We start from the raw sequence: 144,179 nt of genomic DNA, 5'->3' as shown, positions 1-144,179 counted from the left end.
CAGTTTAACTCGGACTAATGAGAGGAAACATCAAGTGCTATTACAGTGGGTCCCCGGCCATACTGGTATAGCCAGCAACGAACTAGCGGACTCATTGGCAAAATAGGCCCATGAGAATGCAGAAATTCAATTCATCCCTTTATCACCAATGGACACAAAACGAATATTGAGAGTACTAAAGAAAGACTCGTGTATGTCAACATGCTTTAATGAAAACACTAAGGAATCAATTCTTTTCGAAGTGGACCCTCAACTCAAATACCAGCTGGATGTACAACTTTCTAAATGCACCGAGACACTAATTCATCGACTGCACCTTGGGAAAGCATACACCAAACATTTCCTGTATCGCATCAAACGGGTTCCTTCCCTGGTTTGCTCCTGTGGCCAGGACGATGAGGATTTTCGCCATCTGCTCCTCGAATGCCCCATATACGAGATGCAACGACGGCAGCTGGCACAAGAGCTACACTTTACTGATCCTCACCGGGCTTTCTCACTCGCAAAATTGCTGGGCCCATGGCCATCGAAAATTGCACAGCGAAAAGCATTGAACGCACTCGAACATTTTTATGAAGAAACAGGAATCCTTAACAAATAGTACGTATTGCACTGAATAATCACACGATCTTACTATAACGTTCTTCTATTATTTCTAATTACTAGTGCTTGTATATTACGTATTATACATTTTTTTTTGAGCGTGAATTATTTTAACAATGTGTAATTCTTCTTCTGTTTATATTCTCATCGAAGTCTACATCACGGCCGTTTGTTTGTGTTTGTGAATTTGTTTACGGGCTCATTGTGGTGCAACTTGCATTTGACTTTTATACTGTTATGTTCATGGGCGTATAGGACTGTGCTGTGGATTTTTGACCGTATGAAGTGATTTCATTTTCCTACACATGTTTTATATTATTGCTTGCGCTATGAGAAAAGGAGTAGCCGTCACCATTATAAGTTGACTAGGTCTCTTTCTTTTATTTTAATTTCAATAAAAAAGTAAAAAAAATTATATGGCCCGTTTCTTCTTAAAAGCAGATTTCATCCGTAGGATAAATTTGTAGCATTGCCATGTTTCCTACTCATTATAATGAAACACAATAAAAAAGCAAGGTCTGAAAATTTTAAGAGGCTCCCCGCGTAGCATCTTGCATATTTAGGCACAGCTTCCGTCGATGTTATAAACAAAATCTGCATCAGCTAATATACACTGTTTAATTGAGATTTTGGCTGTGTTGCAGTGAACTTAGTCCATTTTCGCGTGAGATGAGAAAACCCATGCGGAGTGCTTAACTTGCATGCCTTGCGATCAACGCTACCTTTAGGTAATTGTGTCCCACTGTTGGAGACAAAATTATGAAGGTAACAGGGTTTTCTAGGCCATATTACGGTTATTTCATTTTGATTTTTGGAACGCCGGTCTTTGGCGCCCGTTCCTCTGTTGAGCGTCGGCGTGCCTAGCTTGTAGCCGAGTGAAGGAGCCCCGCGAAATATGAAAGGGAGCGCGGAACGCAGCGGGAGAGGAAAAAAGAGCGCTCGAGGAAGAATCTGGGGCAGGAGGAGGAGGAGTAGATTTTAATGGAGAGAAAGGAGGAGAGGTCGGCCTGGAGAGCGTGTCTCTGGCCTGCTACTCCTCACTGGGGAATGGGGAAGTAGGGCAGGAGGCTACACTGAAAGTATGAGGCTGAAAGCGGAGTAGGAGTGGAGAGGAGACCTGCGCATGCGCTGAGTTGCCGGCGACCAGGGCATCTGCAGCCGCTGGTGGATCTCATCAGAGCTTCCGAAGGGGGGGGGGGGGGCGCACAGCGGTGTGAGGTGGGGAGATTAGGCCAACACCCGCTACGCTCCTCCGCGACATCAGCTACTGAGCTCAGTCCACGGTAAGAGCGTCCGTGACGGGAATAACTGCTTCTGCAAGGGCCGAAGCCTGGTGGCGACGAGTAATGCTCGATTTGGTGCTGCGTTGGGTCGTACCACCGCTGACACTGGTGGCGTCATTTCGCCGTGTCGAATTGCCGCTCTCGTTGTTGGTGGAAACAAAGCGTGTGAAGAAAACCGCAGTGCCATGCAAGACTGGCTGTGCGGCGACGATGGCTACGATATGGCACCAGAGTAGCGCGCGTCGTCTGCGTGGGAACAAAGTGGTGCATGAGCTGCATGGTGGCTGCTGTGAATCACGCCCAGGCGTCACCCACGTGCATTCGCTCGCGATCTCCCGATTAGAGAGCAAGTCGCGGCGCACTTTGCTCTATTTGCAATGTGCCGCATGAGACAGATTGTCCGGGCGACGTCCGCTACCCACAGCGTTCTCTTCCTGATATAAACCAGGTACTCATACAATCAGCATGTGAAATATTGACAAACTAAATAAAAGCACGTATACAGCAGCGCTCAAATTTAGCATTAGGGAGTTTTTTTCGCAACAATAATTGAATAACTTTATTTGCAGAACTACCAGATAGTGGTGATGCTTTGATTAAAGTGCTGAATGAATCTGGATTTAATGACTGGCCGATGCTCACCGAACATAACATCTTCAACTCGAGTAACTGTACGGAGTTACTTTACCATATGAACATTTCTGAAATTCTCCATGTGCACCATGTTTATTGGGACATCGGTAACACCCCAAGGGTGAGTTATTCAGCAATCATATGAAAATTACACTTGTCACAGTGCGTTTAGTACGAGTACAGAGCATATGCTTTCAAATGTTTTTTAAGGGTCCAAACGACTGATGTACGAGAAAGGAACTTTAAAAGCATGTTCATTACGGCTGGTTGATACATGGTGGGCTGGTAGACACAACATTCTTGTAGTGTTCAGGCTGTGTGTTAGGTGTCACCAACCACCTAGCCGACAATATGTTACGGGGATGTTGCGAGTATAGAAAGACACATTTACAATATATATACAGGCTGAGTCAGAGTAGTTAAGATGGCTGGCCACCAACAACACACCGCAGCTAGCGTCTCCGATCTTCTTCGTCCTCTCTCTTCTTTCTTCCCTCCGTAACAGAAGCCCCGGGTGGCGAAGCGCCGTCTCGGCGCGTGGTAGGCGGAGAATTGCGAGCGAAGTATGGCTTCAGGTGCGAAACGTGCACGACGCCAACAGGCGTCTGACTTGAGGAGGCATCAAAGTGTAGCGGCGAAATTTCGTAATTTACGTCATTAACTTCGCGTAGGACTTCATAAGGCCCTGTGTAGCGAGAGAGAAGCTTCTGGGAGAGGCCAACCCGACGACATAGTGACCAGAGGAGCACTGAAGCACCTGGCGCGAACTTAACATCGCGATGGCAGTAGTCGTAACGCTCTTTTTGTATACGCTGCCAGGCTAATAAACGAGATCGGGCGATTTGACGTGTCATGTTAGCGCGATCGATGACTTCACGAGCGTACTCAGTTGTAACACGTGGCACAGAAGGGAGGATGGCGTCAAACGGCAGTGTGGGGTCGCGACCACAGAAGAGATAAAAGGGCGAATATCCTGCGGTGTCATGTCGGGACGAGTTATGCGCGAACGTCACGTAAGCTAGCATGGCGTCCAGTCGCGGTGATCTTTGGAGAGTTACATCGACAGCATGTCTGTGATTGTGCGGTTGAGACGTTCCGTAACATCGTTCGTTTAAGGTGGTAGGCGGTGGACAGCTTGTACTCAGTGGCACAAGAGCGGAGGAGGTCGTCGATATTTCGAGATAAGAACGAGCGGCCGCGGCTTGTAAATAACTTTCGAGGTGCCCCGTGGTAGAGAATGACGTCGTGGAGGAGAAAATAGGCGACGTCTGTTGCGCAACTAGTTGGCAACACCTTTGTTTTCGCGTAGCGTGGCGCTTAATCAGTAGCGACGGCGATCCACTTATTCCCTCTAGTCGTCGTCGGAAAAATGCCAAGCAGGTCACGGCCTACGCGAAAGAACGCTTCAGAGGGAACTTCAATTGCGTGGAGTCGTCCGACAGGTGCGAAGCGAAGTTTATTCCGGCGCTGACACAATTCACATGCTGCGACATAACGACGCACAGAGCGGCAGAGACCCGGCCAGAAGAACCGGCGTCGTACGCGGTCGCATGTACGCAAAAGTCCAAGGTGTCCCACCGTCGGTGCATCGTGAAGTTGTTCAAGAACGACGGATAGCAGATCACGAGGAAGGACAAGGAGCAACTCAGGGCGATCAGGGTTGATATTGTGCCGCTAGAGGATGCCGTCATGCAGCACGAACATGCGGCACGTGCCGTCGGAGCGGCCCGATTGCACTCCGGCGATGATGGACTGCAAGGATGCGTCGCGTTGTCAGTCATAGCCAGCACGCAGGCCACCGGATTATGCGCAACAGGATCGGGAGGATCCACGGGGTGGCGCGAGAGGCAGTTAGCGTCCTTGTGGAGGCGTCCACTCTTGTAATGGACACTAAATGAAAATTCCTGGAGACGCAAAGCCAAGCGACCCAGCCCTCCAGTCAGGTCCCGAAGGGAAGACAGCCGGCAGAGTGCGGGGTGGTCTGTGACGACCGAAAACGTGTGGCCGTACAAATATGGCCGGAACTTGGTGACAGCCGAAACTAAAGCGAAGCACTCGCACTGGGTGATGGAGTAATTTCTCTCGCTAGTGACAGCAGGCGGCTGGCGTAAGCTATCACGCACTAGGTACCATTCTGTTGGGCGAGAACATCGCCGATGCAATGGCCACTTGCGTCTGTGTGGACTTTGGTCGGTGCAGTTGGATCAAAGTGGGCAAGTATGGGAGGGGTGGTCAGAAACTCGATGAGAGCGGCGAACGCGTGAGCCTGCTCCGGGCGCCATGAGAATGGCATGTTGTTCTTTAGAAGATCTGTCAAAGGCCGAGCAACATCGGCAAAAGTAATAACACAGGCCGACGAAGCAGCGCACATCAGAAGCAGAAAGTGGCACAGGGAAACTGCGTACGGCGCGAACTTTTTCCGGATCTGGTTGGACACCGGATGCGTCAACGAGGTGACCCAACACAGTATACTGACGGCGCCCGAATTGACACTTCGTGGAGTTCAGTTGAAGGCCGGCTTTTCGGAAGACCGCAAGAATTGCAGCGAGTCTGGTAAGGTTGCTGCCGAACGTGGAAGAAAAAACAAGAACGTCGTCAAGGTAACAAAGAGAGGTGGCCCATTTGTAGCCTCGCAGAAGGGAGTCCATCATACGTTGAGATGTCGCAGGAGCATTGCATAGGCCAAATGGCGTGACTTTGAACTGATATAAGCCATTCGGCTCGATGAAGGCTGTCTTCTCGCGGTCCATTTCATCATCTGAAATCTGCCAGTATTCGGGTCGAAGATCAATGGACGAGAATTATTTAGCTCCGTGCAAACAATCCAAGGCGCCATCGTAGCGTAGTAGTGGGTAGACGTCTTTTCGCGTGATCTTGTTTAAGTGGCGATAATCGACGCAAAAACGTCGGTACCATCTTTCTTTTTCACAAGGACGACAGGCGAAGCCCAAAGGCTGGCTGATGGCTCGATGACCCCTTTGCGGAGTATTTTGTCCACATCTGATTGGATTACTCGATGTCCAGCATGCGGTACCCGATAGGGACGCCGACGAATAGGATTTATGTCTGGAGTGTTTATACGGTGATGAACAACAGATGTTTTACCTAAAGGCCTGTCGCCGAAATCAAAGATGTCACGGTACGATTCAAGCAGGTGACGTGTGTTCATGGCCTGTGCAGAGGTGAGGTCAGGTGCAATCTCTTTCGCGAAGTCATTATTTAAGGAACCAGACAAGTGCTGCTAATAAGCCACTCTCGGCATTCAGACTGTCAATGTGAAATTCATAACGACGAGAAACGCTGGCAAAGAACATGCCGGACGGAATGACTTGAGGGCACAGGCTGAAATTCAGAAGCGGTAGAACGACGTCGTTATTAGTAACCGTGACCAACGTATGCGGAACAGCAACGTTCCGGTTCAAAAGCACGTCGATGATGGAGCGAAGCACATATTCACCGTCAGAAAAATGTGGCTGGGCGGTCACAATGACGTAAGTAACTGCCTCGGGTGACAGACGCACATCGTGAAGCGAGCACAAGTGAGGTGGTGCGGTGCTAAGAGCATCGATGAGTTGAGGCAGTTCCAACTGAAGAACGCCGGTCACGCAGTCGATGAGAGCAGAATGAGTGGATAAACATCTAATCCAAGGATAACGCCGTGAGGGCAGTTGTCGATCACAGCAAAGAGAACAGAAGTAGGGCGGCCGGCTATAATTATACTCGCAGTACACATTAGGCGCAGGAGAATCAGTGGCGGGATTATCGGAGCGTGCGGCATAGGGACGAGAAGGGCCACCTGGGGAGCGAGAGTAGGCAGAATAAGTAGACCGGGTCGGGGAACTCCAGCGACTGCGACAGTGCCGAGAAATGTGCCCGATTCGATGGCAGTGAAGACAAATGGGCTTGTCGTCAGCAGTGCGCCATTCAGATGGGTTGCGGAAACGTGGTGGGTAAGAAGATGCGGGACGGGGCGGAATCGGAGAAGCCGGGCGGGTATCAGGACGATGGGCCGAGCAGATGGTGTGAAGACCCATGTTTTCGAACTCTTGGCGGACAACTGCCTGGATCAGTCAGACCGTGACTGCAGGTGCGTTGGTGGGGCTGGAGTCGAAGGCAGCCGGACAGGCGGCCTCGATCTCACGCCGGAGGATCCTGGTAACATCGGCAGTGTTGTTGGGACGAGGAGCGTCGGCACAGGGAGATGTCGCTGGGGTGTTGGGCAGACGGACAAACTACTGGTCAATACGTCGGCTTTTAGCGAGTTCCAGGCGGCGGCACTCTTCTATAACTGCAGCCACCGTTGCCACGTTGTTGAAAACGAGCAAGTTAAAAGCGTCATCCCCAATGCCTTTGAGGATGTGGGAAACCTTGTCTGACTCAACCATGTGTGCGTGAACTTTGCGGCACAGAACCAAGACGTCCTGAATGTACGTGACATAGGGCTCTGTTGACGTCTGCACACGGCCGGAAAGCGCCTTCTGCGCTGCAAGATGGTGACCGTAGAGGTTGCCGAACAAGTCTCGGAGCTTTTGCTTAAGTTGATCCCAACTGGTGAGCTCATCTTCGTGCGTCCGAAACCAAACTCGAGGTGTGCTACCGAGTAAAAAGACTACGTTGGCGAGCGTGATAGCGTGGTCCCACCGGTTATTGCGGCTGACGTGTCCGTACAGGCTGATCAAGTCATCGACGTCTTCCCAATCTTTGCCCGAAAATACGCCAGGATCACGGGGAGCGGCGAGAGTGCTGTAGGTGGTCGAAGTGGCAGCAGGTGTCGGAGCTGGCGGAGTCGAGTTGTCGGCGCCGGGAGCCATGAAGGAAGGCTCGACGTACCGTCCACTGCGAAGCTCCGTGACGAGGTACAGGGAAGGTCCACCTCCACCAGATATGTTACGTAGGAAGACGCAGACGAAAAGCTATGTACTAGTATATTTACAAGAAATACGCTGCGCTTGGCCAAGAGGCAACAGCCCGCGCTAGCCTCTAATCGTCGTCGTCGTCTTCACACTGCTCGTCTCTTCGTGATCGTAAATACTGTTCCGTAGCAACTACTACTGCTTTCTACTGCTACTGCTATCGTAGTCATCATCGCCTTGCAGATTAGTCCAGATACTGGACGACGGTCATGTAATTATTATTGGAAACGTCAGACAGGGTAGTTGGTCACTACTAAAAAAAGGAAAACGAAGCGTGTGACAAGTAAGTCAAGCCAATGATGAAAGAAGGGTCGCAGTGATTTACTGCTTTCATGGGCTTTGTAAGCTTCAAACATCTTGTAAGGAGACGGAAATGGAAAAACGAATATAAATTGAACAATTGCGTAGGAATTAGGACACAAAGAAGAAAGCTCTGTCGTCGTCCCTTCGACCTGCTCCAACTTATATTCAAGAGCAGTTAAATCGCGAAAATGAAGTCATTTCCCATAGAAAATTTCTTTTTTTCTTAAGTGGATCCCCATTCTGTACGGCAGGCCCAATTGTAAAGACGAAGGGGAAGCGAAGGGACAGAAAGATTCCTGACGATCGGTTAAAGAATGACAGTGGGCGAGGAAATGGATATGCCAGAGAAGCGGAAGATGAGCCGAGTGGAGTGGAAGATAGTTGACCGTTGTACCAGAGGAGGGAGAGAAAGAGAATTGCCATGGCACAGCGACACAGTGTGTGCGACGCAGCCGTTGGGGGAGGAAAGACAAATTTAATTGGTTTCAGTAACGAAGACAAAAAAAAAATGAACACATGAACGCTTGTCGGCTAGCTCTATGCAGGCAAGGCTATAAGTTAGGACACCGGCCAAACGGCCTTTTTATTAGCGTTTACGGGGCGTTTGACGACGGGTCAATTCGCGCGGCTTTCTGGCTGGGGAAGTATGTAGCTTAGCCTGATTACTTGTGTAACAAGGTGAAAAAATGCGTGAAGTCATTATATTCACACTGGGTTCACTGAGGCGCATGTAGACGAAACAGCGAGCGGCAGCCAGTTCATTTAATTTTGAGTAAAATGACTATATGCGCGCCTTCACTTCTGATTGCACATCCTGAGGACATGACCGCTAACAACCATGGCTGTCAGTAATTCTTTAGCAAATGTTAGAAATATAATGTTGAAAAACAGCATGATTCTCTATTTGGTCACCCGGTGGGCTTGTTGGAAGTCAGATTGCAAGAACACGAAGCTTATGTGTTTGAAGAAGTAGCCTGGCAGCAGTGCTTCCCCCTTCTGAAGCCAGTTTGTCCTGAGGTCGAAGGCAAAAATTGCTTAGAATTCCTTACAGTTTTGGAAAATGTGGTGTGCAGTTCTTGAATGCAAAGTTTGTGGTGGTATTTTTTTGCGTTGGGTGAATAGATTGCAAAGATCGCAGTTTAAATTCATTCCTCAAATAATGGAGTAGCTCGACTCAAGCTGATGAGATGTGGCAGTGTAGATTGGTTGTTAACAACGCAGCTTCCCGCTTCACGCCTTATTTACAGACGAAAACGTAGGCGCGGAAGCTGTTGTTTTCGGAACTTTTTTGCTGCCTGGCTGAAAGCCACGATTACAGGAAACCTTATTCAAACTGTAACGAAGACGGACGCCCAACCTCCTTTACAGAATGTAAAATCCGCAAACATATTGGGCTCCAATCCCCGCAGGGTAGGTAGTTGGCCAGTGAAGCTGTGGTGTCACCTGATTCGATCGATCAATGTGACGTAGCCTTGAACGATTATGAATCGCAGTACACGAAATGCTTGACAGTAAGGCAATTAAGTGAACCGTACAAAAACTTCATTTCTGCGAAACACCCGCCGTGTTTGCTCAGCGGCTATGGTGTTGGGCTGCTGAGCACGAGGCCGCGGCGAAATCCGGCCGCGGCTGCTGCATTTCGGTAGGGGCGAAATCCGAAAAGACACGTGTACTTTAGATTTAGATTTAGGCCCATGTTTAGATTTAGGTCCAGGTTAAAGAAGCTCAGGTGGTCGAAATTTCCGGAGTCCTCCACTACGGCGTGTCTCATAATCAGAAAGTGGTTTTGCCACGCTAAACCCCATAATTTTTTTTCATTTCTCTGAAACGATATTATTAACGGCTTTGTGAGCGCTGTTGTAAACACTGAGATGCGTGACTTGCTTTGGGCAGAAACCGCTGTGTCATTCATAGCGTGAGCACGACGCCATTGTGCATATTGTCACGTGGTAGTGACGTTAAAGAACACAGTAGCAATATTGCGAAAGACAAAACTAGCTTTTATTGGGCGAGCCTGTGCCCACAAAGACAGGCTACACTTAAGGCACAACGATAGCGGCGAACACAGTCGGCGATCGTCGAAAATCTGATCAGCGGGTCAAGCGCGCCGGCTTTTATACATCAGCCGTCGAATGTTCCAGAGTAATCGCTGGGACCCGCGTGCCTTCCACAAAGTTCTACACTATTCGCGTCGCCCACACATTCGATCAGATTACACAACGTTCGGTCACAGACAGTGGATGGAAGCATCGATAACATTCCAGAAACTTCGGATACATGCAGGCGCGTCCTGCGCTGTGCGATAACATTTGTTAGGCGGTGAAACGTGTCGCCCGATAAAGACAAGTACACGTGTCAATATTGACGATGCTGTTCTCAAGCCTCTTATCGTGTTCATGCTGCTGTTCAAGAGTTCTTACTATGCGTACTAGCACTAAACTAGAATGCTTACACATTAAAACTAGTTTTACAAAGTTTTTGGTACACAATATTCTTATGTGTATTCTTTTTACTGATTAAATTTTCAGATGCAGACCATGCCCGTTCAATATAAAATGAAAAAAAAATGTGCCTAATATCACAGTAGTAATTAACAAGCCTATCAGTATCTTAACCCAAACAACTGACACTTCGATATTCGGAAACGTAACTCATCAATTGGCACAATTCAGAGAGAATGTTGTGGTACCGAAATGAATATAGGCGAAATAACAAAACATAATGAGCACAGATCAGCAAAAGTGTATTATCAGAAAAAGCTCCAGTGGCTTCATGCCTATTCTTTTAAAAACTACTTTTAGTAACTTTCTATGTTACATATTGTTTTTATGTATATCTTTCTTACTGTTAAATTTTTCAGCTTGAGGCCACGCCCGTTCTAATAAAATTAAGAGACATGCCCAATGTCACAGCAGTCATAAACAACACTATCAGACTCTTAAACCCAGGACTTAACAATTCAATGCTTGAAAACCTAACTGATCAATTGGTGAATCTCTCAAAGAAGGTGAGTATGCAAATTTTTACTCATTCAATAGTCATACTAACCAGTATGCTCGCCAAGGGGTCGCTGCTGAGCATCAGGCCACGGCCGTTCTATATTTACGCGGAAAAATGCAAGAACACTCGTGAGTAAATGTTCGTGTCTGTGTTGGTAAACTGCCGTCTGTGTGAACTCACCCGGGGATTCTATTACATCACATCTCATGAGCTGCAAGTATTTTTCGGACGTCACACACAGACAAAATCACTCAATCAGTCATAATAAATTGGGACGTTTTGGGTGGCAGAACCAGAAGATGATGAGTATGGGTATAGTTTCAGTGGGAGACTCCGGAAAAATTCTGACAACGTGGGATACCTGAGCTTGCACTTAAATCTAAGTACTTGAGTATTTCGCATTTTGACCTCATTGAAATGGGGCCACCTTAGTCAGGATAGAACTCGCGACCTCGAGGTCACGATGGAATTTCCATACCTAGTGCGCAACTCGGGTGGGTAAATAAATAAGCAATATTTGTATGAGTTACTTCATGGCCATCCACCGCTTCTTGCAACCTGCTGAATCAATGTTCACTATCATGCAACTCTCCGAGCTATGACTATCTTAAACTATGAATATTGTACATACTCTGAACACAATTCGCAAATACTGTCTAAAATTTGTAGTGAAATTTGATCTAGCACGATAAAATGATTAAACATAGCTCACGATAATTCTTGTGAAAATAAGGAGATCTCTAGAAAAGTACCAGGAAGACCAGTCCTCCTGGCATGCTGCAAATCTGGGAGTCCATAACGAACACTACAATCTGCCTTTTCTGCTCGAGCAGCGGAGCCGCGAGCGTAGCCAGTGGATAGCGGGGCAGTGGTCAGAAGAACTCTCTCAAAAAGCCAGGATAAATCTTCTCTATGCAGAATATGGAAGACAGAGTAGCTGCCAGTGTCATGGCACCAGGTATACCAAGAGTGCCAAAAGTTAGCACAGCATCCCAGCCGCGATGATCAGGAGAAGCGTACATGAGGCGGTATCACTACTTTTGCTATTGAGGCATTCGGTAAGGGCAATTATTTTAGGGTGGCACACAGTTTTAAGCACAGTCGCTTAAAAACAGAGTAAGTCTTAGATTACCTAACCCAAGAAGTACCGACACCGGTCGAGAAGAAGCTGACTAGGATCACAGTGGTGTGAAAGACGTCTTGCATCAATAATTCAGTGACGTTCAAAGCATAACGGGAAGGACGAGGTCTTGCCCGTGCGTAACGGGTTGAATAGCCCGTATATCAATTCATTGCCAGCGGTAGCGAGATAGAGAGGCCGACAAGCGTGAGGCAAACACGGGAATATATACTTGTATGCATATCAGTAAACTGGAAGCGTGCCCTATGATGAACAGCTGGCCTTTCCCGGCGCAGACAAAACTCGAAGGCAGTAACTACCGACGTTCAGTGTTGCAGAGGTCAGGCAAAAAAAAAAAAAAAAACAATCCCCGACGATTACGAGGCTCCCTAATGCGAAATTTGAGTTCACCTGGATATGTTCTTTCATTACGCAATATAGTGGATGGTGCGGAAAATTTGTCTCCTGCGGCGCGTTGCAAACAGAGCGAAGTGTGGAGTACGGCCTCACTAAACCGGAGATTGCGAGAGGAAGCTCGCGGTTGACGGATGCGATTCACAGCAGCCGCCGCAGACAACCTCCACTCATGCAGCTCTTTGTTTCCATACAGACGACGCGTGCAGTTCTTGCGCCATCTCGTAACCACCGCTGTAAAGGTCCCTCGTGAACGGCGCTACACTTCTGACGCTTTCGCCCTACCCTCCTCCGCTTTCGTCCTCATTGGCCCGCTTTGCCCTTCTCCTCACGCCCTCTTCGCTCTCAGTGCTTTTTTCATCCGCCGCTGCGTTCCACATCCGCAAACTGGATGGTACGCGTGTGTGAAATTTTATGGCAGCAGGCACCCAAGCGTCTAAAAGACGCGGCGCGACTGCTGTGGATGCAGCGTTAATTCCATTCTGTATGCATGCAGAAATATCAGAATGGCGGCACGAAGCGGTAATTCGGTACGAAACGCTGCACATGTACTCCAACATAGGTAGTACATACATAAACACTGCGGATAAACCCACTGCACAATACTAGTAGTCTTTCGATACTGTTCCATCTCGGATCCATAAACAACAGGAGGCACAGAATGGCTCATGCACGAATTTGGTGAGGCAACTTGAGGAAAGACTAGCAAATAACATTCACACTTAGTTGCTGTGTTGTTCAAACCTTTTCTTGCGGTTTAAAGAAAACTAATGTCAGCAAGCGCATACGTTGTTTGAGATGTTGCCCAGCTAACGCAAGCAGGCTACAGGTACGTCGCTACAAGAACAATTCTACTGCGATGGAGGAATGGCGCTATCATGCTTGTGTTGTATTATCAAAGTATCTTGTCGAAGCTTTGTCTTCACTCCAGGTAGACTCACTGACAAGTCGTAGTAGCAACTCGACGAAATTGTGAAACATATGCTGATTGTGAAATTGTGAAACATTGCCTCTCTAGAAGCGTTTGGGTATTGTCTTACAGTGACAATCATGGGCTATAATTTCCGTTCAAATTTCTTATTATACCTTCCAAAAAATAATTTGAATGCATTTGCGTGGTTTAACAAATGCTTTAATTTTTTCACTTCAGCAAAGCACGAAGGTATTCAACCAAATTATAGACTTGATCAGTGTGTACTTGTGCATTGGAGTTAACATGTGAAGCTGTAATTGCCACTGAGCAATTATTTATTAGCAGTTTACTAGTGGGAGAAGTGGCACCGATGCTTCGGACAAATACGATGGCCTCCAAACTGCTTATAATAAATCAACCAATTCGAGATGCGCTAAATAAGTTTGTCTCTTCCCCAGTAACAATTACTTCAGCTTAAGGAGTTAAACTTTGAAATCATGGTGAGTGTGTTAGACGAAGTACCATCATGGCTCTTTGTGTTTTTATTCCATTGAAGGCATCTTTACCATACCCTGTTTTATGCTTGTAATTTTGCAGCTGTCGAAAGAGGCTGGACAGGGTGGGTTTACACCCTACAATATATCGCAGCTGGAAGCAGACTATCCCAATGTGAGTCAGGCTTTATCTCGAATAATCGGCTTAACCTTATAACAAACATTAAAAGTACCATATCACAACCCACAGTGCTGCAATGTTGTATTGATGGTAGATAAGTGTTGCTTTTTCCTTTTCAATTTTCTTAATGATTTACAAAAAATATATTTCTAATACCTCTGCCTCATTTGATAAATGCTTCAAATGCACCGTCTTTTATTATTATATCATTTTAAACACTGAAACAATCAATGCATCATACAACATATTGTAAACTCAAAAGTTCAGTGTTGAATGCTGATTCTGCACACTTAGTAAAGCATAATGCAGATCTGTATGAGCAAACCTTTTGACATTATCTCACACTGGTTAAAAGTAAGGAACAAATTTGGGAGAAACTATTCCGGCCGGTGCGTAATTTATCTTTTGAGGCTGATCAGTTGAAAGTGCTGCCTTGAATAAGAAATCTGACCGCTCAAACACACCATTAAAATATCTGCATTGAGAAATTTCAGTATAAGAAAGTTTCATTAATCTCATATTGAAACTGATTACAGTATTGAGACACCAACTTTGTTTGCTTCTGTTACACTTATTTTTGTTCTTTCATAAACTTTCGTCATCGCTTTTGGTATGTTTGCGTTGGCTGCTTACAACACTCGGTATTTACATGAACGTAGATCAAGGCATTGCTGAAATGAAGCCTCCTTCCCGTACAATACGAAGGTAAAACCAATTAAATTTAATTTTAATAAGTGTGGTATCAACTTCTAGGTATTCTTTAAAATATCTCCTTAGTACTGCATTTAAGTAGCACTTAGTGCGGCCACCGCGAAGCCCTCCCGTCGCCTCGCCAATGTATGGCGCCCTGGTGAGTGCGAACGCTCAGAGAGGCGTCATGCGGCAACCGGGCTCCACTCTCGCGCTTCTTTCTAGTTACACTGCGCCACCAAGGGGCACTGCCGAGAAGGGCGCACCAGGTTTTCCGAGACCAAGAAGCGTGGTGCCTCGGTGCCTTTGAACGCTTAGAATAGTTCCCTCCCTTTCCACACACTCAGTGGCACCTACTCAGTGACACAAGTTGGCGAGAGGACCATTGAAGAGCGGCGGATACCGAGTGAAATCATGGCGCAGCTCATTGAAGCTTTGGCGTGAAATGCGCTCATTAAATGTGGCACATGCCCAGCGCATTTGTGGCGCAGCCTGCTAATGAGTCGGGTTCCCGACCTTAAGCAATGCTTGAGGCGGGTCCGCTTCAGCTCAATATCGGCGAAATTTTAGTGAACCTTGCTCGTCATTGTGCTGGCGGCACATTTCTAATGGCACATACCTATTCACTCAAGTTCTCGTCAGATCCATTCCTTGCAGAGCGGCACACATCTAGTGGCGCATACCCAATGACTCAAGTTGGCATCAAAGAGCTTCATTTAAGATCCGCACATACCGAGTGGCACATACCTAGTGATCCAAGTCGCCGCCAGAGAGTTTCATTGAACGGCGGTGCATATCCAGTCCCGCTGCTACGGTGGCATACGTCAGCGTGAAACAGCTCCGTTGAAGGCAGGCACATATGTCCACCTTGGGACATAGTCAGTGTAGAAGTTGTTCCGATGGTTGGTTTCGAATCCTCTTACTTCAGTACAGCAGCCCGATGCGCGAACTATTCGACAGTGGACAACCAAGTGACCCAGGTATGCGGGAAAAGGGTTAGGGACAGACGGACAGACGGACAGACGGACAGACAGACAGACGGACAGACGGACAGATGGACATGACAGACGGACAGACGGACAGACGGACAGACAGACGGACAGACAGACGGACATACAGACGGACATACAGACGGACATACAGACAGACAGACAGACAGACGGACATACAGACGGACAGACAGACGGACAGACGGACAGACAGACGGACAGACGGACAGACAGACGGACAGACGGACGGACGGACAGACGGACAGACGGACGGACGGACGGACGGACGGACAGACAGACAGACAGACGGACAGACGGACAGACGGACAGACAGACGGACAGACAGACGGACATACAGACGGACATACAGACGGACATACAGACAGACAGACAGACAGACGGACATACAGACGGACAGACAGACGGACAGACGGACAGACAGACGGACAGACGGACAGACAGACGGACAGACGGACGGACGGACAGACGGACAGACGGACGGACGGACGGACGGACGGACAGACAGACAGACAGACGGACAGACGGACGGACGGACGGACGGACAGACGGACAGACAGACAGACAGACAGACAGACAGACAGACAGACAGACAGACAGACAGACAGACAGACAGACGGACGGACGGACGGACGGACGGACGGACGGACGGAAAGACAGACAGACAGATAGACAGACAGACAGACAGACTCCGGAAAGTGTTGGAAGTACACGAAGAATGCTAACGCATTAAAACGTGGTGCATGGACATGATTCTTCGACGTAGTGCTCGATGCGCCCTCGCCACCGAAAGAAGGGTTTACTTAAGCAATTCCGCAACGCAACCGCGCAAGTCACTGCATAACAACTTCCTACGACCTGCAGACGAATGGCCTCACGGATCACCTAAATAAAACAAACAAATGCAAGCACAAAGGAACAAGGACGAGAGACAAGCGATGACGGTCAACAAAATTTTATTGACGGAAGACGGACACCTTACATAAGGCGAAAGCTGGGATGAAGTGGAAGGGAGCAGTAGAATCGGGGAAAAATGACACCGCCTATTGATGGACGTACGTGCAGGCCATCAACAGAAATAGAAACAGAAATACAGAAAAAGACAAGACATACTAAAAACAACCAATTCAGCATTCGGTTGCTTCTAAGAATTCAAGCTCGGCAGCAAATAGCGATACCGAGGGGGTGCTTACGCACTTGCTGCCATATTTCTTTATCTGGAACGCTTCCAAACTGACGCGCGCCGTCTTGTCGGTACTCTTACCGATAATCTATATTTCTCCCAACCGAGCCTCGCATCCTGTGCATTTATTTACGTGCGCGACCAAATATGCGTACTCCTCCTTTAGATCACTTAAATTTCGGGCATGGTCCCCCAAGCGGTAGTTGATGTAGCGGCCGGTTGGGCCGACATAAAGACTTCCACACTTCAAGGGAATATCATAGACCACTCCTGTGGAACACTTGACGAACGGCTTGTCATGTTTTACCTGACAACTTTCTTTCTTTATTTGTGAAATCAGGCATGCTCCAATAAGTATGCTCCAAGGCCACCGAAACCACAGATTTGGTACCACGTTCCGTTTCCCTTACCGCGGGTCAGCATCTGGTTTAGCAGTATTTCACAGCAACACGCCGTGGATTGCTCGTCACATAATGCAGTGTCAACTGCGAAAACCTGTGATGACAAAGCGCGGTTGCACCAAAAGAGGTAATGTCAGGTGGAGGGCCTTCTGAGTGAGCGAGAAAGAACGTAAATATGCTAGTCGCAGATACTGGGATTAACGCCAACCACACTCTAATTTCTCAGATCGTTCCACTTACATTAACCATTCTGGTAACGCTAGCTTCGGTCAGCTTCTGGTAACGCCTTGTTTGGTTAAAAAATCAAACGTACCTACTGTATTTGTCGTGCTTATTAGGTTATTAGATTGGGCCTGTCAGTATATTTCGCCAGCATATGTTAACACGTATGGCAACCACTTTGTGAGGCAATAAATTAAAAAAAAACGGCAATTTGAAAAGATAGGTAACGATTCAAGGACAGCCTTGTTTCAAGCTGTATTACTTTTATTTTATTTTACTCTCAATTTACTCTCAATACAAAATTATCATAATTGTGTGTGTATTGTACAAGAAAACTACAGTGTTTGTGAAAAATCTTTATTATTTCACGTGGCTCTGAATGCAAAGCTCCAGTAGGTCACGTATTTAATTATTTTCAAACATACGCCTACACATCGTGAAAATAAATGACCTTTTATTTCTGACTCGATAACATGACGTATTCGGAATATTTCTTAATTGGGTGGCCTAGTGAATGCCGTGCGCGGCTTGAGAAATAAAAGTTTTTTTTATTATTCCTAGATTCCCATATCTGACTTACTGACGAGAGAACTTGGAAAGGTCAACGTCACATTGAATGATACAGATACGCTCAATGTGTTTCATTCTTACTACGGAGATTTAAATAACATTTTAGGCACTGCCGACCCGTAAGCATCAATTTCCATATTGCATGATATTTTGCTTGTCATTCTAGTGGATAGACTCAGTTTTGCGTTATACGTGATACGTCACTGTGATAGGTGATGCGTTAGCGCCTCAGGGCACCTGTCAACTCTGTGGTATCCTGGTATAGTAGCGGAGATAACATTGTGCTAGCATACTGTAAATGCGTGCCGCGCTAGAACATATAGTTATTACGAATGCCGTAAGTATCAGAATCTTACAGCGTTCCACATCGCCGATGCATCACACAGTGTTTGGTGCCATTCTAGGTGAAACATTTGCCTCGTTCGGTGCCGCATTTCCAGGCTTCAAAACAAACGACTGGTCTTAATATTCCCCATAACATACCTCTAATATTCATTCTCCACGTGAGAAGAGACATGACATGGGTTAGTTTCCCATTTACTTTCTGCGCCCACGACGAAGAACACATAACAGTGGCGAAGTCAGTACAATAAATGTGCTAGTCAGCGGTACAATACATGCATATGAGATCAGCCTAACAGCTAACTTGTCACGGTAACTAATTTACCATCTGTTTTCCGCATGTGGTGATGACTGAAGAAATCGATCCCTTTTGTCCTTTCAGTAATGTACCACTTATCACGAGAAAAAAAAATATCTTCCATTCTGTGAAGTACGTAGCATTTCTAATGACGTCTGGTGGATCGAACCGATAACTTACGTTCTTCCCAAAATTGAAACGGAGCCAAAAGGGAGACGTCAGCCAGGCTCAAACACCTTCAAATTTTTCTGTTCATACAGTGAAATATTTATTAAAAGTTATGTTGGCGCTAGGACTGAATAACCAAAAGCTTTGAGTGTTGGTGACAATCGGTGGTGTCCTTAGACAATAAAAATAGTGAACAAGAGTTCACGAAAGATATTGCAAGTGAGATTTAGAAATAGATGTCATATTCAATCTTTTTTACTACTAGGCCGGCGAAAATGCAACTGTTCTTTTGATCTGAAAGAACTTTCATGTGCAGAAAACTTGTGGAATCCCTGCTTTAGAATAATTGCAGCAGAAGCCTTTAAACACTAAGACAATTCGCAAAAGTGATACACTTAATGGTTAACTGTTCATAGGAGACATTTTATTTATTGTTTTCATTTTCTTTACCTTCACCTATGTTACGTTAGGGCCAGAATAAAACTTGAATCGCGTGCTTCACTTCTGACGCTTGTTACATGGAGTTAAAAAAGCGTACATTGCCGTACGAATACTGCGCCATTTCAAAATGTTCTTCCCCTCCATTAATATTACTATTGTCAGTAATGAGGATTCTTAGTTTAAGGTTGTTTAATCAAGGTGTGCGTAATATAATGACACGCATGTATTATCTTTTCCCATGCTCCTTTCTTACATCTAACCAACGGTACGAAATTATCTCTTGGCGCCGAAAGAGCTTAAGGGCACTCGACATACCAAAAATGCTGTCATCGGTTCAATAACTAAGGCGTCTTATTCAATCAGGTTACTCGCATGACACAATTAATGGCCTACACTTTCCCATAAACGCAAACGCCAGCTATTATACTGGAATGGACAGAGCTAAACGATTGAAACGCGTTACCCAGGGAGCATGAGGACTACCGCTTTTTAATCTAGTTTACAGTGCTGGATGATAACTGAGAGACCGAATTCAATCATAATGCGTTATAAAGAAATTTTGTATGTCACAATGCATAACTTATTATGATGCTGATTTAGTCGCATTGCCTTGGGAACTGGCTGGTGACAAATATTCACCTAGCTAGCTTGAGCTGACCGGGTATGCTGTGCATGCTCTTCCGTCTAACGTTTTGCCAACACCGCCCTTTTCTCTAACCTGAAACCATTATACGTGCCTTGTACATTTACATATGCTTGTAATGGATGGAGTCCTACGAATATCTTGCTTGCTTTCTTTTTACAGAGAAGCTATTAGCCTCTAGTTGGTCGGCATGTTTCGTGTCAGCATCCGTTAGCAAAAATATCGGCCGATCCCGGGGGTGGTGAAATACCGGGCCGACACGCACTGGAGGTGAAACAGGCTTCAAGCACTGATCGAAGTGAAGGGAAACATGCCTACATTCTTTGGAATCACGCATGCAACATACAGAAAATCACTCGTTTCAATAAAAACACAAGCTTAAAACAAGCATCCGAACCACATATTATGTGACAAGCCCGCGAGACCCTCCATAGTTCCTTAATGGCTATGGTGTTGGAGTGTTAAGCACGTGGTGGCCGGTGGCCGCATTTCTATGGGGGTAGGGGGGTAAGGGGCTGTATGCGAGAACAGCCGTGTACTTAGATCTAGGTGCTCGTTAAAGAACCGCTATTGGTCAAAATTCTTGCGGAGTCCCCTAGTACGGCGTGCCTAATGAGATCGTCGTTTTGAAGCGTACAACTCCATAATTTATTTATTTATGCCAGCGAGGAATTCATAAGGGGGCTCTATGCCGCTTCTCAATGCATGCGTCCGTGGCCTAATGGATTCAATAACGGGCTTCTATACGACAGGTCTTGTGTTAAAATTCTTCCATTAAACATTGTTAATAATGTTTAATCGCACCACTTGGTTTACGCAGTACTTGGTTGAAAATTGCGAGTTTACAGAAGCCGATTGAAGCCCGAAGGACGAAGTTTAGGCAAATGCATGCGCTTCCGTAATTCCCGCGCTGGCTGAGCACACCGATTGCAGCTTCAGTAGACACTCCAGTTACAGCACTGCTCTGGGTTGGCCACGCGGAATTAGGGCTCCTGATGAACCACAGGGACCACAATATGATTATCACTATCATTAAACTAAAGTAATAAAACATTTTATAAGCCCACCAGCACCTGTAGTGGTTTTGCAACGGCTTCGCTGGAGATCCACTTTCGCAGGGCTGGCATGGCGGGTCAACTCTTTTCTCCACCAATGATGTAAACGTCTCTTGTTTATCTCGACTGCTGACTAGTTAATGATTCCACTCCCTTCAAATCACAATACTTCTGTAATATGGCCGTTACCAACGGGGCTCACTGGGGGAATACCTTCGATTTCCATTATCACTTGCAGATTTGTCTCCTGGTTCTTGCTGCAGCAGACACAAGCCTCATACTGTAGCGGATATTTGCTTCCGTGTGTTTGGCCTTTAGGCAACCCGTTTGGGCCTCAAACAGCAAGGTGCTGCCTTTGTGTTACTGTACAGATTCTCCTTCTAATTACTTTCCTGCCATTATCGTAATATTCGACGGTCCTTCTTGTTTCTATTATTGACATCCAATCAAGTGTCTCTGCTTCGATCACTTTCTTTTTGATTACTTCTGGTTGTCTATTTGCACTTTCAATTGCCGTGTACTTGGGTACCCAATGTCTAGAGCTCTTCCTCCATTGAGTATCCGTGCTTTTCACGCACAGGTCTTTCTGCACTCTATGCTTCCACTTAGTTTCATGCATGTTCTTGGGTCTCAAAACTCATCTGGCTCTGCCCCGTCACCCTGCATTGCTTCATTTATGGTTTTACCGTAGGCACCCAAAGCCAGCTGGTCTACCGATGTTTGGTTAACTGCCAACCTTGACAAGATAGGCAATCTTAATCACAGATTTGGCATTTGTGAACGCTAGCGCTGGCACCATTACTCCTCTTTTAGATTGCACGCACCACCTCATATTACCTGTAGCCACAAAATGCTCTTTATTTCATTATTATTGCTGCATTTCGCTTCCATGTCATTTTTAGACTATGTTGATCGAAGCTTGAACAGGTGTTTCCCTCGTGTATGTATGCATCCAAGTATTAACACATGCAGGCTTGACTAGGGGTATACCTTACTCCAGAACTGATACCGCACCAGTACTCATCTTATGATTAGAGTTCCATATTAGCACTTATACTGTGCTAATTTAAGGCCTACTTTGTCGCTGTGTTGTCACATATCCTCAAGTCTGTAAACCTCTTGCATTTTTCCTAGTCGCAACATGTCGTCCACATAGCAACCAGCAAGCCCAGCAAACATCTGTTTAAGCATTTGCTCATTTCGGATGTAAGATAAATCAAAGCCCAATTCATTGTTTTTCAGTTGTAATGATATGCCCGTAACAGTGAGCGTGACCAAGAATGAAGACGGAAGGAATTGATTGATTGAGTTCTCGGTAAAGTTCGGCACCTTCATTGCATTAGCGGCTTTTCCGTACAATTTGTGCTTGGTTGTCCGTATGTATATTAGTATATTACTAAAATCGTTAACTGCGCCTTCGTGATTATGAATATCACACAGCAATTTCAGTTCCACGCTGTCGTAAGCCCCCTTATATCGCCCCATCTGTGTACTACTTTTCTTAGCAAGGTAATTGAAAAGTTTGAAGGAACGCGCTTATCTAATTACCTCACAAAATTTAACATTATCTCACCATTGCAATACTGCTTTCGCCGGGGTTACTCGTGCGACCTTGCTCTTGTTGTGCGAACCGGTCAACTAAAGCTCGCTATCGATGAAGGCAATTATGCAGCTTCAGTGTTTGTAGATTTAAGCAAAGCGTTTGAGAAAATAAATCATCGCATCATATTTCATAAGCTTTAATCATTAGGAAGTACCGGCCCAGCACTTTTGTTACTACAAAATTATCTAACAGCCAGAATGCAGGTAGTAACAATTGCAGGCGTTCATTCTAAAACCATGTTCACTAATACTGGCGTGCCCCAGGGTACCACATAGGGTCCGCTTTTATTTTTATTATATTCCAATGCTCTGCCTAACCTCTTCTTTTCTTCGAAATCTATAGTTTATGCAGATGATACTACTATCATTAACTACGATAAATGTCTTACAACTTTAGTATCTAACCTAATGGTTTTTAACACAGCCTGATGGAGTGGTGCCATACTAACCAGCAGTGGCGTAGCCAGAAATTTCGTTCGGGGGGGGCTCATATTAAGCTCGGCCACCTCCTAAGAGGAAACATTAGGTCGGATGCTCCTATCTAAATACATGTAGAAAGAGAATTCATTTTTCTCGGCAACCACTGCACCAAATTTGATCAGGTTTGTAGCATTTAAAAGAAAAACTCATATTCTAGTGACTGCTTGTTTTGAATTATCGATTTAGGTCGTCGATATTTTATTTAAAGTGGCAAAAATCGAAAATTTTCAGAAAATGACACAATGAAGGTTACAACTCTGGAAATCAGCAATGAAAATTGATATCACAATTCTGTGAATTGCACATTATAGTACATCTACAGCGGACAAATTTGATATGTTACACATGAGCCTCAAAAAATGAAGTATTATGGAAATACGGCTCTTACAGAACCCTTGTACATAAAATAACCAATTCACGTAAGATACAAAAGGACATATCGAATTTGTCCACTTTGAATGGTGTAATGGATGCCGTTTACAGAACCGCGATCTCTGTTCTTGATGCAGAGCTATTAGTTTGTGAACTTCGTCCTTATATTTTTTTCGAAGTTTCGAATTTTTCTAAATATTTTAAACAAAGTTCCGACCCTAAATCGAAATTCCGCTTGCAACAGACACTAGAATTTAACTTACTCTCTTAAATGCAACACATTTCATTAAGAGCGATTCAGGAGTTATCTCAGAAAAGCGTTTCCGCGTTTTACTTGTATCTGAATAGGCCGCGTCGGAGTGGGGCCAAGCTAAAGCTTCCTCTTAAACAATTTGCCTAGGGATCAAATACATGAATAACTGCATTGCCATTGCAAAAGATGCTGCAAACGAATTCTTGAACGCTACGCACTGTCAATATAAGTAAAAGATGTATTTTTCATAAAATATTATACTCGTATGTGCCAAAAGTTGTGCCCAACATAACTGATGTCAATGCTTCCATGTTTTTGTCTATTTAATAAGTGAATAAAATATCACACGAGCTTCAGAACTACATCAGTTAGATACCAACAAAGCAGTGCATGCCGCTGATATGAAAAATGTAAAGACCATAAAATGAACAAGTTGAGCACAAATATGTTAATGAAACTTTGTCATTCAAGATCCTTGTTTACATTCTTGTACATATGCAACGGCCAGTGAAAAATCTCAATGAGGCTGTCATTTGTTCCACTGTATTAAGCAGGAGCAGCTGTCACCGGTCTTGTATCGTGAGTAATTGCACCGAAAGTATAGTCGCAGCAGAGAGCACGTATAAAAAGCAGGAGTTCTGCAGAATATACGAGGGCAAGTCAAATGAAAGTGAGGCAATGCGAATATATGACAAACGGGGTACTTTATTTAAAAGGAGCCTCCATGAGCATTTAGACATTTGTCCCATTGACTAACGAGTCGCGTAATTCCCGCCTCATAAAGCTACTTGGGTTGCTGCTTCAAAACGTCTGCAACTGACTTTCACGTCATCGTCCGAGACGAATCTGGTTCCCTTGAGCTGTTTCTCCGGTTGCCCCAAAATGTAGAAGTCGCAAGGCGACAGATCTGAGCTGTATGGCGCATATTGCAGCGTTTCCCACTTGAACTTCGCCAGTTTTGTACTAACCACATCAGCGACGTTGGGACGGGCATTGTCGTGGAACAAGATGACCCCATTCGTCAATTTTTCACGTAGTTTGTTCTTGATTGAGACACGCAGCCGATCCGGCGTTTCACAATATATGTGAAACAATTGATAGTCTTTCAAGATTTAGCAAGTTCTATTAGCAATGGCCCCTGACGATCGAAAAATAAAAGTGAACAACACCTTTCCGGCGGAAATGATAGCCTTTGCTTTCTTGGGGGGTGGTGAATTCGAATGTTTCCATTGTAAGATTTGCCGTCGTGTTTCAGGCTCGTAGTAGTGGCACCATGGTTCGTCCCCGATCACAATTGCAGACAAGAAATCGTCACCCTTATTGTGATACCGGATCAGATGAGTAAAGGCAGCACCGAACTTATCCGTATTCTGGCGGTGGTTCAAAATCTTGGGCATCCATTGGGCACACAAGAGCCGATAACAGAGATGTTCATGAATGATGGCGTGAACGGTGACGGTGAACAAAACCGTGACTGATGTTCACACGCTCTGCCAGTTCATCGATGCTTATCCTCCGTTCTTGTGCCATCAGTTCATCAACTACTGCAATTTCTTAGGGGTGATTGCACGATGGCTTTGGCCCGGTCTGGGATCGTCTTTGCAACTTTCACGTCCTTCTTTGAACCGTTTGTTCAAACGCTTCACAGTAGCCAATGAAATGCAATGTTGAATGTACACGGCAGCCATACGGTGACTAATTTCTTTTTGGGAAACCCCCCACCTTCAGCTGACAAAAACCTCACGGCACCACGCTGCTCAACTTCTGGAGCGTCCATTACGTCACGCAACCATGTTCAACCCAGTGTACGAGCGCATTAAAGAACATTTATCCTCACACCTGCGAGCCACTTTTGTAAATGAGAGTTGCCTGCGTGCTACGCGCAGGCCTTGCAGATAATGAACAGAACCATAATTGCGCGGGGTGGGTAGGCTCACTGTCATTTGACTCGCCCTCGTACATTACAAATGCGAAGATACAATGGAATATACAAATGCGAAGATACAGCTTGATAAGTGGCAAAAAATTGCCACTGGAGACAAAGTTCACTGCACGTATACACAAAACCTCGCAACAAGATATCCAAACATACGTATAAGTCTCCTATAAATCTACGTATCTGAGAAAAAGTCATGGCATATAATGGGTCAAACAAGGCAAATAAACCATGTTGGGCAATCACAGATTCACAGAATCCTAGATCCCGCCCCAATACCATCCACTCCCCCGGTGCATTGCGCGCGACGGAAGGCGGCGCGCTTGCTCCCCGCTTTTCTCCTTTGCGCACAAAAGACTAAGCCACCATCGTTGACTCACCCGTTTCCCCCCCACACCCCCCCCACACTTTCACTCGCACATGCAGCATGCGGCGCGCGGTGACGATGTTATCGCCCTTGGACTTTATGCGGAACATGAGGGCGACGGCGACGGCAGGAATGCGCCTAGAGTCTCCATATAATTGCTATCGCAATAATATAGTAAGTGTGTCCGGCAGCTGAAGCGTCCCATGGCCTATTACTTTCCGCAAAAGATGTAACAAAATAGAACTTACACCATGCGACAATTCGCTGCGCCGCAACGTTTCTTTTTTTTTTTCATTCTTGGGGCGGGGGAACCATAATGAAAAAAGAAAACGCCAAGTATGTTGATCACAATTGAATGCCTACTTTGGGCAACTAATGTGGCTATTAAATAAATATCGAAGAAAACACGAGACGCTTGGTCCACCAAGAACAATGCGCATACTGCTCGGTATCCTACACCGGCGAGACAAGACTTTCTGGAGAGGTTGTGCTCAAGCGAACGCGGTGCAATCCGTCGAGTCCCCACAGTGATGGCGGCGAGCGACCATTGTTTATTTTTCTCGACTGCTAGCTAGAAAGCGTCCAAAACTCTGCCAGGCAAAAATGCACTCGGCCAGAGAACGCGCACCGAAGTGCGCCGCGCGGTGGTCGGGGCAACACTGAAAAAACGCATGCGCTCTGGCTGGCTCTGGCAGCCCCTGGTAGGTGAGCGAGAACAAAAAAATTGAAGAGGCTCAATGTGCCCTCCCGATTAAAAGTCGAAGTAGAATAAATAAATAAGAACATAGTTACCTTGGCTGGCTTTAGTGTCTTCACTGGATGCTTTGGCGCAGGTGAAAAAAAATTTTGATATTTTTTTATGTGACATGACGGCACGAATGAACCACCACAACGCTTCGTCCCATCGGGCCTCACTGTGGGCTTTGACAACCTGTCTGATAGTGTGTTGTAGCTTGTCTCATTGTATGGCCCGTTGTACGACTTCGGAAAAGTTAATGCACCTTTGGCATCAAATATTTATGGGAACATTAAACTTACAAAGTTCCGCAATTGAAAATCTAAAGCACACGTTTGGAAATGTCAATGCACCTTTCACATCAAAAGTTTATGAGAACTTTATACCCATAATGTTTCGGAATTGACATCCACGCGCTTCGTAGATTCCATGATAGAGTGTAGATTCCGCGGCCTCCGCGAGAGGCCACTGCGAGCCCCTTTTTCATCAAAACGCCATTGAAACTTTGTGCTCGGATGGGGCTGCTTGCGTTATGTGACTCCCGGTGCATGGACGTTGCCGCGAAATCCAACCAGAGTTCGCAATTTTCGCGGTGAAATGGCTTTTCGAGCGTGAAAAAGACATTCTAGACCAAATCCAGAATGATTTCCTGCGCCTGGGGTTGCTTTGGTCGGCGGTGCATGGACAGCACGAAAAAATTTCGGGGGGGGCTGAAGCCCCATAAGCCCCCCCCCCCAGGCTACGCCCCTGCTAACCAGCTACAGATAAACATGTCGAAAACGAAATTTGTTATATTCACTTTTCACCACCGAACACTTCATTCCATTCCCCTTATTTTTCTTGGCGCCAGTCTTATCTCTGCAAGTTTTTCCTTTAGTTATGTTGGTATAGAAGTAGACAAAAATCTTAATGAATAAACGAATACCCAAAGTAAAACAGAAGGTTACCTACCTATGGGATCAGGGTATTTCTAAATGCGCGAAACATATTTAACTATCAATTATTACTATCCCTATATTTTTCATTTATTTATTCCCACATTAACTACTGCGTTACTTCTTGGGGAAACCCTGACATAGTCCATTTAAACTCATTACAAATCCTACGAAATCAGGCTATTAGGATAAATATATTTAGCCCATAGAACCAGAACGCCTCATATCTTTTATGGACTACTCAGATTCTTTCAGCCACACAACTCGTTAAATGTAACCTCGGTACCTTTTTGTTCATTCAACTACACAAGATGCGATATCTTGATACCACAATCTTCTCTAATATATACTACTACTACCAAGTTTGCAATAAATAGGAACTTCATTTTACCCAAAATGCATATTAATTATGGCAAGCAGATCGTGCATTTTTCATCTATCGCATTCTGGAACACACTACCATTAGACGTACAAACACTTAAAATTCACAATTTCAACAAACAACGAAAAGAATACGTTGTGTCGAATACTGCTGTCTAGTTCATACTCACAACCATTCTTTCAGGGTGCCTCAATTTCATTTCTATTGTCATACCATTATGTTTCTGTTTGATATCCTTGCCATGCATATATATTACAGTTCGCAAATTATGCTGTGTACGTTATGTCATTTACGCTGTTAATTTATTAGTGGTCAACGAGTTTATGCTACAGGGCTTTCTATATGACGAATTTATGCACATTTAATTCTTCATTTGTGCTATGCATACTAAGACCTGTAATTCTTCCTTGTTAGTGATTTGTTAAATGTGCTGCGATGTGCGTTTTATTGCGTTTAGTTTGTAAAGGAGGTTCCACTGCAGTCTCTGACTTCGGGACCTCCTTCTGCATATTAACATCTTGTAATCATTCTGATCATCGCAAAAAAACCGATTCTGATTGTGAATATCTAAATATGCTATCCATATTGTCTATATAGAGCAACTGAAGTTTATATGCTGTGAATTGGTAAAAAATATTATCCTCTAAGCATCTGAGGAACTGAGGAGCCCCACTTCGAGAACATTTACATCATACTGGTCGAATTCTTCTAAACAGGGAAAAAAAATTGGGACAATAAACAAGCACGAGCGCAGATTATCAACAGATATTTAATTGGAGGGGACTTGAATATATCCACAAACACAGGGAGCGCAGCGTCCAAGCTTGACTTCGTGCCCCGAAAAGGAACAACTGTTACAAAGCTAGCGCACGCAGCACTCGTTAGAATGATCACTTTTGCATTCATCCGAACATCCGCAATGCAAAAGAGTAACGTCCTGAATCGGTCAGAACATAAATGCAATCTCAGCATAATTAGCGCGCGGATAACCATACATCCTGTCGTACAAGTGCGGATTTGAAATTTAAAATGACATACGTAGGCTATACTATTTATCTTTGGTTTACGCAACGATCGCTGCGCATGCAAATGTGGCGTCACGCTCACAGTCTTTCGTTCACGGGGGTAACAGCGAGGACGAAGTTTATACCGAATAGTATACAGGCGAAAATGTACACCACATATAGCGCGCACAGCCACCAGGTTTTAATCCCGCGGAGTCGTGCAGACAATAGAACAATGCTTGCATGTTGCTCACCGGTGAAACGTAGTTTCGAGGTGCGCGAACTCACGCGTTCCCGTCGACGCGTGCACTCCCTTGCGCTATGCCTCGTTCAAAATCCCAACGTATTCGTTTCCAGCTATGAAGCGTACCCCTAATATTAAAAATGATTTACACTTGTTAAGAGCAGTTTACCCTTGCAAAATATATTTGCAGTGCCTAAAAGGTATAGACTGACAAAAGTACGCACTCTCAGTAGTACAATAACGCGCGCTGCCTTTTTAGCACTTTATATGACAGCAGTCAGCTTACGCACTCCATAGCTTCAGAGACATGTTGACGCAGAGGCGCTGGTTGATGGTAGCGCAATCAGGAGAAAGATATCTCAACGATAACTGAGAAAGCAACGTTCGCACAAGTCTGCCCATTCTTAAGCTTAACGATCTCCGAGTTCTGCAGCCCGTGAACAAAGCAAACATTGCTGTGGTTGAACGCGGTTAAACCAAGTTTGTTGAGCGATAGCATGGTTTTGCTTGCTTTGGGAAAGGACACAGACGCTGTTTGGCACCTTCACCAACCACAGCATGTTCAGCTGCACCACAAGAAAACACACAGACACGTCTCGGCGCTGCAACAGCAGCGAGCGAATTGACCTTCATGCTGCATCTAGCTTCAACGCGACCTAAGTATCGAAAGCACAGCGAAAGCAAAGCACAGGGGCCTTACGAATCCGCGACATTTGTGGCAGACGCACGCCACTGGGTTCCTTGCAGCACCAGCACATGGCTTTCGCCTCCGCGCATGGTTCGCATTGTAGCACAACCCACCGCCCCGTTCCAAAGGGGACACTCATAGCATCCATCCGTCCATCCATCCATCCATCCATCCATCCATCCATCCATCCATCCATCCATCCATCCATCCATCCATCCATCCATCCATCCATACATCCATCCATCCATCCATCCATCCATCCATCCATCCATCCATCCATCCATCCATCCATCCATCCAATCCAATTCAATCCAATCCAGTCCAATCCATCCAATCCATCCAATCCATCCAATCCATCCAATCCATCCATCCATCCATCCATCCATCCATCCAGCCATCCATCCATCCGGTTCGCATTGTAGCACAACTCACCGCCCTGTTCCAAAGGGGGCGCCGATAGCATCCACACATCCGTGGCAGCGTGCCGGGGAAAGAACACAAAAAGAACCAGAAAGCTTGACTTCACACACAGCGTTCGCCGCAAGCATTTCCGCGTAAAAATTACGGTTGCATTAGTTGCCGTTGCCGGGAAGCGGCAACTGTAGCGTTCGAAGCCGGGCGGGATGTAACTAGACTTATGTATGTAAAAGAAGAACCCACGTAGCAACTGATTAGTGTTGCGACTCTACTATGGGAAGGCCGCGTATAGTGAGGATTCCTGATGAGCAGCGTTCGTATGGGACGCGGCGAAAGTGTGCTTGAGTTTATTACTCTTCTCTTTGCTCCAATCTTTGCAGTTAGGCGAAGTAGCGGGGGAAGCCGAGTCGCAGGGCACTGAAACGTCTTAGGTTAATAACTAGGTAAAATATATGTGAAAGTCGCCTTGTGAATAATTTCAAGCTGAGATGCAAAGCATAAGATTATCCTGCAGTTCGATTCCACCCACACATACATGTTAGTTGCGTCAGGAAGGTCCTATGTTTTCTTTATGTATATAACTTAGAAGGACTTGCTGAGGAAATGGCTATTGCACAATCGATGCAGTAATTCATTGTAAAGATACACGCAGCAGACAATACATTTCCTGCAAATTTCTTTTGTGTTGTGATCCGCGAGTTATGTTTTCTTTTATTTGAATATGTAAGTTTTTCCAAGCTGTGGACAGGTTGTTTTCGATACAGTTATAATCTCCGTATAAATGCTTTGGTTGTGGTGCCTTCGATTCTTAAAGAGTATTGTATATGAGATTGAACGACTGATAATCATAACTGAGCGTTACAACGAGTAAATAAGGAAGGACAATATCAATCGCTTGGGTGCACGGTGATTATACAATGCACTGTACTGTGCTTCATGCGCCTGAAATGAGTCTATTTAGAGATCAAATACCTGTTTTGAGCAACTAGGCCAACGCTGGGCGCTAATATTTGTGTTTCTCTAGCGAAGGACATGTGTTAACATTATTCTTCTTTAAGGACGATAAGAGAAACACTGGGCAGTTTCAGCGCGACATTTGCAATATTGGAATGTTTATGTCACCCTACTTTTGCTATAGACGAGATGTTCTTCAAGCACAAAAGTACGCTAGCTTTCTTGAAACTGCTGCGAAAAATATATGTAGTATCACATGCAGAATCTTGACCTTACTCACATTCTCCTGCAGTTGGAACTCGGTTGGGTGAAGCAGCGTACTCCTGGTCCTCCTGCATGAAATCTTTCATGCCATAAAAGTGTATAGACTAAATGCCTTTCGTGAATGCTTTTTTTTTTCTATTCAAATTGGATGCAATAGACGTTCTGTAATAATTGCGTGATTCTACATGAGAACAAATAATGCTGAAATATTGCTGTCGGCATAATATTCAGACGCGAGTGACATTTCTTTTTACATTTCTAGGAACACTCTATATAACTACGCAGGGTTCCTTGGAATATTTCCTTACATTGAATATGTAAAAATGAGCACTGAAAGTAGCATTTCAAGTGAGCCCCCTCAGGGTACAACGAACGGCCGTAACTGGAGTGAATGCATAGCTTTGTTGGACAAAACTACGCCTGACATTCTTGACTATATATATATTACCAACTACACCAACCCCGAGGTTAAGAATGAGGTAAGTTGTATGCATTGTACAACGCTGGATCAGTTTCGACATCATGTGTAAACCATGGTTTTTGTTCAACAAAGTAAAACCTCGCGAAAAAATGAAAGCGCAGAAAACACCACCAAGACGGTTACGCTTTTTCGTGGTTAAGGACCAGGGAGAATATAAGTATTCTAATCCCATAATTCCCTTTTCGCGCTATTTCTCGGGCAGTCGTACGTTTTCGCTGTTATCGGCTGCTCGTGAGTGATGGATGATGCGAAAGAAATACCATAGAAAAATAAGAATCGGTAGCTTGTACCGGCCAGGCTCTATAAGCATACTAGTTGGCGAATTGGTTTGTAACAGGCAATACACCGTGACAGTTTCATCTTTGCGCCCGCCTGCAACTGCAGATAGCCTGTACTGTTTGCGCACGCCGATTCAAATGCTTAAGGAGTTCATTCCGCAGTGTACTGGGCTTGAAGCGCTCAAACCTTCGTCACTCACATGTGGAACACCAACTTAGGTTCGCGGGACGCTACGGTGATATGCTACTGAAAGCAAAAATCGCTTGACCGGAACACGCAGGCTTGGCGTGTTCGAAGGGCAGCCACGCGTTCGTCTCACGCGTAGTAGGTAGGTTTACACGAATCTTTCCTGCTCTCCGCTCCGCTTAGCCCGCGAGTGTGGGCGCAAGTGCGCATGCGCCGATCTCTGAGCCGCGAGCGCGTGAGAGGACGGGCGCCTGCGTTCCGCTAGAGAGCTCGCTGAGCGCAACGCCCAAGCGTGGCAATCGAGAATGACTGCGACCCTGCCGCGGGTCTGCAAGTCAGCTCACTAGAAGCTTGGAATATTCGATCCCTGTCATGATCACAATTTCTTGACGAGAACACAAGCTGTGACACAAGCGCTTTTGAATGCTACTTCGCAGCTTGATTACTTCGTGTGGCACTGCACGTGGGTTCAGAAAGAACAAAAATAAAGCGCATCCTTTAACATCTATCATTACATAAATTGCCAGAACAAACGAAATACAAAGCATGCAACTGATGAATTTGAATACACTATGTAATTCGTTGCTGTAGTCCGTTGTTCTACCATCGGGTGCCAGAGTGAGCGGCTTCATGCGTGCCGCACACGCCGAACGCACTTGTAGAAACGATTCTTTCACCGTCCTACCACTCCGACAGAGCGCGTGTACGTGAGGGTAGCTGAGAGATAGAAACGTTTAGCTAAACGTGTCTAGCATGCGCTTGTTCGAAACTACCACGCGGGATCACCAGGCTGCCCCTTTAGAAGGCAGTATGCAGGGTTTATTGGACACCAGTTACCGACAACTACTGGACCTTAATTATTCAAGAGTAAAATGTAAGGCAACCATACAGGCTTACGCTGATGCCAGGGCTATCGAGTGAAAAGAAGCATTCCTAGCATTTCAAAACGAGCATGACGATATTGTTTCATGGCAACACTGGCTCAGGGAGCTTAAGGTCACATGGCAGCAGCCGCTCATTTTCTTCGGTGATTCAAAAGTTCCCAACAAAAGGACAATTGCTTTTTCTTCTGGTGGACAGCATAATCCATGAGCGCGCGAAATTTGTTGAGTACGAAACGATACATTGACAGAAATAGAAAAGGAGGGGGGTGTCTTACTCTCTCTTATCACAAGTCTAGCTTACAGAATGAGGCACACTAAATAGCAAAGGTTAATTTCTGTCGATCTGTTACTTGTAACTTCGACCGGTAGCGTTAAGTGAGTCACCTCCCGCGAAGTTGTGAAAGTTGACGGGCTTTCCTCGGCGTTGCTTGATTCATTGTGCCTTATCTTAAGCACGTCGCCTTCTAGCGTACATAATGACTCTGCTAAGGAGACCTTGCCACAATGCCGAAACGGCAACCTGCTGCTTCCTTGTGGCCTGTTTCTCTTCTAAAAAGGGCGTCCTTAACAACCTCGTAACCATTTTCTATGCTTACACTATCAGTGTTAGTAGGAGATCGATCATGTACGTGGCCACAAGCAGGAAGCGGTTCACTCTCAACATTTTTTTAGAACAATATTAAAAACTGAGACACTATGGTGGGCATTACCAATCGTAGCAAGAAAATTTTTTCCTAAAAGAAAACGCACAGCTGAGGCATGAAACCACGATAAAACAATAATTAAAGTTGTGATGGCTAGAAGAGAGTTATAAATAACTCGTCTGAGCAATAAGTTAAAATAAAATAATGAAGTTTCACGTGCCCTAAACTTAGCCGGATTACGAGGTGCGCCATAGTGGGGGACTCCCAAATAATTTAGGTCACCTGGTGTTCTTTACCGTGCCGTCTCTGCACACAGCGGTGAAAAGTATATTGCCATGATGATGTCGATCACCGGCAGCTTTTTGGCCACTTGACTCCTAAACAACGACGCCTACGGGATCATACCACCACCTGCGACTAATTCTTCCCATTTCTTTTCTTTACTGAAAGCGGTTCTCTTCCTTCAGCATGTTCGCGCATAGTACGACATGTGAGGTGTCCCATAATTTAATATACTATCATGGTCTACCCGACTATAATGAAAATCCCCCTTCAGTACAGGCATAATGCAGCCATGCCAAACGAATTCGCACAAGTTCCTTTGGCTGCACATGGTCCCGCAACTGTCCATATTCTCACTGCTTCACTCTGTGCACCAACACTGCGTTCTACGAGGCCGTGATTCTGCTACGAACTCGCAACAAGTACTTTCTGTTGGGCTCAGTGCGTCATATTGACTCTCGTGGTAGCCCTGTGTTTAGGGTGTTGTGCCATTGCCTTCAAAGTTCGAGGTTGGATATCGGCCGCGTCGGCCTCATTTTAATTGGAGTGAAATAGCGAAACTGTCTTGTACAGTCATTGGGTGCATATTAATTAACTCCAAGGGGTCAAAAGTAATTCGAAACACCCCCCCCCCCCCGTCCGTCCTCGCCCCCCTCCCCATCACTGCAGCGTGCATCAAAATCACACCCTGACTATGGCACGCGAGAAACTCTATGGGTAATTTTAGTATTTTGAAATGTTACCCATGCGTGAAAAAATAGCAAATAGTTGGTGCTGCTCAGCCTTTTATTGACTATCACAACGCTTCAAAATTTGACGACTAACAGATGAAAGCGAGAAGTTGCCCTGCAGCAGGAGATATGCGATTGCCAGAGCATACTGGATCACTACAAAGGGATTAAAACTATAGCAGTGTAGTGCGACGTACTCAAATAGCATGCGTAGGAAGACAGGCATAGGCATTTAGGTGCCTCCCGCTCCTGCATAGTAAAGTTTCTATTTGATACCCTGCAAGCTATGAATAGATAGCTGTCAGTCAACTTGCCTAAATTGAAATCCTGTTGAATATTGCATCGAGAGGATCAACAACAAAGAAAATGCGCTTAAAATCAAATTAATTGGAGGGCTATTTACATTCATTCTTCAACTCTAATGAAATGCAGTTGGAAACCCTCATAATGCGGTGTACCGCGAACAAGAAATAAGAAAGACTAATTGTTAATGATGTCTGAATTCTTTACAAACGATTGTCGTTTCAGGTGGAAGACATTGCCAGAAAATTGAGACAGGCGTTCAATGAAACACTTCAAAATATCACCTGGATTCACAATACAACGCGAAAAGCCATGGAGAAAAGGGTAGGAGCACCCATACAATTGTTTTGCAACAAATATTATAGGAAATTTTTCTTTTCTTAAAAGTTCTCTTTTGTAGTCATTCATTGAAACCGTCGAGTGTGGTGGGCGTTCTTTACGTCTGCAACTGACGCAGTTCTTGAGAGAAAGGGTGCGATCACACATGATGCAAACATCTGTGAAATGAAGACAAACTTGTTTGAAGTAGTTTTATGTGTCTATGTTCCTTGCTAAAATCAATGGAGAAAAGTATAGGTTCTGAACGGCGCAACACGACTGTGGTAGTTTAGTTTTAAAAATTGCTAAACTATATCAGCAGCATTGGAAATTGGAATCCATTTTTTCGCAAATATTCAGGCTTCTGCAAGATGAGGTTAGAAATGTATCGTAAAAGATAAGACAGAGAGCACGACAATGTCTGCTTTTCTGAGGGTTTCATTTCTCCTTCTTACATTACGTTCACTGCACATTTCTGGGTATATTCTCTGAATATATTCTTTAGCCACTATGACAAGGAAATGTCTTATCGACCCGACGAATTTCAATTGCTCTAGTGCGGCTAATTCTACGAAAAATCTCAATATTCACGCTTTTCTTGTTTCTAAAAATTCCAAACAATAAAATTCATGGTGACACTTTTAAAAAGCTGATGGAAACAATATAAATGCTGCATTCATTTACTATGGTTAGGAATTAAGAAGTAGGAATTCACAGTGGTTAGAGCGACGCTCCGCCTGCGTTATTAATGTGATCAGCCGCCCGTCAACGCTGGGTGATAAGCGTTTCAATCAAGCGGAAGCCATCGCTACAAAATCGTGTCATACTTGCACCCGGTTCCTTGTATGCGCCAAAGAAAGCTAACGAGAGTGTTTTTTTTTTGCAAATGTCAGTAACGCACACTATGCTTATGACTCGTACGTTGTTTTCCAGCTGCGAACTAGCACAGTTCGTGGGCCTATTAGCATCCATCGCTTCGCTTGCCTGGAGTCAGCCTTGTTGGTTTTGGAGAGGGAGAAACCGTTGCTCCTATGCTTGGGGGAGGAAATTTGCTTCATTTAAAGACGAGCATAGGGGACATCGCCATTTCTCCGTTAATAGAGCAAGGGTCACTCCTTTTTTCTTAGAGTGCACCTGGGGTTCTTTACCGTCCACCTAAATTTAGGTAGATCTTTTCTTTTCGCATTTCGCCCCCATCGAAGTGCGGCCGCCATGGCCGGGAGTTGATCCAGATGCCTCTTTCCCTCGCATGCTTTCACTCGCACACACCGCATACGGCGCGCGGCGATGATATTATCGCCCTTGGACTTGATACGGAACCTCACAGTGCCGGCAGAAATGTGCCTGGAGTGTTCAAATAATTGCTATCGCTATAAAACTCAATACATCAAAATAATAACAATGATCAAGTAACGCCACAGGTGGTGTATTTACTTAGAGGGCTGAAAGCTCAAGCATAAGGGTATTCATTCTCACATAGTCAATGAGCGTATAATTTTTTTCGATACGTTCATGAAATAAATCTTTTCATTTTGTTTCAGTTGGAAGAAGTGATATTGACAATAGGATACCCGGACACGCTGGGGAACATATCAGCACTTGAATCTCGCTACAGATACGTAAGTTCAAACGCAAAAAAAGTTACATTGATGGCTCAGCTCGTCAACGCTGGTGACGCGCTAGCTTATGGATGCTATAGCACACACGAAGCTATCAGCCCGAGATGCCTAAACTGTTCGCATCGCAGATCGTATTCAAAAAGGGCTCACGCTGCCGTGCCATACCCAGCATTTGCCGGAGTAGAACCTCCCCCCCATCAGTGCGAAGACCGCGCGCTTCTCTCTGCTTTCCTGCCTTGCGCACACGAGATTCAGCGGTCATCGCCAGCTCCCAGTCGCACGCTTTCACTCGCACACAAAGCGTACGGCGCGCGACGAGGATGCTATCAGGAGATGAACCCGGAACGTTCGTATCGCAAACAAATCATGTCGCAGCTGCCAGAGAACGTAAACCCAGCGCGCCTCCGCCTACGTTCCTCCTCCGTGACGCTTCGTCTCATTCCTGCTTCCCCACATTCCTCTAGGTGACGTTGCGCTTTCGCATGCTAAGCGCGTTCCTTCGTACTTTTCCCGGCGCGCGATTTTCACTTCCAGGCGCCTTCCTCCTTCGCTTCCTTCGTGGCTTCGGACACACATTTGTCCATTGCGCTAGCTAGTCAGTTAAGCTCGTGCGTTAACCTCAGAATTGTTAGAATTACCTAAAAAGCAATTTTAACTTACCCATGTACGAGACAGCAGAATTGACCTAAATTTCTAACTTGAATGCAAGTATCATTGCTCACATTGCGCTTTTTATACGAACTTAATATAGTAGCGATGAAAAAGTCCATTGACTCTGCTTTTCTAAGAAAATATTTGCATACACTTTTGTTTCCATAGATGAATGCAGGAATAAGTTCTCATACAGCAAGCTTTCACCATTCTAATTATTACCAGTAGCAATGGCTCAAATTTAATAATTGCCCACATAAAAGGTTACGAACTCAAAAATCAGAACATGTCCTTTGTAACCTCAATGAAAAAAGTTGTTCATCGCTGCATGCGAAGCTGCCTGATGTAGAAGAGGTGTACGCTCGAAGTGAGAAGTGGGAATTGATTGATTTCGTGTGTTTTTGTAGAAGACTGGTTAATAGTCTTACCTTTGAAATTTCATCAGCTCTTTTCAAAATAAATACCTCGCATAGTCTTCTTATTTCGTCCGCTTTTGCAATAAGAAATCTTATGGACTGTTAAAAAAAATGAGATCTTATTAGTCTGTTCGACAGCTATGTCGATATTCAAACAGCAATGCACACTATCAAACGTCGAAGCATTAATATCAGAAAGGACGAACGGGATGGGAAACGTTTGGTGAAGTCATTGCACTGTAACTAAAACAAGCAGAACAACAGGCAACCGAGACCTACGCACTTCATGGTTAGAAAAATGCATCTGTCTCACAGCGCAACGGCCCTGTGCTCAAATTATTAGCGTCTTTGGGGCAATTCGCGCATGTATCTGCTAGCGTAGCATGCGTGAGGAAAGAACGTGCACGCTCACCAGTTCTCCTTCGAAAGCAGACAAAATATTGGCAAAATAGAATATTTGTCATAGTTCCTTCTTCTGTAAGAATGCACCTTTAGTCCCCATCTTTCCTTTCCCAAACAACCAAAACAGTCTTCTTCTTCGCGGCATTACTGCGCCAACTACTCAAAGTGTAAATTAATGTGCATGGCTGTTTGCATATTCGTATAACGGCTTAGGACCCAGAGAATAGACAAATTTACATAGGAGTTATCAGTCAGGCGCATAAACGAAACTTCTTGTGGGATTACATGCCGAACGTTATAATATAAAAGCCGTTTCTATGCATAGCATTCGGTTTGATAACATTTAGATATTTGATTTGCCAAAATGTTCCCTTCATGCACTAGCTTTCTCTGTCTGCTTTCGACCTGTGTAACGTTTTTCGTGTGTAAGCTACTTAGCAAGACAGCCGCGACTGCAGCCGTTATCAATCAAAATCAAGAGGGTTTTGAAAGGTTCTCAAAGAAAGCTTGACTTAAAAAAAAATCGTTTCTGAATTTGGGATCACATTGTTATCTCCCAGCACTATAGCCGGGTATACTAACCACAAGCACACAGTGCAATAAATAAATCTCTCTTGCCAACAACGTCGAGGAATTTGAAATAATTTGCGCTTTGTCGCGTAGCATAACAGTAATGTGCATGGAAAACGAAGAATACGAGCGTATGGCAGTTGAATTTGCTCGCAGATGCACGAGTGAAAAGTGCAAATGATGGTAATTGAACCTTATTATTGTCTTACTTGTGCATCACGCTTTATATGAGTAAGTTGCACATGAAGTTGACACTATACGAATTTTCCGAAAAATATTATAAAACATATACAAGGGAAGATACTTTGTTTTACCAAAAACGATTGCAGCTTCATTCGGTTAAACAATTCACGTATGTGATGGGTATACCTTTGGCGCTGACTTGCCCACTACGGTAGATATTTCTTCTCATGCCAATAGGATAAACGACGGCGTTTTAAGTGTTTGGATGTAGCTTAGAGCAGTCTATGCAATAGCACTACCTCAGAAGCATATGATTATGAAATATCGCAAACTGAAATGATTGAAAACGTCTTTGTTGAATACATTTACGCGAGCGAAGAATACACACTTAGGCGTCCTAACTGCTTACATGTTTTCGCTCGAAAGTTATGAACATTATTTTTTTCCTTCTAGGTACCATTCTTTCGTTTGAATATTTCATTCATAGAAGCCTTTTATTATCTACGAGAAGGCTTATACAAAATGCATTTGAGTAAGCTTTGGCATGAAGAAAAAGGCAGCTTGGGGTGAGTAATGAGTGGTCTAAATTATAAATTGAGGTGAAGAGTACTAAGGGTTTACAGCGTAGCTGTATATGGCTAGTATCCCGGGATTCTATCGCGTCCGTTGACAGAAAACTATCGTCATCAATCGTCCTATAACCCTATAAGCACTCATGGCAATAAGCACTCATGGGAATAAGCAGAATGGCCCTATAAGCACTCATAACTCGTAAGCAAGTATATATGCAATGGCTCATACCCCCGTAAAGCAAAATCTACAAGCACTCAGCAAAGTTAACAGTGCTTACATTCTTTGAAATCATACATACGATATACAGAACAGCATGTCGAAAATTGTCATCACTGACTCGTACAAACCGTAAGCAATGATTCATACTCCTGTGAGTATTCTAAAAAAATGTAACGGCTCATAGGAAGTGATTCTCTAGTTGAACGCTGGCACTGGCTCCGTCTTCGATGACTGATTTGGCAGTGCCTTTTGACTCAAATTGCAGTTTCTTTGTTACCAGTGTATTTGTGAAGGCGCTAGGACTCGCGCGATACCCAACTTTCGACGTAAGGCAAGTATTTCGCCGTTTTCTGGAACATGTTCGCCGGCGTCGGTGGGGTGGTGAGCTAAGCCTAGGCTTGCTCCGCGGCCGCCGGGATTGGGCCTGACCCCGGCATGGAAACATACGACATGGCGTCCGAGATGGAGAAGGCCACGTCTCCGACGACACCGAGCCCTGGCCCCAGCCAGATGTTCGTCGAGGTGCAAGGGGAAGAGATTTCTCCTGAGGAGTTCCACACTGGGATCGGCTGGTGGCAAGTGGGCCAGCGCATAAGAACTCCGGCGAGCGAGGGCTCCACCACTCGCAAGTCGAGGCCTAAAACAAGAGACCACTTCAACAGGAAAGTGATCGCATCGACAACAAGGGCCGCGAGAATGCCAGACGTGCTGCCGATAGAGGACACGAAAGTGATCGTGAGGCCGCGGGGAGGCCTAAACATCGCAAGAACGCAGACTGGTATCGTAGCCTCGGCCATCATGGCGGCGGTGAGGGTTTCGAGAGAAGACGGTGCGGCGGGTACCTTCTGCCCCAACCTACACCAGAATATCATAGTGGTGAGTACCCCTGATAAGGAGCGTGCTTTGTCCTATGGCAAGATTCAGGCCATTCGCATCGGGGACAAGATATACGAGGTAGGCGCGTACCAAACCACACCATATGTTACGGTCAAGGGGATCATTCGAGGCATTCCCATCGAAGATACTCCGGCGGAAATTGACCGGAACGTTGTTAACTCAAGAAATCCATTAGGAAGAGGGGTGCAAAGAATTGGCAATACGACTACCGTAATTGTAGTTTTTGAAGGCCAAAAGTTTCCAAATGATGTATGTTATGGTCCTGTGTTAACGAGGTGCAGTCTGTACTGCAAGCATTTCGATGTCAAACAGTGCGGCAAAGTAAGCCACAGAAGAGTCGTTTGTCCTAACCCCAATATAAATGTGTGCTTCGACTGTGGGGCAAATAACCCTGTCGATGGCCACGAGCGTAACCCTAAATGCAAGCTCTGTAGGGGACAGCACCTAACGGCCGACAGAGAAGGCAAGAACAAATACAAAGCTCCCTAGGTAGTAACGAAAAGGCAGTGGGAGCGCAAGATGGCAGAACAGCGCGTACAGCAACAACTAGCACCCGGAGAGCTTCCACCGTTGCTGACGTCAGCAGGCGCGAGCGGCACAGTTGGTCGCCATGAGTCACGCTCGCGTGGGGACAACAGCAGAAGTCAAAATCGAAGCATGAGCCGCCGCCGCCGATCCCAATCCAAAGACAGAGTCGGCTGGGCAGACGTAGTAAAGTCAGGGGAAGCCAAGAGAGAGCAGCAGCAACATCAACAGCAACAGCGTCAGCAGCAGTAGTCACCGCCATTGCAAGGTGGCGGAGGGAAATTTAAAGACGAAAGTGAGGCGATGAAGGTGCTAAGAGAAGCAAACGAGGCGTTGCGGAAGAACACTGAACTAGAGGCGACAGTCAATAAGATCAATAAGGAAATGACAGATATCAAGAAAATGATGGCGGTCCAGCTACAGCAGCAGCAAGCATAGCAGTTATCGCCACCGCCACAGCAGATAGCAATGACCGAGGATAAACCAGAAGTAGCGGTGAAGTCGAGGACAGAGAACGCGGCCGCGGCGGGTCCAGCACCCAAGAGAAGGGCAGCTGAAAATCTTAGAGCGTAGACTCAGCGATAGGGTAGACAACCTTGAAGATAGGCTCAACCGCTTTGAGGAGTATATTCGCACCAGGTTCACCAAGACAATCACCGACCGTTTCATAGCAATTGAGCAGGCGTGCCAGCAACTGGCTACGGCAGTGCGGAATCTGGCGACGCAAATGGCTAACTTTCAGCAAACATGGATAGGACATCAACCACAACAAACACAACAGCAGTGAAAGGCCTCCTGGTCTTGCGTTGAAATTGCAAAGGTTTTGCTGGGAAAAAGGCTGTACTTCAGCAACACTTAGAACAAGTATCAAGAAAACCAGATATCATCACGTTGCAAGAGACCCTCATTGAGGAGTTCAAGCTCTCAGGTTACCGGTCCCACGCCAGCCCGCCAAGCCTCCGGGCGGCGGCCGGCGGTCGGCAGTAACGGCAGGGGAGTTTGCACCTTGGCGAGAAAAGGCATCAGGTACGTCGAGCACGAGTTTCTGATCAAAAGCACAATCGAGCACACCATAGTAGAGGTGGTTACCGGGAAAAAGCAGAAGGACAGCTCTTTTCTGGTAAACGTCTACAGTAGCCCGTCACACGGAAAGCAGAAATTCAAAGCACTGTTTCACAAAGCATGCAACGTCGCGGGACCCGACAGCAGGCTGATAATCTGCGGGGACTTTACCGCACCGAATCAAGCCTGGGGTTACCCGAAAACATTGGCAAAGGGCAGGGACTTAATGCAAGATGCTACGGACTTGGGACTAAATCTAATCACGGACCCAGCATACCCTACAAGAAAAAACAACTCTATCACCCGAGACGCAACGCCCGATCTCACTTTCGTCAGGCGGACTTCGAATGGCGAAACACTGGGCACGAGTTTGGCAGCGACCATTAGATTGTGGAGGTCGCTGTCCCGCTCGGTGGCAAAGAGGAAGTCGGCAGCTTTCGGAAACATAGACTTACGGATTGGGGCATGTTTCCAGGGTTGTTACCCGAGGAGCAGACCGACATTACAGACATTGAGGAGTGGTAGGCCGAGATTGTAAACAGGGTAGAAAAGGCCACCAAGGAAGTCGAGATGGACGCGCGTGTCCACAGGGTCGGCAGCCGCCTGGCCCATCTCATCGCGGCCAAGCAGTCCATCCTGTCGAGGTGGAAGACGCAGAGGAAAAACAGAAAGCTACGCAACAAGGTCGCCAAACTCAACCGCGAGATCGAGTCCCACAGCAGAGTGCTATGCACTCAGCAATGGAATGAAGTTTGTAACGCAAAGGACGGCCAGATACACAGCGACAAGACTTGGAATTTGCTGAGACATCTTTTGGATGCGACAACGACCAAGTCTCACCAGCACCACATACTGGCGAAGATCATCCACAGGGCGCTGACCGAGCACGGGGAAGATGAAGTGAAGAAACGCCTCGACTACAAGTACCTAGCGGTAACTCTTACAGAAACGCACCCGGATTACCTAGGCGAAGCAAACGATTGGCTAGATCGAGACATTGAAGTATAAGTAAGGGCGGCCCTGCACGATCTCAACAGCAAGTCCACCGCTGGTCCCGACCGCGTTACGAACAGAGCGCTGAAAAATCTTTACAAAGCGGCCATCGAGAGCCTTGCGGCATACTTCAACAATTTCTGTCGAGCCGGGTCACTACCCCGGCAGTGGAAAGCAGCCAAGACCATCTTGATTCCCAAGCCGGGCAAGCCACCCAGCATTGATAACCTCCAGCCGATCTCGCTTACGTCCTGTGTGGCCAAAGCGTTGGAGCATGTACAGGTGGCACAGGTACTTGGAAGATTCGGGGCTTTGCCCAAACACCGTCATCGGGTTCCGAAACAAACTCGGAACTCAGATTGCCATGATACAACTGCAAAATGAAGTCCTCGATGGCACTACCAACACGAAAGACAAGCGAGCCATCTGGGGTTTGGACCTGCGGAGCGCTTTTGATAAAGTGAGACTCTCTGCGAGCCTGGCCCAGGTGTCACGGCTAAACATGGGCAAGAGAACATACGCATACATCAAGGATTTTTTGACGGAGCGGACCACCGAGATCGTCGCCGGTGGCCTGCGACTCCAAAAGAAGAAGCTCGGCCGTGTCGGGACCACCCCCAGGGCTCGGCCATATTGCCATTACTTTTCAACCTTGTAATGACAGGGGTGGCCGAGCGGCTCTCGCGGGTTGCGGGGGTCCGACACACAATCTATGCCGACGACATAACGCTCTGGGTCCCAGCAGGAACCGACGGACACATAGAGAGTACATTGCAAGAGGCGGTTGACGCCATCGAGGAGCAGCTGGACGTGTCTGGGCTCGCCTGCTCCCCAAGCAAGTCTGAGCTGTTGGTGATTGCGCCGAAAGGAGCAGCTAGGAATAGGAAAGGCAACGAACCTGCGATATAGCAAGAGACAGTAAAGATCAAGACGAGCGGCGGTCACACGATCCCGGATGTCGAGAAGATATCAGTGCCGGGGATGCTGATTGAGCGCAAACGTCTGAACGGCGAGACGGTCAACCGTCTCGCGGCCAAAGTCACTACGGCCATTCACCTTATCTAGAGGGTGCCACACAGAACAGCAGGCATGAAGGAAGAAAGCCTCACCCGGCTAGTGGAATCCTTCGCTATAAGCCACATTGCATACGTTGCTGCTTTTCACAACTGGAGGCAGTGCGAGCGAAATAAGATCAATGCTCTCACACACAAAGCGTACAAGGCCGCACTCGGACTTCTCGACTGCACAAGCACCGACAAGTTCCTGGCCCTGGGAGTGTATAGCACCCTGGAAGAAATCGCCGATGCGCAGAGTGCCGCTCAGTTCGCGCGGCTATCGGAAAGAAGAATGGACAGACAAGTGCTGGGTGACCTAGGCCTGGGGCCAAAGGAAGGGGGACCCGAAAATACAGAAGTGCCTGTACCGGACGCAATTAGCGGACGGCTACGGATATGTCCAGTGCCAAGGAACATGAACCCTGAGTTCCACAAAGAGCGGTGGGCAGCGAGGGCCAAGGCGCTCATCGATCTCCATGCCAAAGACAGGGGTGCCGTGTTTGTGGACGCGGCAGAGTATCCAGATGACAGAAAGGCATTCACCGCAGCAGTCGTCGGGGCATCGACTAGTGCAACGAAAACTGCGGCGAGTGTGCGGACTCGCGGGGCACATCGAGCCGAGGAGTGGCCATTGCCCTGGCCATCGCCGACCCCGAGTGCACGACTGTGCTCTGTGATTCTAGGACGGCAGTGAGAAATTACGCCAGAGCATGGGTGTGTGGTGAAGCCGCGCGTGTGTTGCGTGCGGTCGATTTCGCAAGTGAAGATTGGTGTGTGGTGATAAAGTGGTTTGCGGCGCACATGGGCAGTAATGTGTCAGATCGCGGCAACGAAAACCACAACGAGACGGCGAACGCGGCGGCGCGAGGACTAACCAACCGTGCCACTGCTACTGCGGTCGACCCGTCGTGGTGGTGGGAAACCAAGGACAGAATGAGCTCCTACAACGAAATTGTGAAGTAGTACATTCTAGAGAGAAAGACTATGCTGCCACCTCATCCGGGCTTGACCCGTAAGGAAGCGGTGTTATACCGACAACATCAGACGGGGTCGTTATAAACCCCGGTGCTAATGAGACACGTGTGTCCGATTATTTATGTTAGTGACCTGTGTTGTGTGTGCCGAAAGAAAAGAGCCACTGCAGCTCGCATCCTTTGGGGCTGTTCCAAGGACGCGCACGAAGCTGCAACGATCATAACAATCCCGCCGAGGCTCGAGGCCGCACTGAGGTGCTACGATTACGAGGTCCAAGCCCAGGCCGTCCATCAGATCTCGGCGGCCCTCGAAAGGCAACGACCGAACGAAACCGGAGGGAGGCTGCCACCCCGAAAGAGGGGCAGGCGCGGTCGACCAAAGGGAGTAGTGCGGCCATGGTCGGAGTAGAGGCGCCACACGCCGAGAAGACGTCATGGGCGCGTCATGATGACGCCTTCCCTACAGGGGAAGGCTAATCGTTCTGCAGGCATTCCTGATAAAGTTGCTTCGCTCGCTCACGGCTCATACCCCCCTGAGGCAGTGGCTACAAGAACACAGTAAAGTGCCGCAAACACTGCATGCATTTTTTTTTCGAATCACGCATACAACATACAGAACTACAAATAAACAAAGAGCAAGCTCAAAACAAAACAAGCAAATGATAAGGCTCCTCGTGATAGCAATGCTAAGCCCGATGCGCTCCCCGTACGCATTTCCCGGTCTGCGTTGCCGTTGCGCAAGCTGCCGCGATGACGGAAGTTTGCGACGTGGGGTGTGACTTACTTAGCCTCTCGTGTTTCAGATAACCAGCCTTGCAACTGATTTCAATGCTGTTGAAGCACCGCTATGGGGGGCGCCGTGCTGCCAAAATTATGGTTACACATATTGGTACCATTACACAAGATTAGCACTACTACCATTACTTCAATGCCATAAAGCATTGGCTACCAGCCACAGCATTTGTAGCAGTGGTTTTCAACACCTTCGCTGGAGATCCACTTTCTCAGGCCCGCGATTGCGAGTTTTTTATCCTTAGACAAATTGTAAACGTAAATTTCTGGCAGCCCGATACAGAATATACTAGGATATGATACAAACAAGACGATCACTGACGTGTTTGTGTATGTACCTTTTCTTGTCTTATGCGCTGCCACTATGCATGGAAGTGGCAATGACAAAGCAGCCCGTATTTGTGCGTTAACCAGAACTGGCATAGAATGTTTTTCATTTTACATCCGAATTCAACCAGACCATTGTTACGCGAAGGACGAGTCAGACTATTTACAGGTTTTATTTACAACAGCGGTTGCAGCGCTGATTGGTTAGATTCACAGCATGAGCCCAGTTCGTTCTTCCTCCTCTTTTCTCGAGTGATGGCGCCCACGCGCCTTCGTTCCAACAACCCAATACCACACGCGTGTAGGAATATAATTTTGAGTATATGGCGTTGTTTAGCCCACTGAATGGGGCAATAATCACCGTAAGTATCACGACGATGAGAGAAGTTACCACTTGGTTTTGCCATTCACGGATTATGTACAGAGGCCATGAGAAAAAGAAGAGCGAACAAACCTAATGGCGTTGTTTTGACATAGATCAATGTCATCTGTTAGATATTGTAATAGATATTCTAAATGGGTGCTGTACGTTCTAATTGAGATGTGGTGAATGGTACTGTAATCGCTTCATGTGGTGCAGAACAGTACGTCAGTGACTTCTCAAAGTTTGTAGTCTTTTGATTGGAGACGAAATCACAATAAAAACACGTGGACCCCTAATTATATTGTTTGTTAGTGTCTCACCAGGATCAAAAATGTATGTGTGAATCGCACTTATATTAATTGCGGATAAAAATTGATGAAAATACTGTCGGTGGATGACAAGCTTGCAATTATTCTGTTTAGTGTTTTGCTGAATATGTAGCATGCAGTGCAAGAGTGCAGATGCCAGAAATTCTGCCAACGCTACACGAGGCGTACCAATTTGTGAAATGTTGTTGCGCGAACTTTAGCGAAAAGCATTTAGCATTGTTCCATCGTGCCGAAGTTGCTGCCAACAGCTAGCGCTTGTAGAAAATCTGGTGAGTGTATTCTCAACAGAACTAAGTTATTTTGGAACTGCATGGAACTTTTTACAGAAATCCTCATCAGTGCTTCCGAGGCGTTATAGAATTGGCTGAAATGGCAGGTCACTGCGTTAAATAATATCATTATCATTGTCAAAGGCGTTTCGTGACATTTATAGCAGCTCAAGCTCGTTCCACCATTAGTAGTACATGGTTGGTTTTCTGAATGAAGCTGAATCTTCTGTTTTCTTTCTATTGGACATTGGGAGCCAAATGCTTAGAACGGACGAGTATGACAAAAAATGTGATATTCTGTTTTGATGAGGCAAGTTACTTCTAACATGAATCACTGAGGAGTTTGAACATGCTACTACAAAACGGAACTGCGAATTCAAGACAGTCTGCCAAGCTTCGTGCGATTCGGCTTTCCAGAAAATACCTTGCCCCAGAAACTCCTCCCGCAGTTCATACAAACATAAAAGATAAGAAAAAGCATTTTGAAGAGCGCTTGCCCTTTTACCCGCTTCCATATAGTGTCGGTGTGTGTGAGCGTTTTCCTTATTAAGAATTCACCTAGCATAATTTCGGCGCCTCCGATTCTGTATTCATTGGAGCACGAGCAATGTTTTCAGAGTATCTGAAAGGTCTTGTCAAAATCCTGTGGGGTAAGAACATGACGAGGTGTTAGGTGCTTTATTATTTACCGGAAAACTATGTGTGCAGTCACAATCATGTGATATCAGAAAACAATTTGATGACTGCATCAGGCACATGTTGGTGACTTCCGCACTGTTGCAGTCAACTACAGTTCACTGCAACAGTTATAACAAAAAAGCTGTACTTATTGGCGTTTTTGTAAGTGTTGTTGCTCATAAACTATGTTCTTATAGTTTCTTAATGTTATAGCATTTAAGGCAGTAGTTCTACGCATTTCTTAAAAAAAAATTGGCCGGCATTGTAAGTGAACACACATGTGATGTGCGACATGCGCCCAACATGGATGTCAAACTTGTATGTTTATTAAACTCAATTTTTTTGGTGAAACCTGTAAAATTATATGGCGAGCTTTTTTATAATGGTGAGCCTGAGGCATTAACGAGTTAGGTTTTCCCTTAGCGACGAACGGTGCACGCCATTTAGCTCAATACTCAATTGACAATAACTGGCTGCCTGCGAATGTTTATGAGCCAGCTGTCTCGGAAAGGACATGGGAACATTGACCAGTTTCACAGGGTTTATTTCGCAATCCTAGATATTTTATTTGTGTAGATCTTGTTGACACTAATCAATTGAAAGCTATAATTTTCTACCACAAGGCAGAACTTTTGAAGCAATCGTGGTACGCGAACCTATTGACGATTTTGTATTTCCGATTTTCTGCCTTTTCCTTCGTTATGCATGTAGTCGGGACTACAGTCCAAGAAATGTTCGCCCGTTTTCCTCCTACACTGGGAACACAACCGGTAAGCATCCAAATTTCCAAAAAGAAGGAAAGTATAAATTGCTGCGAAAAATAGTATATGCTGCCGTATCGCATAATACCTACAAACAGCACTATTCTAACTTAAAAAAAGAATAGTTTCAAACATATCCTCTGTCTCCATAAGCATGACCGAAGTTAGCTTACAACTGAACGTGTTGAGAGCTGAGCTTGCATAATAACAAGGCTAACGACTTACCGTCAGCATTTCTCCAGTGACAAGAAGATTAAAAACCTATGGCAAATATATCGCCAAGATGCTACCCTAAAGGTTAGGAGACCATCTATTCCGGAATGTCCTCAAGTGCCTAAACGCAACACTAAGTTCTGACAATCATAATAAAATTGGGCTGGTAAGTGTAGATTTTTCACACGTTAGGTGAGCTTGCCTAATACATTTACATAGCTTTGCTAGAAATGATTGCAGTTGCTTTTTAATTATTGTCGGCTTGGCAATGTTTTTAAAAAAATTCGCGTATTTTGTTATATTTATACCCATTTGCACGGTACATTTCTTCTTCTGCAGGGTCTTTGCGCAGAGAGAGCAGCAAACAGCAGCATGCACATACTATTTAATCGAACTTCGCACTGAACTATACCTAAGAAGGAAGCAAAATTCAAATGGGCCAACGTCCCTAGAAAGGACCGAAGTATTATAGACACAATATACCATGAAATCGAGTGCAGTATATACCGATAGCAAACACGCCCTAATGTATCGAGTGCTGAACAATTAAGTGATTCACGACTACATACTACCTTGTAGTATGTAGTCGCAAATCTTCGTGTACCTAGCACCTAGATATGCTTTGGAGATTCACGGACACAAAGTAGAGTAAATTTAAATAAAATATTTTAATCAATGAAGGTATCTTTGAAGAGCACAGGCTGTAATCAATGACTGTGATTGAAAGCAACTGCGCAGATTCATGAACATGTTTCAAACAACCAAAAGGCGTTCTGACATTTCTAGGTTCACCTTTACTTACTAAAGCTGTGCGAGTTGGGTGACAAATCACAAACTAAACACTGCACTACGCTTCTAAACAAGCTTGGTGTGACCTAAAATCGACTGTTGATAGTTTTTAGTGCAAACAAACGCCCGACACGAGAGAAGGCGGACAAGACACACCGGTGTGTCCTGTTTGCCTTCTCTCGTGCCATGCGTTTCTTAGCTCTAAAAACTACTTATATGCAATGTCAAATAGCCCACCAGTCTCTTTTGTTAACATCGAGATTCAAGGAAACGCTCGTGGAAGTTGTTGCTATTACTCATCTCTTTGTAGTTAAATTTATTTAGAAGGTCTTACAACTTCAACAGCGCACTTGAAGTATTTGCTTCTTTCAGAAATTCCCTACGCACTCTTCGTACCTCCATTTTATCAGCAAGGTCTTCCACGGTAAGAATTTCACGGTAAAATGTTGATGCGCGAAATTGTATTGTTGGATCCTTGTTGAGCACCGTGTATTTCGACATCAAAGCAACTTACAAAGTCACATGAAAGAAAAAAAAATGCGCAAATTCGATTAACACGTTGAAATGAAAGATGCAAGTCATTCATTTTAATTTTATTGATATATTTAAATGCGATATAGCAATATGTTGGCCCTACATTTTTTTATTTAAATGCAAAATGGTAACTATATATATATATATATATATACACACACACACACACATATATATATATATATATATATATATATATATATATATATATATATATATATATATATATATATATATATATATATATATATATATAATCGCACCAAGAGTGCGATTAAAGCGCTCGGTCATGCCATTAGTCTGCGGATGATACGCAGTAGTGGTGCGATGAATGATGTGGCATTCTTTGAGGAGAGCCTCGATGACGTCGGAGAGGAAGACGCGGCCTCGGTCACTGAGTAATTCCCTGGGAGCTCCGTGGCGAAGGATGATGTGGCGCAGGAGAAACCAGGCGACATCACGTGCAGAAGCGCTGCACAAAGGGGAAGGAAGTTTCCGCATAGCGCGTAAGATGGTCGATGGCCACGATTACCCAGCGATTGCCATCTGATGTGGTTAGCAGAGGTCCATAAATGTCGATGCCTACTCGATCAAAAGCACGTGCTGGGCAAGGCAAAGGCTGCAATGGGGTGGTTGAACGACGGCGTTGGCAAACCAGACAGGAGCGGACATAAGGATGGATGAATCGATACATCCCCCGCCAGTAGTAACGAAGGCATAGACGCGCGTATGTCTTCGGTACCCCTGCATGCGCGCACTGGGGATCGTCGTGGAACGCTGCGCAAATATCCGAACGCAGGTGTAGCGGGATGACAAGCAACCATTTGCGGCCGTCCGGGAGGTAGTTGCGACGGTACAAGAGCCCGTCGCGAATGGAGAAGTGATGTGCTTGGCGACGTAATGCGCGATTGGTAGTGGGTGTCGATGGGCTGGACAAAACACGCAGCATGGACACAATCTATGGGTCTTTCGTCTGCTCCAGAAGAATGTCCGTGGCAGCAAGGGAAGACTCGGACATTGAGGCCTTCGGGAAGCTAGCCTCGTCTGTTAGTGGCGAACGAGACAAGGCATCCGCATCCGAATGTTTTGGGCCAGAACGATGCAGCACGCGAATGTCGTACTCCTGCAGTCGAAGGGCCCATCGAGCAAGACGACCGGACGGTTTTTTTAAGGACGAGAGCCAGCACAACGAATGGTGATCAGTTATGACGTCGAACGGGCGGCCATAAAGATACGGACGGAATTTGGTTATGGGCCCAAATTATAGCCAGGCATTCTTTTTCTGTGACAGAATAGTTCGATTCGGGTTTAGTGAGTGCACGACTGGCGAAGGCAGCGACGTACTCATCGAAGCCAGCCTTTCTCTGAGCGAGAACGGCCCCAAGGCCAACGCCACTGGCATCCGTGTGTATTTCAGTTGGAGCACTTGGGTCGAAATGGCGCAGGATTGGTGGTGACGTCAAGAGACGACGCAGCTTTGTGAAGGCGGCATCGCAATCCGGTGACCAGGTTGAAAGGTTGTGGCCACCATGAAGAAGCTGCGTTAAAGGTGCTATGAGGTCGTTATGAGGTCGTTGACCATCTGAGGATTCCTTGCCAAGAGCATTTGGAAGGCGTCATCTTCTATGCCTTTCAAGATGTTCTTGACCTTGTCATCTTCGGTCATATCTGGGTCGATACGCCGGCAGATGTGAACTACATCTTCAATGTAGCTCGTAAAAGTTTCGCCCTTTTGTTGGGCACGACAGCGAAGCTGTTGTTCAGCCCGAAGTTTGCGCACAGCAGGGCGACCGAATACTTCTTGAAGTGCCGTTCGGAATGCTGTCCAGGTGGAAAAGTCAGCCTCATGGTTGCGGAACCAAGGATGGGCGACCCCGGAAAGGTAGAATGGTACGTAACCAAGCTTGTCAGCTTCAGACAATTTGTTGTGGGCACTCACTCGGTTGTATGATGAGAGCCAGTCCTCTACTTCATGATCGTCACTGCCATTGAATATGGGAGGATCCCGTTGGCGTGGCGCACCAGGACAGACGACTGGAGGCGGTGCCATGGGTGGCGCGGTAGGACTAGTCTCCTCAGGCATGGGAGATGTGACAGGGATCGTCCGGCTTCGGAGTTCCAGGTTTGCAAATAGTCCAGCACCTCCACCAAATGTCGCGAAGCACTTTGAGCAGTAAGCGTTCGCGACTAGAACGTTGGAGCAGCCAGAGGTAGTGTAGCCGACCGAGCACCGAAACAAGGTTGTTCTTTCTCGTCGTCGTTGTCTCCGTTGTCTCTCTCCTAGCCACAGCCCCACTGCTCCCTATATTACAGTACAATATATATATATTGCACGTCCGCTGCCGCCACAGTTTTTGAGTGGTGTCCCTGGCTAATACTCCCAGGGTTAGTACAAGTAGTGACACATAAATATCCCAGCAAATGGACGAGAAAACGGCTCCACGGTATAGCTCGATCGGTAGAGTATCGCACGCGTAAGGCGAACACGTGGGATCGTTCCCCACCTGCCGCAAGTAGCTTTTTAATCCACTTTCATTTCCATTATATTCCATTTATTTAATTTTATTAAGTACCAGTGATTTCCCCTGTATTGACTGCTGTGCCTTTGTTTGTTGGCTTCTTATGTTATGATCAATAAAAATTGCGACCCTCTTTCTTCTCATTCATTACATAACGACGGTCTCGAATCCGGCAACATTGATGCTTTCAGGTAGCATGTGTGGCTTTATTGACCAGTTGCCTTCACTCAAAAAAGATGACGTATTCGTGACGTCTGCAGCAGAAAGCATGTTCTACATTCAGCGCCAATGCTTGTGAGTGGTGGCGCTGTCTAACACTACTAGGGTTAGTTATAGTAGTAACACGTAAATACCCCGTAGAGCAGATGGGAAAACGGCGCTGCGATAGCTCAATTGGTAGAGCACCGAACGCGTAATGCGAAGACGGGAGCATTCCCCACCTGCGGCAAGTTGCTTTTTCATCCACTTTCGTTTCCACTAATTTATCATTTTCCTTAAGTCTATAGTTAAGTACAAGTAATTTCCCCTACGTTGTCATTGGTGTATTTTTTGGATTGACATGATATATATATATATATATACATATATATATATATATATATATATATATATATATATATATATATATATATATATATATATTGATCAAAGGTACTGTGACCATATATGTGTGTGTATCCGTTCAACTGTACAATGATGCTGTCGTCTAGCACAAAAAAGTGACACATACCATGATTTCTTCTATTTCAGCTCATTGAACTATGGGGGCATAGGCGGTACAATTGCTCACGAGCTGGCGGCTCAGTTCCTCGCAGGTAAAATCATTCTTGTTATTCTGCTCCAAATGCGATGGTACCAATGCGATCCTGCTACCAATGCGATTAGGGTCGCGTCCATCTGGTGAACGCCACATCACAATGCCAATGAGAAATATCAGGCCTTTCTTTCATATTATATGCGGTGTTACTCTTTTCATTTTTCAGATCTACCTATCATTGCCAGTAAGCCTTCGCTAGTTTCCCTGTGAACGTGCAGTTTTAGGTGAACTTGACCATGGCCCGAGGCTTCGGTGGCAATGCCGTGGCCACCGCAAGTCTCGGTGCTCACGCCTGCATCCTGCATGATGCTGTCTGCCAGCATCGTGGCTCGTAGGCTGCCATCACAAGGGGGCAGAATGTCCTGCAGCTGCTTCAGGCATGAGCTGACGAATCAGTTTTCCTAATTGAGCCAAATCTACGACACCTCCGCAATTCCAAATGTCGGTGCGCTAGCCTCCACCTTTCCTGCCGTCTTCCTTAAATTTGTTACGTCATTAAATGTTTGATTAGGATCGCGTCCTTTACTGTACGTCATTGTAAGGGTGCCGCTTTTTAAATAGGTCATTAGTTTACATAAAAATATTCGAATGTTTATATAAAACTTTCTAGCCGCTAATATACCCACAACCGTTCGGCGCTCACATAATTGGGTGACAAACTGCAGGCGATGGATATATTGCTGCTTGCGTTAAATATATATATATATATATATATATATATATATATATATATATATATATATACGGAAAAAGCTAGATAGTGAAAAGATAGTGATAGTGAAAAAAAAGATAGTGAAATATTTGAGAGTTCAGTTATTTCAAAATACTGCATGTTCAGTGCTTGAAATTGAATGTTGAGCTTCAATACTTGTGTAAATGTTCAAATCAACCTATTCATTATTAACTCATTTTAGTTTCTACCCTTCGCCCTAGATAACAGGAGAAGGTGGAACCGCACCGACAGACGATTGTTTACGAATAGAACTTCATGCTTCGAGAAACAGTACAAACCGGTCAACAGGAAGCTGCTTCTGGTGAGAACCTCACTGTATTCTTGTTGGTTAAACTTAAGCTCGTTTTACTTTTCTGATAACAATGACCCTCATGATTTAAAATTTTAGATGTCTTAATTAGCTTTTCTTTATAAGCTTACCACCCGCCGCCTCATTGCCGCCACCGCTGATGACATGACTCAGAAGAAACCGTGCCTTTATTTTAGCGCGTCTATCTTATATGTTTGTTAATCTTTATCAAAAATCTTTAATATATTATTATTTACTGCCAGTGCGTATTACCTGTAACAGTAGTCGCCACTTGAACAGCACTACTTGTAGCCCGTTTGTTCTCGACATCTCATAAGACAGCTTGTAGTTTGACGAATAAGGCAAGTTACCTCTTTATAACAGTTTATTTTCCAAGTTGCATTACAATAAGACACAGTTTAATGTTCTCCCGTTGTATGAAATTATGAAGAATCACAACGTAAAACATACTTGTTCTAGGAACTCGATGACAATTACAACGAAAATACGAGTGCTGAAGCAACCGTAAGTATTTTGTTTTTGTGCCTCTGACTTTACTATGTGTAGACTTATTGCAAACTATGCAACACGGATGCCAGAAATTTTATGAAATATGGGAACTGCAGGCACCTGCACCTGCCGTTTTAAATTGCGTAGGCAGAGCAATATCATGTATTTTTTAACGTGATGGTAGCGAGAACGGTGTGCTATGAAACAAATTTTTGGTTCCAACAAATATGAAACAAATAGGAAACATATTTATCTTCCAGTGATTATTTGTAGGTACGCTATTTCCAAAAAACCCACTGGCAATGCTTTTCCTGGTAAAATGTCTGGGGCATAGCGAGGCATGAATGAAAGTCAGCTCATAACGTGGCTCCGTAAATACTAATAACGTCATGAGCAAATCTGAAAAGAAATCCCTCATTGTAACATTGTAACTCATCACATCACTCATTGTAACAATAAGTGATGTCCAAGTACACGTCTGAGTGGTGGCTCTCACTAAAATCTTTTACGTACATCTTGAGGCCAGTGTTGTGCTGGTTGTATGCGCCTGAAATACGCGGTGGTATTTGTACACCATCTATAAGACACCTGTCGAACATCATCAAATGGTTTGACTATTTTTTTGGCTACTTTTCGCTCACAAAAAGTTTGGGTCTGGCCATTTCTCGGATACATTTTGAGATCATTTGGCTATTTTTGTTGTGATCGTCTGGCAATCCTGGCGGGAGGGAGGGAGACGGCTACTACTGCGCCAACCAGTGTGCAGTTTGCACGATCACGCGCACCGCATATAGAAATAGAGCTGCAGACGGCTCATATCTGTGTTCGCGCTGTTTTGCGGCCGGTCTTGCGTTGAAGCGATAGACCGTACGGTCACTTCGCTGACTGCTACCGCTACGCTTGCTTACACCAGCGTTTCGACAGCGACTGTCCGCGCTCATCGAATGTGATGTGGTCATGTTTGCTTCTGCTACTGACATCATGTTTGTTAATTCAGTTATCGAATGTTTTCAAGTTTATACGGCCGATAAAACTAATATCGTCGCATTGTATACATCTCCACTAGTTTGCTATCGCAATCAATCTTGATTTCTCGGACGAAACTGCGACTTCTTCAGTTGCGTTGGTCCCATGATGCTTGCTCGTAGCCACCTTACTGTGCTGCGTGCACCAATGCGTGCGGCGTCTCTTGCACAAATTCTGCGGCCGTTATAGTGTCGTTATGGAAGGTTATCATACGTGGTGCTTTGTTACTGAGTCTGAAGAATGCAAGAAAGGGGTTAATTTGCGTATAGTGACTTTCACAGATAAGCGATTTCAAGGATGTTGTGGATTTAAGTTTGACTGCTGTCAGCCACAGCGTGGATGACGCTGCTTCCGAGAAACTTGTGCATAAGGTGGCTATTTTGCTTACGTGATTGTTGCTCGCAAGCGCCAAAAGCAATTTTTGGACTACCTTGCATGCTAAAACGGTAATGCGTCTAAGGCCAAGGTAAGGTTCCACAGCGGTATTTGCGTCATCGTACAGAGGCTTCATATTGAATTCTTGTAATTACATGACGACCTGATAGCTGGTCGGCAAGCAGAGCAGCGACTCCCACCAATTGCAGAAGCAACAATCAAAAACCGCTGACAGAGCAGTGTATAAGGAACTTTCGTGTTAAGCAGCTAAAGCAATACCAGTAAATTGTTTCTGAATGAGCATATTACTTTGATCAAGAAGGAGAAGCATTCTGAGATACTAACAGATATATAATTTAAATTAAAGAAGGTTGGTGGGAACTAAGAAATTTCCACCCAAACATTTTTTTTCATGCGCATTTCTGGCTAGACTTAACACTTGTAGATCTATAATAAGAAATTTGCGAATGTATCGAAGTATCTTTAGATACAAAGGAAAAGTATCGTATCTGATACAATAATTGAGGTAGTGTCTTGTATCTGCATCTCAAATACTTGTTGCCCGAGTATCTTGTATCGTATCATGATACAAATGCAAAGTATCTTTGCCCAGCCTTGGTTACACAATGTCACTCTAAGGCACTATGAGGGTATCAATTCCAAGGCTACCAATTCAACAGCAATAATCTAAGGAAAAAAAGTGCAATATGACGGCTGACTAATGAAATAAGTTTGCACTTATTAGGGTTCAAGGATGTCACCCCTAAATCGCACCATTGTCGCAGGTGGTGGTCATGGTGTTACTGTAGTATTATTTCGTCAGGTGAGCTAATAATGATTCGTTAACAACACAGTCATCCGCAGACATGACGATATCTTAAGATACATGCATGGCTAGGTCGTTATTGTCTATTAGGAAAAGAAGAAGACCCAGAACAGAGTCTTCAGGCGCAGCTGAGGATACTAATAACGAGCTAGAGGTTGTTCGTGAATAATATTTGTGAACGGTTAGCCAAAAAGTGGGAATGCAATTTAGTACATCCGGGTGCAAGGTTATTAAGGATAATTTTGGCATTAAGCATTTCGGGGGTACTTTATCAAAAGCTTTAGCGAAGTCAAGCTTGCTCGATGATTATCACCAAATGTAAATACGGTCGCTATTCATGATCGTTCTGTGAAGAACGTGCAGCGTCATTTTTTTTTTCACACACAATATCCTAAAAAGGTGTGACTATTGTAATGATGTCAAAGGAGTAAGTACATGTGCATATTGTTTTAAGAAATGGCACGGGGTTGATTGTCAATAGGTTGGACGACGAAATCACGTGGCACAAGCAACGATTTGGAAGCGAACAGCTCGCTACCCACAATAAAAAAGAAAAAAAAAGACAAAGAAGGCTGCGCTGGCCGTTAACTAAGATGCTGATTATATGTAAGGTAAATCGGAGACCTTGAAAGTGCACAAAAAACAACAAGAACAACAACAACATCATAGTGGTATGAAACTTGAATGCATCATGTTCTGAGGTAGCTGTTATGGCACCAGTGAAACTAGCCACTTCACGAATATCTGTATTTTTTCTATCAATAAATCTGGAGTATGGAATCACTGTATGCGGCAATCTGCTGTGATATAGACGCATTGGTTTTGAAATTTGCAATGCAATACATTGCCGCTACGAATGGCCACTGACACGACGTCAAACTTTTTCCATAATGGAACGACCACAAAAGAGCGCAACTTCACACATCCCTCTTAAATTGCACGGAATAAACCACCGAGGGCTTGCCTGACCACATAGCCTACTTGATCGATCGGCGTTAATGACTATTCGGTAGAGCAATCTAATTTTGCACTTGGTGGTGAAAGCTGGCAAAATGCTGGCGCGTGCTGCAGCGTCTTTCTTCTCTTTGAAATCGCCACGAATATAAGGAAATGCGGAAAGCATGGATCTTGGGGTTTAAGCCTACGCTACTGAGTCGCTGCTTTTTCTTGGCGTTTGAAAAGGTATAAATATGTTTTTGGAAATCGCTATTTCGCTATTTCCTTCGCGCTTGACGAGGACGTCGAGGAAAGCAAGCAGGCGCTGCTGCTCCTCCTCTAGGGTAAACTTTGTTGCCTCGTTCATGCTGTTCAAGCGTGCTGTGAACGCAGTCCATGCCTCCTTCTTGACTACTCTGAAGCAATCGTCTATGTATAATGGAAATGTTTTGGCGCAGGGCTGAACGAATTGAGCCTGCGCTATTCAAACCGTTCCATCTTAAGGATTGCTGACGTGACCAATATGGCAACACCCATTGCTCTCCCGTGTACCTGCTTGCCTTTAATAGAAAATAATGAAAAGTACCCGTCAGGTGTCTTCTTTGACTTCAGTAAAGCTTTCGATTTCGTTGACCATCATATCGTATTCCTGAAATTAAGCAACTGCGGAATTCGTGGCGTTGTCCTGGGCTTAATTAGAAGCTACTTAGTATCAAGATATAAAGTTGTTAGCATAGACAATTAAGTGGCCCAGTACCTTATCGCAAAAAGAGTATTTCAACAGAGCTATATATAAGGTCCAGTGCATTTCCATCTACATGTATATATATATATATATATATATATATATATATATATATATATATATATATATATATATATATATATATATATATAGATATTGCTACGGAACAGTGTTTATAATGACGAAGAGGCGAGCAGTAAGAAGACGACGATGACGATTGGAGGCTAGCGCGGGCTGTTGCCTCCTGACCAAGTGCGGCGTATTCCCTTGTATATATACTTGTATATAGCTTTTCGTCTGCGTCTTGCTACGTAACATATCTGGTGGAGGTGGACGTTCCCTGTACCTCGTCACGGAGCTTCGCAGTGGATGGTACGTCGAGCCTTCCTTCAGGGCTCCCGGCCACGACAACTCCACTCCGCCGGCTCCGACACCTGCTGCCACTTCGACGACCTACATCACTCTCCCCGCTCCCCGTGACCCTGGCGTATTCTCGGGCAAGGATTGGGAAGACGTCGATGACTGGATCAGCCTGTACGAACACGTTAGCCGCAATAACCGGTGGGAGCCTTCTATCATGCTTGCCAACGTAGTCTTTTACCTCGGTGGCACACTTCAAGTTTGGTTTCGGACGCACGAAGATGAGCTCACCAGTTGGGATTCGCTTAAGCAAAAGCTCCGAGACTTGTTCGGTGTGAAGTTGTTAGGACCGTCACGTTGCAAAGCGTGTGACGGGAGGAAGATGGAGGAGACGGTGCATGATGAGCAAACACACGACAATTATATTAGACGGCACGTAGACAAGAAAAATATCTTAAGCTAGACCCACACATACAAGGTTGTTCGCAAATAGGAAAAATATAGTCTCACGAGGTTGCGGATAAGTCCGGAGTGTGGTGAGACGTAGAGTCCTTGAGGTGGAACACTTGTTCGTCGAGTGATGACCGGCGCGGAATAGCAGACGCAGCAGCACGGGGCAGGAAAAGGTGGACGGCCCACAGCTCGGTAGACGAGAACAGGCCACTCGGTCGCCCGGCCACCCGAACCTCGCGCGTAGAAGCGGGTTCCACGATGCCGGCAGGCCGACCTGAGGCCTCGTGCAAGGCAACGACCCGAGGCGCTCCTCGTCTCGACGACGGACGCTCGCTCTCCCGAACCTCGCGCGTAGATGCGGGTTCGAGGCTGCAGCAGGCCGTTCCGGGGTCTCGTGCCGTACAACGACCCGAGGCGTTCCCTGTCCCGAAGACGGACGCCCGGTCAAGTGAACCTCACCGGTAGATGTGGGTTCCGTAGGCCCGGTGGCCCTAGTCGTGCCGGCGTTCCAACCATCTCCGTTGCGCGAGCCCCTTTTCATGCGCTGCACGAGCCTCCCTCGTCTTTCTTTTCCTCTTGTTGAGGTCGGCCGCAATGTCGTCTGCTCTTGCGCTTGGTACTTTGTGAACACTTCTTCACAATCACCCCCTACTTAAGAAAGTTCTTTCGTTCAAAGAACTTCAGTATACTCGCTGTCTGCTGGTCCACCGTAGCACACGCGCACCACAAGAGTATTGCCACTGCACCACAGTTCCGAGCACCGCACACTCGGTACGTTTGAGTACACATAAAAAATACCACAGTGCTACAGTTCCGAGCAACGCACACTCGGTATGTAAGAGTACACAGAAAAATTACCACAGCACTACACTGTCGAGCACCGCACACTCGGTATGTAAGGGTACCCATAAAAATTACTACAACACTGGAGTTCCGAACACCGCACACTCGGCATGATGACAACATTAAGAAGACAGAACACCACGATATAAGGTGAAAACAAAAACCCACAAAACTAACATGCCAGGAAATGTTTGTTGTTCGACATTAAAGTCACACCAGTTTAACGTTCGTGCTTTTAAAATACCATGTTTCCGCAGACACACTCTTTTATGTGCTTGGCAACCGGCTCATATAGTCTGCGCCTACATTCTCGCTGCCTTTAATATACTCAACCGAGAAGTCATACTCCATAAGTATGAGGCTCCAACGTAAAACACGGCTGTTGATGTGCTTGGCCGACTTGATGTAAACAAGGGGCTTATGGTCGCTCTGTAATATGAACGTGCGTCCAAACAAGTAGATGTGGAACTTTTGGACGGCCCACGTAAGAGCTAGGGCTTCTCGCTCAACTGTTGAATATGCAATTTCTCGTGGTTGTAGTCGGCGGCTTGCATATGACACCGGGTGCAGAATTCCTTCATGGCGCTACATAAGTATGGCACCTATACTTGTTGATGATGCGTCGGTGCGGAGTACGAAAGGCTTGGAAAAATCTGGTGCTCTCAATATAGGTGGTGTAGACAGGAGGATCTTGAGTTCATCAAAGGCTTTCTGTTCACGTTCTCCCCAAACTACTTTATTAGGGCCTCTTTTCTTGGTCAGTTCAGTGAGCGGGTAGGTTACTTCGGAATAATTGTGGACGAAGTCTCGGTAATACCCCGTAAGTCCGAGAAACGAGCGTACTTCTTTTTTCGTCTGTGGACGCTTCGCAGCCTGTATTTTGTCTAGTGTTTCGACCTGCGGTTGCATGACACCGTTTCCAACAAGGTGGCCGAGGAATTTCACTGATCTTTGACCAATTTCACTTTTTGTTGGACGAATTGTCAACCCAGATTCTCTCACTCGTTGTAGAAATGACTCAATTGTACCCACGTGTTCGTCCCACGTTTCAGTGGCAATGAGCACGTCATCGAAGTAGTAGTAAATATGTGGTATGTCTGCTACTACTTTTCTCATGAGGCGGTTGAAAACAGCTGGTGCTGTTTTAATGCCAAACGGCATGAAGCGGAACTGATATAGGCCTGATGCCGTAGCAAAAGCTGTCATTGGTTTCGACTCTTCATCCATGGGCACCTGCCAGTAACCCTTAGAAAAGTCAAACTTTGAAAAATACTGTGCGTTCCCCAGTCTCCCAAAGATAATATCCACCCGAGGTATAGGCTCGTTGTCATTGACCAGTATCTTGTTGAGTTGCCTGAAATCAATGCATAGACGCATCGTCCCGTCTCTTTTCTTCACGATAACTATAGGTGATTGGTAGGCGGACTCAGATGGTTCTATGATGCCTTGTCGTAGCATTTCTCCAATTTCTTTTTGTACCGCTTCTTGGGTAGCAAATGGTATTGGATAGGGCCGCATGTTTACGGGTGTATTCGTGGTAAGTTTCAGCTTACACTGGACGAGATGTGTCTTGCCGGGAACCTCGGTGAATACATTCTCGTATATACTCAGTAGACCCGTGACTTGAGCGCGCTGGTCAGGAGAGAGCGATCCCGATAGACTCACGTCGGCCACCGATTCTTTTCCTTGAAATGGTACACATGGTAGATCGTCATTTTCGGTATCATCAGTGTGACAAGCGGCTGACGCTTGCGGTAATGGCGGTGATATAGGTGGCCGTTCCTCATACTTTTTCAGTAGATTTATATGGAACAGTGTCGTCCTTGTCCCGAGGTCAATAACGTAATCGACGTCATTTCTCCTCTCAAGTACAGTGAATGGCCCTTTCCACGTAAGAATCAATTTGTTGTTGTCCGAAGGTAGCAGTAGCAAAACCTTGTCGCCAACAGCTAAATGACGTGGTCTGGCCTTCCGGTCGTAGTGTTTCTTCTGTAAAAGTTTTGCTTTTTGAAGCTCCTCCTTGGCTAAACGACAAGTGTCTTCAAGACGCTTCCGTAGCTCGACTACATACCCGTATGAGGTTTTTGCGTCATCATCAATATGCTCACCCGTCCATAATTCTTTCAATATCGCCATGGAACGCCGGCACGACTAGGGCCACCGGGCCTACGGAACCCACATCTACCGGTGAGGTTCACTTGACCGGGCGTCCGTCTTCGGGACAGGGAACGCCTCGGGTCGTTGTACGGCACGAGACCCCGGAACGGCCTGCTGCAGCCTCGAACCCGCATCTACGCGCGAGGTTCGGGAGAGCGAGCGTCCGTCGTCGAGACGAGGAGCGCCTCGGGTCGTTGCCTTGCACGAGGCCTCAGGTCGGCCTGCCGGCATCGTGGAACCCGCTTCTACGCGCGAGGTTCGGGTGGCCGGGCGACCGAGTGGCCTGTTCTCGTCTACCGAGCTGTGGGCCGTCCACCTTTTCCTGCCCCGTGCTGCTGCGTCTGCTATTCCGCGCCGGTCATCACTCGACGAACAAGTGTTCCACCTCAAGGACTCTACGTCTCACCACACTCCGGACTTATCCGCAACCTCGTGAGACTATATTTTTCCTATTTGCGAACAACCTTGTATGTGTGGGTCTAGCTTAAGATATTTTTCTTGTCTACGTGCCGTCTAATATAATTGTCGTGTGTTTGCTCATCATGCACCGTCTCCTCCATCTTCCTCCCGTCACACGCTTTGCAACGTGACGGTCCTAACAACATCACATATCTGGCGTCCGCGAACAGGACTGCTCTTACGCTATAGAGAAGAGCAGCACGTTGCAAAGCGTGTGACGGGAGGAAGATGGAGGAGACGGTGCATGATGAGCAAACACACGACAATTATATTAGACGGCACGTAGACAAGAAAAATATCTTAAGCTAGACCCACACATACAAGGTTGTTCGCAAATAGGAAAAATATAGTCTCACGAGGTTGCGGATAAGTCCGGAGTGTGGTGAGACGTAGAGTCCTTGAGGTGGAACACTTGTTCGTCGAGTGATGACCGGCGCGGAATAGCAGACGCAGCAGCACGGGGCAGGAAAAGGTGGACGGCCCACAGCTCGGTAGACGAGAACAGGCCACTCGGTCGCCCGGCCACCCGAACCTCGCGCGTAGAAGCGGGTTCCACGATGCCGGCAGGCCGACCTGAGGCCTCGTGCAAGGCAACGACCCGAGGCGCTCCTCGTCTCGACGACGGACGCTCGCTCTCCCGAACCTCGCGCGTAGATGCGGGTTCGAGGCTGCAGCAGGCCGTTCCGGGGTCTCGTGCCGTACAACGACCCGAGGCGTTCCCTGTCCCGAAGACGGACGCCCGGTCAAGTGAACCTCACCGGTAGATGTGGGTTCCGTAGGCCCGGTGGCCCTAGTCGTGCCGGCGTTCCAACCATCTCCGTTGCGCGAGCCCCTTTTCATGCGCTGCACGAGCCTCCCTCGTCTTTCTTTTCCTCTTGTTGAGGTCGGCCGCAATGTCGTCTGCTCTTGCGCTTGGTACTTTGTGAACACTTCTTCACATTCGGCAACCCATATGGTCACCAACTTGCCGCGCTGAAGGCGTTGCCCGGCCGCGTGCAGACGTCAACGGAGCCCTACGTCACGTACATTCAGGACGTCTTGGCGTTGTGCCGCAAAGTTGACGCACACATGACTGAGTCAGACAAGGTTTCCCACACCCTCAAAGGCATTGCCGATGACGCTTTCAACTTGCTCGTTTTCAACAACGTGGGGATGGTCGATGCAGTTATAAAAGAGTGCCGCCGCCTGGAACTCGCTAAGAGCCGACGTATTGACCAGCAGTTTGCCCGTCTGCCCAACACCCAAGCGGCATCTTCTTGTGCCGACGCTCCCCGTCCCAACAACAGTGGCGCTGTTACCAGGATCGTCCAGCGTGAGATCGAGGCCGCCTATCCTGCTGCCTTCGACTCCAGCCCCACCAACGCACCCGCAGTCACGGTTTCCCTGATCCAGGCAGTTGTCCGCCAGGAGTTCGAAAACATGTGTCTTCACACCATCTGCTCGGCCCATCGCCCTGATACCCGCCCGGCTTCTTCGATTGCACCCCGTCCCGCATCTTCTTACCCACCACGTTTCCGCAACCCATCTGAATGGCGCACTGCTGACGACAAGCCCATTTGTTTTCACTGCCATCGAATCGGGCACATTTCTCGGCACTATCGCAGTCACTGGAGTTCCCCGACCCGGTCTACTTATTCTGCCTACTCTCGCCCCCCAGGTGGCCCTTCTCGTCCCTATGCCGCACGCTCCGGTAATGCCGCCACTGATTCTCCTGCGCCGAACCGCCCTATTCTCGTTCGCCTTCGCCCCAACGACGACAATCTCGCTCTCCCTAACCCCGTCGCTCCTATTCGCCGACTCCCTTCGGACTCCGCTCCCAGCCGGAAAACTAGACAAGGCAGCGCCTCCAGGTGACGCTGCATTGCTCCCTACGCCGCTAAATCTTCTACTGACGTTGCCCACTCATCTGAACCTTCTTGACGTGCAAGTGGACGGTGTTTCTGTGTCTGCTCTTATAGACACTGTGGCGCATATGCCGGTAGTGAGCGCTGACCATCGTAACCGCCTCAGGAAAGTAATCACGCGCGCCACGACGCCTCTTGTCCGTGTCGCTTATGGGAGAACAGCCCCCGTAATTGGCATGTGTGCCGCCCACGTCTCCTGCCGATCACTCCACTATCGTGCTATTCACAGTCGTCGCCCACTGTCCCCAGAACATCATCCTCGGCTTAGACTTCCTCTCCGCACATTGTGCTGTCATCGATTGTTCCGCCAGTACTCTCCGCCTTGACCTGCCTGTTCTGGATCCCGCTGAACCACACCCCAGTCGCCTCAGTTCCGTCGACTTCGTTCGCTAGGCACCTTCGGCACTGACTTATGTTGACTTAGTGTCATCCCCACCAGTGCCCGACGGTCACTACATCGCGGCTCCTATGCAATACGTCCTACTTACATACGGGATCACAATACCACATACAGTTTCATCTATTACGGCGAATTGCGTCTGCCTGCCAGTGGTCAAATTTGGCTTGACGACAAAAGTGCTGCCACGCGGGATGTTTCTGGCCCAGTTTTTCTCATTCGAGGACCAGTCAGTAGCATCTATTGCAGTAGACAACAATTCAGCTGATCCTCCTCTACCATCGCAGTCGGCAACTTGTACCATCGCAGACTTACAGAAAATGATTTCGCCCGACATGCCGTCCGAGCACGCTCGTGAGCTCTACCGCGTTCGGTTTTCCTACCACGATATTTTTGACTTTAACGATCGTCCTTTGGCCCAAACTACAGCTGTTAAACATCCCATAAATACCGGCGATGCCCCTCCTATTCATCGCCGTCCGTATCGAGGGTCACCGGCTAAGCGTCAAGTTATTCATGCAGAAGTTCGGAAAATGCTTGCCAAGAACATTATTGAACCGTCATGTAGTCCATGGGCGTCACCTGTTGTACTGGTAAAAAAGAAGGATGGCTCATGGCGCTTTTGCGTGGATTATTGGCACCTTAACAGGGTTACCAAAAAGGACGCGCATCCTCTACCTCGGATTGACGACGCCCTTGACTGCCTCCACTGTGCTCGCTACCTCTCCTATATTGACCTTCGCTCCGGCTACTGGCAGATTGCCGTGGACGATCTCGACCGAGAGAAGACTGCTTTTGTAACACCAGACGGTCTTTATCAATTCAAAGTGATGCCGTTCGGTCTCTGTAACGCTCCTTCCACTTTTGAACGCATGATGGACTACCTTCTTCATGGTTTCAAATGGTCCATGTGCCTGTGCTACTGCGACGACGTTATACTATTCTCTCCAACGTTCGCTATGCACCTCGAGCGCCTCTCAGCAGACCTGGACGTTTTTCGTCTAGCCGATCTGCAACTCAGCGCATCGAAGTGCCAATTCGGCCCTCGCCAGATTACCGTCCTTGAGCATCTCGTTGACGCGAAAGAGTGCAACCGCACCCAGGCAAGACCCATGCTGTTATGCACTTCCCTGTTCTGAAGTGTGTCAAGGATGTGCGTAGCTTCATCGGCCTTTGTTCGTACTTCCGCCGTTTCGTGAAAAATTACGCGGCCATAGCGCGGCCACTAACCGAGCTTTTGAAAAGAGACGCCCCTTTCTAGTGGGGCGATAACGAAGCCTCTGCATTCTCGCGTCTAATCGACCTTCTCAAAACGCCTTCCGTTCTGGCCCATTTCGATCCTTCTGCGCCTACCGAAGTCCATATTGATGCCAGTGGTCACGGAATTGGCGCAGTACTGGCCCAACGCCAGCGTGGCAACGACCGTGTTATCGCTCACGCATGCAGGCTCCTCTCACTCTCCGAGCAGAACTACTCCATTACTGAGCGTGATTGCCTGGCCCTAGTTTGGGCGGTTGCGAAGTTCCGTCCATACTTATATGGCCGACCCTTTTCCGTTGTCACAGACCATCACGCGCTTTGCTGGTTATGCTCACTGAAAGATTCTGCAGGAAGGCTTGGTAGCTGGGTTTTACGCCTACAAGAATATTCGTGTACTGTCACCTACAAATCTGGCCGACTACACAAGGGCGCTGACTGCCTGTCTCGCTAGCCGGTAGACGAGTCTGACGACGCCGATAGTAGTACCGCCAACGGCATTTTCTCTGTGTCTGCCTTCGCTAACATCGCTGATGAGCGGTACCGAAACCTATCGCTGCGCGCACTCATCGAGCGTCTGCGCTCTACACCTACCGACGCATCCGTTCGCCGATATGTCCTACAGGGCGGCATTCTGTACCGAAGGAACTTTCTCCCTGACGTATCTGATCTTCTTCTTGTCGTGCCAAACATCTACGACAGACTGTGCTCTTTGAGATGCATGACGCACCCACTGCAGGACATCTTGGGGTAACCCGCACGCACGACCGTGGAAGCCGCCGCTTGTATTGGCCTGGTCTCATTCGCTCTGTGCGACGCTATGTATCTGCCTGTGATCCCTGCCAGCGTCGGAAAACACCTCAGGTGCTACCTGCCGGTCATCTCCAGCCGATCACCGTCCCTGTGGAACCGTTCTTTCGTGTTGGATTAGACCTCCTCGCCCCTTTCTCACGTCATCCTCTGGGAACAAATGGGTAGCCGTCGCAACTGATTACGCCACCCGATGTGTTATCACGCGGGCTCTCGCTACCAGTTGCGCCACTGACTTCGCGGACTTTCTCTTGCGTGACATTATCTTGCTTCATGGCGCCCCGCGACAGCTGCTTACTGAACGTGGTCGTAACTAGCTCTCGAAAGTTGTCACTGACATTGTGCGTTCCTGCTCCACTCTACACAACCTGAGTACCTCATACCATCCTCAAACCTTTGGCCTCACAGGGCGGTTAAAGCGTACTCTTACCGATATGCTGGTCAACTACGTTTCCAAGGACCACCACGACTGGGACATTGCCCTTGCTTACGTCACATTTGCGTACAATTCTTCGCGGCACGACACCGCCGGATTTTATCCATTTTACCTACTTTATGGTCACGAATCGACCTTTCCCCTTGACACGGCACTTCCGCCTGCTGCGATCTCAACAAGCGAGTGTGCGCACGACGCCATCGCCCTCTCCGACCATGCACGCCAGCTTACCCGTGCTCGACTGACGGCCTCACAAACCACTGAGCAGCGTCAGTACAATGCCCGCCACCGTGACGTACAGTTTTTGCCTGGTGCGCTCGTGCTCCTGTGGTCGCCCTCTCGTCACGTCGGACTTTCAGAAAAGCTCCTTTTGCGATACACAGGGCTCTACCGCGTGCGTCGCCAGGTGACACCTGTGACGTACGAAATTGCTTCTGTGTTTGCAACCTCGTCCTCTACTCTGGCATCTAGTGATGTCGTGCACGTCATTAGCCTCAAGGCCTACTACACTGCTTCCGAGTCCGGCCTTTAGTCGCTCCGGGACGGCGCTTTTGCCGCCGAGGGTAGTGCTATGGAATAGTGTTTACAATGACGAAGATGCGAGCAGTGAGAAGACGACGATGACGACGATTAGAGGCTAGCGCGGGGTGTTGCCTCTTGGCCAAGTGCGGCGTATTCCCTTGTAAATATACTTGTATATAGCTTTTCGTCCGCGTCTTCCTACGTAAGAATATTATCGCGACGTCGTCGACTTCGCGATAAGACACCAGGACGCGACAAAGATCCGCAGTCTGTTCGGAAACTAGTCTTGTGGTATCATCTTCGAAAATATAACAGGATCGGACGTTGCGGAACTGACTGCACAGCAGCTGGCTGCAGACGAGTACAGCTCATTTAATATAGAGGTGGCATTATTGTCCACGGAAGATGCGTTGCCGAGCGACATGACTTTTTGGATAACTTGCGCACTTAAACTAAAATTTAAAACAGGGAGAAGTAGGCGGTTATCGGCGATAGTCACAATGGTATGAGGAACGGCAACTGTGCGTAGCAGGAGAACATTGACATTAGGAGTCATCACATAGCATCAAGAACAGATTGGAAGCACGTCAAAGGCATGGCGGCTTGAGGCGGCATCCGTACGAAGTCTACAGAACATAAACGAGGCTCAGCTGATTTTGGAGGATAGCAGTCAATAGGCAGCTAGAGTTGGAGGAGACCAGCGGTGCAGTAAATCAGTGTTGAATGGTCCAATAAAACGTAGAGGCTGAATATCAAGCCATGGGGGCGCCGTTCCAGAGCAGAAAATAAGACGGAAGTTTTGAAACCAGCAGCAGTTATTCGCACAGTGCACATGCCGAAGATAACGCGTTGCTCCATCAGCAAATCGGATAGCATGAGATGTGGCTGGTGTAAGCGCTTTCCTCATGAGACAACGACGATGGTTGCTCATGGCCGGGATACGGGTCTCAGTATCAAGAAACGCTGGGACAAGTGCACCATCAACTTCTACATCGACTATATTGTGCTTGGTCGGCAAGGTGAGAGGCTTTGGCGGGGACGCCGACAATGCAGCGTCACCTCCGGGAGCTGAATATTTGTTTTCCGACGGTATGCGCCCAGGTACGAATGACGGCGACAGGCGACGGGACTGGGGTGACCTGGACGACGGGCAACAAATTTCGGCGAAAGGGGTTGGTCACCGCTCGGCGACGGTGATCGACAGCACCACGCGATCGTTCCGTCAGTGGTGTGCAGGTTCGGCTAGGCTTGCGGCTAGATTTTGCGAAAACCAACGTCTAGACGAGGGCTGTTCAAGAACGGCACCAAGCACCAGCGGTTGCGACACTCTCTGGCAACGTGAACAACGCGGCGACTACTGAGGCAAATAGGTCCGCCATCCGGTGTTCGCCACTGTGCCATGTTGCGAGAATCTCGAGGGATCCATTAATTTTGAGTATGCACGAGCAAAGAACCTTCGGTTGGCTGGGAACTGGCTATGGTGCAAACTGAGTGCAAGGCGACATTGGCGAGTTCTTGGCGCACAATAGTCTGAACAAGGGGTACCATAGGAGCACATGTATCGCTGACAGCTTGGTACAGAGCCCCGGCACATATGGCTTCCAGCACACGGCGCACAAGCTTCGTCAGCTGCTTTGAAGGTTGCTGCTGCCGCGAAGGAGAGTCATGTCGGTCTTCACGAGACGATGTTTCAGCCGTATTGCGAAGCCGCGCAAATGACTGGTAGATACAACGGATTTTCACTTGCTCGAAACGGTTGCACTCCGTCGTAACGTCAATAACCGAGGTACAGTTCTCACAAATGAGTAAATTGAAGACGTCATTGGCGACACCTTTCAGATTACACCCGACTTTTTCAGACTCCAGAATTTCTGCGTCGGCCTTGCAGCAGAGTGTTAGAACGCCTTGCATATAGGAGACGTAGGCTTCGCCGGACGTCTGAACTCATGAAGCCAACTCTTTCTCGGCGATGACCTTCTGGCCCAATAGTTTTACGAAGAGATCGTGCAGCTTCTGCTTGCAGGTATCCAAGTCACGAAGTTCTTCGATGTGTGAAAACCACACTCGCGCAGTTCCCACCAAATAAAAAATTATGTTCGTGGGCATCACTGTTAGATCCCATTTGTCGTGGCTGCTCACCCGCTCATACATCTCTAGCCAGTTGTCGACATCGGCGCCATTGGTGCCGCAGAAGGGTCCTGGATCACGCGGATGTGTGAGTACGACAGTCGACGTAGTCGACGCAGTCGACGCAGGCATTGCCGAACTAGGCACCGTTTCTTGCGACATTGGTGAACAACCGAAGCGGCTGCCACTGCGAAGCTCCGTTCTCAGTCTTTACCCTGCACCTCCACCAAATGTTACGAAGAGGAAGCCCGATGCACAAATGTATGCACAACTATTTACATGGGAAAAGTTAGTAGTAATCGCGAAGGCTGGTACAGAGGCGACAGCTCCAGGAGACAGTCTACCGCTTCCTTTTGCGTCTTCCTTTTGCGCGCACGGTCCTGTCTAAGTGCACCGTGACAATGGTAAACAGCTTCAATATACACCTGAAATAACAATGTTTGCTGACGACACAAGCCTGTTCTTCACAGGATCCACAATTTATGAAGTAGAAGCTTCAACAAATCTATACCTCTCTAAACTTTCAGTTTGGCTAACAAAAAAAACTAAAACTAATCGCACAAAAACTAAATTTACCATGATCAGGCCTATTAACACGCACATCAGGGATAACAATAATTTCTTATAAGGACCAACGACTCGAACAAGTAAACGCACAAATTCCTAGGGGTCTTGTTCCACGAACACCTGTCATGGACGCCGCATGTGAGTCATGATCTTTTGACCGATTTAGCCCGTTCTGTAAGACGTGTGAATAGGGTCGCTTCCCTTCTCCCTTCTTGGTTAACTAAATCACTGTACTACACATTATTTTACTCGCAACTACTTATGTAATGGTGATGTGGGGAATAACAAATAAAAGCAATTATGATAGGTTATTATTCTAGCAAAAGCGTGTGCTTCGTACCTTTTAAAATATAAGAATCGTGCCAATGACCTAGGCACTGAACCACATTTTCTTAAACATGACTTAGATTTAGGTGCACGTTAAAGAACCCCAGGCGGTCGAAATTTCCGCAGTCCTCCACTACGGCGTGCCTCATAATCAGAAAGTGGTTTTGGCACGTAAAACCCCATAATTTATTTATTATTTATTATTAAACATGACTGCACGACTGCGTGAACTATATATGTTTATAGCAGTCTATCATTCATAATGGAGGCGGTAATCCAATGTGCGAACAGGGCTGTCAGCATTGTGCTAAATGTCTATAGTCACTGGGCCATATATTTATGTGAAAGCGCATGTAACCAATTGCTTCATACGAAAATGCCCGGTAAAATAGACACCATGGTATAACTTTCAAATATGACTCGTTCTAGTTTTTTTGTCTGGTTTAGTCTAAAGCTCTGCTAGCCGCCTGGTTAGCTGATATGGTAGAGCAGCTACCCCAGAAAGGCGGGGGTACCGGTTTCGAATCCCGGACCAGGACAAATTTTTCTTCAACTGCGAGGCTTTTCTTTCGAGAACCCGGTCGGTTTGCTTTGCAGCAATGGCTAGGACTGTGTGGATGTCTTATTTTCCCTAAATAATGAACGATATGGATTTTCGTGATGCAGAAAGCCCTGTAAAGAAAATGAACGACTTTTCTTTTAGGAGCACGAGAACTTCCTCAAGAGAAAACGTGACTACGTAAGTATAATTTATACGTTATTGGTACTTGGCAAACCAGAATGGAGTATGTTATCGCAGCACATTGCTTGATATCTACGATGCACAGAAACTGACTGGTTCAAACATCGTAGTATCCAAGAGAAAGAAAATCCTACATATTTACCCGGGATCTATGTCATTTCTGCCACTAACTAATAGGCGACAGCAACTTTTGAAATAATTCTTTATTTCTGTTTCAAGTTGGACACTATTTCGCGAGAGCTCTTCACAGAAATCAGTTCGCAAATGAAGTCTTGTACTATTTTTACACTTGCAGTCAGTAGACAAAAATAGCAGGAATTGTCTCTTTTGCCGGCATACAATAATGCAATGAACAAGAAAGGTATATAGGTTCTTCTTTGAAACAAGCAATATTTGATGCTTCCCATGTGATGCAAATTGCAGTGACGGGTTGTTTTTGAATAGCAGATTTCTCTTTCTTGCGCGCGAACAGGTTTGGTGTTCGAATATATAATTTTACGGGCTATGTTGTGTCCTGGCGCATATTAACGCGATATCATTAAGGGCCCCGTGTCGCAGAAAATCCAGCGTCGGCGTCGGCGGCGTGGTCCGTTAGAGAAAAAAACATCCCTATATAGTTATACGTAAATGCCACGCCTTGCTATATGACATGTGGCATATACGGGTTATATTGCCACACCATTCTATCACGAAATTGCTGATACCTTACTCACATTCTTGGCAACGTTATTCTTTGGAATTTCGAGAATGACAGTCCACAAGGAAATGTCATGAAACAAACAGCGACGCAGCATGCCTTTTATGTTAAATGTTACCAAACTTTAATATTAGAAGTGAAAAACAATAACTGAAACCTGAACATTTTCTTGGCGAGGTGGCGCACTGCCTCCGGGATCGGCCCACGCAAGAAGCCGTACTTCTACCTAAAAGCTCGCCTTCGCGAACAGCCTTCGCCGCCAGCGTTTCCCGCTATACATTAGGGTTACTTAAGCTGCAGTTGCCTGGAAGCGTGAGAAGGCAGAGATCTTTGAGTGTTATCACGTCTCACTTTTCAAGATGAAGCTTAACCGTCCTCCAAATCTTTTCTTATGAATGTGCTATAAAATGAGCTGCTATCTGGATGACGTTAAACACAGCATAGGACCTACCGTTTTCTAAGAGCTAACAATGGCAGCAGCAACACAGAGCTCGTTGAGGAAGCAGAAGGCATTTTTGCTTGCTAGAGAACTGCCCGTCGGTTTTTATAAGGGTTACACATTGGTCAATGAAGGATGATGTCCTGAAATTTCAAAAAAGTGGTTTAATATAGAAATGCGAGAAATAGAGTTCATGTTAAAAGCCAATCTGCAATTTTTAAGGCGCTCAAATATTACTTGCAAACTTTTTGCAATTCGAACGTTCTTATGTATGGTCATAAAATGTACCCGCAATAACATTGTGAACATATTATTACACGACAGCCTTTGCCTATAACATTGCCGAAATGTGTTTCTTACGACCACTTAAATTTTGTCCGGCATATTGGGCCGGAACTTAGGCACGCCTATTGTTTTGCTCAGAAAATAAAAACTCCGTGTGTTAGGGAATATAACATTACATAACACACCACATAACAGAGTTCTTTATTGTGCATAATAATAAGGTTACAAATGGGGATTATACATACATAAAGAGGGATGCCCCTAGTCAAGAGACTGTACAGGGCACCTCCCATTACAAATTAGTAGGATATGTAAATATTAAGCAGTTAAAGAAAAATTCGTCCGCCAAGTGCAAGCCTTTTCTTTCGAGAAACCCGTATGGGTTTCCTTTGTAGCAATTGCTATGATTATGTCGATATTTCATATTGCTTCATTATTTATTGTTTTTCTTTGAAAAAAAAAAAACACAACTTGCCAAGTTCCCCGCACGTATTCTTGACCTCACATTTTCAAAACTTAACCTCTCGGCTCAACGTATAGAGCATTCACGGTTGAGGTTAAGCTCACCCTACCTTATTATTAAACAGCGTCGGGTTCACAATCAAACCGGTTTAGCCTCTGGCACGTCATGCTCCTAATAACCCGCTCGCGCAGGCTGTGCAGCGTGAAACATTAAACTAGAAAGTACTAGACAAAAAAGGGATCTTTTTCAATAAAGCGGGACTTATTTCCATCTTTGAAAATTATTTCTGCACCTCTATTTCTAGTACTAAAACAATCTTTACGGAAGGCTGTAACTCTCAGCTTATAGTATAGTGGATTCATCATATATTGCCCACAGGATAGTGCCTGGTAACGCAGATACTTTTGTTTAAACGCGTACCACTTAATGATGCTCAATCTTTACATGGATCTTTTTTAACTCCGCTAGAACGGCTGTCAATCACGATATCTCTCGGAGTACTATGCGGTGAGTAAACTAAGTGTTTTTCTGCATAAAAATTTGCACGAGGAAATAATTTCTTGTATTTACATTTGCTCATTTACCAACATAAGATATGTAGTGTAAGTCACCTTGCATGTTCGGGTTCAGCAGAAAGTACGACTTAAATGGGATTGACGATTCTCGCATAATTTTCTAGCTTGCTGCTTTAAACAGGAAATAGCAGTTTGCTTCTTAAGTTACAGAGGACGTGTGGCAATCTGCATGTCATCGCTATACACAAAGATGAAATGCGAAAACGCTTAAACGTTTCAGCAATTTACTCGTTTCCTTTTGCATACTGATATATCCGTAGTGCCACCCCCTGACTAACCGTATTTATTTGAAGAAAAGGTGCCGTAGTTGGTAAATACTTATTCTTTAATTTATTTATTTACAAAATACTGCAGGCCCAAGCTAGAACCCATGCAGGAGGGGTATCAAAAAGATTTACACAAGCACTGGTAAAAACATCAAACAGACATCATCATACATCATGAAGAGAGAGAAAAAAATAATATATACATAAAGATGACACATAAATCAGCACCTTATGACCGTGAAAACAATTATAAACATTGCAACTTTAAGAAAAACAGTCCCTTGCAAGAAAAAAAAAACTAGAAAAGCACTTCACATTATGACATTAATGCGTCGAATGAGTCACTGTTCCGAAGCGTATGTAGCGGCAAAGCGTTCCAGTCTGTAATCGTTCTTGGAAAAAATGAAAACTTGAATGTGTTAGTACATGTTTTAAATGGTGTTATCGATTCAGCATGACGATTTCGAGTCAGTCGTGACATCAGAGGTTGGATGTACGGAGCAAGGTCTAATGTGAGATGGGTGTATTTCAAGTTAAAAAGAAACTTTAATCTTAGATATTTGCGACGTAGGTCAAGTTCCTGGATATTATTTTGTGGCGTCATAAATGTTGGGGAGTCCGTCATGCGGTATAGAGAAAAGATAAACCGAATGGATTTACGTTGAATCGATTCTAGAGCAATTCGAGAGACGAATTTACTTACATTCGGCGAACACCATGTCTTATAAATTTCCCCACCTTGATGTAATAACTTACATTGGCAGTTTGACCTTGAGGCACAAATGTGTCGTGCAGAATTTCATGGCCGCACAAAAATGCACGATCCCTCCCTTGAAGGTGATTGGAGACATTATTTCGATTAGGAATATTTCTTGTAATGGGTGTTCTGAACTCGTTCTGAATTGCTTTCGCCTCTGTCATTTCGAATTATCCCTCCAGCGATACTGTGCGATTGATATCATAGATGAACATTATGATGATTATTGTGATTTTTAAATGATGAAAGTGACAAGACAGAGAGTTTTGGTTTAATATAGAAGTGCAGCTAAATTATTGAATAGTTTGATGACGTATTTGGAGTAGCCGTGCTTCTCCCTCAAGCTTGCCTTGTTTTTATTGAAGAGCAGCAGATACCCGTTGTCATATCCAGTGACCTTATCACCATGAAAGTGTGGCACTTGCCCAGTGACTTGAGTTTGCGTGAAAATGCGGCCCCTATTAAAGTAGCCCATGCTCTATCATCAGTTGACAAGTTCCAAACTGCCCATACGCCATGTCACAAGTTTTCTGTCCCCAATCGACAACGGACCTAATATTACTTACGCTGTCGCAAAAACTCCGTGGCTGTACTTCGCGTGGAAAGGTTAGAAGCTGTACAACATAATGAAAGGTCTTGAAGGTCTGGAAGTCAAAGTATGCTAATATTGTATAAACAGTCGCCGCAGGCTAAGTGTCGTGAATGTGGAAAGTGTTCCAGCACTGCGATCAAACTGCAGGCTGTGTGCGATTCGAGGTCAGGCAGTGAACAACCTTACTGTAAACAAGAAAAGGGCATATATACAAAGTAGTCCCGCAGTGAGTCTCGTACATCTAAGCATGACGTTGCGCTTATTCAGCCTTGCTGCATCTTCCCTTTTAAAGGGGAACTAAGATTACTGAGCAATACTTGTTTCCAGAACATGCACCACCTAGCCCCCCAACAACTATTACTCAGTAATCTTGTGTTGTGTTTTTCGGCGCTACAACCTTCTTCTGGGAACTAAGATGTGGCTAACGTCTGTATCGTTGAGGGTACGGACAGGGCTCGCGTCACTGTCTTGTGCTTCTCCGTAGTTCTTGGGGGGACTCTGTGGAACATCCGCCTTCGGGCGCGAGACTAGCTTCAGGTTGCGGATCTACTAGGCGGAGGTGCTCTCGTTTGTGGCGTAGTTCCCAGCTGTCTCGACGATCGTCGAGTGGTGTTCGTCGGCTGGTCTGAGAAAGAGGGCAGGAGACCAGGTGCACTGGTTTGTATTCTACACTGTGACCTGCTGACCTGGCGTCACAGACGACAAGCTCTTGCTGCTACGATTGCAGTAGGTCCACTGTCAATGGCGTATTTCTTGAAGGCGGCCCTAGACCACGTCAGGTGGGATTGTCCGTGGTTCCAAGCGGGTAGTATGCACCGGTAGAAGAGTCCTAGTCTGGCGGCCATCAGCCTCTGCACGGAGGTATGGAGCACATCATCACGTGTGGCATTGCGCCATTCAATAAGGCCATTTGAAACAGGGATATCTTAAATGAACACTTTTTTCAAAGCTTTTTTTGATTCCTGAACCACACTCTCCGTCAGCCCATTGTAACGCGGGTGATAGGGGCTTGTGGTGATGTGATCAACAAACAAAGTGTTCAGAAAGTCCTCGAACTCGCGGCTGTTAAAAGGTGGGCGATTTTCACTGCGCAACTTCCAGGACAAGCCGTGGACAGAGAAAATTTGAGAACAGCACTTATTAAGGGAGCTTCCAGTTGTACAAAACTCTTGAATTTCAAAAATGGACATGTAGAAGTCAAAATAAGGGCAACTCATGGCCATCTAAGGAGAACAAGTCCATGCCAAATATTTCCCGTAGTAGTAAATGGACATAGGGACTCAGGAGTGGCATTTGTGGGTTTTGAGGCTGATGTTTATGACACACTTTGCAAGCTTTACTGAACTGCTCGATGTTCGAATTATTGGGCGAGAATAGTTCTTGGCCCTCACCTCAACATCTTATCCACTGCCACGTGCACCGCATGAAGAAAGCTTACATTTCCGATATTTTTATTGCGTACATATACATTGTTGCTGCGAAATACGAGGCCGTTCTCTGCATGTATCTCGTCTCGGTAGGGCAGTGCGTACGAAGTGCCTCAGAGACTGCATGCTTGGGACGCGGCCCCGTTGTACTCGCGTATTGCCGTATCTTTAGGAAGATGTCGTCATCATTGCTCGCTGCGAGTAAATCTTGCAGGGAGCGCTGAGATCTGAAAAAAACACTCAGGAACATTGACTTAAAATTGCTCGTTTTCTTGCATTAATCTTTTACTAGGAAACCTTGATAGGGTATTAGCAAGGAATAGTTATTTGCCAGGCCTGTACGTCACATTGATAGTGTAATGTTGTAAAGTAAGGCACTTTGTAAACGCAGGGGCCACTTCTATAAGGGCTGACTGAATATAGCTACTAAGGGGCAGTAGTCGGTTTCAACTATTACTGCATGCTATCCAAATATGTAGTCATAAAATTTGGCACATTCATGAACAATAGCGAGAGTATTTTATTTGTTTGAGCGTATCTTGTCTGTGCCTCACTAAGTGTGTGCGACAAAATATCAACGGGCAGCTCATCCTGTATAAGCACAGTGACCGGCTTGCTTCCATCAAATGATATCGTTACTGGTTTGCTTGGGTCAAAATAGCGGTAGATGGGTGCTTGAATCAGAGCTTTACGCAATCTAACAAAGCTTTCCTGCTCCTTTTTTTTTGTCCAGACCCATGCAATGACATTGCGCAACAAAGTTCGAAGTGGTGCTGTCAGTACAGAAATTTTGGAAGAAAGCACTGTATAAAATTCGTACTGCCCAAGAACACATGAAATCCTTCATAGTTTTTTTCTTGTCTGCAATTCCAGAATTCCTCGTACACATTGTGGGTGCACACAAAGGTGTGCGGCGCTGAGCATGTGTCCCAGATTGCGGACTTCTCGCTGTAAAAGCAAGCATCTCTTCATGCACTATCACTTCCTGCACCATTATTGCAGATATTGCAGGGATATAGCTGTGGTGCATATGACAAATTTGGTCGCACGCGGCGCACACAATCCCCTGGCTGCTTTAGGATCTCTACTTAAGAAGCGGCAGTGATAAATTGACCTTCTGGTTCAAATCGGTGGTGCCCAATTCCATGGCAGTCATAAAAAACAAGGTCGACCAGGCTTCGATTCTTGCCTTCTTCTTAAGTGGTTTTGCAATTAGCATTCCTTTGACTTTCACCTATCTAGCAGTAGATCTATCCGTATCTAACCTGTTTCATGCAAACCTGGGTCACCGAGTAGGGGGCATGGCGCTTCTTTTGCTGAGGGAACGGGGTTCGAAACGAACCATTGAATCATGTTGGGTTCATTCATATATGCTGGTTTTAATGCGTAGCATTCTTTGGCTAGTTGCCCAGGACCAATTTCAGCTCTTTTCCATTTCTCCTTGCGTTTCCTGTCTCACGAAATCTGCAAGACCGTCTACGCTTGAATAGACGAAATTGAGTGAAGACACAAAGGGCGCTATAACGTAAAACTATTCCAAAGTTTTCTATTCCAATTCTGCTATCAGCCCTCCACGATTGGTTGAAAACTTTTTTTCGACCACGCCCACTTCACCTCTCTGTCACGCGACGTCCCGAAAACCGCGATACCTCCCCATCTGATATGATGTGTATACACTGATTATGCATGACTTGAGAGAAAAAAGAAAAACAGTTATTTCTGATTCGACACATTTTCGCCATCAGTCCTCGGCTATTGGTAAAAAGTTTTCGGGCTGCACCCACTTCACCTGCCTGTAACGCGACGTCACAAAAACCGCCCAAACTCGTCGCGTCAAAGTGACGTGTACGCGACAAAAAATGCAGTAATATGCCGAACAAAACTGAATTTTCTTCGGAATAGTCGCAGGCTGCCCCGTTCCCAATGGAATAAAAGATAGCTGCCGCCGATCGCTGAGACGCTGGCTACTCGCACCTGCCGGAGAGCATGGGTGTATTTGCGTATTATAAAACTTCTTGCGTGGCCGTGTAACGTTTCCGAGCCCTTTTGGCACGTTTACCACCTCATTCTGCCAACTATTCTTTGCTGAGGGTCAGTTTTTGCGTCATTCTTAAGCTTCCGTTGCATGCCGCCGTGATTTTCGACCAGCCACCACAAGCTAAGTAAGGGAAAGCCGACCAATCGCAGACGCCGGCACCACCCTCTTCATCCGGTTATCGATTTTCAGTGCACTGGCTCTGCCCCAGTGAATCTCTCTCCACTTGAGCGTTCTCCTCGCCTCTTGTCAGCCAATTAGATACGACAAGCCGCTCAGTGTAGGCAATGTTATTCGTTTTTCAAGCAAACAAAAGTGACATCCTATGAACGAGGAAAGCGTTTGATTGGCCTGTTCAGACAACCCTGCGGGTGACCACCCGGTGCTTGCGACGATGGTTACGCAAATTTGACGTCAGAAGATTGGAATAGAAACATATTGGAATAGTTTTACTTTATAGGGCCCAAACTTCTATACGCTTACCGCTGCCTACTTGTGGGCGCACGAACGCCCGGCGCAATATTTTGTCGGAGTCGCCAGGCCCCCATGCACATCCGACGAAAGCCGAAACTATCATCACAGTTTTCTCGACGACAGGTGGACTCGACATCAGGAGTCCTGCGTCGCATTTCAGGCCACACCCGAAGAAACCGCTCAGTGAAGAGTAACGGAGACGTCAGGATGCGACGAAGAAAGGTATACCAAACGCAGCCAGTACGGTAGCGCAGTTAGAACGCAAGCGGGAGCTTGTGCGGGCAGGGTACGCGCGGAAAACGCAAGCAGCGAGAATACTGGGGCTGCAACAATAGAGAAGCTTCTATACAGAATACGTCGGAACACAGGCGAGTGCTTGTAAGGAAGGGCGAGAAGGTTTGATTTTCCTCACTAAATCGCCAGGGGAAGGTCTTTCATTTACGAAGTACAACACTGGTGCTAGAAACCAGTTTACTGGTGATATCGGCATTGTGCGTCTTGTATTCTTTGGAGTAGCTTATCTCTTTAAATGTCGCACTCGTGGTTACAAGAATAGATCTAAACTTGATCAATTATGATTCCGAAAAACGCTACGCACTATATTGACACATGTACTTCTTTATCTTTATAGGGTGCCCGCGTTTCACAGCCTAACCAAAGTTATTACATAACGCAGGACGCGCCTGCATGTATTGGAAGTTTCTGAGAAGTTATCGATGATTCTATCGGTTCTCTGTTGTCATCGAACCTTGTGTAATCTGATTTCATCGCGCGACATGAATGGTGTAGAACTTTCTGGAAGACACGCGGGTGCCCGCGATTACTCTGGAACCTTTGTTGACCGATATATAAAAGGCGATGCGCTTAACCCGCTGATCTCATTTTCGACGATCGCCGACTATGTTAGCCGCTATCACCGTTCTTTCAGTATAGACTGTTTTCAAGGACACAGGTTCGCCAGGAAAATGCACCTTTCGTATTTTGCAACTTTGCTGCTTTCGTCCCCGTCATTTATACGTGACAATATCGTGATTCGGGTGCAGGGAGTTATTGCTCGAACTGTTTGCCAGAATTTTGTCACAGTATTGTTGTAGTGGCAAAACGCCTTGAGATACGGTTACAGGTAGAGAAAAGAAATAGCACTTACATCAACCCCCATACTTCCTTGCTCGGTTCTTTTCATGCCGCCAAGAAAAATTGCAGTTATCACATTCAATAAGTATCCTACAGTGTTACAATTTGCATGAATAAAGCACGGTTCTAATTTTATATAAACATTTCTTGTAACTAGAGGTCATTTGTGAATTCTTTTCCTTTTATCAAGTTGCAACGAAAATGAGAGAAAACAGAAAATGTCACAAGACTATATTTTTCTTCAATATGACATGAGCTACAATGTATAAATAAGAAAACCTACATTCGGGAATCGGATGTGAACCCCAATCTCGAGATACGTCAGAAACTTCAAAAAAAATGGCAACGAGCAAACTATGCAATAACGGTATGACGCAAGAAAATTGTCTGTCATGGCAAGACACCCCCATTATGTTGAATGTTTCAGCCACCATTGAACGAAAGGCTGAGTCTTTACTCTTGTGTGTCTGCATCGATCGCTAACTTTTACGTCTTGAACTGTATTTATTACTATATTTGGACCACGTGCGCCTCGGCAAGAAACGCCAAAGCTCTTCACTGACACTCTCTGGGTACATATGTCATACGCTGTAATACTAGTAAACGCACCTCCCAAGCAAAAAATAATTGTCGCTAAAAGAAAAGTTCTACCATCATCAGACAAAACAGGTCTGTGTAAAGCTTTATTTGATTATGCAATTTAAGCCTTTTTGTTTAAGAAAGCCACAAGCCAAACGTACTTTCCACGACTTGCATTAGGCTTGACAGCCATAAACGCCCAGTGTACTTTAGAAATTACACGGCCTTAGGGTTTGAAATAGTAAAATGCAATTCAATAAATTTTCATCATGCCGTTAGAGCGTGAAAACAGCGATAGGTAGCGAAAATTATTGAACTCTGGTTGCTGGTTTTTCTCATCTGCCTTATTGGGCTATTGTAGATCGGATTCATAGGAAAAACGCCCAGTATTACACCATGCTTGACCATGCATTTGTTGATATCCCCATGAATGTCGTATTAAAGGAATTGGAGGCTGCAGAAGGTCGACTATATTTAGGTCGAGTTCAGCTGCCAGTCCTTCCTTTCAATAACAGCTCAATGCCATGGTTCATGCCGCTCTTTGTTTGCGGGTATAGAAAAATGACACTCGTGGTTCTGTCTTTGGTCTTCTTGATAGGGAGAACCAGAAGTTGCCTAGAAATATTTTTGCAAAATGTAAAGGACACCTGATAGAAATAAACTGTTTTAGACGAGGAGATAAAGCCCGAAGCAGTGCAGCTTGAGGATACTTGAGTACAGCGCAATGACACGGGAGAACAATGCACATCATGAGCTCTGCGAGACAACCTAACAAAAGTGTAGCGCAAATGAAGCCGTTGCATCGTGTATTTGTATCTGCTTTTTTCGCGCTCTACCCAAGTGTTGTTCTAGATAGGTACCAACAAGCACACTTTGTCTCATGATCAGATACCAGAAAAATACCTAGGCGTCGAACACTAAATTACGATTAAAGATAACTCGAATTCACATGGTTCTTCGTTATTGGTAGTTCTAGTTCAACTCAGTTGGTGAGTTAGCAGGCTGAAACTTACAATAAACAAACGTAACAGCCTTTCTTTGGACAGCTTAAGGTTTCATGATAACTTTATAAATGAATCCAATACAACACATAAGCTTGGGTTTTTTATTCGTAAAGTAAGTAAAAAGTCCAGGGCTTGAAAAAAAAAACTAGCACAACTTACGAAAAGCCTAAGAAAATGTGCATTTTATGTGCAGCTTCTAAGTAAGATCAGTAGTTATTGTTCCTCTGATATGTCTGTAACGACTGACCTGTTTTAGTGATAATGAACCCATTGTCTATGTATGTTTGAATTGTGTGTTTATGTTAGGTATACGAAGATAAACTTTTTTTATGTATTCGTGACAATACCATGTTTATCCCGCCATTGCAATATAATATACAGACTTCAGGACAAGTTGATTTGACCAACCTTACAAGTAGCTTCAAGGAATTTCATGGAGTCATTCGCAAACAGTCTGATGTGTCCTCACAGCGTTACTAAGTTACATGAAGTCCAAACAACAAAGACCCCAATACGATGTGATGGCTCACACCTCGTGGGACAGGGAGCTCGAAATAATCCCTTCCATTGAAAACAACCTAACATGTTCTATCTAATAATAACGAATTAATGAAAAATATTTAATGCAGAATAATATATTTAGGTTTTAGAATCAGTTTTTGAAGAATTTTTAATGCCTTCATACTATTAAGAATAAGGCGTCGATTTCACTAATTTTATTCAGCGTTTCTGCTAGTTTCTTAACTACTGTAAGTACCTACACCACGGCTGGATTCAAAAGTCGCAATGAAAATTACTTAGTACAATAGCTTGTTGAGAGCATTGCACAATGCGTTTAGCGAATATATCATCAATGAGTTTCCAAATTGATGATGTGACTTTTATATGACTGTGATGGTTTATGAATAGAACCTGAACCGTCTTCAAATGACTGAGTACTTTTGCAACTGGCTGTGAACAGTAAAGCTACAGAATTAAATGTTTAGGGGCCGAATCTGCGTAGCGGCACAGAAATACATTAGGCCTGCCGTGCTGAAAGTTATCTTGGAGAGTTAGAGCGCAAATGACCGGAACACACATCACGGACACCGCAATAATGATTGTATTTTGACGCACACACAAGCGAAATTGCAGAAATATTTTAAAGGGCTGCAACCTAGACTGGTAGTAACGTGGGGAAGCATAACGCGGTAAAGTAGGTTTCGAAAATTACGCCCTGTGGACAAGAAAGAAACAGGTTTGTTCAAAAAGAAACCGAACTTTTGCTATGAGATCTTTACTGCTGATGGTAGAACATTTTAAGTGCTGGCTCCTTCAAAGAAGTCGCCTCTACTGGCAATGCATTCTTCCCACCTCTTCTTCCATTTTTGGAAAGCCTCCCGGAACGCACTTTCTGGTATGGCGTGCAGGTCTCTTCTCGCATTGTCTTGGATCTTCTCTACGGTTTGTAAACAACGTCCTTTCAAGGTGGTTTTCAACTTGGGGAATAGAAAAAAGTATGCTGGGGCTAGGCCTGGAGAATATGGTGTGGAGGGGGGCACAAAAGGAGTGTGGGGTTTCGCTAAGTAGCTGCGGACAAGCAGCGATGCGTGAGCTGGGGCATTGTCATCATGCAACGTCCAAGTCTGATTTTACCACAATTGAGGCCTCTTACTGCGCACAGAATCTCTGAAACGTGCGTGTATTCCCTGGTAAACTTCTTTGTTTACCGTCTGACCATGTGACAGAAATTCTTGATGGACAATACCCTTGCAGTAAAAAAAAAAAGAAACACAACCAACATCACCTTCATTTTTGACCGATTCGTGCGTACTTTTTTGGACGAGGAGAAGCTTTGGCCACCCACTGCGATGACTGCACTTTCGTTTCAACATCATAGCCCTTGTCTCATCATAAACCATGTCTCATCGCCTGTTATGATGTTGTTAAGAAAGTTTTTATCCTCATTGGCAGCGGCGAGCCGTTCCTGGCTGATTTCAACACGGTTCTGCTTCTGTTCGTCAGTCAACAAACGCGGCACGAATTTTGGCTGACACGACGCATCCCAAGTTTGTCACTCAAAATTTCATGACGTTATTTTACGCTAATACCTGCTTCGTCAGCGACTTCTCTAACAGTCAAACGACGATTTCCACGAATCATAGTTCGGGCTCTCTCGACATGGTCATCATCTGTGGATGTGGAAGGCCTTCCAGACTTGGGATCGTCATTGACCGACATTCCTCCGTGTTCAAAACGCTTGAACCAATCATAGCACTGCGTGCGACTCCTACAGCCTTCCCCGTATGCTTGGCTACGCAACTGAAATGTCTGTGTCAAAGTTTTGACAAGTTTGTAGCAGAACTTCACACACACAAGCTCTTCTCCCAATTCCTTCATTGTCACTTTGGCACCAATCCGAAGACCAGCTTGTTCATATGCTCACTTCAGCGGCTGCAGCTCGCTAACTAACAGTCAGAGCGAAACGCGGCAAATTGCAGTTTGTTGTCTAAACCTGCCGCTACATGCGCTCAGTAGCTGCAGCGCGGTCACCTCGGCCGGTTGGCGCGCTTTTTCAGAAGTTCGGATTCATTTTGAACACACCTTTTGAACAATCGTATATATGAATTCCGTAGTAAAGTGAAAACAGCCTCAGCATATTTTTCAATGGTATACAACAATGGTGTACAACAGTTAAGAATTGACTCAGCGAAACATAGCCAAATTATCAGCTTACGTATTTTTTAGTATTATATTGAATTTTAGGTTCATTACGGAAACAGCCACATCGATGTTCAATAAATTTATTGTATAAACATCTCAAATAAACACGTATCCTGTTTATTTAACGTAAGAACACGAGGAGGCATATCCGTTGGAACCAAATTATCAGTGACCTTATCCCCATCGACCACTGTGACTAAACTGCTGGCAAAGTGTCTGTTCTTCCTCTTTCACTAGGTAATCCTTCGACACGTTCCATTTCTTACAATAAAAAAATGGTCTACCTCATATATAACTTTTAGTTGTTTTTGCAGCAGGCCTAATGAGATGTCTCCAACAGTTTTTTTTTCACCACGTGTTGTTATTGTACTACTTCAGTAATTGTTTTTCAAATATATCTTTTTTCTAGAAAAATCAAAGTCTACCCTCTGGCAAGACCAATGAGACCGTAAGTTTTCTGCGTTGGTTTTTCGAACACAGGCCGTTATCACTCCTCAAGGAGGGGAAGAAAATTTACATTGGCAGTCATCCCGTACCAGGAATGCTAATCATGTATGCCAGGCAACATGGGGCATATATCGTGCAAAATTGTGTTCTTACGTGTAAAAATACTTTAAATGATGCTTTTCGTTTTAATGAAGCCTTCTTTTACTCTTCTCGCACTACGCGGGTGCTTGCAGCTGATGTCTTTCACAATAGACGATTTCGTATATAGCGCAAGTGGACATAGAATTGTAATTAAAATTGAAGCGGCTCGTGCGGGCGCCCTAGCGTGAACCTGCATTCAAGGAAACTTCTGCGCCGCAACAGCAACCGCGTCTTTAGGAGCTCCACTAGTGAGGTTGCTGGCGACGCGCATCACTGGTAAACCAGATAGCCCTGATTGATGACATTTCTCAGGGCCTGTGAAATTATTAGGTCTAGCATGGCGTTCATTTTTCATTCGATTGAGACCAATCGGTGTAGAGAGCTGCTAAAAGGAAACACCTTGCGTGTGCGCAGAAGGCTCATGCTACCAGTGGAAGAAAGAACGCTTCCTTGACGCCTCTGTGGATGTGATTCAGGGGAAAGTAATGATCGGAATCTTTCTCCTATGAAGAATATTAGGGCACTACCTTTCATTGTAAGAATCATTGGCTCGTAGGTCCCCCCGGCTGCAGAGCACCCGAATAAAGTGGTGGGCACGCCTGAGACGGAGAACAGAGTGCTTAGGCTATCGATCCCCACCGGCCATTATTAGAAACTGAACCGGACCACGCAAGCCCTATGGCGTGAACTTTCCTTAACAGGTATGCTTTACTTATGAGATATTAGGACTGATGACGCGCGGAGGAAAAGTCAATTAGGGACACGTGCTGCGATAGCGCATCTACCAAGGTAAGATGTTCCCTTCTTGTGAAGAAGCTGCTAGCTATGCCAAAGTGTAGGATTGCTCAGTTAAGCTGTGCTGGAAAGCCTGCAAAAGTTTTATTCGTGGATGGTAATACAGGTGGGCCTTGTAAGGTAACAAATTTTGAACTACCTTGAAGCACCGGCGGTTCGGCGGAGGTAGTGCTCGTTCAAAGTTCGGTTCGACCTTCTGTTACATATACCAAGCAATGCGGGATCACAACTCTCTCCGTGATGGGTGTCACCATGATAATTTGCTCCCAATATGGCAAAGAAACCATGAACTGCAGTAGTTTCTTTCTGCTGTACGCTCGCCGGCCTCATTCTACCTTAGACAGCTTCTTTATGTATGCTGCGCATCATATCCACGCAGTAACTGAAATTCTCCGTCTTGATAAAAATGCTCATGAGGTCATGTGCCTTCTAACTCTAGCTTCGCAAGACACAACTAAGGTACGCTGCAAGAAACAGCATCGACCTGTCAAATACGTTCCTGTGGACATGGTGCTGATATGGTCCCAAGTAGGGAAAGATGTTTTGCGAGAAAAACTACTGGCACATTATGCTGGGCGTTTCGTAGTCACCGAACAGCTGAGTGACGTTAACTGCGCTATCGCATGCTTCTCGACAAGCAGCCGGCGCTTTTCTAAAACGAACGTGACAAATTTGGCCAGCTTGAAAACCTACACCCAGTGAGAGGCTCCTTCATTCTCCAAGTGGGCTTCGTTTGGTCAAGCTGAAAAGCTCCAGCAGTGTTGTTGAGGAAGATGAAGTGAAATCGGCTGGGAATAATAGAAGGACAAGAGATGTCGACGGTCCCGTTCCGACGTGATTTTGATAGCGCGTTTTCATTCTTCAAAAGGTAAACGCTCTGGGCGTATGTAATGAACTAAACCTCGAATGAAACATGATGCCAGATGGCATATTTCATAGGTCAAACTGCGCTGATCATAAATGCATGTGATATTGCGGTCAGTCTCGCACACGAACGATATGCTTACACAATACTACCTGCTGTGATCGATATTTTTGGTGTGGATAAGAGGGGCCCCGAGGGATACAGGCAAAGAATGCTTCGCTCTCAAGTGGTTCCCCTCCGTTGTGAGCGAATCTATCACCTACGTAGTGTATTTATCTAATGATGCCGGCTAAAGTTGACGTCAGGTAATGGGCCACTAAGACTTAATGCCAAGTCCAGTTAAAGTGATACAGTACTTGTGAAGAAGCTTATTTTCATTGATTTTAAAACTATCGCTTCATTATTACACGTGAAACAGAGAACCAAAGTTTCAATTTTTTGATTTTGCAAGGGAACGCCAAGCGGATTCATCGTGATGGATTTCGAAGTATTTTTTTTTCTTCGGGCCATTGTGGTTAAGCGAAAGTTCTTGAAGCTTGCAAAGTTCAGTGTTCAGCTATTTTCGAGTACAATGTCGTCTATTTTTATTATTTTAATTGGTCCGGAGTTGACACCATCAGAATGTTTGTGGCCACCGCGAGACGGGGCGGGAACACACGGAGCAGTGCCACACGTCTTTTGTTGCTGCGAGTTTTCCGGCTTACCGAGCATCTTGTCGCATTAAATTGATGTTTGTTTTGTTGAGCAGAGCGATATTAAAATTCATCTCGAACAATGTTTCTACTTGGAATCCATTTAATATAATTGCTTGTGCTTACTCATGCAAAATTATTTTTTTTGTTTCTGCTGCGTTTTTCTCTGAAAAGGACGATGACTGTTTGCGCTACTGGGAAGAATACGACAAGGTGAGTCAACTATTTATTTGTTCTTCGTAAACAGGGGTCGTGTTAGCAGAGTTAACTATATTTTCATGCTTCCATGTCACAAATACAAGAAGTGGAGCAACTGAGCGCTCTTCGTCTTCTTCAATAGTTAAAAAAAAACCTTTACCTTGGAGTGAGCTTCATCGGGACAAGATTAGATCTCCTGGCTTGTTCTTAACATATGAAATAAAATTGTTTTTTTACGAACGAGCACTAGGAGTATACTGCGCTATATATCGAAGATTAGGGTGGTATATTTCAGGCAATGCTACACAAAGAAGAATTATTAAAAATTTGGAAAAAGATGTTGCCTGATCGCTTTTAGTAAACAGTTGTACCGTGTGCCTCATTTGGAGTTTAAATGATTTAAATGAAAAAAACTATCGTCTGAAATTTTGAATAATACATATATTTTCTAAAGAAGACGAAAGCGGCGGGTCAGCTTTAGAATATTTCGAACAAGCGCATTTGTTTCCAGAGGGTAGCATTAGCGCAAAAATGAGTTTATTTATTGCAATACGAATAAACTATTTATTAAAGCGGTCTTGGCGTTTGGTTTGACATTCGAACACAGCGGGTGAAAACGAGAGGGGCCATAGTGGCGACAATGAATCTTGTAGGCGAAGGCGTGACCGCAAGTTGGTCGAGCTGTGAAGAAGAAGTGGGTGCAGGCTACTAAGATTGAGCCACATGACAGCGTGGCGTCATCCTGTTTGTTAACTGGGTTCTGTCGGTCGTGTTTCTAAATGCATTACGCTCGCAAAAAAAAAAGGCAATCATGCCGAAAAGCAGGCGGTTGCTGCTGCCATCAGGCCTGCGGCTTGGATGGGCAGAAGCAATTCGGAAATGTTGAGTGGCAGAACCACGTGAACAATACTCGGTCGCTTAGTAGTCACTCAGATGTTCAAGAGGCGCCGTAAGGAAAAGCCAACCGCAAAAGAAGGAAATGGTCGTCGTAATACTCGAGCCCAGGCTGAGAGAGAGAGCTGCGTCAAGGTGAGACCCCGGCGCCGAATAATGTAGATTTAATGCATCACGGGGTACGAAAAGACATCAAAATGAACGAACATGTAATAAGCCATCGCAGCTTCCATCTGCAGCAAACTAATTCAACCGCCATATACTGGAAAGAGACTTCGGCCAAAAATGCATTATTTGACAGCCTGTACTTCTAAAAAAAATGTACACTAAAACAGTACTAGCATTGAAATATGCTCTGTATGAAATTGTAGTCGGATTTTCAAACCAAATGTCGCGCTAAGTTTTCCGTGTCAAATAAGGGTTTATTCAGTGACATTGTCTGCTGAGATATCTTTGCCTCAAAGAATCCCCGCTAAAATTATCGAACTGTATACCTTTGGAACACTAACTGGCGTCAGTTAGTGTTCGACCGTCAGAACAAATGACGGTCGTGTCTTTCTTTTTTTTTGTTTTTGAATGACTTGTTCATTTCACATTTCTTGTAATATTGATAATGCCACCTATCGGTTGGTGGTCGCTTTGGGGTAGTAGGACAAAGATTTTATGGCGAATAGTGAAAGGCTAAATTGATAATAAGAGGTAGGTAAGTATAGATTCCGATAAATAAATTACTGATTTTCTAGCCGATTGTTATCTTTTCTTTATATATTTACCTTCACGAAGCTTCGTGTCCGAGTAGGCAAAATTAACTATATTTCAGTGCATGCTTTGTGCGCTGAATGAAGGCGCATGTCTGCGCACGCGAAATTTCTACTGAATGATTGGATTTAATGCTCTCAATGAAACTGTTCATACGGAGACCTCTATAGCCTTCAGACGCTGCCACTGCACTGAGTCAGATCACCTTCAAACACCGAATATTTTATGACTTAGTGAATCTTAATTTCACTACAGCCAGTATAGAAAATTTTAACCGGACGTCACATGGTTTCCCCTAGATATCGCCAATTACGTTATGAGAAAGACTAAATCATGCTGTTCTCATGTGCTTCAAGAAGCGTCATTGCACGAAAAGTTGTTTTATGTAGCAGGCTACTCGACATAGTTTTGCGTTAAACAAATTAGCGCCAAGTGTAGAACCAAGTTTGGCTCATGTGACTCATTGCACGTAGCAGTGATATTTTGTAATCCAACTCCTATTAGTCGTTTCTATATTTCTTTGATACTATTAATGTAAACTCACTTTCAGCGTCTCTCTCTTTAAATACTGTAGTTTATAGTGTCACGTGGTTACACGTGTCAATAGAACGGTGTCGCAAATTTAAATGCTCACCCTGTGTTAATTTATATGGCTGGTATGTTGAATTTTAAAACCATGGCGAAACTTCGGTACAGACACGGTTAGAAAGAGTGACGTGACAAAAATACGGCATGAAGATAAACTAAAGTGTGACCCTACTGAGCAAAAACATTTGTAGTATTATGTCATACATGAATTTACAACATATAACGGGGATCCCACTGTGAAAATTAATTACCAGAATGGTATCGCAGCAAACAACGATGGACTAGAAATTCATCACAGACAGGCGCACTGGTCTACGCTACTGTTGTGGTCCCTCATCTCTTGCGGCGCCGAAATTGTGGTAATCAGTCATGCAACAACTAGCCCAGCAACGCGTTTCATTGGCGCATTTACCTTACCACACCCCTATAGTCCTATACACCGTACGTATAATACATGACTTCCATTGCAGAAACGGGAACATTATCAGTCCAAACAACTCCGCATCCACTGGCGCAGAACCTTAAACGAAGACATTGCTGACAACATTGGCCTCCAGACGGCTTTCGAAGTGAGTTTCAGAAACGCCTCACGGAAATATCCGTGCGATATATTTTGCATTTGTGAAATGTGTATGTAACTATCTGTAAGTAATAACTAACATCCTTACACTAATTAAACCTGACATCAAACTACTACAAGAGCTCATTTTATTCACACGTGCTTTCGATTCAGGATATTGTTTCATGCACAAAATGGTTTTTCTGCAGGGCACAATTTGATGAGAGGTTTATTTGGTGACGCGTTCGTTCACGGGCGCGACTAGTAGAAAACGCGAGGCAGCGTGAGGTACCGTCTCACCAGCGACCAGCAGCGTGAGCAGAGCGAGCCGACCGTTGGCAATGCTGCTGGACGCAGGCGCGTCGTCTTCTTCGCAGCCCAATATATCTGTGAACGCATTCCAAGTATAAGCTGTGGTGAAAAATTAACAAGCAATATTACAAAAAAGTCGCATTTCCGCCCGCAAGGCGAAGCATCGTCTGCAATAGCAAATCAGTAGACAGCCATGCGAAGCAGTGTTGCGGAGTTACCACTCCGGATTTGGAATGACTCCGGGAGCATTCCACATTTTCGCGATTCCGGAATGAAATGGGAATAGAATTACGTCTTTTTTGGAAAATAGAGCGCATTTTGTCTGCGCGCTGTTTTTCGTCAATATATGACGAAGAACCAACGAGGACACGTTCAGACAATAGTAAGAGCCTCGAATTTAACAATCAAGCTGTATTTTTCGAATGACTTGGCTGATTACAAGGACGGTAGATTTATAAGCAACGCACCTACGCGCGCTGTTTCACTTCGCACACCTGCCATCCACAACCCTTTTGCAGTATTGCACCCCAGTCTAGACACGCAGGCGCCTTTGCCCGAAACTGTGTCGACGAAAGTCTGCAGGTCAGCGCAGCACACAGTCGAACACGACGAACAGTAAGCCCTCTCCCTTCATACAGAGAGAGAGAGAGAGAGAGAGAGAGAGATAGAGAATAAAATTTTGAAAGCATTGATTCGGAAAGCCAACCGAAGCAGGAGAGTCCACGTAACTGCGGCCACGGCGGCGGCTCCCGAGTGCGAACGCGACTATTCGCGCCGAAGAAAACCCACGTTCGGTCTGTTTTAGGGAGCTCTCTTCTAGGGTGAGGGGAGGGGTGGGGGGGGGGACGTCCGGGTGACACCGCCGCTGCCACACTGGAACCTTCTGGCGGCTAGAGAAGCGCAGAGGTTCATTTAGTAGCTCGCGCATACTGTGAATGCTAGACAATGCTTCGAAGCACCCCCCTCTGCTTTGTGTGCTACCTCCCCTACCCTCCTTTCCAGCCTTCTGTTGCTAATAAAAAGCGCTTCCGTATCGCAAGCACCGCGCCTCACGCACGCAGTAAGTCCGCCAACATGACACATTGGAAACAATTATTTTGAAATTACCCTCGAAGAAAACAAACAAGCTGCACGATGCAAGATTTGCTCCGAAACTGTACGTGCTGTAGTCGGAGTTTCACCTAATTTGATTCGGCACATAAAAAGAAAGCACGAACGTGAGTACACGCAACAAGAGAAAGGGCTAGCAAGCCAGCCAAAGATACCGTCGGCCTTCACCGCTGGGTGCAGCTCTGTACCTGCTCATCGAAAGGCTGCTCTTGACGACGCCATAATCGACATGATTTGCCCTGACATGGAGCCCTTTCCTGTTGTCGAGAGGGAGGGATTCAAACAATTCGTAACGGTAAGTTTGACAGTATTATAAGCCGCCTTTCATCAAAGTAACTGCCTTGTATTCGTTCCGATTCAGGTCGCCGTTCCGGGCTACAAGTTGCCATCTCGGGATGACCTCAGAGAAATGTTCCTGGCCGGAAAGTAAAGCGCGGCAGACCAAAATATCATCGTCTTTGGCGGGAGCGGAGTATGTCTGTATCGCACTAGACATGCGGGCATCGCATTCTACGGAGGACTTCCTGGTTTTAGAGACAACATCCACGGACAACGACTTCACGGCTCACACGTACCTCCTCAGTTTCATTCGCCTGACGGGGATCTGCTCGGATCCGCTCAGAATTATGGCGCAGCGTTGCTGCAGTGGAAGATCGCTGACAAGGTGAAATACGCGTATGTATTTTCGTACAATTTTGCCTTCGTTAACTGCTGTTTATTTCATTTTCCAGGCTCTTCACGTGGTGACAGATAACGCTTCATAAATGATAAAGCATTTGCATTTAACGGGTGGGAGACTGAAGTGGACTATGATGATGACAATTTCGACTACTGCCCGGAACGCTTAACCAAGGCGCTCGTAAGCGATTTCGATCAGTTGGCGCAATTTCGATTTCGCTGCGTCGCCAACAGCGTGCAGCTTGCCGTAAACGACATCATTCGGCAGGTATGCGCTAAAAAATAACATATTGGTTTCGTCTTATGTGCATTGATACGTAATTGATTTATTACTATCTTCATGAACAATTCTTTGGGCCAATCTTTGTTAAATAATTTGCGATGAATGCAATAACAACGAATGTATGAACATAATAATTGCAGTTTGAACAGTAAGGGCAGACAACGGTGCTTATTCAAGTTTCGTTGCTTTAAAGCTTTATTATGCAACTACCCCCAGGTAATGTTTAGCCGAATTTTCAAGCGTACTTGGCTTTTTTCATCTTGGGAATTCGGGGTGCATCTGCTACCATGGCCAAGGTCCCTAACTCTGCTTCGCATCAAATAGTGGCTGCGTCTCATTTTTCTGCCGCAGGCCAGGCCCCGAACTTACGCCACTTCAAGGTCTGCTCTCACTACGTCAATGAACCATTCTGAAATACCTGTAAAGACAAACAAATACAAAACAGGCACATAACGTCAAAAACGCTCACGATGTCCCGAAGTTATATTTTAAAAGATGTGGATTTGATTGATTCCTTGTCCAAGCTATTTCCGTCTTATTCTATTTTCTGCTCGTTGCTACCTTTATCCTTTCGTGAACTCCCTCTCCTTTCTTTTCTTATTACAACCGCCCCCCCCCCCCCCTTCACAGTCCCCGACCGGGAAAAATGACATCCTGCGTGCGTCAGCGTCACTCCTTCTAGTACAAATTGCTGTCCCCGTAAACACAGTTACCTGGCATATAAGGCCACTCAGCGAGGCGGCAGTCTGCTGCTAGTATGTTTATTTGCATTACGAAACGCATTCCATTAAGATAATAGCAGCCGTAGTGCCGTAGCCATGACACTGCGTGCACAACATTTATTCCTACAGAACAAGAAGGTGCTGCGTATGCATTAATGTGCACTCAATTTATGGTAGGGGGGGAGAAAACGGCTATGTCTGTCTCCACTTTATTTTGTCTAATGCAATCTTGAAGAGTGTCAGTGTGTCGCAGAGTGTAATATCGTACGATTACATATGTCATCATTCTATCTTTTAAACCCTATTGCATTGCATGTTTGCCGTTGGCGCTATCTGTATTTACAGTGGCAGTATTAACTAATTGCCCTTCTCGTTTTAGGACTCAAATGCCAAGGTAGTCGTGCAAAAATGCGGCGCCATCGTTGCATCTATACGCAAGGGCAACGCCGACACAGAACTGTTGAATGTGTCCAATCTGCATTTGGAATCTCACAACGCGACGAGGTGGAACTCGCAGCTGCGAATGATGAGAAATCTCGGTGCCACTGTTTCGGGTCATCCAGGCCTTACAGAAACCCTGGATGCGTGCAAGAAAGCTAAACTGTCTGAATATGAACTCAGGCTGGCGACAGACGTGATTGAGCTTCTCTCCCGTGTAGAAGAAGCCATGGAGTTGCTGCGGAAAAGGCACGAGACAACCGGCCTTTTGCTTGCCGCGTTGCGAAATATCGAAGTTTTCCTTGCCGGAAATCTTAAGCACACACACACTTCTTTGCAAAGAAGCGGGTAAAGGCCTGCAACGTAGCCTGGAGAAGCGGTTCGCAAGCACGTGGACTGACTGTTTCTTTAATGAGTGCCCTCCTAGACTTACGGGTTAAGTCTTCTTGGTGTTCAGCTGCAAGAGCCGAGCAGATGAGTTCTGCTGTGCTGGGGAGTGGTCTCTTCTTTTATGGCAGGACAGCGCCAGCACCGTCGTGGTTGCAGACTCTAAAGCTGGGCCAAGCAGCCTCATGTTCAAAAACACCAGGCAAAATGAAAATGCCCACCAAGACAATATGCCTGAATCCTTTGCAGGAAAAATTTCTCTTTGCCTTACAGAGGGAACTCGCACAGAAACGGTTGAACCCCTGACCTATTGGAAAGGAAACGCAAGCCGCTTTCCCTTGCTTTCCCGCCTCGCAAGGGCAGTTTTCACTGTGAATGCGACGTCAGCTGACGTGGAAGGCGGGTTTTTTACGGCATCTCTGATAATGACAGCGAAGCGAAATCGGCTGTCAAGCATCTCTTTCGAGCACCTCATGTTTGTGAAGCGCAACACATAGGTGCAAGGCAATTGTTTTATCTTATGTTGTTTTTGTTTTTAGAAATAACCGTTGAAGTAGCCGTCATATACACTTCAGGTTTTCGAAACTAAACGGCGAAATGTCCATTTAGCTGCAACATTTTGATGAATAAAACAGAAATAGAGCTTCCTTTTACACCTTGCGCTGCTTGCGACCTTTATTGGAACATTTAAAAATCCTGAGGACATCTAAGCAAAAATACACTATGTCATTTTAGCATGAAGATATTTAAGCTTAAACAATATTAGAGAAGTTTAGTTTCTCCGGTATTCGGATAAAAACTGGTTGGGGCGTTAGGGCGGAGGTGTAAACGTGCGCGACCTACATGGTGCAGCCACCTGGTGGCGCAGAGTTCAGACAGACAAAACAGGTAATATTGCAGTAACCAAGTGACTTTTACTTTGCTGCGGGTGTAAACTTTTGGCAGCAACACGATTACGCCAGGGCCAAAAATTTACACCAGCAGCAAGTAAAAGTCACATGGTTACTGCAATATTAGCTGTTATGTCTGTCTGAACTCTGCACCATCAGGTGGCTGTCCCATGTAGGTCGCGCACGTTTACGACACCACCCCGCCACCACTCCGCCTGCGTTTACGCGAATGCCAAACAAGCTTAAGCTCTCTGTTCGAACATCACAAGCGGTTAAAACATGCTGACCATGCAAAGACTATTGGTAGCGGGAGTACTGCCCCTATGGGAATTAGTGGGGTGGTTGTGCTGCACGAGATATGCTACCAAGCTGTTATCCCTCGACCTTGCTAACGTTTTTTGCGTATTTTTGCATTTATTAACGTGTCTGTTGACATCAGTTTTATGGTGCTTTCATCGGTAACTCGATGAAACTACCAAGATGCCTTTCCTACGTTGAGTATAATTACAGGAATGGAACTGAGCTGCCCGGCCATTCCCGGAGTGGAAATTAGCTAAATTTTTTTATTCCGAAGAATTGAAAAGAATGGAAATGCGACAAGTTCTAATTCCCCGGAAAGTAATTGGAATGGAATGGGGGCGCCCATTCCACGACACTGATATGAAGTAAGGGAAGTAGCTTTATTGGCCATATAAAAATGGAAAAATTGGTTTGCTAACTGAATTAGCAAGCATGTTGTCAGTCCGCACAAGCAAACATCAACATACACTCGATAAGCGCGGACGGTCGCTGTAAAAGCGTGGTGTGAGGAAGTGCGGCAGCAGCAGCGAGCGAAGTGCCGTCTACCGCTTCAACGCAAGAGCGGCTAGAGCACAGCGCACACAAAGGTATGAGCGGTCTGCAAATCCATTTCAAGATATGGCGCACGCGATCGCGCGCGGCCGTGCAAAGTACGCACTTATTGGCAGAGTCAATGCGGCGTGGCCTCCCCCCCCCCCCCCCCCCCCGCACTGCCTCTCCGCTTTCCTCCACATATGGCGCGCGAGATTGAGCCACGGGCGTCACTTCCCCTTGCGCCTGGTCGCGATATGCACAGTGGCTGCTGGAGCAGAACGCCGCCCCTCTTTCTTCCCTCCCATCACCCCACGGCCTTTCGCGCGACGGAAGACGGCGCGTTTGCTTGCCGCTTTCTTCAATCGCACGCCACATTGAGCCGCGATCGTCGGCTACCTTCGGGTGATTTCACTGGCACATACAGCATACGGCGCGCGGCGCCGGAGTTATCGCCCTTGAATTTTGTGCAGAAAATCACGGCGACGGCAAGCATGCGCCTGTGATGTGATTGTTATCGCACAAAACTGAAGTTAAGCATCTAAGTTCATGATCTGAGAGGTACTCAATTTATTAACCTTCCAAAATGGCTCTAAGACGCTTAGGCTGCGTGTTTTGCAACTACTGACACTACGGTGCCTTCCTGCTAGGAATTCGCTTCACATTGTGCAAACAGCAAAAAAAGAACTACCTGTTATTCAATATATAAAAAAAGTTAAAAAAAAAAGTTTAACCTAAAAAAAAAGTTTTAGGTTAAAGTCAAGCACGGTGCAGCATGAGCCCATGGACAAGGCCACAGTGAAACCATTGTTTTTAAGGGGTGTTGATCTTTATCCCCATGCAATATAGAAACAATTCGTATGCACGTAAAATTATTATTACAAAGCGATATTACGCTTACATGTAGCACATTTTAACCATTAGGTAGGGAAAGTAATACGTTTTACGCATTTCAGGTGAGGGCCTCACAAGGTCGAGATATGAATGAGCGTGCACTTGCAGTTTGAGAAAATTTAAATGCGAGATATTTGAGGCCTAAGGAGGTGAAAATTCAGAGTTGCATTTTGAAAAATCGCTACTCACAATGTACAAGCCCATACCAAAGTAAGTTTTTATCAAAAAAAAATAATAAAGACACGTGCCTGTGAGTGTGGGAAATAAAGAGAGATACGTAATCATAAATAAACAGAGCTCTTCATTATGACTGAATTGCGGTTATTCCACAATGCACACAGTTGCCGTAGTCTTTCATCGGGTCTTCTTTTTTTCATTGAAAAAAGAAAAGAGCTGACAAAAACCGTCAGTCTTCATGCCGCCTGTTTTTGAAATGCTGGCGTTAATCCACAGGAAGCCTTTTACCGCCATTCTCCTCACCTTGAATTCTTCCTTAGAACGTTCAATATGGTAGACATTGTAAAAGAGTAGAAGCAAGCTGAAACAAAGCATGGAAACACATAAGTGAGCACGTCTGTGCACGAGAGGTAACACTTAATAGGGACAAAGAGAATTATGGAAATGGCCATACATTTTGACGATACGTTTAAATTCATCCTCACACCCTTTCTGCTATTTTCTTCGCCACCGGCTATCGCGCAAGTTAAAGATGGTTGAATGATTGAGCTGCATAAAATGAAGTAAAATTGAAGCACACTAAGGCTGTAGTACTTCGTGGTGAACTTAAAGGGCACGCTTTTGGTGAACAGCCTAATTATACCATCTTCCCTTTCATTTCCAGGCATATCGCCGTGTACTTGAAGAAGAATGTCAGGGAATAGACACTCGTCTAAAAGGTCTAGAGAACGTTACCGGATTGCAGCTGTTCTTTATTTCGGAAGCAAGGGTAAGCTGTCTGTGTTTTGATAAACAATAATATTCAATATGAGCGAAAATTTCTGAATTGCTTTTACAATGCCTGCTATTGCTATTGCGTTATTTTCACAGGTTCAGTGCAGAATAGCAGATAACGCTACGCTCATTCAAGAGCTAAGGTGGGAAAAATTCAGCCCTGCTCCGAACAGGTAAGAAAAGATGTAGGGTCAGCGAAGGTGTATGCGTGGTTTCATCTTTTTATTCTCGTTTCTTTTCCTTCTTTTTCACCGAATTTGCAATAAAAGGAAAATGAGAGCGCAATCATATCTTTCCTCGAGATATTTTTGTTGTATTGTGCATGTATATAGCAGTAGTAACTCATCAGTTGAAATTATTGTAGCATACCCTACCTAATATTTTCAGCATTTCCTTTCGTCAGGACACTATATCAAGAAGCATAAGCATAGTGTCAGAAGTAATTCATGAACACTTTGGGCACCACGGGGGCCACACTGAATATAAAACGCATTCAACAATCCATTCTATTTATTTTATGCTGACTGCAAATAGCTTTCTTTTACCATTATATATAAAGAAGTGTTGCAGCAAAGAACCTAGTTGACCTGGGTTTCCAAGGTGACTTCCTGTCGAGAAATTCATTTAGACCCGTTTGCTGTTCCTGATAAATTTTATTTCACCATCACCAGATTCATGATAGGCCGGGTTCTGTGAACGGTTCTGTATTAAAGGAATTTAAAAAGCAGCTGAAGCACTCGAACTTGTGTTAAATTCATAGCACTCGCCTACTATGTAGGCTTTGCAATGTCGCAAAACTAAAGAATAAACAAAAGAGAGGCAGTGAGTAAATAAATCAGCCATAATTCTAGAAAAAGAAGAAATAAATGAATTGTCAATAAAAAGTACTAAATATAATATTATTGTAATGGCGCCTAGCAGTCGCAACAAAATATCAAACATTGGTATTTTTGTGTAAAATGGACGCTTTTATCTTGTGGTGAATGCGGCGCTAAACCTTGAAAGAACGAACAAAGTTAAAGTTCTTTGAAACGGAATGCCCGGAATACGGTGGGCACAACCGCAAACAAAATAAAAGTGTGCCGAAGGCACGCACCTTTTCGCAATAGCTATTAGAAAAATTATGCACCTCTCCATCTAGTTGACACAGTGCAGCCAAATATAAAGTACCTTTCGCGTGCTTCACGGGCCTTTGAACAATTTGCTAAGTTTGACAGTGCGCTAGTTTGCTCCATATTCTTCTTTCTTCTCGATGGGCCCGAGTCGTAACGCAATATATTGTAATTTTACCTAATCTCTCTGCGATAAACACAGGGACCCTAACAGGGGCCTCTTTCACCCTCATTTGCCCTCGCCTTCACGTGGTGAGGTGCGGATGAGGTAGAGAGAGAAAGAGAGATTCTTGATTGGGGGTGAGAGGTGGTGCTAAATGTAACGCGGTAACTGTCTCTCATAGAGGACACCTCAACCGCGTTGCACAAGGGGAAAGGGAGAGAAAGGAGGGGTGGCAGGAGCAAGCGGATGAAGTAAGGGAGGGTGGCCGTTGAAACGTGAGGGTGACAGAGGGTGCGGTGACAATGTGAAGTTAATTGAAGTAAAGGCGATTCACAGTGTTGAAGTACAGAAACGTCGCCCAGATCGTATGGGTGGTGGGTTGAAAATCTAAAGTTTTGAAGTCCGCACGCTGGCAGCCTCTCTGCCACAGATGTACGTCGAAGTCCACTTTCAACTGAGTAAAGTCATAAATGGCTGTTGGTGTTAGCCCTAACTAAGCCTCTTACAACGTGTGGCCAGCGGCAACTAGACCTGGTGGAGTGACGGCGACTTTTTGTTACTCCGGTTTTATTATTTTTTCACTGGTCCTCTCCGGTCAGCTCACTCCTTTATCTCAAGTACACACCACGAAATTTGCCCTTTCTTGCTTTAAATAAACGGATAAAATTTGTGTTTGAGGATTTTCGAGCCCTGACAGCATTTGTTGACGAAAGAACTAAAGCAACATTAACATAAAAAAAATGTGTCGGTAATATAGCTTGAGCTCGCCTAAACTACAGCCGAAACTTGCTTGTTTTATTCTTAAGATCGTGCTTGGTAAGGACAGTCGAGCGACTTTGTTTACTGTAAACAGTCAGCTTAGGTGTCTTAGCTCAACTTCCACAACACCAAGCTGTTGCACTGATTATTAGGCATAAGCACAGCAGAATAGTTTAATATAGACTAACACGTAGCTACCCAGTATATATTTATGAATCCTGGCAGTCTCTCTGTTTTCGAATCCCCGTTAACCAGCCTGAAACATTCAGCTTGAAAAACACCGCTAGTGACCTATTAGAATATGAAAGCACTGAGCGCATACATTCATGTTCCATCTAGTTCGCCATCCATAGGCATGCATTGTAAAAAATAATGGTCAGCTTGATGCTGGTAAACGCACTCATTGCAAGAAAAAAGTTCGCTTCGGTTTTTCAGTGCATTATTGTAAGCTCATTTAACTACCCCCGAAGTGTAGTATGTACTATAAATGTTCCTTTTAGTCTTCCCACTGCCGTTATGCAACCGTTGTGACATAAATAGAAGAGGTCACAAAAGCAGCATTAGTTTCTAAGGCACCAGTGCAGGCATGCACTCCGGAAAATTCAGCATTGATAACATTTCACAGCGTTTGTGGCAAGAACGAACCCTCTGAATATCGGCATGCAGCGATTTCGCATGAACGCGACAGCCTTGCAACGACAAAGACGAAGTTGCCAGGAAGTGCTGCACGAGCTGCGAACCGGCTCGAGTGTTCGGCACCTCTGTATGCATTGTGTAAAGGCATTGTTACTTTGCGTACGCGTAATTCCCGCGTCAGTTTGCGGCAACATTATATAGAGTGACTCTCTTTTTTTTTCTTTTCACATTTCTTTTAAGTAATGCACTGCGACGCTGGAGCGCCACATAACTTGAGGAGTGACAGGCTGTAATCGAAATCTTATATTCCGACAAGGACGACATGTCGTGTTCATCGGCGTTTGAAACTCTACATGCGTGGTATTTTAATGCTTTCTTGACTCCACCTTCGGTCTTCACAATTGAACAGCGGGTTTAACGTGACTACTACCTGGGAATCCTAGATAAAATTGAGGTAATAATGAAGAAACTAAAGACAAGGTGTCCTTGCGGCGCAAAACGTTTTTGCAGCACGAGCCCTAGCTTACTGATTACGCTGAAGGAACTACTCTGCCGTGAGCATGATTGAGCAGGCTCTCGTCTGACTCCATGTATCCCGTATGCCGCCCTTCATTAGACGAAAACAGCGAACAGCGAAAATTGAAGCATTCTACAGTAAGCCGCCCCACAGCCGCAAATGTAGGACAGAATAGAGGTTCCCGTCCGAACCGAAAGCGCGGCAAGGGCAAAGTATAAACACGGTGTTTCAGTGAACACTTCCAAATTCTTTAAAGGTTGTCTGTGGCAGATAGCACAATCTTAGTTTATGAGCTTGTCTACTTGAAGACGCCGACATTACTTTCACGAAAAATTAAAATCCATAATAGAATAACACATAGAAATTCGCTAATTACGTTTTTAACGAATTACCTTATGGCCCACAAAGCTACTTACAAATTCTAATGGTGGAGTCCGCAGGGCGGATCTTCTAGGAATGAATTCTCAAGATGGTTTGGGGCGAGCTAACAACAGTCGTCGCTGATGCCCCGAGGTGTAGTCAGGAGAAATGTTTGGTTCAGGAGACAAATACTAGCGACTTCGGCAGCGTCGAGAGATGTGGCCGGTGCCGAAGCTCGTGAAGGAAGTGGGCAGGTCATCTGGCGCTCTCCGTTCAACTGGGTTAAGGTAACAGGCTGGCGAGCGCTGACCCAGTGCCGCCAAAGCGATGAAATTCGACAATAAACTTGTGTTTTCAGAGGTGGGTGTACCTACATTGAATATCTCCTGTCGTACGGTGGACTGAGTAAGCGATACTGTAGTCTGGTTATTGTTGAGCTGCCGAGAATCACGGATGAGTGGAACCATGAGCTCTAATTAAAGACGGAATACAGGTGTCATGTTCTGTGCACTTGACGGCCGACGAAACTTTGGAGCATTGTCACAGGAGGAACTATCAGATTTGTTTTGCACGTGATCGAAGTCGTGAGCGATGCGTCGTCATTTAGCTAGTTCAAACTGTCGACATGCGCTCCTACAGAATGGACTGAATCGTTGCACAATTGTTACGAAAAGGCAAGTAAATGCTTCATCGACAATGCCCTTGTCGAAATGGCCAACTTTATTCACTGTCTCAGTCAGCTTTTTGTGCAAAGAGCCAGAACCTCGTGAATATATTAGTCATAAGACTCTGTGTACTTTTGGTCCGGCATCGGAAGCTCTCTTTTCTGTGCGAGCTTACGCCTGCCAAGTTTTTCGAATGTGTCGCGCAGATTTCCTTTTCAAACCTTCGAGCTTACCAAGTTGGCTTTGTGCGTATCCTACTACATGCGAGCCATGCCGTGGAGGTAGAACATTACGTTGAAAAGCATAAACGTTTTTTACCACTTGTTATGGTTGCTCGCGCACATGCGAGGTGAACCAATCTTTAACATCGACGCCGTCTGTGCCGATGATGGGCTGGGACACGAGGGTGCGGAAGAACAACTGGTGTTGAAGCCTGAGTTGACTAGTGGCGTCATTATCCTTTGTGGCCGTTCTGGTGAAACCAACGTGGCGCCCACTACGGAGATACAGTGCCGCGTCGCACCGAGCCTACTACTAAGGTCCACCAAATATTTATCTGTATTCCAGCTATTCTGGCATATTTATAAAGACTGTCGCTGAAGGTAACGCCCACACAGGACAGAACTAGCGGTTTTCGCGATATGTTCGGCGCCCCGGCAGAAACGACAAAAATACAATAATATAGATAATTCTACCTTTAAGTTTCGGAAGCGAACTCATACGTTGTAAATATATTCACTTTAGCGTGCGACGTCTTCTTAAATGCCGTTCTGTGTTCATACAATGTTTTGTATATGCTCTTGTGTGTACTATAGACTTGTCGAGAAGGCTGTACTGAAATTGGCAGGCACTGAAATTAACAGCAATATACAAATAGCAATGTAGACAGAATAGGTAAAATAAAATATTGTTCCAAACTTCGGGCCCAAGCAACATTAAAATGAAAGCAGAAAGGATTCACCCCATCTTGGAATTGTTTCTCCGCAAAATTACAAGTTAGTAACTTTCAGTAATGTCGAATTCGAACCTAACATTTTTCATACTAGCAATCCCAGTCAGTTTGTCGAAGCACTATCTGGTCTAGTCATGTCTTCCCGATTTGTGTTTTCGAGCAGTCACTCTTCAGAGTCTCTCATGTCTCAAATGATTGCTGAGGAATTAGGAAGTTTTGCTTATTCGGATCATCGGTCTTGCCGGGGATGTCTAAGTTTACCTTCTCGTTTATTAGCGTTAACACTCCACGGAGGTTCGGTTAAGAAGCAGACAAAAATGTATATGAAGAAGAATCCAGTCCTGAACAGCATTTAAAACGACTATATTTTGTAATAAATAAAGGTAATAAACTTAGGTAAATGTAGGCCTAATCACCGTAAAAGTAACATATATCCCGATCTAAACTCACAAAGCCAGAATGAATCCATGTAGAAGCATGAGTGTGTAACATGCGACCGCACAGAATCATCGTTTCACCAATACGCAAATGATATGATTTGTCCTAACTGTTTTGTTCCACCTTCTGTAGCAACTAACAAGTAACTTTGCAAAATACTCAGTCAACATATCTAATATTTTCGTTTTCGTTAAAGACAGTCGCTATGTATGCATGTATTCTCGTTCATTGCAAGTCATCACCTGTCTTCACAGGGATTATTTCCGATTCATTTTCCCTTTGAAAATCGACCGTAGTTTCAAGCACGCAATAAGCTCTTAGCTTCTGTACGCATATCTCGCTACAAATTAGTTTCATATTTAGTATCTGAAGAAGGCTTTCCGCGAAGTCTTCCTAATTAACTTATCTAAAACATTAGAAAAAGAGCCTTTCGTAATGCTTAACCTTAGAATGTCTGAGACAAGAAGGAAATTGAGGGATATATTGCGGAGGGGAGTGCGCGCTGCGTAAAGCATATTAACAGTGGCGAAAGAATCCAACTGTTATTTTTCTTTTGCGGCTATTCTGGTGCGAACAAAAACTCTGTGCTGTTTAATGGAGGTCCGCCTGCTGTGTCGTCTTTTTCACTCTTGGGTTCTATGTACATTAATACTTATCAGCTGTAACCTTTTGGAGAATACATTAGACGTAAGTAAGCTTAAAAATGATGAAGAACTGATTGAAAAGAATTCAAGAATGATGCATGTCATATACAGGAGACTTTTTTTCCATGTCAAACTATTGAGAACATTGTTCTCGTCTCGCGTCTCTGACACCTTATTCTTGGCAAAACATCTCGATTCCTCACGCAATTTTGTTCCAGAGCAGCTGCAGACAAACCAAATCATACTATAAATTATAAATAATTACCAAATAGCACTTTTGTCTATAGAGCCCATCGGCAAACACCTTTTTCGTTAAATAATTTACCTATGTAATCTGAATGGCCACTGTGATTTACTATTTTTTGCTAAACAATTGTGAATATGACCCTTTCATTAAATAAAACTGAGGATTTCCAACACAGCAAGCCGCCCTACAGTTACTGGGTTTAGAAATGTCTATCGTCTGCAAAAGAAGCCTGCTTAACAGGAACCAATATCTCGAGGGCTCCTACGTAATACACGTATACCATGAAGTTAGCTTGTTCGGCTCGGCAGTCACTGCATCAAATACGACCAGGTTTGTTTCCCTACACTAAATAATATATTTCTACGAGCTTTAGGAACAAATTTGTTATTTTGTTCATCCAGACATTCAAGAAAGAATGATTATTGCGAAAAATAGTGCTAATATAACATCAAGCTTACAGCTCTCCAGCTCAGCATTTATAAGGGTATCGATGCTTTGAAACGGCATCAATGACGACAGTTCTAGCTGACAACAGTGATATATCATACACCACCCTGAAATAGTTTACTAAACCGCTTCTTTTTAGGGATGTAACATTTTGACGTAAGCTATTAAATCAAAATTATCCGCACGATAGGCACTAACATATGTTCAAAGAAGTACGATGCCGAGTTATAGGTTGAAACCTTTGTTCTATAATGCTTTTAAAGCTTACCATATCTTGTAATTTTTTTTGCAACAGAGTATTATGTCTTAAATCAAAGACTTGTTTTCTGCAGGTGATAAGTTTCAGGTTTCAGCATTGTATACAATACGTTTCATCAAAACCAGTTGAGAGATTGTTTATCGAAAGTATGTCTGCATCTCCCGTGCAATTCAATGTGAATATCCAAGTTGGCCGACATTTATATCTTCATATGCATAAGCTTCATTTGCATGACCGAGGAAATTGCAATTTGATCTAACAAAATGCGTAGAGCAAGATCATATGTGTCCCGTTGTTGCTGAGTTAACTGTGTAACGACGAAACAATTAACAAGACGGACGAAAGTGAATTCACCGCTCCTCTTGTTGGCTTGAAATGTCAAGATAATGGTGACGAAGCGTTTTATTCTGTAAGCCGCAACATTAAGTACCGCGGATTTCGTTAACTGAAATGAACTGATTCATACCAAGCATGTACTTTAAGTTGCTGCGTCAACGGCGGCTAGTCAACGCTTTCTGTGTTGCGATGTGTTTGAACTGTCAGCCACGCTCTGCATGGAGAGCGAGAGCATCTCCCTCGTTGTCCTCTGTTTTTCTTCGTTGTCGCGTGAATGTTAATTTGGTAGTGGTTAGATGTGTGTCATGTGTTCGCAGACAGTTGGATCAGCGATCACCTCCGTGGTGTGAACCCAGTTTGAGTTGAGGGATAATTTAGGTATGAAGTAAAAAAACCTGCCGCTTTGTAGCAATCACAGAACTTGCATGAATGAGTAGGTTTTGCTGCGTGTTTGAGTATTCGGAATGCATATATTCGCCAGTCTCTTCAAAAGAATTCTTGACCGAAGTCTTCATTTTTTCTGCAGTTGTTTTCAGGCTCTCTCGTTCACTACATTACCGTCCAGGCGGCTGGCAGTAGCGTGTACACCCGTTTCCCCTTACCCGGATGTTTGCGCCACTAACTATTTGCTAGACATGCCGTTGAAGCACAGCACGTTGTAGCGTGGCGTATACTTACGCTGTATAGTTTTGCTGTCAACAAATGGTAACCCCCTGTAAATATTTACACACGCTATAACAAGACTAAACGACGGTGGCTTACTGTGCCAATCAAATGGACGCTTACTTCACCTGCAGCTATCCGCCTAAAATTATGCGATATTCTGATACTCCTCATAATACCGTTCTTCAACTGTATCTTCCGATTAGTTGGCAGTCAGTGATATTAAAAGACGTCATAGATGTTGAGCCGCTACCCAAAACACCCAGATGCCACTCATTCGGCGTCTACAGTGACGTAATATTGTTAATTCTTAATGTCAACAGTATGAGTGCTTCTTCTCATTAATACAAAAGAAAGCACGAGGGTGTGATTTTTACGCTCTGAATAGCTGCATTAGTGAAACTGCTGTCATATTTTCGGCATATTGGAAAGGCGAAGTTCTGGCGCATGCTATAGCTGCAAGATGTTTGAATTCTCCCAATATGTACAGCGATTTATTAGGCAGGACTTCTCGGAGCAGACTCTCACAGATGACACAATGATTACATTCGCAGTTGTCCCGTAAACTTTGTGATAGCTTTAGAGACCAAGTAGCAGACTTGAACGCACTAGCTCAGGTCGACCTCTCTGTCTTTCCTATCAATAAATTATATTCTAATTCTAATTAGAGACGATGTGATATCAACAATTTAAAACATTCCCAGTGTGACTATGTGGTCACATCAACGAGATTGGCAGGTATATGCTAGGATAATGCAAACAATCATTCTCAGAACAAAATGTGTGGTGACAGGGTAGTCTGAGTAATTGGTCTTCATTTCGTTACAAGGAAACCTAATATTGTTCAGTAGTGAGTCGAAAATGAGGAAAACGCTGCTTCATAGCCTGCGTGGGCTGGCAAAGTAAAAACTAAATTAGGCCGGTTTCAGAGGTTGCTTTAACTCTTCATGAAACCTTCCAAGTAAAGTACAAGCGAAGAAATGCTTACCCTGGCATCGAAAAAAGTTGTAATTTTTTTCTTCTTTAGTACAGCGACATTGCTTTAAAACGAAGTCTGAACACGTACGATTTATCTGCTATAAATGTTCTGATTCGAGTTACTATAACTCCGTCAGCAAACTAAAGAAAAGTTGCCGCAGAGCTAGTCTGTCCTGGCGTTATCGCTTCAGTGACATACAAGTGTACTTAAAATTACAGTTCCACATCATTATATCAACAAAGCTCTATTCTGAGAAATCTGATACGGTACCTATGACATGTACACCAGTGTCATTACCGTTTCATTGAGTTGTTTTGTAGACGCAGTGATATCTTGTGTAAAAATGACCATCCCTTGTCTTGCAAAATCATAAAACGTCTCTGTTATTTATTTTTTAGGGTCAACATGGCCATGAAAAATTTTGAAGAATTTGCTAGGGCCTTCAACTGTTCACATGGCTCCCCTTTGTATCCGCCCAAAAATGAAACCTGTTCTTTATGGTGAAGAAGAACGAGACGACTACAGCATGAAACAACTGTTTTGAAAAGTTGATTAAATAAATACTATCGATGTGCAAACGTTATGGATTAATGAGCTTTTGCGTCTTCTTGGCAACATGGCACCAATTTGATACAATTCTAGTCATCGGCGGTACGTGGAAAAATGCATACTTGAATAGATTAATGCGGCAGTTACGCTCGCGCATCATTAGAGAATGGAATACGCGTGAGGACGAGTCAGTGACCTGTTTCAAAAATTCGTGCTTATCAAGACCGGTTTTGTTGTTTAGTATATAGTAAAGCTATGACCGCTTTAGGAATTGACCTCCTTCAGAAAACAAGGGCCAGCCGAGCGATTTGACTACATCTAATGAACTTCGGAAATAATATACGCACGTCACAAACCAAGCTACGCGCTTCTGAACCGGCTCCAACATATCCAATTACTTGATCAAAGAAGGATCGCATTGGTGGCAGCTGAACTCCAAGATTGGGCGCACATTTCTCATATGCAGATTGTATTGTAATTTTAATGGTGCTCATATGAAGTTACGCCGATGAAGATTCAGTACTCGGCTTGCCCTTGCAGCCGTGTATCAACCTTAGCTTTGCAGGACGAACTATTTTTTGGAAGAGCGCCGAGATATTTATAGGTTATACTTTGCTAAATACTCTGGTAAAAATGTGTAATGATCGCTAGCATATGCACAAGCATTTCACATTTCAGTTACCAGTCCCTGTGACCTCACTAACTGCTAATCCACAGCAAATTAAATTGCACAAAATGCAGTGCTTATCCAGTCAACAAAACTTTTCGATGATCACGTCACAAAAGCACAAGAATATTTAAGAGTCCGAATAGCAAAGTAAGGTTCTTGCTCAGAACAAAGCACTAACAATGAGGGGACGTAGATAAGCAATCTCCAGTACCCGCTTTTGCTTTCTTACGTCTTTTGTTCACTGGTGCTTTGTGTTAAAGAGGGATCTAGAGCACACTTGCAGAGTTTTCACATCTTTGAGTTCAGGTTCGCTGTATCACCAAAGGTAAGGAAGCGGTTGGCGAAGCAACTCTACAATCGCTGCGATTCTGGACAATGGTTATGGGACATGTATATTATGTGGAGATTATACGGACGTCAGTAAATAAGACTCTCCTCCTCAACATGTTACTAACTACTGATTACTAGGCGAGAAGCATCAGATATATGATAAGTAGCACAACATAAATATCATATTTACATAAGTACACTTGGAGGAGAACGTGAGAATAGCGCACGCGGGCAAATGAGGTGACAACGCACGCGTAATATTTGTCTCGGCTACGCGTCTGTCATCGGCTTCCACTGCGGCAAGTTCTTTTTTGGCGTTCTTTCATTTTCTTTGTGTTATTATTGATACAATTTAACTAAAATAAAACCGCAGCAACAGAATGTATAGGAAGTACGAAACGTCACAAGAAAAACCAAATATTAATTACACAAATTGTAAGAAAATCACAAAGCTGAATACTACAAAGGTCGCCGACAGTTTTGAAACAATATGTCGCACAAGCGGGAAATTTACCCTTATTTAGCTCTGTACTAAAGTGCATATATGTCTGACATACACGTACATTGCATACATACCGTGTAATTTCAACGAACAACACCTTAGATTAAATTTTACATCTGGTGTCGAAATTGTACAGATTTTAGAGATAGAAATGAACATTTTTTGAACAGTTGGTGATGGGCCACGGCCCCAACAACTTCCTGGAACTTTTCAGTCTCCTGTAAAGTTTGTCATTTGGAATACGAAATAATATCTTGGATAAAAGCATTTGCGCAAATTCAATACATTTAACTTGCTCATCCGCGTTTGATTTTCCTTAGTGAGTCCTTGAAGAGTGGTCAAAGTAATAAAGAAGCTATTTTTGAAGGAGGTACACTACTTGTGCACAACTTGCTTAAAAAGAAGACATATTAAAGAATTTCGAGACAGAGCTTCTAGCTCTTCGCATTTTTGTTGATTTCAGCAACGGCCTCGACCGCTTAAATGACAAAATTCTTTTTGCAAAATTAGAGCACTGTGGCATACATGGGGACGCCGTCAATCTAATTAAATCATATCTAGGTTCGCGCTCTCAATACGGGGTCATAAATCATCACTCTTCACAGATTCTGAGAATTTTGAATGGGGTCCCTCAGGCTAGCATTTTGGGCCACTCCAGTTCAATCTTTATATAAATGATATCCCATACATCAATACCCGTGCCAGAATATATATGCAGACGACAGCAACCTATTCTTCTCTTCTAATGATACACAATGCTTAGCAGATTTCGCAAACCGCGCGCTCTTATCACTTGCCACATGGTCATCAATTGAGTCCGTAAAAACAAACAAATAAAAAACTAACGTTGTACTCTTTTTCCCTAAAAGAAATCAAGTATATTACGCGGTCCGCTTCGAGCTAGGAATCTAATGCGACCTGTAGGAACTAAACAACATCTTCAATACCAATACCATACCATACCATAAGATACCATTCCGCCTCTCTTTATACTTCAGTGGCACCGTGATCGAGTACGCGGACACTTTCCAATAATTGGAGGTAACGTTCAGCAGAACGGTGACATAGGATGCCAATGTAGTCCTTCTTCATCACTTTCTAGAATCATCAGAAATACTATAGGCATATTTTACCTAGCAAAGCAAAGAACACTTTGAATTATGCATTTTTTGTATTTCCAGATAAGCTATTGTCTCTGTGTCTAGGGCTCCTCAACAATGTGTAATGTTCTAAAACTTTAAACCTTGCAAAAGAAGATGCACCGCGCGATTGTTAACGGGTCATATTATTCGCCCACTAGGCATGTTTTTGTACATAATATTATTGTGCCTCAATATATATTATTTGACTACACATGTGCATGCATTTATAAAACAATAATAAGAACAAATGAATCATTTATTTCTCAAATTCCACTTACATGTCACCACACATCATATGACATTAGATTGGAGAGTACTTTTGTATTACCGAAGTGTGGAACGAACTTGGGGTATTCTATGTCAAGCTATGTTGTACTAAAATACCTGAATACCTGAGTGCGCTAAACTTGTGATTTTTTTCGCCTTATGCCTACTGCTGACTTGTTAGTGTGGTGAGGCCCTTCAAGCGGTGTATAATTTCACTGCCTTTTCCTCACCTTTCCCAGTTAATTGGTATGTGCAAACTGAAATGACGACTTGACATGACTATCCAGGTGGGAAACGCTACGTATTTGTATGCGACGTTCTGGGGGATTGCCATATGCAATATAGAAAAGCGACCCTGTCTATAGTGTGTGCATACATGAACATTCGCGATTCAAGATGTTTTTGTGCTATAGCGGAAGGATGCATTTCATCAATTGCAACCTGTTTCATACCTAATTATGTGGAGTGTCATTGTCGTGCCATTTAAGTCCATTTGGAAGCGTAGCCAGGGCAACATTCCGTGTTCCACTTCTCGCACGAATAATGTAGATACGCACGACCAGTAGCGGTCCTGGTGATCGACTGTATTATGTAAGCACTGGTCTCCGTGTAACTCAGTGGAAGACAAACGCCACGTAATGAAAAATTATGTGCACTCTTAGGTCTTGAATGGTGCCTGTGCGTGTATAGTAACCTAGCCTACTCGACAGGGCTGAAAAACAAACTACTCTTTGCAAGAGCAACTTTATTTTCTGGACGAATACTGCGCGCGATGAGCGGCGTTGACAGCTTGCCGGCCAGATTCGGAAGCACGGGAGAGCCCAGGTAAACTGGCGCCGGCCGGCACACGGTAGGCATGGCTTTGGTTACAGAATGTAAAAGAACACACCTTCATTTATTAGTCACGTACTATTTTCATAACACTTTCTCGGTCAACTTTCGCCAGAATGTTGGTTGCCAAGCATAATAATTATAGAACACGTTCGCAGAGAATAATTTTAATGTGCGTGCACAAAGAAATTGTTAACTTCTTGCATTCCCAATAGTTGACCGACTCGAATACGCGCCTCCCTTTCACATCCCAGTTTGATCATAAGATCACGTTCCGAGTTTGTCGCCGTGCGCTCACTGGGAACAAAACCTTCCCAACAGAGACGCGGTGACATTCAGTCCTTTCTTTTTGTGCTGGCAATAGTAAGCGGACGCTTCTCTGATATCGTAGCGGCGGTGTCCACGAAGTCGCCGCGGCTGAACATGCATTTCGGGCTTGCTTCTGAAAGTTATTTTTGAAGCCGAATAGAGCAAGTAGTAGTCCGTCGACCTTGAGTCGTCGGACATCGCCGAAATCCCAGACAGAACAGGTTAGAATATCACTAATTAGCAATTAAACTGCTACCTTTCCAAGCTGCGCCAGGGAGAAAATAGAATCCGCACATACCAGTGCGAGCAGGAGAGCGGCGGGGCGCGCTCGTTCGAGGCTGCGTTCTTCCTCGCCGATGGAAAGGTCTTACAACGTCAAAACATTGTTTTCTTAAACTTACAGCAGGAGGCAGCCCCTCCTAGACAGCTCCTATTTACAAAAGGCGCACGAACTCAGACGTGCAGCTGATTCATCTTATGGCTGCTATTCTCGGTAATTTTGAGCGTTATATTGGGCTTCGGTTTAACTGAAACATAAAAAGAACTAGTGGCAACATGCCGAGTTTTTGAGCGCTTGCAACAGCATAATTTAGCACGTCTGAGAAAACGACGCCTTCGAAACCACAAAACGCGTGAGCTCGAGGAATTAGAAACCAGACAGGAATCGATTGTGTGATTGAGCAAAGCCAAGTCACAAAATAGTGCTGTAACGCATACATGCATACGCTTAGCACTGATGTAGAATGTGTCCGACTCCTGGCTAATCCCCGTGAGTGGGTCTTTGCCAAAGGCTAAGGTTATCATCATCGGCGGCGGCGGCGGCGGCGCGGGCGGCTGCAGCAGCAGCAGCAGCAGCTGCAGCGTAGCTCTGTTGTCATTCTCAAACAGGATTCTGGTCTACTTCTCCGTATTTCTAGCTGAATGTCTAGGTGTTGTGTTAACCTTATAAACTAAATTCATCAATGTCCAGGGCAGTCGCAATAACGGATTATTTATCTAAATGTACATCGCTCGCAAGAAGTAGTGGTTCTAAACTTTTACGTATACTGTTTTTCTAGTGAGTGACCACATAAATTTAGTTAGATTACTTTGGGTACCTGGCAATAAGGGATTATACGTGAACGAAGCAGCTGATAGACTCGCTAGAGCGGCTTTCCATGGCCCTGTATTACAATTGCTTCCTACGTCAGCTTACCGAACTACAGGCAATTGCTCAAGGCTTTTTGATCCCAGCTACAACACATTTTCCAGAATGTCGACACCTCCTATTCCCTTTGCACAACAATTCTTTTCACACCAGAAAAACTGGAGTAATTTTTACCCGATTACGCTGTCGAACACTATTGTTGAACTTTTATCGTCACAGGAATGGTCTGGAACCCCCCCTCTGTGCCCGATCCTTGCAGAGGATGAGACCATAGATAATTTTTTTCTTATTCTCCCACCATTTTTCTTTTTTTGGGAAAACATTTTAGAGCCAAAGTTCAGGTAACTTGGTTTAAATTTTTCTGTTTTAGATATTGTTGCACTAGGAGCCTCCTCAGTGAACCCACCACAGCGATGTTTGCTTAGCTGTGGAGGAATTCATAGATGTTGCAAGACGACTGCCTTAAATACTTCAAACGTTATATTTATCAATTTCCACCTGACACGTTTACCAATTTTTATAATAACAGCATCTTCCTAATACCATCCAAATCTTGGTCAATCCCGCGCAGTGGGCGCGAGACATCGTAGAAGAATATCCTAACTTATTTTATCCTGTTGTCTGCTTCGGTCCCTTAGAACGGCTTAATCTACATTGAATTAACCTGCCTTAAGGCGTTCCCACCTTCTATGCATCTTCGTGGTTCTTCGGCGTGCAGGAACCCTCATACCAAGGGACGCCGTCCACGCTTAATCGGTTATGCAGTCCGCTACACAGCAACTGTCCTGACTGCCCACCACACCATCCCGGGACGACGTCTAAGTCCCCTGGGTGGCTCTAGGGCAGGGTTGTACCGGTGCTCTCTTCCAAGCCATCGCCAAGCTGACACAATAGTCCCAGGTTATGACTTGCGCCTTCGCATGCGTCAGTAATTGCGCCGTACTTCGACACCCCGCAGACGCTGAGCGTGGGCCCCTCTGTCTTCCATCTCCGCTTTCCTTGGCGAGAATATCCTCCCAGGTGATACAAGACGTCCAGCGCACCATAGGATAGCATCCATGCTTCCTTCGCGGTAGAACAGGCTGCTGTGACTACCATAATGACTGCGCTTTCTGTGCACACCGCTCATGCTTCCTGGGTGATCATCATAAAAAAAATAGCAAAATAGTCACATAAACATTCTTGGATAAGTGCTCATTTAGACAGCATACGGTTTCTCACGGTAGTGCCGGTGCCAGAATAGATACAGGCGCTACGCCTGTGTCTCCCCCGTACTCAAGCGAGACAGATCTTCAGGGAACTTTCTGAAACAAACCAAAACTTCCTTTCCCCTCGGCAAAAGCTTATATAATATTTCTGGAACTTAACTAATATGTCAGTGTAACAGTACGTGCATGTCCACAAGCCCTGTGTGTCACGTCTTACAGAATACAACAAAATGGATAGGCAGCCGTTGCCGCAGATGCGCTGATTTCGATCAGCGGGCGATCTTAAGGAAGCCGGCAGGGGGATTGCGGGTGCTTCGTCATCACAACCAAAATTACGACAATTGGCTATGTGTCACTGCTGTCAGCACAGCCAGATTCAGAGGACGCACTTTTGATTACCGTATAAGAGAAAAGTACAGTTTACACCTGCGATGTGAAACTGATAAACATTAAAGCGTCGCGATGGAAAGCCCTTCTGTTGCGACATTTCTAATGTGGTGACAGAAAGTTTCTGTCCTCGCGACAGAGAGTTGCTGTTCCGACTTCAGAATGGCTGTCGTGATAGAAAACTATTCTTGCGACTTCAGGATTCTTGGTGTCGCGACAGACCATTTCTCTTGAGGATTACGAACTCTTAGTCGTTGCGACAGAATGTTTCTGTTGTGATGGCCGAATTTCTATCATAACGTCAGAAATGTTTTTTGCAACTACAGAAACGTCAGAAACGTCTGTGATGCAACAAAAATTTATGTAGTTGCGACAGATATTTCTGCAGTTGAAACGGAAATTTCAGTTTATTTTTTCAACCGTGCAGAATGTAATTGCGCAAGCAGCCTCCCAATTATTTTTACCCAAGTGATCTGTGCGTTTTTGTCCAAGTCGAAAGCCTCTTACATCCGGGAGCCGCATGTATTTGTCTCAAAGCGGGAGAAAATCTTGCAATATTCACCTTGCGTTAGGTCTGAACGGTGCTGTGCACATTTAATTAAATAGAGGTTACTTTATGGTCATGTGTGGCGTGAATGTTCTTCGTAAGACTTTTCAGCGCGACATTAAATTAAACCTTTGGTAGATTTTTGCTTGCTGGAAGTGCCGAAGATAGAAAAAAAAATATACTTTTCGTGGATGAAAGCATTCTTCGCTAGTCGAATAACCTACGGCATGCCCTACCTCGCACTGAAGAATGCAGAGGTAGAAAAAATTAACATTCAAATACGCAGAACCATCAAAATCGCCCTGAGCCTACCATCTACGGCTTCGACTACGAATTAGAGCGACTGAAGCCCACGCCCACCGGAAGATCCGTGCTGCTACAACTGAGCTACGATGAAACTTTTATAGCCACCATGGACCGAAAAGAAAGAATTCTGTGAAAGAAAGCATCTGTGAATCCCTGTGCATAGCACCAATTACACGCAACATGCACCCCACGTACCACAAGTAAAGAAGAGAAGCACGAGTGGATGCCCTACGGCGAAGACACAGGCAATATCCGGATCGCCAGATACACCGACGTAGCCCAATACCTGCAAAGGAACATTTACGCCCTGAACGTCGTATATTTTCAGGGCAGAGTGCTAGCGTCTGCCACAGTCCGTGCGCAAAACCCTGAGACTTCAGAAGAGACAGCGATCGGCCTGGCAACTACCACGTGCATGGACGCAGCTGTCGTCTTTTCCGATTCTGAAGCAGTTGTCAGGAATTACGCTGAGGGTCACGTGTCGACAGAAGCACTGAAGATATGGAAGCACCACAGCGCCTCCGATCCTCTACACCTGCGTGACGTGGGTACCTGGCCATGAGGGGCTGGAGGGGAATGAAGCGGCACATGCCACGGCCCGAGGCCACACCTGCTGGGCCAACCCTTACTACTCTCGAGACGCCCGGTCTGCGTCAGAGGGGGCGCAGACCATACCCATCACCTATTCAGGAATCCTTCAACATAACAGGCTTGAAAGCAGGGTGTACCCACCACCTCAGCCAAAGGTCAACAAAGACGGAAGTACCACACTAAGAAAACAACAGAGTAACACTTACATCCACGGAATCCTCATGCAGAAATTATACCCAACGCTACAAGAATACCACTGCCCAATGTGCGGCGTGCCGGACACCTTGGCGCACCTGATCCTCGAATGTTCATTGCATCTAGACAGACGCATTGCCTTCACCGAAAGACTGTTGCAACGCCAGAAAAGAAAGCTTAGACCCCATAGAAACGTGGGAGGCCAAGCTCGTCTCCGAGGACCTGAAACGACAACTACACCTCGTGGCCAGGGCCAAGGTGGTAGCGAAGCCCAGAGGGTTCCTGAAATAAGGAGACCTCCCACCTAGAATAGAACCGTGGCTTACCCCGAGATACTGTTTAGAAAATAAACGTTTATTCCTCCTCTTCCATTTCGTGGATGGTAATTAGGCGACATAGCCGCTCATTCAACTTTGAGAGCTGTGTGCGTCAATGTAGTTACAGAATTCATCGATCTACGCATGGCATCCAAATATGCCTGAAATTCAACATCTGTATCTTGGTGAAGCCAACTTAAAACATAACAAAGGATTCTGAAGTTATCCTGAACATCACGTCACCCACGAGCTAATTCTTATCTGCATATTCTAAAGCGAGCGTCTAAGCAGAAAGACCGAAGGTAATATCTCGCTGAGGAAGTGCTCGGAATCTTCGAAGCAAAAAGTGGGCAAAAAAAAAAAAAAGACGACGTCCGTAAACATCACTGGGAGCCGAGCGGGTCGTATTTTAGCGGTAAACTTTGAATGTTTGAATGCATTAAAACTTTAACAGAACCAATTTCACGATTAAGGTTTACGTTACTCCAACTCTCATTGAGTATTTATAGAGATATGGCTCATTGCCAATGCAGAAACATGTATGGTGCCGGGATCCTGTCTCGCGCGTCTTCTTGCCCATGCTACGTCATCAAACGACGCCAGCGTGTAGTCCGCGCGCTGTGCGGGTCCGTTCTGTGGCTTTCTTTCAAACCCTGTTTCCTCAGCTTCGCAGTCCGATGCGCTGTACATTCGACTGCTCACCGCATGTGCCAGAAGCAGGCCAGATGCAGGCCACGCGCCGGAGCCGGCTTCCTCAACAATTGCCGATCATTTTCTCAATAATGAAAGTCACCGTAGAAGGGCGCAGCATATTCCAGGAAAAAATGAATATAAGCAGGGATGGAAGGAGGCCAGGCATAGAAGATCAGACCGGCGAACCTCCCAATATCGCGAGAGCACCTTGTCGCCGAAGCGGCCCGCCAAGCGCAGTAATAACCCGTGGAAAGGCAGGCTCGAGTAAATACGCAAGGCAGACAGAAAGCCACATTTGCCAAGAGGGGATTTGAAGATCGTGATCAGACCACGTGGTGGACTCAAAATATCCGAGCACGGTATAGTTCACCTCACAGCGGCGGTAGAAGATGCGGCGGGCATCTCTCGAGACGAAAAGGAGGAGGACATTGTCTGCCCCAGCAATTATAAAGATATACTGATCGTCAGTACATCGGATCAACAGCATGCAAAGAAGTATCATGAGGTAGCAGGTATCATGTTTTAAAACACGTTTTACTAGACCAATGCTTACAAGACAGCACCTACATGACCACCAAAGGAGTCATCAGAGGAATCCCACTTCGGCGAGGGCCAAAGAGACATCACAGCAGAGGTGGTTACAAGCAAAAACCCAAAGGCGGTAGCAGCAAAGAAACTCAGTAATACTACCACAGTGATTGTGCTTTTTGAAGGACAGAATTTGCCCCCGTACGTCCGATAGAGGCCAGCGCTACACCCTTGCTCCCTGTACAGGAAACAAGTGGATTTGTGTCACCAGCGCAACAGACTTGGACACAGAGGAGATGTATGTGCCAACCCCGACAAGCTTTGTGTGTGATGTGGAACACGAAACCCCGATAAAGACCATAGGTGCCAACCTAAATGTCAATTATGCGTGGAAGACCATCCGACCACAGGCAAGACGTACAAACCCAAATTATAGAAGCCCTTCATCGTTAAATAGAGACAATGGCACAGACTGCAACGAGAACGACAAGGAGAACATGAAGACGCTACCTCAAGAGAAAACAGGGCAGAGTCTCGTGGAACGCCTGGCCTTCCAAATGCCAGGGAACGACGCTCCAGGTCGCGAACAAGGCTTCTATTCACCAACAGATCCTTATGCCGCTCCAGATCCAGGACACCGGGGACACGACCCGGATCCAAATCCAAATCCAGAACTAGGCCATCCTCTTCAGCAAACAAGACAACCACGGTGAGCTGGGCAGACGGGGTCAATGGCGTGCGCCCAGGGGCTGGCGTGCTGGCTGTCAATAATCACGAGATAAAGCAACGAATACACGAGAACACGCAGTTTAAGATTTTGCCAGCACGTATGAGCGATGAAAAAAATTATCAAGGAAGAAAGAAACCAAATAAATCAGCTAACTCCCGCTCCACACGCGAGCACGAAAGAGCCATCTAAAATCCCGGACAATAAGATGGACGAAGGGGATGACCCCCCCCCCCCCCCTCCACTCAAATACAAGGCCCAAGCCAAATGATAAACATGATAACAGAGTGGTAGATGAAGCATTAGCTGATATTCAAAAGACTCCAGCAGAGATACAAAAGTCAAATGCAGAACGAGACGAAATGGTGAACCAAATAGCCAAGGTCATTATGCAGCAATTATGAGTACATTAGACATCCTAGAGGCAAACATGTCACCAGGTAATAGACTCCCCTCAGTTGGATCAGAAGCACCGGAATCCTTACCCACTTCACAACCACATAATTATAAGATCAGCTTCACTCCCAGCTCCCGTCTCCCTTCTATGGTCGCACCCGAAATGAGGCGCGCTAAAAAGGGCTCAGGATATGGCAAGGAATACCGGACTCATAATTCTGCAGGAAACACACGGAAATGCAGAGCTAGCAGGATACACATCTTTCGGCTATGCCGAAGGGGAGACCAGGGCATTAACCACGCTGGTAAAAAGAGACATAACGCGCGTGCAATACAACACAGGCATAACGCACATTCAAAATATTCTATTGAAACTCATCCCGCAAAAGAAGGCAGGACGTTTATTCTCAACATTTATAGCAACCCTGCGCTAGACAAACATAAATTCAAGAACTTATTCCAGAAAACACACAAACTTGCTGGAGAAAATCCGGTAGTTATAGGAAGAATCTTTATTGTCCCACACACTACGTGTGGATATTTATATACCAGAGCAAAAAGAAGGGGCTTATGGAACGATTCGCAAGAATTAGGCCTCACACTCGTCACATACACCGCCACTCCAACCAGAGTAAGAACGGCGCTGAACAGGGACACAACCCCAGCCATAACCTTTACCAAGAATATTGAAAAGGCGACGTGGCACGACACACTGGAAGATTTGGGGAGCGACCAACGCATACTGGAGTTACATGTCAGACAAGGACTGAATAGATCCAAGGAACGACAGATCAAATTAGTACAGTGGGACCTATTTCGTAGAACGCGAGAGACGATACAGCAGCGATCCATCGCAGACATAGAACAATAGACTAAGGAGCTCAGCGACGACGTCAAAGGTTCCACAAAAATACCACCACCTGAATCTTACTTGGAGAAATGCGAGTACGGACTTCTCCACATGGGGGAAGCTAAGCAGTTTGCTGAGAATATACTAAGAGGCCAGAAGCATACAGAAGCGCTGCCGAACAAAAAATAGAACAACGTGCTAAGCAGTTGACCAAACAACAGTTGGACGAGATATGTAATTCCATCGATGGGCTATTAAGCACCGGCCAAACCTGGCACATGAGAAAAACCTGCTTGACCATGAGAATAACAAGAAAAACCACATGGAATCTATTAATAAGTGAATACACGCATATGAGGGCACAGAATAGGAATTTGTGAATGAATTAGAGCAAAAATAGTTAACACAGGCACCCCCTTGCAGCTATCCTTGCTACAAAGGGAGTAAAAACGCAAAATTAGACGATGAACTCACGGAAGCAGAAATCAGCCAAATCAGCCCCAGGCCCGGACGGTATAACAAACAAAACTCTTAGGAACCTCGATGATGAGTCGATTGCCGAACTAACAGAATACATAAACGAGTGTTGGGTAAAGGGAGCAGTACCAACTCAATGGAAGAAAGCGACGAGAACGCTCATTCCACAACCTGGTAAGAAGCTTGAGATCGACAACCTGAGACCAATCTCCCTAACATCCTGCGTCAGAAAAACTTATTGGAACACGAAATTTTAAACAGATTTGATGACTCCTTAGAGGATAATAACATATACCCAGATACAATGGTAGGATGTTGCAAAAAGCTTTCGACAGGGGATGCGATGCTTCAAATTAAGCATCAGACGATGGATTATAAGACGCATTCTGCAAGGGCTATCTTGGGCCTTGATCTTAATAAGGCTTTTGATAATGCCAACCACGAAACCATATTGGGAAACATCGAACGAATAGGACTAGGGCAACGGACGTATAACTACACCAAGAGCATCCTATCAGATAGGAAAGCAGTCATCTCCGGAGGGCTGACGTCTCCAGAGATCGACATAGGGAGGCGGGGCGGCACACCGCAAGGCGCTGTAACCTCCCCGATGCTGTTTAATCTCGTCTTGGTGGGACTCCCCGAAAAATTAAGTTACATAGAGTCCCTGAATCACACAATCTACGCGGATGATATTAATATCTCGACCTGTGGTGGCAGCGACGGATCAACAGAACAACGACTCTAGACTGCAATTAACACAGTAGAGGAATACCTCATAGGAACAGGCCTCACATGCTCTGCAGAGAAATCTGAACTTCTTTTGTACCGTCCCGCACTTCGGGGCAGGCCTCCCAAAGGATACGACAGAAACGAGGCTGATGAGGAAAGCAAGCTACACACCAAGAACGGGCGGAATATCCTAAATAGTCAACCAACTCAAGGTACTGGGTCTAGTAATCAAGAAAAAAGCACAAATGGGAAAACCATAAAGAAGTTAGATACAAAGGTAACAAACACCATGAGATTAATCAAACGAATTACTAACAAGCATCAGGGTATGAAAGAAGAAAGTATCATACGGCTGATACGATCATTTGTAATCAGTCACATCACATACATAGCAGCATTCCACAATTGGTTTGCAGCTGAAAAGATTAAAACTAACAACCTGATAAAAAGGCATACAAACTAGTACTTGGCATTCCGATCAGTACGAGCACATATCTCTTGCTAAACTTAGTACTCCACAACACACTGGACAAACTCAAAGAAGCACAACAAACATCTCAGGCAAAACGACTAACCAAATCCAAAACGGGACGGCATGTGGTTAGCAAACTAGGAATGAATTACGAGAATCTATACGGGGAAGAGAGAACGATAACAAGATAAATTCGTGACAAACTCCTAGTGCCAAATATACCGAAGAACATGCATCCAGGTAGCAACGAGGCCAGACGCAAGAGTAGAGCAGAGAAAATGATCCGAAGCTTTGGGTCAGACGACAGAGCAACATTCGTAAACGCGGCTGAATACCCACCCAGGAATAGCTACGTAGCAGTAATCGTAGATCGCACCCATAAACCCCTAAGAAACGTATCAATTATTACCATACATTCCGAGACAGCAGAGGAGGTAGCCATTGCACTAGCAGTGGTCTCCACGAATGCTCAGTACATCATTAGCATCTCTCAAGCCACCATTAGAAATTATGACATGCCTCTCCTGAGGCATGTCACATCATCAGAGTCAATGAAGCAAAATTCACCTACAGAGAGAAGAACGGCAGGCAATTGCTCTGTTTCCCAGCGCATACGACGCCAGGCATTCCCGCAATCAACCTCAACGAGGTAGCACAGAGCGATGCTAGAGGTCTTCCTCGCCGAGCTGAGCAAATTCTGGCTTCCATTGGTCAGGAGAACGTGGAAGAGGAGGTCTGGAGAGAAAAAGATAGATTAACAAGATTTAGCGATATTACCAAATTTTATCAACATCAGAGGCGAGTATTACTACCGCATTAGACTAAAATGAACAGAGCTGAGTCCGTTACTTGGATGCGGTTACAAACGAACTTATACGAGTCCCACGCAACTGAAAACTTTCTACCCCGATATATACGAGAGCGATATGGGCAAGCTACGCAAGTCTGTTAGAGCCACCCTTCAACACATGCTGTGGGGATAGGAAATATATAAAGACGAAATGGCAGTCTCTCCAGAAAATCTACGGGCGCGGTGGTCGGCCGCGCTGCTCACATCAGAGCTCCAAGACCGACTTTGGGCCGTCCAGCGAGCCACGGAGGCAGCACGGGAGCAGCAGCTCCCAGCGGCCATCTAGGTGGCCCCAGGCTCGGGCCTCCCAATCGCCGGATTCCAAATAAAGTTATCGCATCACAGTAGCCCTCTAAGGCTTTCGCTTTAATAAGAGCATGAGCCGATGGTAGGAAACGGAAAAAAGAAGACGAGGAAGGAAAGAGGGCGATGACCACCAGATGGAGCGCGGAAGAGGGAGCACAGAGGAAAGGCCATCTCGGCAGACAGGCAGAAGGGAACGAAGTGGCCACAGTACAGTGTTTCTGGCGAAGACGACGGCCGTGGAACGAGGCTAGATTCCGCCCTAGTACCATCTTGGACGAGGGACGTGCCGTCCGAATACCTGGCTCGGCGAGGTGCTGGTTTTTTCTTCCAGAGCTGCTGCTGCTGGTGCCGAGCATCCTGTGGACTTTGGACCCGCCTGCGCTTGCGACGATGTGTATGGACGTGCTGCTGTTGGCCCCCAGCCAGTCCCCCTCATATCCGGGAGGTCAAAGTTGTTCGGGTGCATGGCAGATGCACCGGCCGGCATGACTGCCGATCTGTCAGAGGGGATCGAGCCCCAAGCGACGTCCTCTTCGACACGTCAGCAAGTTCGACGCTGCCGCTGGACATCAATGACGCAGGGCTGCAGACCATGCTGGTGACGAAATTTGCGTCAGATATATCTAATGATTTATTTATTTATTTCATCACCTTCAATGCCCGAAGGCGTTACAGAAGGGAGTGGGGAAAAATACATAATTGTTGTGATTGTTGGCGACTAGTATATACAGTAATAATTGTAGACAGTAGATTTAAATGTGGAAACACTTGGAATGGCGATGGCGGAGGGGGGCAGGTGGTTCCATTCCCTTGATATCTTTGGTAAGAATGAATCGAAAAATAAGTTAGCACGTCAAAGAGGGATTTCAACTTTATCACGGTGATTAGTAGGACGAGACAAATTTTGAATGGCTCATTAAGAAGTTCATTTCACAGATGTGGATGATGTAAAATATTATGAAATAAGGATAAACGAAACACTTTTCTGCGCAGAGAAATGTTAGAAAGTTTCAAAATGTGTTTATTCCATGGTACAATTGAAAAGCGGGAATAATTCGAAGAATGAAACCCGAAGTACGATTTTGTACTGATTATAAACGATTCTTAAGAAATTCTTTACTGTGATCCCACAAAGCGCATGCATATTCAAGCTTACACCTTGCAAGTGTTTTTTATAATGTGAATTTAAGATAAGATGTTGCCCTTGAAATGTTGCGGCTTAAGAAACCTAACGTGCGATTAGCATTGTTAACAACAGAGTTAACATGGGTTCGCAAGAGTTAACATCAATACCGTGTCATGTAGGGATACCCGCAGGTCTATCCTTCAAGAGGTTACTTTACGTTGTGGTAGTGGATAGGTGCGCACAGAACTTTAAAAGCTAAGAATGGTTACGTTGCGTAAGAATTCTTTTCTTTTTTGAGCCATTTTGATTTCGTTGTTTTTGAATCTTGTGTATGGGCCGCCAGCTGAATTTGCGCTTTAATTCTGCCTATGCAAGCAATGTATCAGGGAGAGTCATACGCCTGGCAGTGCCAAGCACAGAGTGGTCATAGGCCCACAACATTTGAAATCTCTACTACAAATTGCAGGCTTCTATGCCCTACAACTCCTGAGGGGCACCTGTACGTGTTGGAAAAAAAATATACCAACTGTGGCATAGTAAGCTGTCTTAAACACTGCCATTCCTCCTGAGATGGACAAAAGAAGTGCCTGGCTACGCCTCTCTGAAGGCCGCGCGTGAGGCTAAATTTAGCTCCAATTGAGTCATATGACAACAGTGCCAACTGCGCATGTCACATTTCCATGAGCGATTATTTGTTTCTCTTCTCCACCGAACAGCACCAGCGTAAAGAGCATGCCATCACTTCACGCATTAGAAAGCGCACTAGAAAGCAAGGTACCACTTGCGGTGAACTTCTGAATCGTGCTCGCTCCTATAATTGTAGTGGACCAGCTATGGTCAAATATTTTCGGCGTGAATTGGCCTCCCTCCGTGTCGGACGAGTCTCTTCGCGCCGTTTCGAGGTTGCGCTAGTCGAACGCTTTGCAAATATGCAAATTTGTAGGCTTCACAACGCCTGATAACAACAGCTTCATGTTTAATAGTCTACATCTACTGTGGTTACGCGGGCGCTCGCAAAACCGGCCAATCCAGCTTGGACTGACAAATGTACCAAGCAACGCCTGTCTGAACGCATAGTGATTCAGCTCCTATTGCATGATTCGTGGAACGACAACGAAGTCATGTGTGCGTGCAACTCACGCATATCCGAGCAATTGTTCCTGGACTCTAAACAACGATATCAGAAGAAGGCGCGTGGGTTGTACAGTTCAGAATATTTAAGCGATAATCCTATACTATTTACTTATTAGATGTGCTTAAGGCAAGCAACCCCCTTCTAAAGATATTGAAGATGTTTAATCTAAAAAAAAACCATCGAGCGAGTACATTCACCACATGTTTGAAGACTGTGCGAACTGTGTTTCACCTGTGCATGATTTCAACCGGTGTGTTGGCCTTTGGGCCTGCTGTGCGCAAAGTCTAAGGAGAATACGTTTGCAAAGACGTAGAGCTGTGTGGAGGACAACATTTGAGCTAAGTAATAGGAAGAAGAAAAAAAAAATGCTCAGGTAACACAGTATAGTAGGGAGTTCTAGTGTGATAGGTCACATATGACGCTAGCAATTTGGCTAAATTATTCTGTGTCCGAAGCTCAGGGATTCATGGTTTCGTTGCCTTAGCGGTCAGTAAAGTCAAGCACTAGTGCGAACACTTTTCTCGCCGATCTACTGCAGATTTTTTTTATTTAAGTGCCAACTTGTCAAAAGTTTGCGGACGTATAACGGCGGTCACAAATAAATGTCTGCAAGAAATAAGAAAGTACGGGTTTGTTTCACGCTAATAGAAATACTGTACAGAATGGGCGTTGTAATGTGCACTTAATCGATATTGTACAAGGAGGTATCAGATTAGCTGTTTTGGGTAATATTTAAAAACCTTATTTTTTCTATATGGCGTCAATAAAAATATTGCGGATGTTATGACGTATAAATCGATAATAGTGTTCACTGGAACAATGGCTATAAGGGGCTTTGTTCTCCCTCCAAATAAACAAAAAGCAACATGTATCTTTTAATTATTAAATTTAAAATGCGGTAATTATTTTTAGATTACAACGATCTCAGAAGTAGACGTCCCGAGGCATGGGTGTAGCTTCTCGCACTGGGAAAGAGTGATGGCGCTCTTTCTCGGCGCGTCAGCAGTCTTCAGTACGCGTCTGTGGTCATTATCAGGCAGCCTAATTCACTATACATTCACCATTGTAACGGAGAGAAGCAGGCAATAGACCGACGCTGGTGCTGCCGATGATAATGATGTTAGTTTTACACGAAGACCCCGTGAATGGGTCTTCGTGTAGCATGAATCAATTCCGACCTTACTGTGTTCATCGACGTGGTTTGAAATGTACTGAGGCTGCAGTATGAAGTCATGGTGAAGTGTGGTTTGATGGAAACGTTTATGAAATAGAGAAAGGGGGGGGGGGCAACTTTGCGGCGGTTAATAAGTGCTATATTAGTTTTCATTTAGGTTAGACTTGCGGTACGGTTATAATGAGAAAGAATGGAACGAGTGAAGTCCTTTTTACTAGTTCAAGTGAAGTAATAAGATTAACGCTAATGGGATCCAATATTGCAGATGGATATTCATGATTCGAGCATAATAAAGGCTTGTAAAGCTGCTGTTTTAAAGTAGATGGTGCTTTGCGAAAGTTGCGCCATAAGTACCCGTGCATGTGATTAGCATAGGTAATGAAGTACTTCATATTATTGTCCAATTTATGTCATTGGTAATGGGTACACGAATATAATTATGTGACATCATAAAATCTAAGAGAACGTTGTTAAGATGGCAAGTGCTTGGATTAGTATTCGATCCGGATATGTGCATTATTTTACATTCGCCGACGGCAAAAACCTCATGCACAGTTTGCATGAAATCAATAACTAGCCTAGCCCTGCACCATAAGAGACAGCTAGAAAAGGTAAACACATAGAGCCGGCGTACTCCACACTTCACAAGCACGACAAATCACGAAAAACAACTGTTTCATTCTCTTAAAAACAGCAGATGACAAACCTGAGCAGTGTATTCCCAAAATCTTTTTTATACACTCACATAAGTTCGGCTTAACATTCAGCTAGTAAACACTGGACAAGCAAGAGAAGCCTCAGCGTGAGAACTTGTCTTCGTCGTGGCCCTCACAAATATGTTTGCTTGTTGAAATGTTAGCTCCAGGTTGGGCCTTCCCTTGCTCAGATATGTTACTCATTCAAATGTTCATCTGATTGCACCCTCTTTGACCTGTTCGAACACACAAACCCAGATGTTTTTTTCGACATGAAACAGTAAATTGTATTTTGAACGCATTACACACTTCATCGGTTATGCAGTCCGCTACCCTACCACTGTCCTGACTGCCTACTGCCTACACACCATCCCCAGACCACGTCAAAGCGTCGTTTGTGGCTCTAGGACAGGCTGTATCGGTGGTCCCTTTAAAGCCACCGCTAAGCTGACACAACAGCTTCAGGTTATGACTAGTGTGTTCGCATGCGTCAGCGGTTGCGCGGTACTTCGACAGCACACGGAGGCGCAGCCTTGGCCCCTCTGTCATGGACCCTTCCTGCCTAGGAACGCAATCTTCGCTTTCCTTGGCGAGGATACCTTCCCAGGCGCTACTTGACGTCCAGCGCACCTAAGGATGCCATCGATGCTCCCTTCACGGTAGAACCGGCTGCCGTGGCTACCATAATGACTGCACTGTCCATCCACACCATTCATGGATAATCGAAATATCGTCATCCTTGGCCATACCACAATTATGACTGGTTGCAGGAAAACAACTTTACTTTCCCGCCGAGGCATGGGACAACTACGAAGATGTCAAGCAGCGCTCTTGTAATGAATGCACCGCAGCTGATAGCTTATGCACGCCGGCTGCCTTATGCCTACTGTGAGTCCGACCAGCACAATTCGGCGCAAGGAGCTCCTGAGGGCGGCTGCTTCGATGCTGCAGTAGGTGTGCGGTGCAGTCCTCCAACCGAGAAGTACAAGTGAAAATTTAGATCCGGCGTGTTCGGACAAGGGAAGCCAGCGTGCGAACGTTTTTTGGAACTTCCGTCAGATGGCACCACCTCCTGGGGAACTTCTGTTTACAAAAAATAAAGAACGACAGGTTGACGTCCACTAAAACTTCTGAAGTGGCAGTATGAGGCACTAGGTCGTTAACTGCATGAGTGCACGATATCATTCCAACCATTTAAACTTTATGACGCTCTACTGCGAGCTTGTGGGAAAAAACAAGACCAAGCGAATGATCCGTACTTGTGAGACGAGCCGGAAAGCGAAACCAGCGTCAAGCCGCCATAACAATGCCAAATCACGGAGGCTATAAGAACGTGAAACATTGTTTGTTTAAAGGGGCCCTCAGCCACGTTTAATAGAAGTGTAGAAAGACATTTGAAGAGAAAATAGGCCATTTCAAGGATACATTGGCGCAAAACGTTTTTCAATGCGTTCAGCAGATGCGGAGGTATTGACACTCAAGCACGTCATCCGCTGTGCTTCCGTTCCTTTTTCAATTACTTGCACTGCGAAGGCAATGGCGGAGTGAGGCTGGAAGGCGAGGAAGAGCTAGGTGGGAAAAATTTCAAACTGTAATAAAGCAGATGTGTCTCGTGTTTCCGACAGGAGCTCGGGGACGACGACGACTACCCGTGCTGTGACTTGCAAGAGAGCTGCTGCTAGGCTGCTGTTTATCTGCTGCATCACTCCTTTAATTAAATATCATGCCAAACGAATTAAGGTGAGGCACGACTTGAAAGAAATGCAGACAAACCACCCTCGTATCACCATCGGTTCAAGTGTGCTGCCCGAGACAATCTAGACAGGCTAAAGATACGGCTGAGTTCGTAGGTCCCAAGCCCTCTGCGATGCTCTATCTGCAAGCGATTAGGCCATAGTTCACAGAACTGCCGAGGCCGCCAAAGTTGTGCAAAATGGAGTGCTCACGAACCCTCATCTGAAAACTTTGAAAACTCTTTCGGCTGTGCTAAGTGGGATGGAGAGCATGCCGCATGCTCGCAGTCGTGCCTACCACGAAAAAAAAGAAGAAATTATGACACTCAAGGTAAATGAAAACATTTCATACAGGGAAGCACGCAGGCGGTTATTGTAACTGGCAAAGAAGTGCTTTGCCGATATGACGTGCCAATGGGCATATACTCAGCGGCTTCCGGCGTCTGTACGGCTCAGACGCAGCGATTCGCCAACGAAGCTCTCCGCCTCCTTTACGGTTGCAGCTAGCGCTGTTCCGCTGCCCGAAAAAGGAGGCTATTGACTTATGAGCTCGTAGCCTAAAAGGTCACATCCGACGCGTCGAGGCCTTAAAGTCAAACAGCGCTTCACGAGAGGCGATGGACACAACAACCTACCAGACGGCGTCACCAGCGCCTAAGGAGCAGCGAGAATCTCTCGGCCGCTCTAAAAAAGATAAACCCCGCAATACAAGGCCCGTAAACGACTGTGTAAGCTAAGTTTCTTTTAATTGCACATGGCACAACAATATTTTTTTTTAACATGGCCACTCAAATAGTACATAGGAAGGTTAGAGGCCTCTTTCGCACTGTGGATGACGTTAAAGAGCTCCTTCGCAAATTTAGTCCCAAGGTACTGTGTTGAAGAAACACACCTCAAACATACACAACGAAATTTTGTTCCACGGTATGCTTTTTTTTATAGCCACATCACCGGCTGACGTTGTCATGTCATCTTCTTGCTCGAACGTCTTGCTTAAAGAGTTCCCAAGCAGCAAATAACAACAACTCAGTAGAAAGAGAAGTTGTTAGGGCCACGCGCACACGATTAATAAATTCCTGGTCATTTAGAAGCTCAGAGTTAATCTTCCAGAGTGCCCACTGTGTTCGAAAGTAAGTTACAGATTTCTCGCCAATTTCGCGATAACCATAGAATGATCAGAGGCAGAAACTGGGATGGGAATTCAGGACAGTCCTCGGAGGTTCTAATGGTTCTTGCAGCCAATTCCAACAGCTACCTTTCGATCTTTACAATTTTGAGCGTGCATATATATTTTTGTGTTCAGTGCAAAAACGTTACAGAATCAATAATGGATAAGAGCTCATTTAGACAGCGCACCGGTGTCTCACGGTAGCGCTTGTGCCAGAATAGACACAGGTGCTACGAGTCTGCCTTCCCTGTACGCAAGCGAGACATATTTTCACGCAGGCTTTTGGAACAACCCAAAACTTCTTTTCCTCTTGGCAAAAGCTTACATAATATTTCTGAGAATTTAACTAATGCGTCAGTGTAACAGTACGCGCAAGTCGACAAGCCTTTGCATCACATCTTACAAAATTAAACAATATGGATAAGCAGCCGTTGCCGCAGATGCGATGATGTCGATCAGCGGCCGTTATTGAGGAAGCCAGTTGGGGAATGGCGGATGCCTCGTCGTCACAACAAAATTATGACAATTAGCCTTATCGACTTTTCATACTGGTGTCGGTGCTATCAGCATTTCCAGATTGAAAGGACGGACCGTAAGAGAGAAGTGAGAAGTGAGAAGTAAGCGTAAGAGAGAAGTGCAGTGTACAGCCCCGATGTGGGACTGACATACAATATTAAAGCATCGCAACGGGAAACGCTTCTGTGGCGATATTTCTAACGCCTCGAGAGAAAGTGCCTCTCCTCGGGACAGAACGTTTCTGTTGCGACGTCATAATTTCTGTCGTAACGTAAGAAATATCTGTTGCAACTACAGAGACGTCAAGAACTTCTGTCGTACAACATGAATTTCTGTAGTCGTGACAGAAATTTCTGCAGATGCGACGGCAATTTCTGTTGTCTTTTTCAACTGGGCAAAATATAATTACACACGCAGTTTTTCAATTATTGTTTTCCGAAGTGCTCTTCGCATTTTTGTTTTAAGCATGAGCCTCTTACATCTGGGAGCAGCAAGTATCTGTCTCTAAGCGAACACGAATCTCGAAAAATTGTCTCTGCGTTAGGTCTGAAGTGTGCTGTGCATATTTAATTGAATTGACGTTAGTTTATAGTCATGTGTCGCGCGAACGTTCTTTATTTATCTTTTCAGCGCGACATTAAACTTAAGCTTTGCTAACCTTTCGCTTGCCGGGAGTGCTGATTATAAAAAAGAATATACATATCGCGGGAGGAAATTATGCGACATATTCGTTTGCTGAACTTTCAGAGATGTGTGAGTCATTGGGGTTACAGAATTGATTGATTTACGCATGACATGCAAATATGCGGGACATTCGACATCTGTAGCTCGGCGAAGCCAACTTAAAACATAACGAAGAAATTTGAAGTCATCCTAAACGCCACGTAGCCCACGAGCTCACTCTTATATGAAGATTCCAAAGCGAGCGTCTAAGCAGAAAGAGGGAAGTTAATGTTTCGTTTACGAAATGCTCCGAATCTTCGAAGCAAGGGGTGCGCAATAAAGAAAAAAAAAAAGATGAGGTCCGTAAAGTTCACTGGGAGCCTCGCGGGCTTTGATTACGTTAAAACATTTACAGAACCCATTTTACGATTAATGTTGATGTCACTCGGACTCGCATTGAGTATTCGTGGAGACACGGTATATTGCCAATGCAGAAACATGTATGCCGCTGGACTCCTCTCTCGCGCTTCTCCCTGCCCAGGCTACGTCATCTAGCGATGCAGAGTGTATTCCGCGCGCTGCCCGGGTCTGTTCTGTGGGTTCCTTTCGAACCCTAATTCCTCAGCACCGCAGTCCGGTGCGCTGCACATTCGACCACTCACTACCAGTGCCTGAAGTTGGCGGCAGAAAATTTAGAGACACAGACAGTCAGTATGCTTCTGGAAATTGCGTGCAGTACCCTAAGAATGTGAATCGCAATAAAGGTTGGGTAGGCTGTATCAGAGAACCAGCCTCGATAGAGTGCGTGAAACGGCTTGGGTGTGGTGCAGCTGCTCTTTGGCTTCTAGGGTAGGGAAATGACCTAAAGTATGCACAAATTGTATTTATTCACGTTTGAGAAAGCTTACATGCATGGCTAAGTTATGTTACAGCTAGAGGGTGTCATACGCTATAATTCTGCCGTCGTGCTTGCTACTTACTTGTAGTGCTCCCGTTTGTTTTGCTGAGGGTGTTTGAGCACTACGTTGTAGAAATGACCCCTTGCTAGTGTCTCACGTGACTGCCGTGACTGCCGTGACCGACGTCACTTGAGCCCACCGCTCTCGTCTATGGTTGAGGCTCCTTTGCTTGGCCATTCTCCTGTGCTTGTGCGCCCATAGAGACGGATACGTTCCACCTTCGTCAAAAGGGTGGTATACACCCTTCCCACTAATTGTGGAACATACGTGTCTGTTATCAGTTAGTAGCCTTATTTGAAGAAAGGTGTAAGAAAAAGTTGACAGTCACTTTAGCATGCGCAAAATAAGATGAAAGCTGAAAGCCTGCGCGCTCACGAGATATTCATTACAATACTTGATATTTTCACTTTGACGCGTCATTACTTTATTTTCTTTGCTCCCACCGTGGTCATGCTCGAGCGCCTTAATGCACCCCACCTTAATTAACTGCACCTTTATTAACTTAGCCCTAATCAACACCAATTATTGTGGTTTCAGCTCGCACCAAAGATCGTGGGTTTGAGTGATTTAATTAGCTTTTCCTAACTACGCCTTAATTGCCGCAAGGGTAGTGTTTCCGACTCTCGATTTTCACGATTTCAATTGGAATCCAACTTGGAGATATGGCCACTTCGCCTATATCTTCACGTTGGTTCGTCTTCCACCAAAGGTCGGGGGTATGAGTCCCTTAATTAACTCTATCTTATTACACTGTGCCTTAGTTAAAACCACAGGTAATGGGTTACACTCGCACGAAAAGTCGTCGATTCGAGTGTCTTATTTACCTCAATCTTAATGAACTGTTCCTTCATACCCTTTGGCGTAATTAACACCGAAGGTCATGGGTTCGATTCCCACCAAAAGTCGATGGTTCGACCGAAATGTTACTGCCTTTGAATTTTGGGGCCATAGCGCGGGACGGTCAAGTTTTCGCCCCATTGGCCCTCTAAGGTTTTCGCCTTAATAACAGGAAGTGCCGAGGGCCGGAAACAGAGAAAACACAGAGAAGACAGGAGGGAGTATGACCATCACGTAGAGCACAGAATGGGGCGCGCGAAGGAAAATCCATCTTAGCAGTAGGGCGCATGCATCAAGGAACAAGGTAGCCGCGATAAAATGTTTCTAACGAAGACGAAGGCCGTGGAGCGAGGCTGAATTCGGCTCTAGTACCACAGTGAGCGAGGGACGTCGTGTCCGAAAACCAGGCTCGGCGAGGTGCTGGTCTTCTTTTTCAGAGCTGTTGCTGGTCACGAGCATCCTGGAGACTTCGGCCCCATCTGCGCTTGTGAGTATGAGCTTGGACGTGCTCATGCCGGCGCCAGCCAGTCCCACCCCTATGCGGGAGGCCATAGCTGTTCGGTTGCGTGGCAGGAGCAGCGGCCGGCATGATTGCCGCTCTGCCAGAGTGGATCGAGCACCAAGTGACGTCGTCTTCGACCCGTCAGCGAGTGCGACGCTGGCACCGGACATCAGTGACGCTGGCCTTCAGACCGTACTGGTGAAGAAATTTCTGTCAGCTACATCGATACCGCAAGTGCGATGTAGTGATATCCTCAGGTCTAACTTGAATGACGGTACTTTACATTGTAGTAGTGGATAAGAGCATACAGAATAGCTCAAACTGGTTACGTTGCCAATGAATTCGTTTTTTTAGTCATTTTTATTTTGTTGTTTTTGAGCCTTTTGTATGTACCGCAAGTTCAGTTTGTGCTTTCATTCTGCCTATGCAAACATTGTATCAGCCGTACGCATGGCAGTGCCGCGCACCGAACGGTCATGGTCCCGCAACATTGAAACTTCTGTGACAAAGTGCACGCTTCAGCGCCATATAACTCCTGATGAGCACCTGCATGTGTTGGAAACAAATATACGTATCGTGACGTAGGAAGCTGTCTCAAACACTAACATTCTTCCTGAGATAAACCAAAGAACTGCCGAGTTACGCCTCTCTGAAGGCAGAGCGCGAGGCTAATTTTAGCCCCAATTGCGTCATATGACAACAGTGCCACCTGCGCACGTGACACAGAGATGATCGAGTATTTGTTTTTCTTCTCCAAGCAACAGTGCCAGAGCAAAAAGGATGCCATCAGGCTTTAGAAAGCTTACTAGAAGGGTAGCGAATGGACCTACAGTGTAATTTTCAATCGTGCTCGCTCTCATAATTGTAGTGGGCCAGCATAGTAAACAATTTTCGGTGCGAATTGGCCTCCCTCCGTTGTGGACGAGTCTCTTCGCCACATTTCTGCATTATGCGTGTCGATCGCTTGTCTCCATGCCGAGCAAGAGTGGAATTCCTAAAAAAAATTTCAAATTTGCGGCTTCATAACTGCTGATAACAACTGCTTCGGATTTAATATTCTATATCTACTGTAGCTGAATGAGTGCTCGCAAAAGCGGCCACTCCAGCTTAGATTCGCGAAGGTAGTGCCAAGCTATAACTATCTGAACGCTGAGTGAGGGGCTAAATTTAGCTCATACTGCGTCATTCGTTGAGCGACAACGGTGCCATCTGTGCACGCGACTGACGCTTATTCGAGCAATTGTTCCTGGACTCTAAACAACGACGGCAAAACAAGGCGCGTGGGTAGTACGGTTGGAAATGTTTAACTGACAATCCTATACCATTTATTTATTGGATTCGGTTAAACGAAGCAACCACCTCCCAATGATTTTGGAGGTGTTTAATCTGAAAAAAAAATGATGGAGCGAATTCATTCACCACATGTTTGAAGACTGCGAACTCACTACGTCTATTTCGCATCCTCTCTTTCTCCCGTGCATGAGTTCAAACGGCGCGTTGACCATCGAGCCTGCAGCTCGCAAAGGGTAAGGAGAATATCTTTGTAATGACCTAAAGCTTTGTGGAGGATAACATTTAAAAAAAAGGAAAGGTAAACGAACGAAAATTATATTCAGACAACGCCAAATAGTATGGAATGCAGTCGTGATAGGTCACAAGTGACGTTGGCGAATTCCTTAACCGATTTCGTCTCCGAAGGTCAGGACTTATGGGTCCGTTGCCTTACAGGTAAATAAACTCAAACACTAGAACGAAGACTTTCGTCGCGGATCTACTGCGGATTTTTGTCTTTAAGTGCCAACTTGTGAAAAGTTTGAGGACCTGTGACGGTGGTCACAAATAAATGCCTGCAACAAATAAAAAGGAGCAGTTTGTGTCGCGCTAACTGCAAATACTCTACATGATGGGCGGTTTAATGTGCATTTGATTGATTTTGCAGAAGTACGTATCTGATTAAATTTTTTAGGCTAATATTTAATCACAATACTTTTTCAATAACGAGCAAATAAAAATGTTGTGGAGGTTGTCATATACAGACCCAAAAGAGCGCTCGCTGGAACCAAGGGATTTTGTTTTTCGTACAAAATAAAAAAGTAACATATATCTTTTAAATACCAAATTAAGAATGCGGTAATTCTTGTATTACAGCGATCTCAAAAGTAAAGCTCGCGAAATAAGGGTGAAGCTTCTCGCACTGGGAACAAGTTATCGTACTCCCTCTCGGCACGTCAGCAGCCTTTGACACGCATCTCTGCTCGTTATCAAACGTTATGTTTTGTCTTGAAACCTCGTCAAGGTGCATGGTGTATTTGATAAGGAGGTTTGCCTTGAACACCACTGCGATTGCAGGCCAGCGCACTCGTTTTCAGCCAGTACATTCTTTATTATTATTTCACTGGCTCTTTCTCTCTCTCTTGTCCGAAGAAAATAACTGCGGTCATTTGTATACATGATTTAGAAAGCGTTATTGGGCCTCTTATCGATGATGAAAGGAGCTGAAAATTTTTGCACAATAAAGGAAATGAGGTGACCATCTTTATAATCATGACTAGCATGGTAACGTATGCGGCAGTTGTTATTCGCGTAAAGGCCTCCTTGATTGCTTTATTTTGATACATTTATTTTCCACTGCCAGTAGATACGTTTCATTCGAACCAAATGCAAGCACTCGCACACGTAATGGGCCGAACGTACAAGTGTATTGAGTTTAACTGAGAAATGGTGATAGGTTTGCTTATTCTGAAAAATTCTATTTAATTTATTTCTCGAAAGACGACCTAAATGGCGTCGGGGGCTTATTATAGAGTGCTCCTTTGCACCCTGTTACATTGGCATTTTTCAAAATTTTAAGACTTATTCACGTTCATGCATGTTTCAGTTCCTCGAGGGACAGTTTTACATACCAGATATTTGACAAACGAGTATGTTTTAACACCGCATTCGGCATCCACGACTACCTACAATTACTAAAGAATGGCAGTTTCAAACAGTGTCGGCAAAGTATATAATTGCGAAGTTTCACTGGCATCTTTCTTTGGGATACTTTTTTAGCCTTGCAGATCAATTTGCAAAGAACTGATAATTCTGAAGCTACGCTGTGCTCATTATCCTGCATAACTCCGAGGAGCAATTATCATACATTATAATTTTCCCGCACATTAATGTTGGCATGCCTAAGATAGGAAATACTTACTCTCAGATTGCTTATAACAGGCACTTTGAAGTAATAATGTTTAGGTGAACCTCAGTAAAAATGAAAAATGCAGACGACTGGGAACAAAATTGCATGCAAGCAATGAAACGTTAGTAGAATTTAAATACCACGCAATGACTAATAAAAAAATATGATCGGCATAACGTTAAGAACAAAAAAATTAGCGGTATTTAGGAATACGTGAACCTGCGACTCTATTCGATAATAAGAATAACAAATGAGGACAGAGAACCGATAACCTGTGGTCTACCGTACAGACTCGTGTAAGGTCGGCACTTCATTTTTCACAATCGGGGTGCCCAAATTGGAAGGTGCCGCCTTTACATAAGTCTATACGGTATTAGAGTTACAGAATGGATACAAAGAAAGACCTAGTGTAGTCCAACGCAGCTGAAAATGAGGTGTTTGATTAGGCGATTAGGCTGTATATGCATGCAAATTAAAAACACGAAGGCACGAAACAAAGTCAGTTCACACAAATTCGCTTTAAGTGGAATTTACATATATAAGCTTCGTCTTGCCCTAAGAATAATTAAAATGATGCTGTGCTTATTCCTTGTCACTATGATATAATAAAAGAAAACAGTATATTTGCGGCATTTGTAAAATATCAGTAGGCGGGACCCATCTCATTTGTGCAATCACCATATTGTGGAAAATTACGTAATGTACGCGTGTACTTTATGAGAGCGACACCATTCTAACATCGGAAAGAAGATAGCAGTCGCGATACGCCTATATCTTAGGCGAAGAAATGGTTATGTATGTAAACCTGTCATATGTTGTGCGGCCTTAGACAATATCGAGTCCGAAAAAGGCACTAAACCCTCGCCTCCAATTCCCTGTCCCAACACTTTGATAGACACAACAATACGATGACGCTCGTTATCTTTAACTTTACGACCGTATGTATCAGGTAGAGCCAACGAGAAGTAAAATTTAACAACCTAAAACAATTTTGTTTGGAAGGCAACTGGGCGAATTATATGTCCCGCTATGCTCATATAAGTTTGTTAATTCACGGAGCGCATTACGTATCCTCACTGCCCACATCCTATCTCCTCAACCTGGCCTGTAACGTAATGAACAGAAGCTCGCGCACACTACAGAAAACTTTTACGCAGCATTGGGTTGTTTCGTATGTTTGCTGCGTATTTTATTACAAGCACTTTCTCAGAATCGTCTTTCAGGTCTAGCCACTGTCAAAAGAAGTTATAAAAAGAATGGTGGGCTTTTTGAAAAGTTTCCAAACGTACAAAGTTCTCATATACAGTAGCGTGATAGAGTCGTGAGGCTTATAAATAGGTAACCTAATATTCTTGGGGTCTGGTATAGAAAATTGACACGTGTATCCTCAGCAAACTTTGAAACGCCCACAGTTCTAAAGAAAACAAGAGTTCAAGCATTTGCAAATGAGGAATACAACAAGAATACCCACAAATAATTGTAGTGAAATGACAAAACGCTAACTACAATACATTAAAAAAGGAACAAGTAAGTATTCACTGCTACCGTTCCGCCTTGTTGAGAAATTATGTATTAAGAAAGAGACACGAAGCCGTAAAGAAAGGTTCCATGGTATAGTATTTATATTTGATCCCTACATCCTATTGATGTTCTGCAAAATTTGTGATGGATATGTCCCATTCCGCATCTATTGGATAAAACAAAGATATCTTTTTTAACTGGTAATCTTGCCGTAGAAAAATACAATATATCAGTTATATCATGGTATCTGTTTTGCGGTACTTTCGTATAGCTTTACTTGACACTAAGTAACAAGAAGCATGTGAAAGGTTTTTGGAAACGAATAGCAGAACAACGCGGCGAGCGAATATATTTGCGAACTTGTCAAGGTTCAGGTCACGTCAGTGGCACCATCGCCCGCAATTTAATTCACTGCGTGCTTCGCTAGTAGTCCTTGATTCGAATATTTGTTTCATACATTGGCCTTACTTTTTAGTAGACGCAAATATTTGCTTACACAGTCGTGTATTCTGAGAAAGCGTCAATCATGGTTATTTTGATTGAACAGCCTCTGCGCAAACAACGTCGTTCGAGGGATTGTACCAAGACAATGCCAACGACATGCTGCTTTAGATCCACAAATTTAGGAGCCTCTACTGAGAGTGCCAGTAAAGTGACCAGACCATCTCACAATACCGGTATCAGAATGCAGATACGGTCACTTCTTCTCCTTTATACGAATAAATCGGCATAATCTCCTGTTGTCCCATATGCGAAATATTTGGCACAACACCTCTCACGAAAACATTCGGTAATGCCCTCTCCAACAGGATTCAACACGTATTTTATTATATTTCTGTGGTTTCGGGGTGACGTTGAGGCAAAACACCACGGAGAAATTTGGAATGGTGCTTTCTAAAGCTGTAACCCTGTTGCATGAGAATGTCTTATCCCCCAGTGCAGGGGAAACAATGACAAAAATTCTCTCTGGAACCTCTTAATTGATGCGTCCTCCAGGCTCTTCGCACAGAATGGCTCTGTCTTACTATAGTTTTCGCCAATCTGAAAAGGAAAACACCTGAAGCGACCACAATTCGACACTGTTATGAAGGCAACGCATGCTTGAAATGAGATGTAAAATCAGCATACGGAAAACATTTATCTGCGTAGAGTTAAGAAGATGCAGGACCGATGCCGCTGGTGCAACTAGTTCCTGGGGCAATATGCAGAATATCGTGGCCGTTACAGCTTCATAGGTCAGTCTTATCTTGGTAAAGCCTAATACCTATCAGCACACCTCCTACAACCCTGTCACAATGAGGCAACCACTGATCGCCTGGGTCACACCCTCACATTGAAACGGTTAAGCTACATGAGTACCGACTGTAACGAGCTGTGGTCCCGAAATGTAGCATTTAGACAGGCCTGCATAACCGCGCCGCAATTTCACCACCTCTGAAACCAGCTGACGTATTGCATCTTGTTCAGGAGCCGTAAACACTGGTCGAACAAAAATTGAGGGATCTTTTATGCCATTTGTAATGCGTACTGGCAGATATAGGTGATGTATTATTCCCTCGGACTATCCTAATTGATAAACCAAATCGCGTACGCTCTAATCAGCAACACTCACTGAACAGCATCAAGTTTCACCGAAGCCATATCATTGGGGCATGGTGCATTCATAATATTAAGAAATTCAGGGGCACTGTGTTTATGGTCACGCTTCTGGACACCGTCTTGCTGATGAGTGGAACGGCTCACGGGAAGAAAACAGCGTACAACTGCAAACAAGTTCGCTGACCGCAAGTCTGATTCAGACTCTGGCGCACATGGCGAGTATGTATACGACGATGTCAGCCCCACACACACAAAAAAAAGCCATGAGATTGCCCTATGATAAATTTGCGTACCGCACAACTCGCCAAGAGAGACAGCGCGCGACACCATTTATTCTCGTTTATGGCCCTGACGCTAGAGCAATTTAGGACTCAATGCTGTTGCACGAATGTCATGATGACGAGACGGGTTCTGAGGTGCTTACGCTAGGTGCTTACACTGCGCGAAGACACCTTGGAAGCTTGGAAATGCGAGACAGGTCTGCAATTCCAGAAGTTAGAATTTTCGGAACAGCCCTATCCCGTACAAAGTTGGCGACAAATTGTGCGTAATTCATCAGTGATATGAATTACGAACTTGTTACATACTGAGTTTCCTGCTGCAAATGCCAGCGGCGTCTGCCAACCTTGTGAACTTGCTTCTTAAGAAAGTGTACAGTGCCGAATGACTTGACCATCGGATCTTCTCTCCACCGCCACGAGAGTTTAGAGCATTTGATGGTTATTCAAGTGACGGGAGGGGAGAGTGGAGTAAGGCAATATCGTAGATCGACCAGCAGATCGACCAGCAGGCGTCGACTACTTCGCGGGTGCTGGTTACAACAACAAAAAAAATTTATTCCTGTTCTGCACCGTCTCTCCCGTCTCTCTTTCTATTCGTCGCGATAAAATGATATGCTGAGGATGTCAAATTGTCAGGTAATCTCAAACATGGATTGGCGTGTCGCAAGAAGTATTATATTTTCACGCGTAAAGTACGGGTCGCGGGGCTTCTGAAATCTTCAAACCATCGCTGTTCTTGTGTTGCACGCCACTGTCGTGAAGGTTTTAACTAATGTTTTGGACAAATTTTGGTCTTTATGCTTTCGGCATTGATGCCCTTTTCGGAATTGGAAGATTCAAAACTGCTCGTCGGCGTTCTTTTGTTCTGCTGTTTGCGGCATCTTCAAAGTTCACTCTAAAAATTTTCTTTTTTTTTTTCGAGAAGCTCACGATGTCATTACCATTTTTCTGTCGTGCGTAAAACAACTCAAGTGTTGAACTTTAACACAGAGAGTAATTCTAGAGCCTGCGGTTGCCTAGCGACAAGTACGCACTGTGCCAGTGTGAACGGGCCCCGTGCTTAATATAAAAATGCGAGGACCACTTTGGAAATAGGTAAACTAAGGAAGTGAAGTACTGCTCGTGCAAGTATGTATCGTTTTCTTTATTCATGCCGGTGGGAATTGTGGGTGCCCAGATTTACTTTATCTTAAAGTAACCTCCTAGAATAAACAATTCTGTGAATACATGTAGTTTTGAGAGATAGAAATAACATTTATTATTATCAAAGGAACTTAGATCTCAGTCCGGGCGTCCTGGTAGGTTCAGCCCTCCTGCTCCAGTGGGTTCTAGTTGAAGTGCAATTGTTTGAGCTCCGTCGAGCACTTACTTGCCAAGTATTCTTTTCACCAATGACATGAAACCAATGGCTTATACCGGAATTAGTTATACCCAATCTTCTGTTGCTCACGTTACTGCCCACGACAAAACTTAATCAGAAGGTGCAAGTGCTGTGTTTCTAGAAAATTAAACAGATTTCATGCCTCTTTTGGCAGTATAAAGATATGTCCGTTTGATAACGCTCCATCAGGCTTAAAAAATTCCGCCTTTACTGGATTTGAGACTCTCTCTACTACGCATGTGGTCGTACTTCGATCTGAGTTCAAGCAATACGGTAGAACTGCAAATCAAATAGCTTTTGTTTTCTATTGCAAAACATATTTGCTTGTGTTTTTCGGCACCTGTTCTTACAGTACACCTGTGAAGCTGGTATGAAATCCAATAGCCAAGAATACGAAGTTAGTCTATGTAAATAAACACCAGTGGCATGTGGGACACGGCAGGAAGATGACACCGTAACGTGGATTGAAATCGATGGCGTTCCTCTTATTCTATTTTGTTGCTCCGCGTGTAAGATAAATCCATGGAACAAGGAAACATTGAAGAACTAGAAGACGATGACTGAATTCCTGCAATTCATGTGCCCGAAGAAAGAAAAGCTAGACAGTTTTATAATGATACACGGCTGCTGTCGACGAGATTGTACACAATCTCCCTTTTCTTTTTAAATAATTCAAACTCTCTTATAACGTCAGCTTGATTCTTACTGTCTGTGAGAAAAACCACATTTCAATGAAAGATGGCCTTAGACGTCACTGAAAGTTTATTGAAAAGAGCGAGACATCAAAAGTGATGCTTGCGGGTTGGCTATTGTCGCGAATGAATGGATGGAAGTTAGCGCTAGCACAATCACAGCAGTGGACGGGTGGGTAATCACGTTTAGAAATTGTCTTATAACAAGCAAAAACAGAAGAGGAGCACGCCTAGAATGCAGAGGGAGCGGATACGGCTGTGTGAGAAAAAAGGATGTATTAAACTCACCGGAGGCAGTGGTGTTATTATGAAAAACTCCGGTAATATAAATTCAGCATCAACATGACAATCTGCCAAGCGATATGAAAACAAGGCTTGTTTTTAGGGCGAAGGTCACTTTGTCGACGCACATGGAGGCATTTCTTTTGGTATATTAAGAATCACAGGAATTGGTAAAATAGGTCGGTTGGATAGGTCCATACGGGTCCCTAATATAGGTTCCCTTGATTGATATTTTTAACAGGGGCTGTTAGCAAAACCGCGTAGGATATATCCCATTTACAAATGCGTCTAGCGATTGTTGCTTACATTCTGATGACGAGGTCTTCTTTGCCGACTTTATGCTGGCTTGGCGAATCTGGGATCTTTAGGTGCAGGTGAGCTAGTCCTTAGTAAAAGAGGTTTTTCGTTACCTA

At 45.1% G+C, this 144,179-nt stretch overlaps 1 protein-coding gene across 1 annotated transcript; it reads left to right on the top strand.

The window, feature by feature from the left end:
• The first annotated feature begins 39,949 nt into the window (after nucleotides 1-39,949).
• Nucleotides 39,950-109,519, top strand: LOC126518288 (neprilysin-1-like). Its single transcript, XM_072285760.1, has 14 exons — nucleotides 39,950-40,026; nucleotides 49,229-49,287; nucleotides 50,653-50,704; nucleotides 54,084-54,148; nucleotides 55,084-55,184; nucleotides 55,653-55,697; nucleotides 72,913-72,948; nucleotides 75,304-75,342; nucleotides 86,791-86,829; nucleotides 89,496-89,534; nucleotides 92,231-92,329; nucleotides 99,706-99,810; nucleotides 99,912-99,988; nucleotides 109,391-109,519. Exons 1-14 carry the CDS (start codon nucleotides 39,983-39,985, stop codon nucleotides 109,494-109,496), a joined length of 906 nt encoding a protein of 301 aa, XP_072141861.1. The 5' UTR covers nucleotides 39,950-39,982; the 3' UTR covers nucleotides 109,497-109,519.
• The last annotated feature ends 34,660 nt before the right edge of the window (nucleotides 109,520-144,179 follow it).

This window comes from Dermacentor andersoni, unplaced genomic scaffold (genome assembly GCF_023375885.2).
Source record: "Dermacentor andersoni unplaced genomic scaffold, qqDerAnde1_hic_scaffold ctg00000041.1, whole genome shotgun sequence".
NCBI lineage: Eukaryota > Metazoa > Arthropoda > Arachnida > Ixodida > Ixodidae > Dermacentor > Dermacentor andersoni.
This window is presented reverse-complemented; position numbering and strand designations above follow the sequence as displayed.

What these genes read in the sequence shown, in the direction of transcription:
- LOC126518288 (XM_072285760.1), top strand. Translation starts at nt 39,983, where the DNA reads ATGCATTTGAGTAAGCTTTGGCATGAAGAAAAAGGCAGCTTGGG. An exon ending in CTACACTGGGAACACAACCG is followed by an intron (nt 49,288 to 50,652) that starts GTAAGCATCCAA and finishes TGCTTCTTTCAG; the next exon opens with AAATTCCCTACGCACTCTTC. An exon ending in ATACGAGTGCTGAAGCAACC is followed by an intron (nt 55,698 to 72,912) that starts GTAAGTATTTTG and finishes CTTTTCTTTTAG; the next exon opens with GAGCACGAGAACTTCCTCAA.